At 39.8% G+C, this 144,179-nt stretch overlaps 2 protein-coding genes across 3 annotated transcripts; both read right to left on the bottom strand.

Annotated features, from left to right (window-relative positions):
* Nucleotides 1-24,453: 24,453 nt before the first annotated feature.
* Nucleotides 24,454-125,644, bottom strand: LOC124804980. 2 transcript variants are annotated; one of them, XM_047265371.1, is made up of 8 exons: nt 125,553-125,644; nt 108,411-108,592; nt 88,691-88,818; nt 85,000-85,254; nt 83,738-83,830; nt 70,527-71,532; nt 50,304-50,834; nt 24,454-26,845 (listed from the first exon to the last, which is right to left on the bottom strand). In XM_047265371.1, exons 2-8 carry the CDS (start codon nt 108,543-108,545, stop codon nt 24,719-24,721), a joined length of 4,275 nt encoding a protein of 1,424 aa, XP_047121327.1. In that variant the 5' UTR covers nt 108,546-108,592; nt 125,553-125,644; the 3' UTR covers nt 24,454-24,718. The 2 variants fall into 2 exon arrangements, with proteins under 2 accessions (XP_047121327.1, XP_047121326.1); XM_047265370.1 differs by lacking the exon at nt 125,553-125,644 and adding an exon at nt 125,248-125,522.
* Nucleotides 125,645-130,387: 4,743 nt separating this feature from the next.
* Nucleotides 130,388-130,837, bottom strand: LOC124709060. The gene has a single exon (XM_047240708.1). It carries the CDS (start codon nt 130,835-130,837, stop codon nt 130,388-130,390), a length of 450 nt encoding a protein of 149 aa, XP_047096664.1.
* Between the last annotated feature and the right edge of the window lie 13,342 nt (nt 130,838-144,179).

The following is a 144,179-nucleotide window of genomic DNA, read 5'->3' as shown; positions in this document are numbered from 1 at the left end:
CATGTGCATACCGGGGGGAGTCATTCCAGATGTGGAAAGGGTCCTTCTGGATGCCATGAAGAGTACAGGATGCACCCATCTGCAGGTGGTCGCTCATTTCGGCACCAATGATGTGTGTCGCTATGGATCGGAGGAAATCCTCTCTGGCTTCCGGCAGCTATCTGATATGGTGAAGACTGCCAGTCTCGCTAGCGGGATGAAAACAGAGCTCACCATCTGCAGCATCGTCGACAGGACTGACTGCGGACCTTTGGTACAGAGCCGAGTGGAGGGTCTGAATCAGAGGCTGAGACGGTTCTGCGACCATGTGGGCTGCAGATTCCTCGAATTGCGCCATAGGGTGGTGGGTTTTCGGGTTCTGCTGGATAGGTCAGCAGTCCACTACATACAGCAGATGGCTACACGGGTAGCAGGGGTTGTGTGGCGTGGACTGGGCAGTTTTTTAGGTTAGATGGCCTCGGGCAAGTACAGAAGGGGCAAAAGCCTCAAAGGGTGTGGGGCAAAGTCAGGACATGCAGGGACCAAGCAGCAATTGGTATTGTAATTGTAAACTGTCGAAGATGCATTGGTAAAGTACCGGAACTTCAAGCACTGATAGAAAGCACCGAAGCTGAAATCGTTATAGGTACGGAAAGCTGGCTGAAGCCAGAGATAAATTCTGCCAAAATTTTTACAAAGGCACAGACGGTGTTTAGAAAGGATCGATTGCAGGCAACCGTAGGTGGCACGTTTGTCGCAATTAGTAGTAGTTTATCCTGTAGTGAAGTAGAAGTGGATAGTTCCTGTGAATTATTATGGGTGGAGGTTACACTCAACAACCGAGTTAGGTTAATAATTGGCTCCTTTTACCGACCTCCCGACTCAGCAGCATTAGTGGCAGAACAACTGAGAGAAAATCTGGAATATATTTCACATAAATTTCCTCAGCATGTTATAGTCTTAGGTGGAGATTTCAATTTACCAGATATAGACTGGGACACTCAGATGTTTAGTACGGGTGGGAGGGACAGAGCATCAAGTGACATTATACTGAGTGCACTATCCGAAAATTACCTCGAGCACTTAAACAGAGAACCGACTCATGGAGATAACATCTTGGACCTACTGATAACAAACAGACCCGAACTTTTCGACTCTGTAAGCACAGAACAGGAAATCCGTGATCATAAGGCCGTTGCAGCATCCCTGAATATGGAAGTAAATAGGAATATAAAAAAAGGGAGGAAGGTTTATCTGTTTAGCAAGAGTAATAGAAGGCAGATTTCAGACTACCTAACGGATCAAAACACTGACAATGTTGAGTGTTTATGGAAAAGGTTCAAGGCAATCGTAAAATGCGTTTTAGACAGGTATGTGCCGAGTAAAACTGTGAGGGATGGGAAAAACCAACTGTGGTTCAACAACAAAGTTAGAAAACTACTGCAAAAGCAAAGAGAGCTTCACTGCAAGTTTAAAAGCAGCCAAAACCTCTCAGACAAACAGAAGCTAAACGATGTCAAAGTTAGCGTAAGGAGGGCTATGCGTGAAGCATTCAGTGAATTCGAAAGTAAAATTCTATGTACTGACTTGACAGAAAATCCTAGGAAGTTCTGGTCTTACGTTAAATCAGTAAGTGGCTCGAAACAGCATATCCAGACACTCCGGGATGATGATGACATTGAAACAGAGGATGACACGCGTAAAGCTGAAATACTAAACACCTTTTCCAAAGCTGTTTTACAGAGGAAGACCGCACTGCAGTTCCTTCTCTAAATCCTTGCGCAAACGAAAAAATGGCTGACATCAAAATAAGTGTCCAAGGAATAGAAAAGCAACTGAAATCACTCAACAGAGGAAAGTCCACTGGACCTGACGGGATACCAATTCAGTTCTACACAGAGTACGCGAAAAAACTTGCCCCCCTTCTAACAGCCATGTACCCCAAGTCTCTAGAGGAACGGAAGGTTCCAAATGATTGGAAAAGAGCACAGGTAGTCCCAGTCTTCAAGAAGGGTCGTCGAGCAGATGAACAAAACTATAGACCTATATCTCTGATGTCGATCTGTTGTAGAATTTTAGAACATGTTTTTTGCTTGCGTATCACGTCGTTTCTGTAAACCCAGAATCTACTCTGTAGGAATCAACATGGACTCCGGAAACAGCGATCATGTGAGACCCAACTCGCTTTATTTGTTCATGAGACCCAGAAAATATTAGATACAGGCTCCCAGGTAGATGCCATTTTCCTTGACTTCCGGAAGGCATTCGATACAGTTCCGCACTGTCGCCTGATAAACAAAGTAAGAGCCTACGGAATATCAGTCCAGCTGTGTGGCTGGACTGAAGAGTTTTTAGCAAGCAGAACACAGCACGTTGTTCTCAATGGAGAGACGTCTACAGACGTTAAAGTAACCTCTGGCGTGCCACAGGGGAGTGTTATGGGACCATTGCTTTTCACAATATATATAAATGACCTAGTAGATTGTGTCGGAAGTTCCATGCGGCTTTTTGTGGATGATGCTGTAGTATACAGAGAAGTTGCAGCATTAGAAAATTGCAGCGAAATGCAGGAAGATCTGCAGCAGATAGGCATTTGGTGCAGGGAGCGGCAATTGACCCTTAACATAGACAAATGTAATGTATTGCAAACACACAGAAAGAAGGATCCTTTATTGTATGGTTATATGATAGCGGAACAAACACTGGTAGCAGTTACTTCCGTAAAATATCTGGGAGTGTGCATGCGGAACGATTTGAAGTGGAATGATCATATAAAATTAATTGTTGGTAAGGCAGGTACCAGGTTGAGATTCATTGGGAGAGTCCTTAGAAAATGTAGTCCATCAACAAAGGAGGTGGCTTACAAAACACTCGTTTGACCTACACTTGAGTATTGCTCATCAGTGTGGGATCCGTACCAGGTCAGGTTGATGGAGAAGATAGAGAAGATCCAAAGAAGAGCGGCGCGTTTCGTCACAGGGTTATTTGGTAAGCGTGATAGCGTTACGGAGATGTTTAGCAAACTCAAGTGGCAGACTCTGCAAGAGAGGCACTCTGTATCGTGGTGTAGCTTGCTGTCCAGGTTTCGAGAGGGCGCGTTTCTGGATGAGGTAACGAATATATTGCTTCCCCCTACTTATACCTCCCGAGGAGATCACGAATGTAAAATTAGAGAGATTTGAGCGCGCAAGGAGGCCTTCCGGCAGTCGTTCTTCCCGCGAACCATACGCGACTGGAACAGGAGAGGGAGGTAATAACAGTGACACGTAAAGTGCCCTCCGCCACACACCGTTGGGTGGCTTGCGGAGTATAAATGTAGGTGTAGATATACAATGAAAGGTGGAGGAACATGTATTTATGTTAAGAACGGCATTGAATTTAAAGTCAGAAATGATATTATCATGCTAAGTGTAGACAAAGACTTTGAAGTGTCAGCAATAGAGATAGTTGCTATAAATATGCCCAAGAAACTAACTATATTATGTGCATATTGTTCTCCCAGTCGTAATTTAGAGATATTCTTTTCAAAACTTATACAAAGCCTAGAACTAGCGTTGACTCTGAAACATAGTATCCTTTTGTGTGGGGACTTTAACATAAATACAACTAAAACAGATGACACCAGTAACACATTTATGAATATCCTACATAGTTTTGGTCTATCATCGCTAGTCAACAGTGCAACAAGAATAACCACACATTCATCATCTACCATTGACCATGTAGCTACAGATGTAGGCAGAGAAAACTGTGATGTACTTGTCAAAAACCTGGGACTCTCTGACCATCTATGTCAGATTATAAAAGTAAAAGCTTGTGTAAAAGAAGAATCAAAACTGCATGTATATAAAAGAGTCTACTCTCAATCAGCTTCGCAAGAGTTTTCCTTAAAGTTAGCACATGAAAGTTGGGAAGGAGTATACATAGAAACTAAACTGAATAGTAAGTTCTCCAATTTTATGTCTGAGCTTAAATTAAAATTTGAAGAAGCATTCCCCAAAGCATTAATTCCCATTGGAAAACCCACCAACAATAAATGGATTACTAAAGGAATCAGAAAAAGTGTTCAAACTTGTAAATACCTAAACTCCATTAAAAAGGACAATAGTGATCCAGTTTTTTTTGCACTACTACAAAAGGATCTACAGGAAAGTACTCAACACGGAAAAAAAAAGAAAAAGAAGAAAAAAAAAAAAAATCAGCCAACGATAGGTTCATAAATTTAGCCAATAATAAAAGTAAAGCTACATGGGCTGTAGTGAAACAAGAAACAGGAACTGTGAAGCAGAGAGGTACAAACACACAAATCAGGAACAAGGAAAACTTAGAAAGTAACCCGAAAGAATTAGCAAATTATGTGAATAACTACCTTAGCAGCATTGCAATGAACTTGCAGAAAAATCTTCCAAAAGGTGCTAATCAACCAATACAGAAGCATACAGCAAACTCAATGGTATTGCTTCCAACTACTGAGGAGGAAGTATGCAATGTTGCAAGGCAATTAAAGAACAAAAACTCTGCAGGTTTAGATGAAATCCCAATGTGTGTGCTGAAAAAACGCATAAACGGTATCAAAGCTCCACTAACAGAAATCATAAATGAATCCTTCAAAACTGGTTGCTTCCCTGACTATCTGAAGCACACCAAAATTTTACCAGTTCACAAGAAAGGTAACGTAGAAAACATTGAGAACTACAGACCAATAGCCTTATTGTCATGCTTTTTCAAAGTGATAGAAACAATAATGAAAAACAGGCTTTTGAGCTATCTAAGTAAATTCAACCTCCTCTGCAATGACCAGCACGGTTTCAGGCCTGGTAGAGGTACAGAATCTGCAATAGCACAATTTACAAAAACAGTTTTGGAAGCACTACATGAGAACAGCTATGTAACTGGCCTTTTCCTAGACCTGTCTAAGGCATTTGATACAGTTGACCACCAGAAGCTGTCGCATAAATTAGAGGCACTAGGAGTAAGGGGAGTGGTTCTCAAATGGTTTCTTTCATATCCAGAAAACAGAGTACAGTCAGTAGAGATCACACATGTCTCCAGTGGATCAAAGTACATTGAGAAATATATATCTGATCCACAATATATCAATATTGGGGTCCCTCAAGGAAGTGTACTAGGCCCTGTATTATTTCTGGTGTATATAGATGATTTCCCGCAACATATCAGCCATGGACAGATGATATTGTTTGCGGATGACAGCAACATAGTAATCACCAGTAAGACACCAGCACAAATGTTGGAAAATTCTACTGAAGTGCTGAGGGACATTCACAGATGGTCTCAGGAAAACAAAGTAATTCTCAACGTAAAGAAAACAAATGCAATATGCTTTAGAATGAACAGAAAACAGAGTCCCTTAAATTTAAAACTAGATAACGTCTCCATAGATGATGTACATAAAACAAAATTCTTAGGGTTGCACATTGACAGCCAAAAGAAGTGGAATGAACATGCTATGAAACTCTCGAAAAAGATATCCACAACATGTTATGCACTTAGAGTCCTTGTATCCGCATGCAGTAGTGAATGTTTGAGAACTGTATACTTTAGTTATGTTCATTCAGTAATCAGTTGTGGTATTATTTTCTGGGGAAACAGTGCTCAGAATTTACAAACAGTATTTAAAATGCAAAAGAGAGCAGTAAGAATTATAACAAAAAGCAGTAAGCGGGCCCACTGCAGAGAACTTTTCAAAATGTTAGAAATTCTAACTGTTCCTTGTGAATTTATATTCCAAACCATAGTGTACATCAAGAAAAATATAGAAAATTATACCACAAATAGCAGTTTTCATCACTATAGTACAATAACAAGTCACTGTCTTCACCTGGACGGGAAGAATAAACATAAGACTCAAAATAGCTTCTTGTTTGAAGGTGTAAAACTGTATAATAAACTGCCACAGAAAATAAAAGAAGCAGATAACATGTACGGCTTTAGGAAAAATCAAATTGTTTTTGCAAGAACACTGCTTTTACACTATAAGTGAATTCCTTAGTACAAAATGATTGTAAGTAGCTTTTGTTTCACAATATTTTGATAAGGAGAAAAATGATTGTAAATAATTTATATGTCACAATGTTTAATTACATGTAACAACAAACTGTATAAATATATGAATGTACGCAACTGACAACATCCATACATTTTAAAATGTCCACGGATGGCTAAATAAATAAATAAAAATAAATAAATACCACAGTTGGAAGTTTCTAACCAGTCCTGCAATTCTCCCAACTTCTTTCTTAAAGACTGTATATTAAGTATATTAATATGTAAGAACAGAAGACTATTTTTGCTAACCCTGGGCAGTAAAGAAGAGGGTTCAGATTGTCTTCTTAAGGGCACCTTCTATACAACTGATATCTTGAGTTGTTTGCAAGTCTACTGCTGGTAGCCAGGCCCCATTTTGACAACGTTCGTATACATCTAGTTTTCTGGGCTCAGAGTGAATGGTTTGAAGGTTATATTGATCCTGCTGGAACACATCTGTTAATATTTTGTCAGACAGACCAGCAGTTTACAGGTTTCTCTGGTCCGGTGATATTACTGTAAAGGTGGCCATCCAGGAATTTCCAACCTGACCAGTCACAGACGCATAGGCACTGTGACTGTGCTCGACAGTCGATTGCTGATGCTCTTAGCCTGATGGCCGCGTGCAACATGAAGTGCAGTTGCACACCTGGTTCACAAATTTTCTGTGATGCCAGCAAATGAACTGCTGTTCTGCACTGGAAGTTGAAGAGTTTGTTGAGGAACAGTTACATGACCTCTTGCAGTGGCATCCCCTGTCATTGCTGCGGTAGCGGTGAGTCAACAATTCACTGATTTGTTTTGATAACGTGTCAACTTTTGATCTCGGCTGCAACAGAATCGTAGTTGTGCGTGTGACCACTGATGCTGATACATTGTCACATGGTGCTGTCACTGTATTGATACAAGTGGGCATCAGGGTATCCCGTCTTTTGTCAGCCAGGTCTGTAACTGCGCCTAAAAGCATCTTAGCCTGTGGTGCTATAATAGCTTCGTCTTGTAGTGATAAAAGGCTACTCCACAAGGCATGTAGCAAGTTGTCCAGTACAGTGCTGGTATCAACTTTACTTCTCAAATGTCTCGGGTACTACAATAGTTTCAAGTCCCCAATGTATTCCTGTGTCAAAAATTGTCATAAGCATTCTTACTGTGAGGCAGAGACTCTGCCAATCAGTTCGGCCTTAAGAGTTTTTCCTAGGAATTAATCGCAGGAGGAAAGTGTTATCACGTCCTTGACCCCTGCAGCAAAATGATGATCCAGTTGGCTGACCACTAAGGTGAATGTCATTGAATCTGTAGATATTCCAGCATAACAAAAGCTTGCCCCAGCTTGTGCAAACCGTAACGCGGGTTTGTCTGGAGGGGGCAGTGGCACGACAAGTCTGGAGACCAAGTATTGTCACAACCAATGTGTATGTCATTTTCTGAAGTTGATCTCATGCATGTTCTTGCCTTTTCTGTGCTTTTTACACAGACTGATCTCGTCAGGGTCACCAGATTCAGAAATACTAGATATGGGTCACTTCAACAACTTATTCTGCACGTTGTAATATTCAGCCAAGCTCAATGTGAAGTGTAAGTTTTCCACACTGTGGAAAAATATCTTTATTCAACACAACACAGAATAAAAATATCTCACTGAGATAGAGCAACTTAAGAGAAGCTTTATTTCCGAGTCAAATTGTCGCTCTTGAAGAATCATCCATAACTATGTAACTATGGAAATCTGAGAAGGATGTATTCTAAAGTCAAAGAATAAACAGAAACTGTCACTGCTGAAGCAAAGCACCTCTACCGGCTGGCGCGTAAACACTTTGACAGCTGCGATAAATACTAAAACACACAACACAAATGTAATAGAAGGCAAACTTGATCACTACAAATATCTTCAAAAATGGTACTTAACTTTGGCACAATTTGATCCATGGCAGTGGATGTTCAAAACGGAATAAAATGATATCTAACTAACTTCGCTGTCTCTTTGCAGTCTATGATATTGTAAGTATCACTGATAGTAACATTTGCAGACACTGTTGTTGGTCATAGTTCTCTGTAAATAGCAACGGCTAACTCACAGGTTAGTCTTCAGAGTAGTGTACCGAGCTAACTGCAGGCACTGAAGTGAACTGTTGTTATTGCTGGTTCGCAACTGTCTAACTGCTGGCATGGAACTGGCTGAGTGAGTGTGGTGCATTGCGTTTGGAGCCTTTTGTCAGAAGAAAATCCATGTCTGCCTGTACACAGTGGAAGCAATGTAGTCTGTGGTTGATATTGTTCCCTACTGGCTATTGTCCGCCCTGTCAGCAAAGTACAAGATCTACATTTACAACTATATTCTGCAAACCACCATGAGGTGGATGGCAAATGGTATGTTCCATTCTAACAGTTACTAGGGTTTCTTCCAATGCCATTCTGTATTGAGTGTGGGAAGAGTGATTGTTTGAATGCCTCTGTGCATGCAGTAATTATTCTAATCTTATCCTCATGATCCCTATGTGAGCAATATGTAGGGGGTTGCTGTATATTCCTAGATTCATCACTTAAACCCAATTCTTGAAACTTCATTAATAAACTTTCACAGAGTAGTTTACATTGTCTTCAAGAGTCTTCCAGATCAGTTCTTTCAGTATCTCTGTTACACTCTCCCATGTATTAAACAAATCTGTGCCCATTTGTGCTGCCCTTCTATGTATTTGTTCAAGAAATCATTTACACAGGACAATCGTACAAACATACTGTCATTTGACCATCATAGACAGACTCACGTATCGACGACATAGTAATAATCATCCCTGGTGCGGAGACACAACTGAAAGATCTGAAACTAAATAAATCACCAGGTCCAGATGGAATCCCAGATCAATTTCAGAAAGAGTGACATTGGCTCCTTGCCGAGCTTGCATTTATCATTCAGCAATCTCTTGCCAAGCACAAATTGCCAACTGACTGGAAAAGGCACAGGTGACTCCATACATAAAAAGGGTAAAAGAACATGCCCACAATACTTTGTGTTGCTGTAGAATCCTTGAATGTATTCTCGGTTTGAATATAGTAAACTTATGTCCTCGAATCAGCATGGTTTTAGAAGGCATCACTTGTGCCAAACTCAGCTTGCTCTTTTCTCACATGATATACTGAGAACTATGGGTAAAGAGCAACAGGCAGATTCCAGAAAACATTTGACACAGTATTCCATTGCAGACTGTTAAGGAAAGTACGAGTGTATGGAATAAGTTTACAGATATGTGAGTGGCTCGAAGCCTTCCTAAATAACAGAACTCAGTATGCTGTCCTCGTGGCAAGTGTTTATCAGAGACAAGGGTATCGTCAGGAGTACCCCAGAGAAGTGTGATAAGACCACTGTCTTTCTCTATATACATAAATCTGCAGTTGTTTGCTGATGATGCTGTGGTATACAGTAAGGTGTTGAAGTTGAGTGACAGTAAGGAGATACGAGTACGAGACCACTTAGCCAAAATTTCCAGTTGTTGTGACAAATGGCAGCTATCCCTAAATGTGAAAAACGTATGTTAATGCAGATGGGTACGAAGAACAACCTGTAATGCTCAAATACAGTATTACTAGTGTCCTGCTTGTTGCAAAGTGATACGAGATGGAACAACCATCTGAGAACTGTGACGGGAAAGGTGAATGGTCAATTTCGGTTTATTGGAAGAATTTTAGGAAAGAGTGGTTCACCTGTAAAGGAGACTGCATACAGAATGCTGGTGCAACCAACTCTTGAGTACTGCTCGAGTGTTTGGGATTGTACCAGGTCAGATTGAAAGGGGACATCAAAGCAATTCAGAGGCAGGCTGCTAGATTTATTACCAGTCAGTTTGAACAACATGTGTTACAGAGATGCTTAGGGAACTCAAATGGGAACCCCTGGAGGTTAAATGACATTCTTTTTGAGGAACACTGTTGAGAAAAGTTAGAGAACCAGTATTTGAAGCTGATTGCTGAATGATTCTACTGCCACCAACATACAGTGCGCATAAGGGCCTTGAAGATAAGATAGAAGATATTGGAGCTCATAAGGAGGCATATAGACAGTTGTTATCCCCTCACTCTATTTGCAAGTGGAACAGGAAAGGCAATGAATAGTGGTGGTACAGGGTACCCTCTGCCATGCATAGTATGGTAGGTTGTGGAGTATCTATGTAGATGTAGATGTTCAGTATCTCCTGTCAGTCCTATCTGGTATGGGTTCCACACACTTGAGCAATGTTCAAGAACCAGAGTGATTTGTAAGCAATCTCCTCTGTAGATTGGTTGCACTTCCTCAGTATTCTTAGTACTACCACTTGCATTACCCACAACTGATCCTATGTGGTGATTCCATTTCATATCCCTATGAAGTGTTACACCCATGTATTTGTATGAATTGGCCGATTCTAGTAGCGACTCATTGTATTATAGTCACAGGATACTACTTTTTTCTTCATTTTATGAAGTGTAAAATTTTACATTTCAGAACATTTAGAATAAGTTGCCAATCTCTGCTCCATGTTGGAATCTTATCAAGATCTGACTGAATATTTATGCAATTTCTTTCAGATAGTACTTCATTATAGAGAACTGCATCATCTGCAAGGTCACTAACATACAATATGAACAGCAAGGATCCCAATACACTTCCCATTGACACACCCAAAGTTAGTTCTACATCTGGCAATGGATCTCCATCCAAGATAACATGCTATGTCCTTCCTATCAAAAAGTGCCCAATCCAGTCACAAATTTCGCTTGATATCCCACATGATCATACTTTTGACAATAAGCGTAGATGTGGTACTGATTTAAATGCTTTTCATAAATAACGAAATACTGAATCTACCTGGTTGCCTTGATCTAAACCTTTCAGTGCATCATGTGAGAAAAATGCGAGTTGGGTTCCACGTGGTCAATGTTTTCGAAATCCATGCTGGTTGACCTCGAGGTCAAATCTATTAAAGATACTTAAGATTCTACAACAAATCGCTGTCAAGGATATTGGATGGTAATTTTGTGGATGACTTCTACTACCCTTTTTGTAGATGGGTGTAACCTGTGAACTAGCACAATTTTTTGTTTGAAGGTTCTATGTTAGATTATAATTAGAAAAGGGGCCTAACTTGGCTGCAAATTCAGTATAGAATCTAACAGGGCACGGGGCTTTGTTCAATTTTAAACATTTCAGCTGTTTCTCAACACCACTGACACTAATACTTATTGCATTCATCTTTTCAGTGGTAGGATTAAATTGGGGCAATTCTCCTGGCTTTTCTTTGGTAAAAGGACATTTGAAAATCTCTCTCTCTCTCTCTCACACACACACACACACACACGGAGGTCCATTGAATTTTTTTTTTTTTTAGCAAGCAGTACCCACAGTCATAACTTTTTATATCTGTGACAATAGTATAGATACTGTGGATTAGCACTGTGCTTCTGCAGAGAGCTGAGAACTGTAAGTGTCTGGAAGGACTTTCTAATACCTGCAATTATCGCTCCATTTTCCTTAGCTGCTACTGTTGCAGTGGCTCCTTTTAGAAATACAGTACTTCCTCACAAATTAATTTAAACAATGAGCATAATTTAGTGTCTACATTGTTTTCCATACACACGTCATCCCACGTTTTGTTTTGTCAGAGTGCTAGCAAAAGTATGTAATTTGCATTTCAAGATCTGTAGGCCCATAGTTCTACCAAGCCAGTTTTTGGCTTTATTACCTGGCAGTAATAAGCAGAGGGGCCAAGACGTTTTGTAAATATTACACTATTTTCCCTGTCGATATCTGATGTTGAACTTTTTCATACACCACTAGCAGTTTTTCCCCCGTCTGTGCCATGCCAAAAGTGTTCATAGTGTTTAGGAATTTGTTACTAATTTCACCTGCAACACCTTTATTAATATTGACATCTCCAGATAGTATTATAGTAGTTTTGGGGGATGAGACTCTTTCCAGGCCTTCAGTTAAGTTATTAAAGTGTGTCAACATTAACAGTAGGTTAGTGGGACACATAGAATGATTTCACTTCTTACGATGTCTAGCTTTGCTAGTTCAACAACTGACAATTCAAAATTTTTGTCTACACTAATTGGTATCATATTGTCTGCAGCTTTAAAATGTGCTGGAAGAAAGAAGTTTGCTCTAATGGCCATTATTCACTTTCGTTTTGCATACTACACTGCCATGGTATTTGTGACCATTGATAAATGGCTTTGCTGGAGAGTTGCTGTTTGTACTGTAACAAATATCATGGCTGCAGCTCTCAAGCCCAGCCAACCGTGGACTGCCCATCAAATTACTTGATAGTTACCAAAAACATATGTAGTTAATGGGCTAATGATTTTGCTTCAAAATGGCTACACAGCCAAAACATTATAGTGCACACAACGAAATGGAAATGAATAACAGCCAATACAAGAAACTTGTTTCTTTCAAGAAGTTTATCACACTTGCAGACCCTGTTGCAGATAAATTATTTACAATGTATGTCACTTCTAACGTATATTATCCCCCACACTTTAAAGTACACTACTGGCCATTAAAATTGCTACACCAAGAAGAAATGCACATGATAAATGGGTATTCATTGGACAAATATATTATACTAGAACTGATACGTGGTTAAATTTTCACGCAATTTGGGTACATAGATCCTGAGAAAGCAGTACCCAGAACAACCACCTCTGGCCGTAATAACGGCCTTGATACACCTGGGCATTGAGTCAAACAGAGCTTGGATGGCGTGTACAGGTACAGCTGCCCATGCAGCTTCAACACGATACCAGAATTCATCAAGAGTAGTGACTGGCGTATTGTGACGAGACAGTTGCTCGGCCACCATTGACCAGACATTTTCAATTGGTGAGAGATCTGGAGAATGTGCTGGCCAGGGCAGCAGTCGAACATTTTCTGTATCTAGAAAGGCCTGTACAGGACCTGCAACATGCAGTCGTGCATTATCCTGCTGAAATGTAGGGTTTCGCAGGGATCGAATGAAGGGTAGAGCCACAGGTCGTAAAACATCTGAAATGTAATGTCCACTGTTCAAAGTGCCGTCAATGCGAACACAAGGTGACCGAGACATATAACTAATGGCATCCCATACCATCACACCGGGTGATATGCCAGTATGGCAATGATGAATACACGCTTCCAATGTGCGTCCTGCGAAATGTCGCCAAACACGGATGCAACCATCATGATGCTGTAAACAGAACCTGGATTCATCCGAAAAAATAACGTTTTGCCATTCGTGCACCCAGGTTCATCGTTGAGTACACCATCGCAGGCTTGCAAATGTCCCCATCTGTTGACTCAGGGATTGAGACGTGGCTGCACAATCCGTTACAGCCATGCAGATAAGATGCCTGTCATCTCGACTGCTAGTGATGCGAGACCATTGGGATGCAGCACGGCGTTCCGTATTGCCCTCCTGGACCCAACGATTCCATATTCTGCTAATAGTCATTGGATCTCAACCAACGTGAGCAGCAATGCCGCGATACGATAAACCGCAATCGTGATAGGCTGCAATCCAACCTTTATCAAAGTCGGAAACGTGATGGTACGCATTTCTCCTCCTTACACGAGGCATCACAACAACGTTTCACCAGGCAACGCCGGTCAACTGCTGTTTGTGCATGAGAAATTGGTTGTAAACTTTCCTCGTGTCGGCACATTGTAGGTGTCGCCACCGGCGCCAACCTTGTGTGAATGTTGTGAAAAGCTGATCATTTGCATATCACAGCATCATCTTCCTGTCAGTTAAATTTTGCGCCTGTAGCACGTCATCTTCATGGTGTAGCAATTTTAATGGCCATTAGTGTAGTTCTGTCATAGCAACTTGCACATTCATACGCTGATGATTTTTAACAGACTAGATATTTTGATGAACAACAGATAATTCTGAGCAAATTTCTCTGGTTTTCATCTTTTTCTCTCACAACTGGTGAGTGTGCTCTCCAGTGTGGTACAGTCTGTCACCCATGAACACACTGAAAAATTTTCAAAACTGCATGACACTTTTAAGGAAGGGGAGCACATTGACATGATTTAACCTACAAAGACCATGCCCATGACAACAGATATTTAACCATGTGTGGCCCCATACCCACCTGTGATCCTCTCAGTAATTCCAGCGATCTCCCCTTACCATTCCTGTTGAGGTGCAAATAATGCCTAGTATAGCCCAATCTCCTGATAGTCCCTATCAGTACCACTGCAATGTGTGCCCAATCAGTCATCACTGCCATTTCCGGCCCTGCTTTGATTCACCGTACAGCATTGCCAAGATGAGGGTGGTGGTCATGGTGGAACAACTCAACCATGCATACACTTGTGCCCCTGGTTCCACTAAATATCTAACGCCTAAGTTTTGTCCTACTATATTCAATATAATTTTGTATGAATTGGTTACTTCTCAGAAGAAACAAAGAAATTTTAATCTCTTTATATACTACTTATATTTGTGCTTGAAGTCGCTAAATAGCATTAGATGATGATAGAAGGATGTGTAGAAGGAGAGAGAATTAAAGAAGAGGGGCAGATATGTGGAAAAATAAGAGTGAAGAAATATAAAAAATGGAGGAACTAGAACCACAAAATTGTACTCAGGAAAGTTAGCATTTGAAGACAAGAAAAGAAATGTTAGCAGAATTGTAACTGATTCTCAGGTTCGAATTATGGTTACTAACCACCAAGAAGGGTTCCACAAATGGAAAGAGTACAATAGAGAGTTGTACTAGACAACCCAAAGAGTAAAGTTCATACCTATTGAAATGTTCCAGTGGTGGCCGAAGATGAGAAAGGATACTGTAATTTGAAATATTAGGTTGTAAAATATCTTAATGAAATGAATCACTGAAAAGCAATAAATCTAGTGATCCATTCGCTGTGTAGGTACTCACCAATAACTGCCTGACTCAAATCAAGACAACTTTTCTCCTTACTACAGAGACCCTCACTGAATAACCTTAAAAATTAAGACTTAAATTCTTAGTATAACCAAGACTTCAACATCACAGAATTAATGTTACCATGTGAGAACTTACTTTCTGGTCATGAAGAAAGTAGGTCAATGTGGGAAATGCTCAAGAGATTATGATTTGAAGTCAGCAGGTGTAAGACCAACTTGAAGAAGTGGGGATTTTTCTGTGACACCACACGGTGCTAATGCGGAGAACGGCAAACTATGCGAGCAGTGTTGAAGCACATGCTCCCTAAGAGAACTGATGGCAGCTACTCTTGAAGCCTGTGAGATCACTAAATATTAGTCACAAGGCATTTACAATGTGTGTTATTAAGTAACATCTGTTTGTAGAATGCTTATTGCACCAGACTGCAATTATCTATGTATTGTTTTTATTATATGGTCTATGTCTTCTGGCACTATTAAATGAATTGTCCTAATGCTCTTTTCAACAACTGTCAATTAGTGCTGAAAACATGAGAAAATAAGCAAAAATATAAGGCTTTAGTGAAGAGAACCACATGGTTCTTGAAGACAAAGGAGAAAAAGAGAGAGAGAAAACTGCATTACTGATGAGACAGGACATAAATGTATACAGAATAATAAAGAAACACATATCTGTGCTGACTTTTGAAAAATATTTGACAGAGTGAAATAGGCTATTTTTTTAAGGCTATATGAAAATATGCTAATATTACAGAAGATAAACAAAAGGAGGGCACTGCCTACGAAGAAATTGTGCGGCAGATACATTGGAAAGAATGGGGTCAGAAAAATTAGGAAAGAGGAGATGGAACACAAAGTGAGACTGGAAAATAGTTTATGAATAAGGGAATGGTAGTAAACAGAGAAATATTGTGAGCCAATTTATATAAGTGAAAACGTAAATGTTTCTTTGTATCAAATTGTAAATCCCCAACAGTTCTTCAGCAATTATTGGGCTTTAAAATTTTGATACAGCATTGCACTCAAATATGCACATTTTTATATACCAGTTAGAGTGCCAAATATAATATATAAATACATATGTAATAAATATATATATATATATATATATATATTATTATTTATTATTTATCGCGAATGGACCCAGAAGGATCACGCAAAGCTTTCTGACGTCGTTTCTTCCATACTTCTTTCATTCGTTCTCCATGTTTTCTTTTTCTTTCTTCTGTCCATTTTGTTCCTGGTCTCTTTAGTGCTTCCTTCTCCGACAATACAATCCACTTTTCCACCTTATTTCTAAAAGTTTTTCTATCTTTGACATCTTTAAGTTCAATATTTGCTTTTTGTAAATCTAATTTTACTTGGCTAATCCATGGTGTTGTTGATTTGACTTTTTCTATGTAAGTGAGAATTCTGTTGGTGAGTCGTGTGGGGGGAAGTCTAGTGACATGTCCATAAAATTTTAATCTTCGCCTTCTTATGTCTGCTGCCAGGTTTGATATAGTTTCTGTGGTTCTTCTTGATTGTATCCGGTATCCTTCTTCTGTTAATTTTGGACCTAAAATCTTTCTCATAATTTTGCGTTCTTCTTTTAGTATTTTTTCTAAATCACCTTTTGTGTGGAGTGTGAGCGTTTCACTAGCATATAGTGCTGCTGGCTTAATTACTGCGCAGTAGTGTCTGATTTTTGTGTTCGAGGAGATGCATTTTTTATTGTATATTTCATGTGTCATACCATATGCTCTCTTCATTTTCTGTTGTCTGATCTTCTGTGCAACTTTCTCTCCTCCGGTTGGCTCCAAAATTTCACCTAGGTATTTAAAATGTTTTACTCTATTTATTTTTCCATATTTTGTGTTCAAACTGTGTATATGGAATTTCGTACAGAAAAATTCTGTCTTTTGAAACGAAATTTGTAAACCTACTTTATCCGCGCATTCCTTAAGGATCTCTATTTGTTTGGTGGCGATTTCTTCATCATCTGCAAGTATGGCCAAGTCGTCCGCGAATGCTAAACAAGATATCTCCACGTTGTCTTTGGTTCTACCAAGATGGATTGGTTTCCAGTAGGATTGATTTTTTAATTCTTTTTCCCATTCCTTAATGACTTTATCCAGGACTATATTAAACAGAAGTGGAGATAGCCCGTCACCTTGACGTACTCCAGTTTTTATGAGAAAAGGTTCAGAGATTTCTCCCCTGAATTTAACTTTAGATACAGTGTCTGTCAGTGATTCTTTGATAAGCCTTAGTGTTTTGGAGTCAAGTCCAAGTTCCTCTAAAATGTTAAACAAAGATTGCCGGTCAATTGAGTCATAAGCTTTCTTAAAATCTACAAATGTACAAATTATGGGGGCATTTCTAATTGCTTTGTGTTTTAATATTGTCTTTAAATTAAATATTTGTTCTATGCATGAGCGACCGGGGCGGAAGCCTGCTTGATAATCACCAATTTGGCGTTCCAGCTGTTCTTGTGTTCTTTTCAGCAGGCATGTTGAGAGAATTTTGTAGGTGACTTGTAAAAGTGAGATTCCCCTGTAGTTATTGACATTTGTTCTGTCTCCTTTTTTATGTAGCGGGTGAATAAGGGCACATTTCCAATCCTCTGGTAATTTTTCTGTTTCCCATATTTTTGTTATTATTTTTGTGAGCTCTTGCAACGTCTTTGGTCCTAGGTTTTTTAATAGCTCTGCAACAATGCCATCTTCGCCAGATGTTCTATTATTTTTTAAGTTTTTAATGTGACATTTGATTTCTTCCTGTGTTGGTGGTAATGAATCCGGTTGAGCGTTGGCACTGATTTCTTTGGGAAACCTTAAACTAGGTTCTGGGCAATTTAGTAGGTTAGAAAAATATTGAGCCAATACTTGACAGTTTTCCTGGTTTGTTAGGGCTAATTTACCATCAGGTTTTCTGAAACATAAATTTTGAGGGATATATCCTCGTATTTTATCTGCGAAAGTTCTGTAGAAGTCTCTTGTATTATAGTTTTGGAAATTTTCTTCTATGGCATCCAGTTGTGCCTTTGTGTACTTCCTTTTTGCTTGCCTAATGGATTTTGAAACCTGTTTTCTAACCTCGTTAAATAAATGTAGACTTTCTTGTGATTTTTTACTGTTATATTCTTGAAATGCCTTTTTTCTCCTTTCCAATGCATTTTCACAGTCTGAATCCCACCAAGGGTGTTTGAATATCTTTTTCAAGGGAATAGTTTCCTTAGCTATTCGCGTGATTTTAGAATGAAATTCTTCCCATGTGTTTGCCTTTTCCTTCTCCCATTCTTCTTTTACTTTAGATTCTTTAATCTTCTTGGTGTCATATTTCTGTATTTCTGTTTTCTTCTGATGACTTCTTCGTGCTGTAAACTTGATTTTAATTCTAGTTAGGTAATGGTCTGAATCAATGTTTGCTCCTCTACGTACTTGGACGTCGTAAATTTCTTTTTGTACTGGGTATGAAATCGCCACATGATCTATTTGAAACTCGCCAATTTGTTGTATAGGAGATCTCCATGTCTTTTGTTTTCTTGGACATTTTCTTAGAGATGTTGACATTATCTTCAGGTTATTCTGCTTACATAGTTCGACGAGCCTTGTACCATTTTTATTGGTAAATTTATGTGCAGGATATTTGCCTACGGTTTTTTGGTGGATTTTCTCTCTACCAATTTGGGCATTAAAATCGCCGAGTAGAACTTTTGTATCATCTTTTGGAATCTTGGCCATTATATTCTCCAAATTTTCCCAGAACTTTTCTGTTTCTATGGGGTTTTTCTTGTTGTCTCCGTTTGTGGGAGCATGAACATTAACCATTGTGTATGTTTTGTTGGCACATTGTAAGCGCATCGTCATTATCCTATTATTTACGGGAGTAACTTCCTTGATGGAGCTGAGCACGCTCTTGTGTATGATAAACGCCATCCCGAGATGGGGGGCTCCTCTTCCGATTCGTTTATCCGTCTTGCTCTTAAAGATGCGATAGTTGCCATAATCTGATGTTTCTTCATCTGTAAAACGTGTCTCCTGTAAAGCTAGTATTACTATCTTTTGCTTTTCAAGTTCTGTTGTAAGGTTTAGAAGTTTTCCTGGTTGGATTAATGTATTTATGTTAAAGGTTCCAATGTATGTAGGTGTTTTAAGTGGAAGTTTGCCAGAGAGCTCCGACTTTCTCTGGTGTAATCGTGCAAGTCCAGGTTCCCCAGAATCCGAATTCCTGGTTGCCATCTGTTGATGGGTGGATTGGTTACCACCTGGGGTAATGTTGTTATTACTTGCACGAGTCATACTTGCTTGTAATCAAGTTGGTCCAGTGTTTCCACTGGGTGTTTAGAACCAGGGATTGTTAGTTCCTGGCGCATTATGACCAGCCGCACATTGTGTGAACAGACGCTGACCAGGATGCATAAAAACAAAGATGAGGTGACTTACCGAACAAAAGCGCTGGCAGGTCGATACACACACAAACAAACACAAACATACACACAAAATTCAAGCTTTCGCAACAGACTGTTGCCTCATCAGGAAAGAGGGAAGGAGAGGGGAAGACGAAAGGAAGTGGGTTTTAAGGGAGAGGGTAAGGAGTCATTCCAATCCCGGGAGCGGAAAGACTTACCTTAGGGGGAAAAAAGGACAGGTATACACTCGCACATACGCACATATCCATCCACACATACAGACACAAGCAGACATTGAAATATGTCTGCTTGTGTCTGTATGTGTGGATGGATATGTGCGTGTGTGCGAGTGTATACCTGTCCTTTTTTCCCCCTAAGGTTAAGTCTTTCCGCTCCCGGGATTGGAATGACTCCTTACCCTCTCCCTTAAAACCCACTTCCTTTCGTCTTCCCCTCTCCTTCCCTCTTTCCTGATGAGGCAACAGTTTGTTGCGAAAGCTTGAATTTTGTGTGTATGTTTGTGTTTGTTTGTGTGTGTATCGACCTGCCAGCGCTTTTGTTCGGTAAGTCACCTCATCTTTGTTTTTATGTATAATTTTTCCCACGTGGAATGTTTCCTTCCGTTATATATATATATTTTATTTATTTTTTTGCGCAATACTCTAATGAACATTTGGACATACACAGAATACATATCTGAACAGCAGTCTTAGGTTGTTTGCAGATGATGCTATCATTGACCGCATAAAGTAATCAGAAGATCAACACAAATTGCAAAACAATTTAGAAAAGATGTTTGTACGGTGCAAAAAAAGGCAACTGACCCTAAATATAATACAAAGTTTGAGATCATCCACATGAAAGCTAAAAGGAATCGATTACATTTAGGTCTAAACAATAAATCAATCAAATCTAACGACTACAATATTAGAGAAGGAAAGTTACTACTCACCATATAGCGGAGCTGCTGAGTCATGACAGGCACAACAAAAAGATTCACACAATTGTGCCACTTAAGGCCTTTGCCAGCAACACACACACACACACACACACACACACACACACACACACACACACAACTTGCACATGTCTGCAGTCTCAGACAACTGAAACCACACTGCGAGCAGCATCACCAGTGCATGATGTGAGTGGTGACTGGGTGAGGGTAACGAGGAGGCTGGGGCAGGGAGGGGGAAGGATAGTATGGTGAAGGCAATGGACAGTGAAGTCTTGCAGTTTAGACGGAGGGCAGGAGAGAAGGTTGGAGATGGGGGGGGGGGGGGGTAAGTTGCGGAAAGGAGAGAAATAAAAAGAAATTAAAAGACTGGATGTGGCAGTGAAATGACAGCTGTGTAGTGCTGGAATGGGAGCAGGGAAAGTGCTGGATGGGTGAGGACAGTGACTAACGAAGGTTGAGACCCTCCTGGCCTCAACCTTCGTTAGCCAGTGTCCTCACCCATCCAGCCCCCTCCGTTCTCATTCCAGCACTACATAGCTGTCATTTCACCGCCACATCCAGTCTTTTAATTTCTTTTATTTCTCTCCTTTCCGCAACTTACCCCCCCCTCCCCCTCCAACCTTCTCTCCTGCCCTCCGTCTAAACTGCAACACTTCACTGTCCACTGCCTTCACCATACTATCCCTCCCCCTCTTCACCCCAGCCTCCTCCTTACCCCCACCCAATCACCACTCCCATCATGCACTGGTGCTGCTGCTCACAGTGTGGTTTCAGTTGTCCGAGACTGCAGACGTGTGAAAGTTGCATATGCGTTTGTGTGTGTGTGTGTGTGTGTGTGTGTGTGTGTGTGTATGTGTATGTATGTTGCTGACAAAGGCCTTAATGGCCGAAAGCTATAATTGTGTGAAACTTTTTGTTGTGCCTATCGCGACTCAGCATCTCTGCTATATGGTGAGTAGCAACTTTACTTCTCTAATATTGGTATATTCCATCCTGGATTTTCCATTATTTGAAATCTAAAGGCTAAATTCAATTAAATACCTATGAATTAAAATTACAAACAACTTAAATTGGAAAGAACATGTAGAAAACGTTATGGGTAAGGTGAACCAAAGACAGTGTTTTATTGTTAGAACACTTAGAAGATGCAACTAAAGAGACGCTTAAACTAGAGCTTCTCAATCCTCTTTTAGAGTAATGCTGCATGGTGTGGGATCCTTACCAGATAGGGTTAATGGAGTACATCGAGAAAGTTCAAAGACGGACAGCACATTTTGTATTATCAAGAAATAGGGGAAAGTGTCACAGACATGACACCTTTTCGGTAGACATAATTAAAACAAAGGTATTCCTCATTGTGGCGGGATTTTCTCACGAAGTTTCAACCACCAACTTTCTCCCCTGAATGCAAAAATATTTTTTTGACACCAACCTACACAGGGAGAAATGATCATCATGATAAAAAAATAAGAGAAATCAGAGCTCACACAGAAAGATACCAGTATTCAATTTTTCCACGTGCTGTTTGAGAGTGGAATACTTGACAATTATTGTGGATGTGGTTTTAGGAACCCTCTGCCAGGCTCTTAAGTGTGAATTGCAGAGTATCCACGGAGAGAGGGGGGGAGTGGGAAAGGGAGGGGGAGATAGGGAGGAGGGGAGGGGAGGGGAGGGAAGAGAGGGGGGAGGGGGAGAGAGGGGGGGAGGAGACGATGGACAGAGAAAAGGAGGAGGAGGAGAGGGAGGAGAGAGAGACAAAGTGAGGGGAGGAAGAGATGGGAGAGACAGGGAAGGGGGGAGAGGGAGATTAGGATTTATATCCAATTTCCCACACATATTATAAACATGTGCTTTCTGTTTTCTTTCTTTTACATTTAACCAGAATGAACTGCAGCACTGTACGGCCGGGAAAAGCTAGTACTGTACAAAGACTCGCATATGAGAAAAAAATTACAGTTCAGAAAAGTTGTACAGATAACATGACTGTGTATCCTGAATCAGTGTCCTTTCTAAACACTGCATGCCTGTTGTAGAACACAAACCAACAAACTGGCATACCATTAAAATTCCACCTCCCTGAAACAGCAAATGTTGTATTACAAAACAAAAGCCTTCAATTTTCTTCTACAGACAAACTTGCACTCTGGTAAACAATAAAATGGCTCCTTATAAATCCTGTGCAGATTTAGGTGTTCAATGGTTTTCCTGCACCAAATACGGCAAATGGAAAGACTACCCCTTTAATAATAATAATAATAATAATAATAATAATAATAAAGAAAGCATGATCAATATCTTTCCTCTCCTCAGTCCAGTCTGAGGTTGCAGTCTGCCATCAATGGGACATTAAACTATAATCATCCTTTCTTGTTTTGTATTCCTCCGAAGGTGTTGTTGCCCCAAATTTCCCGAAAGAAAACCTTCAATAATGTGATATTCAGAAGTGGCTGTTGTCAGTGCATCTTCGAATGTTTTAGATCTTCCAAATGTTCATTATGCTTTGGTGAGGAAATTCTGCATTTCACAGATATAATTTCCTTTACTTAGGATTTCTTTCTGATTATCTGTAAATTTACTGTTTTGTCCTGTAAAACAGCAGTGCTTTTTATAAATGCCACACATGAACAATGACATACAGTACAGTATCAGCATGTGTCTAAAAATTCATTAACTGTTCCACAATATAATACCTGTTTACAAACAGTTGCATAGATGTTAGCTCTCTTGGAATAAACACACCCATTTGTAATTAAGTCCATTTTACTGAAAATTTGTATTAGCTAAATAAATCCAATTAGCCTTTTATGGTTCTTTTTCTGAATAATTACAGATATTTCCTTGCCATACATACACATTCTTATTCTAAAAAGAATGCAGAACATGGCAGGAGAATATTCTAACATGTGATACTTCTCCCCTCCTACAATATGCATACCTTGTCATTCTGTGCCTGTGGACTTCTGAAGTAGCCATTATAGAAACAAATCGGAACTCACAGGGCAAATATTTGACATTTAAAATTCATACCAAACCAATGGGAAAATTAAGTAAGTCTTCTGCATCAACATGTAGTGAAAATTTTGCAGCGATCACTAATGTCACTATTTTAGTACCAAAAAAAGCAAAACCCTCTTGATGACAATAACACAAGAAACAAACTGTTACAAGCAATTAGATTAAGAAAACAATCACTGTAAGGAATAACTGAGAACAATGGAGATAAACTACCAATCCTGTGGCATTCAGCTAAAGAATGAACAAATGTCTTGTGAAAGGTTAAACTTATTTATGTGGCGAGCCAGCTTTTTAAGATTATGGTACTGGATTTAACATTTCTCACTAATCACAAGCACTCTTCTTTCTGAAGGTATTACAGACATCTGGAACTAAGTCTTTCCATTTTTGATGCTCAATTGGTAAATTAAATTGCTACCACAAAGTGTAAATAGTGAAGGTACAAAGACCAAAATGGTACAGAAAACATAATGAAACATTAAATATGACTGAAGTTTTCTTTGTATAGTTCTAAATGTAACTTAACACTCCTGAATAATATAGATTACGGCTTATAAGTAAAACGAAGACTTCTACAATAACATAAAAAATGACAAGAGTACCTGAAAAATATGTTTGTCATCCCTCTCCGTGTAAACTATATATCCAGATGAGACAATGTAGGAGATCAAAACTGTGTGCTACATTAGGTATTCAAATACAAACATTGTTCCTCCAAAAAGTGAAACCGAGTCTTTATCTGGCTCACATTCTTATTTGCGTTTATATTCTATTATGGAGTAAAAGTCTCAGTCTGGAAGTATTCAGGCATTCACAGTACTTCCCGTATATTTTGTGTGTGTCATTTTCTTAAATACAGTGACAAATGATTAACACACAGCAACACTGCTGACATGATAAGGGGCACCTAATGCAAAAGTATTCTAAGCTAACAATATCAACAAGTTTTTTTAAATTTTATTTTGGCATCCTGTAGTATCTATTGTTATCCTTATTGGCAAATGCTTTTAATATTTGTATTTACAAGGAAAAATTTTAATACAATTTTCTGAGATACTAAAGCCACATTTCAACACTTCTATATTTTCTGATTACACAGTTAACATGATATACACACATACATAACATAAATCTATGTACAAAATATCTCACAATTAAAATATGTATTGCATTCTCATTTAAAATTTGTAATGGTAATTCAACTGAAGATGACATATATAAAGGAGACAAACAGATTTCTAAAGAATTTGAGAAAAAAATATTTCATAAAGCTGGCATACAAACAATTGTAAAATTTAAGCAGACATGTGCAACAGTTTATTTTAAAAGAGTTTAATGCAGTCTTTAAATATGTGTAACAAGCTAGTAACAGTCACTCAGATTAGCTACAGTTCTTAATACACCTTCAAAGTAATGAGGTCATGACACACAGGAGTCACTGTTTTCTGTATCTTTGTTTTTCTGAGCCAACTGACTTCCAACAAAGTCACATGAATCCTCATCAAATTCATCCCAGTCCTTTACGAGATCTGATGCCATCCTTCTTGCCTCACTTACATCAGGCATTTGGATATGCCTGTGAGCTGAATAACTATCACCAGCTCCATCAGGAACAATGTTTTGCATTTCTGCCATTACAAGTTCTTGTTCAGAACCTTGTCCCTCAGGCTGAACCATAGCATTACTTGTACAAGCAGTATCAAATACAGGCACCTGCTGAGCTACGGTAGTTGCGATATCTGCTTCTAGCGATACACTTTCCACTTTCACTCTCTCACTGACCGAATGTCCTGCCACCTCACCCTGACTAATCCCAACATTGTCCATAATAGACTGCACAACAGATGCCTGCTCTGCTCTGACAGTCACAGGTCTAATTCCTCCATCCGTATCTTGTGGCTTATGTCTCACACACCGAGCATCTTGTGAAATTATTGTATTTGTTCGGCTCACTACAATACCTTCACTGGTTCCTTCAACAACCTTTGCCTGTACACTGCCACTTGCTATTATATTAGTAATTTCTTGACCAATATTATTTTGTTGTACTAAATAGGCACTACTTATCAGTTCTTGATGAATTTCGGTGTTGTCATGCAAGGGCTGCTTCCTTTGTACTGACTGTTCTTGCCTTTGCTCTTGAAGCAACTGTTCTTGAAGCAACTGCTGCTGATGCTGTAGAGTTTCCACTTGGCAGTTCTGGTGGTGCTGCAGATGCTGTTCTTGAGGCTTCAGGTCTTCCTGCCTTTGCTGCCGGCACAGTACATCCTGGTGGTGTTGTGGCTGTGCTTGAACTTGCACTTGCAGTTCAGATGGTTGCTGCTGGGGCTGCAGCTGCTGCTGTTGATGCGGGGTCTGTTGCTGCCGCAATGGTGGCAGGTGTGGTTGGTGTTGTGGCTGCAACTGCTGGTCTTTATTTTGCAGCTGTTGTGCAGAAGGCAACTGCTGTTCTATATGTTTATGCTGATCTTGTTTCTGTTGCTGCACTGTTTGCAGTATCTTCTCTTGGGTTACCTGCTGCTGTGCTGTTTGTTGTCGTTGTGGCTGTTGTTGTTGTTGTTGTTGCTGCTGCTGCTGCTGCTGCTGCAAACACAGCTGGTCCAATTTTTGTGTCTTTTGTTCTCGAAACTGTTGCTGCTGCACAAACTGATGTTGCAGGTGCTGTGTTAGCTGATGGGTGTACACTTCAGTATGTTGCTGTGGTGCCGCAATATGTCCTGTCTGAAGAATGGTGTTCCCATTGGGTCCAGGCTGTGTGATTATGAACATCATACCTTCACCGGTCATGCCTCTTAAGGCAACCTCATTTGCATAATCGTGATCCGATATAACAACACCGATACCCTCAGCATTACCTCCCTCTGAAACCTGTATTGGTGGTGGAACAATTGCTTGATTTAACGTTGGTCTCTGGACTATTGTAGAGAAAGAGGTGCCCCCAGCTGTAGTAACAACAGTGCCTTCGTATGGGTGCACTTCCTCCCCAGACATAATTTCAGGCACTATATACTCCTGAGTGTCAGCATGTACCATCTGCTCTTCAACATAGTCTTGAACCTCTGTATCACCTGCTGATCCCAGAATGTATTCTCGATTGTCATCGAGTACAATGACCGTCTGGTCACCATTAAGGGCACCTGTAGAAAGTCCTAAAGAAGCAGCGATTCCACTGGCAACATTGCTCAAAGCTTCTGCTTCAGACGATGGCACCAGTGTCTGAACTGGTCCTGCGGGGCCCGAAGCCAAAACAGTCACTGCTGGAGCCAATACTACTGTCCCTGCTTTACTTTGCTGCACCGTGACCATACAGTTGCTGTCAGTCACCTCATTACGTCCAGGCCGCACCTCGTGTTCAGGTTCCTCCTTATCTGCTTTCCTTGCAACATCACCGTGGGCAGTGCGGAGATGTGCCTTCAGATTGATGTTGCGCACAAATGGCTTGTGACATATGGGGCATTCATAATTCTTCTTAGCTGGATCCGAATGCAAATTAGCTTGTATGTGACCTTGTAATGCTCCGTTACTTTTGAATGTTGCATTGCATACCTGTGGAACAGCAACAGGAATTAATTTTTAAAAATCTATTAAAGTAACATTAGTTTCAAACAATGAAGCACATCTTCGCAATACACTTTCAATTTATACATAAAACTTGAGAGGTAGCAGAAATACTTCAGAATCTGAAGTAATATTGGCATCCATGTAAGCAATTACGAACAAGTTTTTAACAAACTGTACAATGCACAATTTACAATAACTTATAAGTCACTATTACTGGTGTCAGTATTAATGAGCAGGTCTCTATTACAAATTATTTTCAATATTATACATGTTCATCTGACAGCTTCAGTCTGACGTGTAATCCCCATTCAGCACTATGATTTTGGCTCATATGTAAGTGGGGTAGAATGAGCACTAACTAGAATCTGCAGTTTTATTGCATTGCTCTCCAATTTATCGTTTCAATGTTATTTTGCATTTTATATTCACTTTTTTTAATCGAGAAAAGTGAGTAGCCAAGAACAATGATGTCAACAGCACTTGTAAGGGAGACATTGCTTCTTGTGCACCACGTATTCTCTTCCCCAATATATGAAAGATTCTCCGTCGAAAAATTTTTGAGACTAAAAAACTGGAACTACTTCCCACATTCAGGTGTAAGTGATAGAACCATGTCAAGGCTACAAAATAACAGACTGGATGGTCTACATAATCCATCAGATGAATTTCCTCTAGTACTCTTCAAAATTTTAAGATTCTAAGTAAAACACTGAACTTTAAATTCTCAATCAAGCTTCTCTACCAATTGTCACTTCAGTAAGCAGATAATTGAATATTTAAATGATGAAGAATCCCCAACTAGTATTTTCTGTGACATAAATATTTTGGTTTTTTATGTATGATTACCCTATAATTGAGAAGTTCAAAACAGTTTTTAAAAAATCTTGCACCATCACTGAATGGCAGCCATTTTTATTTGTAAGTGCACGACAGTTTTTCAATTTGGAGACATTAGCATTAATTTGAATACCTCTGCACTGGTTAAGTTACAACACTGCAATTTACATGACTGTTTTAGAGAAGTCTCCTCTACAACACTGTTTACTACCCAAAACATCCTACAAGGTGTACAACTTTGCTTCTGCCATTTTTTCCCCAACATTTGAGGCTTTAATGAAACAAATTGGTCAAAGTATTTTCCATCGCTGGCCACTACTTTCAGGCCATGTACGAATCCGGCGTCAAAAAAATTGTTCATCTTTTGAAGCGATACACGAATCGATCCAATTTGTGACTTCTTTATGAGATTGGAAGTGTTGGTCAGCCAGGCCCTGCGCCATTTATTTAAACAGGTGATTGTCAGAGGGAGTAATGTCTGGAGAATACGGCGGGTGGGATAGGACTTCCCATTTTAATGGTTTCAGCTCACACGGGACCCAAGTTCCTTCTTTCTGAATCATGCCCATAGCCTTGAGACGTTTTGAAATGACTTGCTGTATCACTCACTCACACTAATCATGCCAATTCTTCTTGAGTTTGACATGAGTCTTCTCTCAGCAATGTCTCCAATTCTGTATCTTCGGAAACATTCTAGCTTCTATGCCAGTCTACAACATTAAAATCACCGTTCTTGAAGCGTTGAAACCACTCATGACACATTCTTCCACTAATAGCGTCCTTACCGTATGTACTTGAGAGTATTCGATGAGACTCAGCCGCTATTTTCTTCCTATTGAAGCAAAACAGTACCACCTCCCACAAATGACGAGAACTAGGCTCGTGAACTGACATTTTCAATCAAGAACAACTTTATGATGCAGACACAAATCGACTAATGTTTGAATGAGGTTATGTTGACCGAGGTCAAAGCTAACTGCCTGACGTCTGTGATCTGTTTGTTTCAATCGCTACTTACCACTGTTGCCATCTATCGGCAAACGGCAGAAGCAAAGTTGTATACCTTGTAAATTCAAAAATAATCAGTCAAAATGACCTCCAAAGTTTGGTATTGAAAATTTAGAAAATCCACTTTTTAGACCCGAAAATAAAAACCAAGGAGTGATTTATCATAGTGTATTTATTTTTTCCTCTCATTGTATATCAAACTGCTAGCCTTATGTAGAGCAAGAACACTGGCAAATGTTTCCTTTTTTAATTTTTTGAAATTTTAAAATCTTTGTTTTTTTTTAAGTTTGTGGCTGGGTATCTCTGGTGGGACTGAATACAAAAATTTGATTTTTTGCATAGCTTCGGTTCTATGTTAAAAATATTCCCCATTTACACCTATGTTTATTCTCAATTAAGTAGCACATTATTACTAGTTCAAAATGATGAAAGTAAAATAATAAACATACAAAATTTCTCTACTGTTGGGAAAGCTGCACGAGTTCAGTCGTCAAGACAAGTGTGCACAGGAGCTCAGTGGACTGAGTACCAAGTCGGCACAGGTGCCCAGTAGTCACTGACAAGGCTGTACATGAACTGTGTACCCCCACTACACTTTCTGGGTACGTTAGAGTAGATGTACACACTTCATTGAGAGTGTAGAATATTTTATGTGCTTTTGTCGTGAGTGTAATTTTTAATAAGCTAAAGTAATTTTAAAATTTAATAGTAAATAAATCTGGAGGACATTGTATTGCAATAAAATGGATGATCAGTTTTCTATTGGACAGATAATAGGTGAAGTGCGTTTCAAAAAAGTTTATGGTTCAGTTTCAAAAAACTTAAAAAATGTTAATGACTTCAATAAAGAAAGACAAACTTAGTTTAAATTACGAGTAAGTGTCGGTTGGTCACAGCCAGTGAGCTCCCTGCCGCCGCTGGATAAGCAGCAGCCAGCAGCAAGTCATACTCTTAGCTCACTTAATCTGTTTCATTGTCTAATTCTTAATTTTTTTGCGTACTTTTGGATCCTTGCATAGTTTAATTCACAAATTTCAGGCGTATTAAAGTATTCGAGAGTTGTAGCATCGCATTTTAGTACCCGTAATGTGTAAATTCGCGTAGTCATCAGTCACCTGTTTGGTTTGAACGGCTTGTGAGATAGAAGAGAGGAAAAAAAAAATTGTTAGGGATGGATAGGGACTGTGCCTGTTGTGGACAGATTCAGGGGAAATTGGCCACCGTCCGTAAACAGCTGGAAGCTATGTTGGCCGTGGTTGACAGGCTCCAGGCTGTTGCCCTGGGCCGCGGTGACCTTGGGACACTCGAGGTGAGTGCTTTGGCACCTCTGGAACCTGTAGCATCACCTGGGATCTCCGATGCCACTGCGCCCTCGGATTCGGACGTCCCTGCTGGTCGTTACTTGCCTGACGGTGATTGGCGAACCGTGGCGGGGTCGCGAATCCCTGGGCGGAAGGCAAAAGTTGGTGCTGGCCACAAGGCTGCACCCTTACGCCTCTGTAACAGGTTTGATTGGTTGGTTGGTTGGTTGGGGCTGAAGGGACCAAACAGCAAGGTCATCAGTCCTTTGTTTCAAATGTGGTCCATTCCGATAGCGTGACATCTCAGAAAAGTCAGAACGATAAACGGGAAAAGGCTAAAAAACGTAAAGGGCAGTCATGTTGTCAATGGTAAAAACAAAATGAGGTAAATCAGCATGAGAACTAACCCAGCACTATGATAGAGGCAGGAAATATCCCACCTCTGAAGCAGCAGAGGCGAGAGTAACAGGTTTGAGGTACTGCCCACTGCTGAAAGTACTTCTGAGCCAGCAAGGGCTGCCTCACCTGCTGCAGCAGTGGCCGGTCTTCCTGATAGGTCCGGACAAGTGCAGAGGGTGGGACTGCTTGTCATTGGGAGCTCCAATGTTAGGCGGGTGATGGAGCCCATTAGGGATATGGCAGCTAAGGACAGGAAGAAATCCAATATGCACTCCTGTGCATACCGGGGGGGGAGTCATCCAAGATGTGGACAGGATCCTTCCAAATGCCACGAAGGATACAGGGTGCAGCCAACTGCAGGTGGTGGCTCATGTCGGCATTAATGACATGTGTCGCTATGGATCAGAAGAGATTCTCTCTCATTTCCAGTGGCTATCTGAGTTGGTGAAGACTGCCAGTCTTGCTAGCGAGATGAAGGCGGAGCTCACCATCTGCAGCATCGTCGACAGGACTGATTGCGGACCTTTGGTACAGAGCAGAGTGGAGGGTCTGAATCAGAGGCTCAGACGGTTCTGCGACCATGTAGGTTGCAGATTTCTCGACTTGCTCCATAGGGTGGTGGGGTTTCGGGTTCCGCTAAATAGTTCAGGTGTCCACTACACACAGGATGGGGCAACACGGGTAGCAGGGGCTGTGTGGTGTGAACCGGGCGGTGTTTTAGATTAGACAGTCTCGGGAAAGATCAAAAAGGCCTCCAGTCTCAAAGGGTACAGGGCAAAGAAACAACGAGAGTCGACCAAGTAACAGTCGGTATTACCAGTTGTAAATCGTCGTAGCTGTGTTGGAAAAGTACCAGAACTTCAAGTGCTGATAGAAAGCATTGAAGCTGAAATCGTTATAGGAACAGAAAGCTGGCTAAAGCCGGAGATAAATTCTGCCAAAATTTTTACAGAGGCGCAAACCATGTTCAGAAAGGACAGATTAAATAAAGCAGGTGGTGGTGTGTTTGTATCTGTTGGTAGCAGTTTATCTTGTAGTGAAGTTGAAATAGATAGTTCCTGTGAATTACTATGGGTAGAGGTTATACTCAACAGCTGTACCAAAATAGTATTTGGCTCCTTCTACAGACCCCCCCAACTCAGATGATAAAATAGCTGAATTGTTCAAAGAAAACTTTAATCTCATTACAAATAAGTACCCCACTCATACAGTTATAATTGGTGGAACTTCAATCTACCCTCGATTTGTTGGCGAAAATACATGTTCAAAGTTGATGGTAGACAGAAAACATCTTCTGAAATTGTACTAAATGCTTTCTCTGAGAATTACTTTGAGCCCACACAAATTGTAAATGATTGCAAAAACACACTTGACCTCTTAGCCACAAATAATCCTGATCTAATAGAGAGCGTCATGGCAGATACAGGGATTAGTGAACACAAGGTCATTGTAGCAAGGCTCAAAACCATATCGACTAAAACCGCTAAAAATAAACGCAAAATATATCTATCTAAAACAGCAGATGAAAATTCGCTTCATGCCTTCCTAAGAGAGTCTTCATTCCTTCCTAGCCTCCATTCCTTCCAAGCTAATTATGTAAGTGTAGACAAGATATGGCTCAAATTCAAAGATACAGAATCGACAGCAATACATAGATTCATACCGCATAAGTTAATAAAAGACGGGACTGATCCACCATAGTACACAAAACAGATCAGAACACTGCTGTGGGAGCAACGAAAAAAGCATTCCAAATTCAAAAGAACACAAAATCCCCAAGACTGGCTAAGTTTCACAGAAGCTCGAAATTTAGTGCGGACGTCAATGCGAAATGCTTTTAATAGTTTCCACAATGAAACATTGTCTCAAAATATGGTAGAAAACCCAAAGAGATTCTGGTCATATGTAAAGTACACCAGTGGCAAATAAACAGTCAATACTGTCACTGCGCGACAGTGATGGAAATGTTACCGATGATGGTGCCACTAAAGTGGAGCTACTAAATACAGATTTCCATAATTCCTTCACGAAAGAAGGCGAAATAAATACTCCAGAATTCAAAACCAGAACAGCTGTTGGCATGAATGACATAAAAGTAAATATCTTGTTGCTGTTGTTGTTCTTGTTGTGGTCTTAAGTACAGAGACTGGTTTGATGCAGCTCTCTCCATGCTACTCTATCCTGTGCAAGCTTCTTCATCTCCCAGTACCTACTGCAACCTACATCCTTCTGGATCTGTTTAGTGTATTCATCTCTTGGTCTCTCTCTATGATTTTTACCCTCCACGGTGCCCTCCAATACTAAATTGGTGATCCCTTGATGTTTCAGAACATGTCCTACCAACTGATCCCTTCTTCTAGTCAAGTTGTGGCACAAACTCCTCTTCTCCCCAATTCTATTCAATACCTCATCATTAGTTAAGGGATCTTCCCATCTAATCTTCAGCATTCTTCTGTAGCATCACATTTCGAAATCTTCTATTTTCTGCTTGTCTAAACTAATTATTGTCCATGTTTCACTTCCATACATGGCTACACTCCATACAAATACTTTCAGAAACGACTTCCTGACACTTAAAGCAATACTCGATGTTAACAAATTTCTCTTCTTCAGAAACGCTTTCCTTGCCATTGCCAGTCTACATTTTATATCCTCTCTACTTCGACCATCATCTGTTATTTTGCTCCCCAAATAGCAAAACTCATTTACTACTTTAAGCGTCTCATTTCCTAATCTAATTCCTGCAGCATCACCCGATTTAATTCAACTACATTCCATTATCCTCGTTTTGCTTTTGTTGATGTTCATCTTATATCCTCATTTCAAGACACTGTCCATTCCGTTCAGCTTCTCTTCCAGTTCCTTTGCTGTCTCTGACAGAATTACAATGTCATCGGCGAACCTCAAAGTTTTTATTTCTTCTCCATGGATTTTAAATCCTACTCCGAATTTTTCTTTTGTTTCCTTTACTGCTTTCTCAATATACAGATTGAATAACATCGGGGATAGGCTGCAACCCCGTCTCACTCTTCCTTCCCAACCACTGCTTCCCTTTCATGCCCCTCGACTCATAACTGCCATCTGGTTTCTGTACAAATTGTAAGTAGTCTTTAGCTCCCTGTATTTTACCCCTGCCACCTTTAGAATTTGAAAAAGAATATTACAGTCAACGTTGTCAAAAGCCTAAGTCTACAAATGCTAGAAACGTAGGTTTGCCTTTCCTTAATCTATTTTGTAAGATAAGTCGTAGGGTCAATATTGCTTCACGTGTTCCAACATTTCTACAGAATCCAAACTGATCTGCCCAGAGGCTGGCTTCTACCAGTTTTTCCATTCGTCTGTAAAGAATTCCCGTTAGTATTTTGCAGCTGTGACGTATTAAACTGATAGTTCGGTAATTTTCACATCTGTCAACGCCTCCTTTCTTTGGAATTGGAATTATTATATTCTTCTCGAAGTCTGAGGGTATTTCGCCTGTCTCATACATCTTGCTCACCAGATAGTAGAGTTTTGTCAGGGCTGGCTCTCCCAAGGCTGTCAGTAGTTCTAATGGAATATTGTCTACTCCCGGGGCCTTGTTTCGACTTAGGTCTTTCAGTGCTCTGTCAAACTCTTCACGTAGTATCGTATCTCCCATTTCATCTTCATCTACCTCCTCTTCCATTTCCATAACATTGTCTTCAAGATCATCGCCCCTGTATAGACCCCATATATACTCCTTCCACCTTTCTGCTTTCCTTTCTTTGCTTAGAACTGGGTTTCAATCTGAGCTCTTGATATTAATGCAAGTGGTTCTATTTTCTCCCAAGGTCTCTTTAATTTTCCTGTAGGCAGTATCTATCTTACCCCTAGTGGTATGCAAATCTACATCCTTACATTTGTCCTTTACCCATCCCTGCTTAGCCATTTTGCACTTCCTGTCGTCTCGTTTTTGAGACGTTTGTATACCTTTTTGCCTGCTTCATTCACTGCATTTTTACATTTTCTCCTTTTATCAATTAAATTCAATATTTCTTCTGTTACAAAAGGATTTCTACTAGACCTCGTCTTTTTACCTACTTGATCCTCTGCTGCCTTCATTATTTCATCTCTCAAAGCTAACCATTCTTCTTCTACTGTATTTCTTTCCCCCATTCCTGCCAATCATTCCCTAATACTCTCCCTGAAGCTCTCTACAACCTCTGGTTCTTTCAGTTTATCCAGGTTCCATCTCCTCAAATTCCTGCTTTTTGCAGTTTCTTCAGTTTTAAACTACAGTTCATAACCTACAGTTAATAACCAATAGATTGTGCTCAGAGTCCACATCTGCCCCTGGAAATGTCTTACAATTTAAAACCTGGTTCCTGAATCTTTGTCTTACAATTATATAATCTATCTGAGACTTTCCAGTATCTCCAGGCTTCTTCCATGTATACAACCTTCTGTTATGATTCTTGAACCAAATGTGAGCTATGATTAAATTATGCTCTGTGCAAAATTCTACCAGGCGGCTTCCTCTTTCATTCCTTACTCCTATTCCATATTCACCTACTATGTTTCCTTGACTTCCTTTTACTACTACCGAGTTCCAGTGACCCATGACTATTAAATTTTCATCTCCCTTCAATATCTGAATAATTTCTTTTATCTCATAATACATTTCATCAATCTCTTCGTCATCTGCGGAGCTAGTTGGCATATAAACTTGTACTACTGTAGTAGGCGTGGGCTTCGTATCTATCTTGGCCACAATAATGAGTTCACTATGCTGTTTGTAGTAGCTTACCCACATTCTTATTTTCCTTTTCATTATTAAACCTACTCCTGCATTACCCCTATTTGATTTTGTATTTATAACCCTGTATTCACCTGACCAGAAGTCTTGTTCCTCCTGCCACCGAACTTCACTAATTCCCACTATATCTAACTTTAACCTATCCATTTCCCTTTTTAAATTTTCTAACCTACCTTCTCGATTAAGGGCTCCGACATTCCACGCTCCGATACATAGAATGCCAGTTTTCTTTCTCCTTATAACAACGTCCTCCTAAGTAGTCCCCACCCGGAGATCCGAATGGAAGACTACTTTACCTCCAGAATATTTTACCCATGATGAAGCCATCATCATTTAATCATACAGTAAAGCTGCATGCCCTCGGGAAAAATTACAGCTGTAGTTTCCCCTTGCTTTCAGCCGTTCACAGTACCAGCACAGCAAGGCCGTTTTGGTTAGTGTTACAAAGCCAGATCAGTCAATCATCCAGACTGTTGTGCCTGCAACTACTGAAAAGGCTGCTGCCCCTCTTCAGGAACCACACGTTTGGCATGCCCCTCAACAGATACCCCTCCGTTGTGGTTGCACCTACGGTACGGCTATCTGTATCGCTGAGGCACGCAAGCCTCCCCACCAACGGCAAGGTCCATGGTTCATTGGGGGGGGGGGGGGGGGGGGGGGGGGGGGGGTTGACATCTTAGGTGTTGTGAAACAAATCACTTAAGAAAGTCAAGTCTTCCGGTCGAGATGTTATACCAATCAGGTTCCTTTCAGAGTATGCAGACACAATAACGCCTTTCTTAGCAATCATATACAACCACTCACTAGATGAAAGCGCATTTCCTAAAGATTGGAAAGTAGCACAGGTCACACCAATATTCAAGAAAGGAAATAGGAGTAACCCACTGAATTACAGACCCATATCACTGACCTCAATTTGCAGTAGGATTTTGGAGCATATATTGTACTCGAACATTATGAATCACCTTGAAGAAAATGACTCCAACACGGATTCAGAAAATATCATTCTTGTGCAACTCTTTATTCCCATGAAGTAATGAGTGCTGTCGACAAGGGATCTCAGACCGATTCCATATTCCTAGATTTCCAGAAAGCTTTTGATACCGTTCCTCACAAGCGACTATTAATCAAATTCTGTGCATATGGAGTATCATCTCAGTTGTGTGACTGGATTCGTGATTTCCTCTCGGAGCGGTCACGGTTCGTAGTGATGGACGGTAAATCATCAAGTAGAACAGAAGTGATATCTGACATTCTGCAAGGTAGTGTCATAAGCCCTCTCCTGTTCCTGATTTACATAAATGAACTAGGTGATAATCTGTGCAGCCCCCTTAGATCATTTGCAGACGACACTGTAATTTACCGTCTAGTAAAATCATCTGACTATCAATTCTAATCACAAAATGATCTAGAGAGAATTTCTGTATTGTGCGAAAAGTGGCAATTGGCACTAAACAAAGAAAAGTGCGAGGTCATCCACATGGGTGCTAAAATAAATCCGATAAATTTTGGGTATACGATAAATCACACAAAACTAAGAGCTGTCAATTCGACTAAATACCTAGAAATTACAATTACGAGCAACTTAAATTGGAAAGACCACATTGTGGGGAAAGCGAAACAAAGACTCCGCTTTATTGGCAAAACACTTAGAAAATGCAACAAACCCACTAAAGAGACAGCCTACATTACACTTGTCCGTCCTCTGCTGGAATATTGCTGCGCAGTGTGGGATCCTTACCAGTTGAGATTTATGGAGGACATCAAAAAAGTGCAAAGAAGGGCAGCTCGTTTTGTGTTATCGCACAATAAGGGTGAGAGTGTCACTGATATGATACACGAGTTGGGGTGGCAGTTACTGAAACAAAGGCAGTTTTCTTTGCGGCGAGATCTATTTACGAAATTTCAATCACCAACTTTCTCTTCTGAATGCGAAAATATTTTGTTGACACCCACCTACGTAGGGAGATATGATTATCGTAATAAAATAAGAGAAATCAGAGCTCGAACAGAAAGATATAGGTGTTCCTTTTCGCCACATGCCATTCGAGAGTGGAATGGTAGAGTAGTAGTATGAAAATGGTTCGATGAACCCTCTGCCAGGCACTTAATTGCAGAGTAACCATGTAGATGTAGATGTAAGTTGTTCTGTATCATCACTTTGTGGGTGTCATGAGAAAAAATATATTCTGCCAGAATCATGAAACCTTGTTAATGACATTTATATTCCCACAGAGAAAGCTATTAGTAAATTGTATTTTACTTTTCTAATTTAGAGGTATCTCCTGCTTCAAAATGAAGAAAACTGAGTAGCAGAAAAGGAAAAGCTGCTATTGAAAGCAAGATACAATGAATTTCATACAAAATTAGAAAAGACTTAGAATCATGGTTTAATAATGCAGATACCAATCATCCAACACTGAGTATTTGAGCTTAATCAAAAAATTAGAAAGCCAGTGCCCAGTGACACCTAGAGAGGAAAGAGTTAAAATTTCAAGTCTGCTCCCTGACTCATGATCAAGAGAAAAAACAGTTCACGAGTTCAACATTTCTGATCAGATGGTCAGACTAACCCGAAAATCAGTGAAAGAGCAAGGCATACTATCAGTTTTAGGAAATAAGAAAGGACTAGGTATAAGTGAAGAACAACTTAAAAGATCCAGCAGTTTTTTGAAGACAATGAAAACAGTAGAATGGGTCGTACCAAAGATAGGAAAAGAGTTGTTATAAAGGAAGCTAAAGTAACCAATGCAAAATTGTACTGTAAAAATTTTGTGGCCTTTGCCCTAAGTGGTGTATTTTTACCAGCTCATCAGGAATACACACTGTATGTTTTTGTTCGTATCATCAACATGTCAAACCGATGACTGCAAGAGCAAACCTCAGTGATGTTAATTACACAGAGTTACGAGATTTAATGGTCTGTGACACTAACAATTATGAATGGATGATGAGTTTGTGTGATAAATGCTCTGGTAAAGAAACCACTCTCCAACTATTTAACAAATTTGAGGATAAATTCCTGTCAGTTTTACCTTCAAACAGTGGGTCATAACCAACAGGGCTCAAATGAAAATATTGGTTAAATCTCAGGAAGAGTACTTTGAATCTTTAATTGATAACTAAGAAAATCTTAAAAGTCACCACTATGTATCTATAATCGAAGCAAGTTTTTGAAGGATAAAAATGGTTCAAATGGCTCTGAGCACTATGGGACTTAACATCTATGGTCATCAGTCCCCTAGAACTTAGAACTAGTTAAACCTAACTAACCTAAGGACATCAAACAACACCCAGTCATCACGAGGCAGAGAAAATCCCTGACCCCGCTAGGAATCGAACCCGGGAACCCGGGCGCAGGAAGCGAGAACGCTACCGCATGACCACGAGCTGCTGACTTTTGAAGGATAAAAAAGTACAACTTTATGAAACTGAATGCATATTCCTAGCTGATTTTGCAGAAAACAGTACATTTGTGGTTCAGGATGAAATATAAGGATACCACTGGGTCAATGACCAGGCAACAGTGCATCCATTTGTTCCGTATTTCAAAAATGAGAATGATGAAGTTACAGTTCTTCGATTTGCATTCCAAGTGATTACCTTGAGCACAACACTTTAGTTATCGACGCATTTCAAATGTATGTAACAAACTACATAAAAGAAAAGTTGCCGAAAGTTGAGAAGCTGATACACTTTTCAGACAAAAATGATAGTCAAATGGCACTTTCTTGCCTCTTGCCGTCGTAAAACACATGCTATGGAATAGGAAGTACAATAAAATGTCAAGTTAGTAAAGCCAGCCTACAAAGAATGACCACAGACCAAATTCTTACAATATATAGGATACAATTAAAGGCATCACCTGTTTCTCATCAACAAGAAAGAAGAGATTGTTCTTCAGATCAAAACAACTCTTCAAACCGGATTTGAAACCTGCACAGCAATAAAAGGAACAAGGCAAATCCACAAATTCCTTGGTATTGCAGAAAACTTAGTGCTATAATTTGCAAGGTCAGAAACCGAAATTTACAAGGATCATTGTGTCAGTAAAATTACGTCTCTGTCTTTAACACTGAGGGACATAGTGGCATGTGCGTATGATGGTTTGCACAGTTTGAAAGAATAAGTTTGGAAAACAATCACGTTTTTGTGCATTTTTGCCAGTTTTCTGGCTCAAGAACATCACTCAAGAAATCTACTAGTTAGTGACAGTGGATACTAACAAAAAACATATTCAGTATGCTTTTAGTGCTTGAACTTCCCACAGCAACTCGGTGGTCTTATTCTACATCACAAAACCTGTCTGAAGAAATTAGTGTTATTAACAATCACCACTAGGACTAGGAAGCACCACATCTCAAAAGTACGTTAACTGGAAATATTTATTTTGTATTTGCATATAATTCAGTACCTTAACTTCAGTAATGACTGATTACCTGTAGCCAATATCACACATGAACTAAGCAACAGCCATAAGATCAATTGTAATGTAATGTGAATTATTTCCTCATTTTCAAAAATTCATAGCTTTGTCCACAGTCAAATATCAATTCTGAAATTTTTACAGGTGTACAAAATGTGCAAAAATCAAATTTTTATATTCAGTCCCACCAGAGGTAACTAGCTCGAAACTTTACAAAAAAATAAAGATTTTCAAATTTCAAAAAATTATAAAAAAATATGGAAGCATTTGTCATTGCTCTTGCTCTATATATGGTTAGCAGTTTATAATATCTAACAAGAGAAAAAAAATACTCTGATAAATCACTCCTTAGTTTGGGTCTAAAAAGTGGATGTTCTAAATTTTCAATAACAAAATTTGGAGGTCATTTTAACTGGTTATTTTCGAATTTAGGGTGTTTTGGGTAATAAACAATGTTGTAGAGGAGACTTTTCTAAAAACAATTATGTCAACTGCAATGCTGTAATGTAACCAAGTGCACAGGTATTCAAATTAACACTAATGTCTCCAAACTAAGAGAGAATTGTGCACTTATGAGTAAAAATGGGCCCCGTTCAGCAATGGTGCAAGGTAATTTAAAAAACTGTTTTGAACTTCTCAACTATAGGCTGATCACATATTTAAAAAAAAAACAAAATATTTAAAAATGGTCAAGCAACCAACTATATTTTTATTGGATCACTTCACTTGGATTGATCCGTATACAAAACTGACTGTGCTAATCGCAGCATTGTGTTACAGAAACTCAAACTTGTCATATTAAGGTAATACAACTCACCTAATTATGCATATCCTCCCTCTTTTGCTTCCTTTTTTGCTTATTTTCGTTTCTTAATAGCTTACAGGCAACTGTTCTGCAGCAGTTATTTATTTAGAATGAAAGTATTTATTGCTCAGGAGCATGTGCGAAGGGGGTTGTGAGGTATCTACAACTGGATGTGCTGTGAACAACCTCTGTTATATTTGTTTCCTTATAAAATTTATCAAAAGCATTCAATCACAGCTCAAAAAGTCATCATCTACCTTTAATATTTTGGCAATGAAGGGAAGCGTAGAGGGTGAAAATTGTGCGGGGAGACCAAGGCTTGAAACAGTAATCAGGTTCTACTGGCAGTTATTACGCAGGGATGAAGACACCAGCACAGGATAAACTATCTTTGAGAGGTGCATCAAATCAGTCGCTGAACTGAACACTGCAATGGCATCAACAACAACCACCATCATTAACATAATACAAGATGATAAAATTAGCCACACCATTCATTATATCAGTATGACACAGAAAGAAGTCTCGTACATGGCCAGTTAACCCGTAATATGAAAGGCTGGAGTACTATTTCCTGTGAACCATCGTTTCATTTTAAAGTAGACACAATGACATTTGTTGTGGGCTAGACTGGGACACTACATATCTGCCTTCAAAGTCAGTGTCATCCCAATCAAGTTATTAATTTATCTGAACCTTCCATAACTATAACATGACAACGGTGACAAGCTGAACCTGGATGGCACACCAGGATTTGAACTGAGGTTCCCACCTTTCAGGGGCACTGTTTTTACAAATGACTCAAGCACAACGAATACACTACCTTGTGCACTGATTTTAATATTTATTTTAATGGTCGGTCTGCTGTACATCTCATAAGAACAGTTTTTCATTGCAAGTTATTCTGAACTACTCATTCCACTTCCCTTCCCTTTACTTTGTTAGTTTACAAACCCTCCTGGTTATCGGCTTGACCAGGCAACAGGGTGGAGTGAAGCAAAGCAGAATGATTGAGGTTTATTAGGGTGGCCACAGGTAGTGGATGGAAACCCTTGAATGAGGCTATAGACGCATAGTAAACTGGCAAAAGTGTCACTTTGTAACTGTGAAATGTCACTCTCAAATATTACATGGAAAAATATTAAAGTTGAATTAAATTGACTTAGTAATGAAACAATGTAAAATCCAGGTAGGACATATCAACAATGTAGGAAAAGACAGATTGCTACTTACCATAAAGAAAACACATCACATTGCAGATAGGCACAATTAAAAAAGACACTTACTTACACCTTATGGCCACAGTCTTCATCAGTAAAAGAGTGATACACATCATTCACAGACACAAGCAAGAACAACTCACGCACACATCACCGCCAACTCCAGCATCTCGAGCCGGCATTAATTGTGCCTGTCTGCAACTTTCCATGTCTTCTTTATGGTAAGCAGTACTGTGTCTTTTCTTACATTGTTGACGTAATAATGAGTATATCAAATTGTGTAGCTCAACGACAAGTTTAATGCAGCATTACATGATGTTGTATGAACTCTTTTTTTAATTGACATTTGTGTCTGTGTATGTGCGGATGGGTATGTGTGTGTGTGCGCTCGCGCGAGTGTATACCCGTCCTTTTTTCCCCTTAAGGTAAGCCTTTCCGCTCCCGGGATTGGAATGACTCCTTACCCTCTCCCTTAAAACCCACATCCTTTCGTCTTTCCCTCTCCTTCCCTCTTTCCTGACGAAGCAACCGTTGGTTGCGAAAGCTAGAATTTTGTGTGTATGTTTGTGTGTCTATCGACCTGCCAGCGCTTTTGTTTGGTAAGTCTCATCATCTTTGTTTTTAGATAAATATTTAGTTGTATTTTCTTGTTTTCATTCATATTTAGTGCAATATGTATGCAATAATGTTTTATTGGAAAATTTTTAGTGTTAAGAAAAGCAATATATTTTCAGTTATGATTATTTAAATATAATTCTGAACAAGTTTTTACATGACTAGCATTGTTTGCTTTTTTCAAGTTTTTAAATAAGCAGCACTGCTGCGCCTTGTAGTCATTATTTGGAGTAAGCAGTTTCCTGTGAACAGTGGTTGGTGAGTCTGAGTAGTTTTCAGCAAGAGCTGAACTTACTTTCTAAGCGGCAGTGCAGTCACACTGTTTCAATGCTTTTACGGGTGATAGAATTTTGATTAGTGTGTGTGGACTTACGGCATTTCCATGGCGCTTTTGAGCATTGAATGTTTTTGACTGCGAGACTTTAATTTTGCACTAGTTTTAGTCTATTTCGTGATGAAGTTTGGCATACAATGAAGTACATTTCTGATGAATTTGATATTATTGCATAGCCAGAATTTTATGTAAGGCCCCCTGGCAATATTCACTGATGTGAAAAATGCCCAGCTAGGTCTCCCTATAACTGGCTGGGTCATAAAAAGGCAAAGGCACACCACCTCCAACAGGTGTGTACCTACTTAAGCTCTGTTGTGATCAAAACAGACTTTGGGTTGATGACAGCCTCACTTTATGTGAAGCTATCATAGTTCTGTTAGTGTTATAAATGAGCAATACACATTATTCAACGTAACTTCCCCACTGTGTTGACTACATTCTTTTTTATTTTGTTTCCACTGAATTTTCATTCATTTTATTTAACCTATTACATTATTTATTAATTACTGCAATATAGTCTAAACCTCATGTATCTAATCTTGGTTGTCTGACAAAACCTACTGTATAATAGGGAAGATGCACAGGGGTGGAAAATCCACTCCTACGACTGTAGACTCACTTTTTGTTGTCAAGGTCATTCACTAGGTTGGATTCAAATAAATCCAAGAACCATATTGAGAACATTGACAACATATTGTATTATTTTCTCAACTTTGAGGGGGGGGGGGTTACCTTATAACTTCATAAGTACTTAACAGAGGGACATCCAATTTGAACAGCTTTTGTGGATACAGACATAAACCATACTTCTATAAGAGCACTCAGGGCTTGCTATTTTCACAGCAAAGAATTCTGGTTACTTCCATAATACAACTCAGTTGGACTATTTTGAAGATTTGCTTTGTCACAGCAAGAATTTCTGATTCTAGAATCGAGAAATGGTTCATCGAATTAATACAGTGAGAAGTTCATCTATTTTCTTATCTGATATTTCTTTGTAGAAGCAAATTTTCAAATACATTCTAATAAAACATATTATATTTTTTTTTATTCTTTAGCACTTTTATTGAAACAAGGTACCCATGTTCAAACATATAAGTATATAAAATCTGTAACATTCATTTCACCTATTCAAAATGGTGACATTTAAAAACCAGCATAAAAATAATTTTGCTAAAAATATGAAGAACTGGTATCTGCATATCGTGCCAAATCCATATGTATATACCGTATTCCTCTTGGCACACTTTTTTCAAGCATACTGTTAAAATTTCACACTTTTTCTCTAAAATCCACATCAAGTCTACAAAACATGTCTTGAGATGACAGAATAACTCTCAACTGAGAAAGACTAAAGTTACATTCACATGTGTGTCACATAATGATTTGTCAAAACATTCCACAATGCATTACAAATGTGTGCATTCACATGGACCATCACTGGGATGGAATGCAACAGAACTGGACAGCACCACGAAGGATACTAGTGAGGAAAGTTTTTAAACTCATGTGGGGAACAAGACACAGAGGATGAAGTAATGGCATTATGTATTGCATTCTAAATACTGCCTGACAGTTTCACATCCATATATTTTCTTGATAAAATATATGTTGATGTTCTGAAATACTCGGAAGACCATTTTCCTATTCTTTCAATTATCAGCAATGTGGAAAATTTACTCTACATCCTTTGCTAAGAACATCATCATCTTTGTATCCTTCCTGTGAGCTGGGTATGGTGTTTATGAACAACTTGTCTCCATGTTGCTCTATCTTGATGTACAGGGTGACACAAAAGTCTGTTAACATTTGAAAATTCATATTTCACAGATTAAAGTAAGCAGAGAGATATAAACTGAAAAACATGTTTGAAATGATATGGGGTTTTACTGAAACCACAGAAAGTGCACAAAATGACCAACAGATGGCACTTTATATGATACACAAACAATAATTAGCATAATAATTGATTTTTAGAAAAGACGATGTACTTCATAACAAACACTCAACGTGTTGGCCATCATTCATCAACAATACCTATAGTTCAGGGACAATGTTGTGAACAGCACTGTACCGCTTATTAGTATGTAAGAAGAAAATTACTGTTGGATATTGTCTTTTAGAATCCCTGATGAGAGATCAGATGAATGCAGTAGACTTGAGACTTCAGGCAACTGCACAACCAATAATCACACAGACTGAGGTCTAGGGACTTTCACACATGTAGCAATATGGAGTGGAGTGCCATTTTGCGAAAAAGTCTTAGCTTCCAGCAGGTGTTTATCAGCCAGGCTGCGGATGATCTGTCTCCCTTCTTCACTACAACACTTTTTATATACGTTCTCATGTGGTGTTACTGACATCTTGCAGTTCCATCTGTTTGCCAATTTCTGCACTTGTTTTTGGTTTCAATAAAACCCCTTGTCATTTCAAGCATGTGTATCAACTTTGACCTCTCTACCACCATTATTCCAAGAATCCGTGCATTTTCAAATGTTAAGAGACTTTAGGGTCGCCCTCTACTTCTTGCCTTGTTTCCCAGTTTTCCCTTCCATTCTTCAGATATTCCTTAACCTGGTCCAGCCAACTTTTTCTGGGTCACCCTATTGATCTTCTCCTGTGCACATTTCTATCCAAGTATTGTTTCCACTAGCAGTTAACCTTCATTCTCTTCACATGTTCTTAACAAATGGCTCAAGTTATAAATTTTGATTTAGCCATTAATAAACTCTACGATCATTAGTAGCTCCCCTAATTCTGATATCACTTTCCGACTTTTTGTAACACCAATGGTATCTCATAATCTCAGTTTCACCACTCAGTATTGGATTTCTACATCTACATCTATACTCTGCAAACCACTGTGAGCAGCATGACAGAGGATACATCCCACTGTACCAGTTATTAGGGTTTCTTCCTGTTCCATTTACATATGGAGTGTGGGAAGAATGATTGACTGTATGCCTCTGTGCATGCAGTAATTATTCTAATCTTATCTTCACGATCCCCATGTGAGCAATACATAGGGGGTTGTAATATATTCTTGGAGTAATTGTTTAAAGTCAGTTCTTGAAACTTTGTTAATGAAAATAAAAATAAAACTTTCTCAGGATAGTTTACATCTATCTTCAAGAGTATTCCAGTTACGTTCCTTCAGTATCTTTGCAACACTCTCCCAAGGATTACACAAACCTGTGACCATCTGTGCTGCCCTTCTCTGCATATATCAATATCCCCTGCTAGTCCTATTTGGTACGGTCCCACACACTTGAGCAATATTGTACAACTGGTCATACAAGTGATTTGTATGCAATGTCCTTTGTAGACTGATTGCACTGCCCTAGTATTCTATCAATAAACTGAAGTCCACTACCTGATGTACCGATGACTGAACCTAAGTGGTCATTCTGTTTCATATCCCTACAAAGTGTTACACCCAGGTATTTGTAGGAGTTGGTTGATTCCAACAGTGTCTCATTGGTATTATGGTCACAGGATACTAAGTTTTTTTCATTTTGTGAAGTGCACATTTTTACACTTCTGGACAAACTGACAATCTCTGCACCACACTGAAATCTTATCAAGATCTGACTGAATATTTATGCAGCTTCTTTCACATTGTACTTCATTATAGACAACTGCATCATCTGCAAAAAGCCTGCTTTTACTATTAACATTGTCTGCAAGATCATTAATAAACAATTTGAAAAGCAAGGGTCCCAACACACTTCCCTGGGACACAACCTAAGTTACTTCTACATCTGACAATGACACTTCATCCAAGGCAATATGCTGTGTCCTCCCTACCAAAAGGTCCCCAATCCAGTTACATATTTCACTTGATACCCCATATGATCATCTTTTGATAATAAGCATGGCTGCGGTACTGAGTCAAATGCTTTTCTGGTTGCCTTGATCTAAATCTTCCAGTATATCATGTGAGAAAAGTGCGAGCTGGATTTCACATGATCAATGTTTTTGAAATCCATGATGGTTGGCATTGAGGTCATTCTGTTCAAGATACCTCATTATGTTTGAGCTCAGAATATGTTATAAGATTCTACAACAAATCGATGTCAAGGATATTGGATGGTAGTTTTGTGGATCACTTCTACTACCCTTCTTGTAGATGGGTGTGACCTGTGCCTCTTTCCAAGAACTGGGCATGGTTTTTTGTTTGAGGGATCTATGACAGATTATAGTTAGAAGAGGAGCTAACTCAGCCACAAATTCAGTATAGAATCTGACAGGGGTTCTATTGGGGCCTGGAGCTTTGTTCAATTTTAACGATTTCAGCACTTTCTCAACCCCACTGACGCTAATACTTATTTCATTCATCTTTTTAGGGGAACGAGGATTAAATTGCAGCAATTCTCTGGGGTTTTCCTTTGTAAAGGAACACTTGAAAATGAAATTAAGCATTTCAGATTTTCTTTGCTACCCCCGATTTCAGTTCCTGTCTCATTTGCTAGGAACTGGACACTAACTTTGGTGCCGCTAACAGCCTTTACACACAACCAGAATTTCTTTGTGTTCTGTGAAAGCTCACAGAAGATGTGAAAGATAAAGTGAAATGATACCTGTGTAATGGTGATGATCCACGTAGAGTAAACACACCTCCATTTAACAACGGTGCTCCCTCCCGTTCCAGTGTGAATCAATCTTAAGGCTCACATAGAGGATGCCAGGTATTGTATAAAACCACCATTAAGTTCTATAACTGGTAACTCAGTTTGTCTCGACAGTTACAGGAGCATGCCATATCGTTACTTTATTTATGAACACAGCAGTTAAACACAGTTTAGAGGTGTAGCACTAACCAAATAAAATGCTCTATGGATGATAGGGAAGAAGAGCTAGTGTTCGACAGTGTTCCTAACTGTCATATTGTACTAAAGCACTTTTAGAAGAAAATAGCACCAAAATACAATGACTTTTATATGCACAGTCTGAACAAACATCATTGAAGAATTATGGTAAGAAGGTTTTTAGTTGTAGGTGGCAACATTACACTGCTCAAAGTGTAAATGAAGATATGCTTGTTTCATGTGTGTCCTACAGATGGCAGATGTACACACTATTTGAGTCTGGGCAGTCTGCAATGGCTCAGAGTATGATTCACTAGCTGCCACACGAATCAGCTCTAAAAGACTACCATCCGAGGTGGTTTAGGGCTGACACAATATTATTTGCACAACGAGTGAAAATTAAGTTGTTGCACAGCAAGGGCTTTCAAGCATTTCAGTCTGACACTTACAGCTGTCTCAAATGGTATGGAGGGGCACGTGGTTGCCTGGAGCTGTAACCAATCAGTCCCATCATTTGTGATGTGTAAAAGTCTTTTCTATGCATTGTAAATACTCGAAGAGGCATATGTTCAGATGTTTCTTGATAATAGCAACTTCTTTCATCCATAAGGTCATACTAACTGTCACTTTTATGGCACTCTGAAACCTTTCTCTAATATCATTATCCATTGCAGGGAACAATGCCACATTACAACTTATTGCTTCCACCTTCATCAGTCTCTTGCATCATATTTTTCATTATCAGTTAGCTTCGGTAACACTATTACATGTAATGCAGAGAGAGAGTTAGTTCCCGGATTATAAGACTCACGGGGAGCAGTAGATTAAATGGGAAAGATTGTCTGAAATAAATGCATGCACTTACGATACAACAAATTGTTGAAATTGAGGAGCCAATGAAAAAGAAGGAAGGAAGATTAAGAGTTTAAGATCTTGACATCAACAAGGTAATTATGGGAAGACCACATGCTAGGATTTGGGAAGGAAACTGAACAGTTGCTGAAAGAAACTAGAATCTGATATGAAACTTCCTGGCAGATTAAAACTGTGTGCTGGATCAAGACTTAAACTTGGGAACCATTACCTTTCGCACGCATGTGCTCCATCAACTGAGCTACTCAAGCGTTACTCACAAACCATCTGCACAGTTGTACTTCTACCAGTATCTGTCTCCTACCTTCCAAGCTTCAGTAGAGATGTGAGGACAGGTTATGAGCCTTCCTTGGGCAGCTCAGTTGGTAGTGAACTTGTCTGTAAAAGACAAAGGATCCTGGGTTCTAGTCTTGATCCGGCACACATTTTTAATCTGCCAGGAAGTTTCACATAAGTGCACACGCCACCACAGAGTGAAAATTTCACTCCAGATTTGACTTGTTTTAAAAATGAATAATAGATATTCCATGGAAATCTTTGAAGTCTACATACCAATATGGTCACATTCTGATGAGATTTCAATAGGGAGGAAACAAAATGGACAAATGTCAGCAAATCCCACTGTAACATTAGTGGATTCTAATACAAAAGTATGTCTAACACTAGAGAATGATTCTTCAATGAATTACACTGAGTATGACAACAAACTCCATGGAACACACATTTGTAGAATTTACTGAAAAGAACAACACATTATCCCAGAAGAAAACAAATCCAAAATGTATTGGCAACGACCAAATGGAACTGAAAATTAAGCCGACTATATTTTACCTGACAATAAAGAAATATTGCTGAATTTTAAGGTCTTAAACCAATATATAATATAGCCTGCTTGGCTAGCAGCACGGTCTAACATGCTGCTTCCCGAGCGGGAAGGCGTGCTGGTTCCCAGCACGAATCCACCTGGCGGATTAATGTCAGGGCCCAGTGTGCCGGCCAGCCTCTGGATGGTTCTTAAGGCGGTTCTCCATCTGCCTCAGCAAATGCGGGCTGGTCCCCCTTATGCCGCCTCAGTTACACTATGTCGGTGATTGCCGCCCAAACAATATCTCCAAGTACGTGTACATCATAATTGCTCTACGATGCAAACATTTGGGGTTACACTCGTCTGGTATGAGATGTTCCTGGGAGAGGGGGGTCCACTGGGGGCCAAACTGCACAATAACCCTGGGTTCGATGTGGGGCGGCAATGGAGTGGGTGGACTGCTGTGGCCTGTTGTGGGCTTGTGAATCACTGAGGGCTATGGCAGGACGAAGCTTCTCCATTGTTTCTTTTCTAGGTCCCCCCCCCCCCCCCCCCCCCACAATACAATATATAATATAAAGTGATCAAATATAATGAAATAATAGATACAAGAGCAGAAAGACACACATTCATGCAGGAAGTTAGAAATGTACATTATGATAATTTATTTAAGAACAGGAATGTAAAGCAGCAAGTTTAGCATCTTAGAAAATGAATATTACATGTATACAACAGGAACAATTAAAAACAAAAAGAGTATGAATAAAACAAAATGGAAGGATGTTGATTAATAATTACATTTCATCAATTTTGGCAGTTGGTGCAGTGAGTAACAACAGAATTAAAATTCATCCATGATCTGGAAGACTCCTTTAAATGATTCTAGTTCAAGAGATGAGTTACATACAATGGCATCATTCTTTCACTACACATATGCAAGAGAGTGGACCGCATTTGTTTACATGCTTGCTGCTAAAGCATGAAAATGTTACACTGTTCGATATGTACTTATATAAACATATATCTTGCAACCTCTGCAGATTCTCATAGTTGTTTTTTTCCTTTCACAAAGAAAAATCTACTTTTATTTCAAAACTAAATCAATTCCTTCTGTATCCTTCCAGTCTCTTTCTACACCTATCTGTTTTTAATTTATTGTTTTTGTGTCTCTCTCCTTATTTTAAATACAACATGCTACCCATAATTATGATCAAAATATAAGATTGAACTATATTTACCTTGCATACAAATTCACGGTTGTTTGTGTGGTTGTTGCGATGTTTTATCAGCAGGCTTTCTGAGAGTGCCACATATTCACACTGGTCACAACGAGGAAACTGGCAATTGCGCGGTGGGGGTACATTGTGCCTTGTATACAGGTGGTACAGCAGTAAGTTCCGCTTGCTCGCACGGTGACCACAATGTTCACAAATGCGTGCATCAATTTTCTCCATATGAATGTCCTGTAAATGGCGGCGATACAGGTAGTAGGTTTCGAAGTTTACAGGGTCACCATCATTTCCACATGAATAACACAGCCATGGCCCTGTTGTGTTCTCTGCACCTGATGCCACTGGCCTCGACACAACCAGTGAGTTCTTCGCCGACACTGCAGAGGTACTGCCCGATCCCCCGCTGCCTGCTGCAGCAAGCACACTACTCGGAAGCTCTGACAGAGGCTCCACTTTGTTTCCATGTTTGAGAGCAACACTCCCAGTTATTGGTTTCCCCTTGCTGATAGCATCTGGCTTCAAAACTACGTACGACACCTGCACAAAAAGTTCACGACATTAAGAACAGAAGATGAAAAGATCTAGTCATAAAATAACAAAAAAATTTTGGCTTTACCTGTCCTTTTTTTAAAATTATTATATATCTTTTACTTTTCATGTTTTGAATGAGGTTTATGAGATTATGAAACAGAATTAATGGCCAGTACTCACTTTCAGGAGACAAAATATTTAGTACCATCAACAAACATATGTAAGGAACACTACACCATCCCAGCTCAGGACTATTAGTTTCTTCCACGAGGAGGAAGAGAGAGGGATAGGCTGATGAAAGTTAAAAAAGAAGATCTTTTCACTTGAAACTCCAGGGTGAGAGGGACCACTTGTAGGGAGGATGACGGAGACAACCTTAGCAAAGTTAAACAATTCTGCAACACAGGCAATGTGACTCCCAGGATGAGAGGGATCTGCCCTTCCTTTTTAACATTTACCACTCTATCTTCCTCTCCTACGTGAAGAAGCAACCAACAGTTTTGAAAGCTAGGTTAGTGTTGTCTACTTTTGTGTGTGTATTGACAATACTGAATATTTCTCCTGCTGAAGGTAATTGCAATCCCTTGTAGAAAAATAAACACCAAAGTACCCCAAAGATATTTTCTGATGAAGGACTGAAGGCTTTAACTTTTTTTAATAACCTGAAATAATTCTTGTTAAAGAAGACAAGGGCATATCACCTCCAGCAGCACACAGTGTAGTACAGTCACTTGGTGTTCAAAACTGGAAAGTTTTCTGCGAGTTTTAAAAATTAGTATTATTTTAGATTTCAATATGCTCTTTTCAAATTTTCATTTGCGCTCATGCCACCATATTGGAAAAATGTCACCCAAAAACAGCTGTTTGACAATATCTCATTTCCAAGACATTTTACAATGAAAACAGTTACTTAACAAAGAAAACTAGAGAAAAGTCCTGTAATTTATGCGGTAACATTTTCTGCCACAGGCACAAAAAAATGCCCCACATGCGTAAAGGGACCTTGGTGTTTGGGTGCCCCCCTTTACAGAACATCTGCTGACAGAACTAAAATATTCTGCCTGAATCATTAGTACAAGTGTCGTTAGCATTTCTAGAGCGATTGTTTCTAAGGAACTGAACTGTTTTATCACTGTTTTATCCACTGCAAGTAAGTGAGGTGACTGGAGTGAAGGAAAAAGGATTTGAATAATTTCGTAAGTCAAGCGTTCAAGGCAATGAAAACAAGGGCAAACTTTTGGAGGGACTGAGATCGATACTGGTTCACAAGGTGTGTTGAAAACACTTCAATAACGAGAAATTTACCTCTGCATCTTTGTAAAGAGGAAGTGGTGTTGCACCTTCCCATCCACATCTGCAATCCACTACCCCAACATCTCATTGAAAGGTCTTTATTTTTTATGTGCTGCTGAGCTAACAGCAGAGTTTGCAGCAAAACAAAAACAGGCAAGAATGTGCAATCACAATATTATGTATGGTGTATGTAAATTGTTCTTTGATTTGATTTTGGTTTTATAATCCCAGCATTCATCTTACATGTGAGCAGACATCACTCTAAAACCTCTCAAGAAGAGATGATACATAAACCATCTAGTCATATCTCCTCCAAGACATCTATAACCCCTGTGATTACCGTCAGTGCTTTTTCTGTATTTGTGTGCTCTTATAATTAACAGGAGACAACTAATTTCTTCACTCATGGGTGATCAGCAAACACACACGTCATGAGTAAAGGTTGCCACTTCCTGTACACTGTAGGCACCAAGAGGTGGATTTTGGGGGGAGGGGAGGGAAGGAGGGGTGGGGGAGGGGGAGGGGGAGAGAGAGAGAGAGAGAGAGAGAGAGAGAGAGAGAGAGAGAGAGAGATTGAGAGAGAGAGAGAGAGGGGGGGGGGGGGACGGCACAATCAATTCAAAAACATTAGAATACTTATTTATCTGTGTGTGCCACTATTGCTCAACAACCTCATTATACAGTGAATGGTTGTCTTTGTTTTTATTTTTCAGCCAGGATTTTGCAGTGTTTCATAAAGGAGGTGCGGATAATGGAACTTAGAGGGGGAGAAGGGACTATACAAAAAGCTACATAATCTGCACCAGAAATTGTGAGAGAACTGCAGATAGTAATGATCCTTCTTTGGATCTTAAAATTATACCTTGATTGCCTGTAGCTTGTAACTCAGTTTGTAGCAATTTCTATACACCCGCATATTTAGCACCGCTGTCACAAAATGGCTTATCCAAATTTAACCAGTTAGTTCATAATGTGAAATGGCAATTTTATATAGTGATAAGAACAGGATTTAAATTTAAAGTTGGACTTTACTTTGAATAGATCAGTGCTTACCCATCCAGCTCAGTATATGAGGTATATAAAATTTAACATATTATTCTCTAACTTGAATATGATTCAGTAGTGATAAACCTTGATGCTGATCATTCTGAAGACTGTAAAGCCTAGTGCAACTCAAACTGTGACCATTGAGGAAAACAGGGTTAAGTGTTATTAAATGTCAGCTCTACACTGATACCTACGAAATAGTCCTGTACAACTGAAAAGCCAAGCTGTTTACACCTTAATCTTCCCTCAGTTCATTGTACCTTTCTTTCTTCAAATGAATTAATAATTTCTTATTCAAATAGTTTCAGGATGGGAAGATCAATCTCTGTGTGCGTCTTTACTCCTATCATAAGTTCAGAGGGTGTTTTCTCTATATCTCTGTGGTATGACAAATTTGTGGCACACTGAACTGATAGTGTCACTTTGTACCATCTCATACAGTTGTCAATACTAAGTTTAGTGATGATCGTAGCTCAAGTTGAACTAATTCTTACAATATTACAATTGGTTCCAGAGAATCCTACCACTTTTGAAATGTGTTCAGTTCATTTTGTCCTGTGATACTCCTCAATTCTTGAGACACAAAGCAATTCCCTATATGTAATTATTTGTACTGGAATTCCGAATTAAGTCTTCTGTACTTCTATCTTACTAATTACCTCTGCTGATTTTGTAACCACTGTGGGCCTACATTTGGCCAGCTGGTTGAATCTTGCATCATCCAGATTTGTGGGGCATTTGGATGTGACAGTTGGCCAATGTTGACTGCATGAGATGGTAAGTGGAGACATACTCATAATCAAGGTTCTTGTTGACTACGTCTGATCAACAGAAGAGGAGTTGCCATATTGTGGACCATGCTCACTGTAACCCCTTCACAACTGCATCTGTCATCTGAGAACAAGTAATGAGCTTCCTGCAACATTTTGTGTCATCCTGCACCATTGTTCAGAGATCAGACTAAGGAATTACTGCCCACACTTAGATGCCATAACACCACAATATAAATGGTTGTGTTTCAATTGGTTCTGTGACCGGGAAGCATAGACTGCTGATAAATGGTGTCGCATTGTGTTCAGTGATGAATCGCAGCTCTGCACCACCCCCGATGACCATTAGTGGCTAGTATGGCAGCGAACTGGGAAGAGGTTTCATTCTTCCTATGTTTCTGTGAGGCACAGAGGTTTTACTCCTGGCATCATGATGTGGGGAGCTACCAGTTATGACTTTATGTCACAGATAGTAGCGACTGAGGGAACTCTTGACAGCACAATGGTACCTTACCGACTCACAGAAATCTTGTGTATTCACATTTCACCTCTCATGTGGCAGTACTACAGTGCCATTTTTTAACAGGACAATACTCGTCCAAACACGGCATGTCTCTACAAACTATCTGTGTGATGTTGAGGTAAACCAATGACCAGCAAGATCCCTACTACATCTGTCCCCAGTACAATATGTGTGGGACGTGCTCAGATGTCAACCCCATCCCAGTGCCAGTATGCAGGGTATCAGGCTGTGGGCCTGACCGCCTCAGTAGTGGATACAATGGCTCTGAGCACTATGGGACTTAACATCTACGGTCATCAGTCCCAGTGGATACAATGGTTTTACTTTCCCACAATGCACACTTCCCAGGTCACAGGGGGTCAAAGTTATACTGATAAATGGGCTCATAAAGGCAAGTTCTTTGCAAATTTGACTTGACTTTGTGATCATTTCAATAACATCACATACCCTCTCAACCTATGAAGTTTTATTTCCTCTTCCACTTCTGTGCGCTTCCCTTTTTATCAGGCAGTGCACTTAGAATGTGGTTGTATCCTTGTGTCGATTGAAGTGGTCCATTATGATCCGTGCGATAGGTACATAATGGCTCACCCACTTTGCTTTGAATAATGGATGAAGGAAACCTCCTTCCTTCCCTGATTTCTTATTCACACTTAAAACATTTTACACAACTGAATATTACTCTTTTTCTCGTCACTCAAATCTGATAAATATTAACTTTGTTTTTCTGCTTTTTCTGTTCTCTTAACAGTATAATGTCCTGTCTCATGCACAAGCTTAATGATTGCACACTGCATACTGTGTGGAATCAAACTCCCTCTTCCACTGTTGAACTTGAAAAAACTAATCTCTCATCAAAATATTTTCATAAGGTCGTTCTTTGACAATGAGCATGACTGCTGCAAACTATCATTCTTATCTTTAGATTTCCTGATTCCAGCTATTAAAGTACATACAAAACCAAACAGTACATTTACACAGATCAGCGTTCAATGGTGTAGGATACTCTTAAGTTCATCTTCCTGTTCTTTGTCACAACTCCTCCTTATAAATGATCTTTTCGGAATACTATTGCACAATTTGTTACAATTTTAATGTGTACTCCTAGTAAAAACATCTGGAATTTCTTTAAGGCATTAACAATAGCGAACACTTAAAACTCATAGCTACTGTATTCTTCCCATTCAGGTGTTGTTTTCTTAACCATGTAAGAGATCGGCTGGAATTTGTCACATTTTTGTACTAACACAGCTCCAAAGCCTGCTTTGCTTGCATCCATATTTAGTTCAGATCCATATTGTTGGTTGTGGATTTTTAAAACTGAATCCAACAAAAGAGTCTGAGTGTTTCAGTAATTTACTCAGAGGTTTGGCAATCATAGAGTAATTTGAGATAAACTCTAAAATATCCCATCAGTTCCAGGAAACTTCCTGTTGCTGCAACAGATTCCGTTTTGGAAAGTTTGGAAAGCTTTTCTCTCTGCAGAAGATGGTTGAATTTGTCCAGTAGTTCTCTTCATGAACTGACATTTTGCAAAATTAATTTCCAAGCTGTATTCTGCTGGATTTTTACGACTACATTAAGCGCTTTTGGTTAGTATCATAATACTGTCCACATAAATAAATTCGATGTTACCTCGAGCCAATGCCCAAGAAACAGTGTTTATAAATTGGTGGAACACTGCAGATGAATTTGATAATCCGAATGAAACTTTCTTGAATTGTAACTACCCTGAGTGTGTCACAAACAAAGTATACTTTCAGCTCTGCTCTTCAACCTCGACGTGAAAACATCTGTTTTTGAAATCTAGTGCGCGAAACACTCAGGCTGCTTGTGGTATATCTAAAAGATCTTCTATAAGGGGAAACAAGTAACAATCTTTTGCTGTAATCTTATTTAATTTTCAATTATGAAAAGGATAGATTGTTACTCACTATGAAGATGACACATTGAGTAACAGACTGACCCAACAAAAGGCTTTTGGTCAAAGCCTTCTTCAGAAAAGAAACAAAAACATACACACATACACAAAAGCAGGCACACCTGATGCATGAATGACTACCATCCAGCCACTCTAGCCGAACTGCAACTACTGTGCTGAACAAAAGCAGCTATGGGAGTATGGCAGGGAAGGGGAAGGAAGAACATGCTGGGACTAGAAGCCAGCAGGGCAAGGCTGTCAGGGGCAGTGTCAGGATGCCATGGGGGAGGTGGGAGGGGGGCTCGGGCTAAGAGAGGAGCCGAGAGAGGAAAAAGACCAGTAGTGCGTTGGCAGAGACTGAGCATAATGAAAGTGAGGGGCATGAATTCGGAGGAAGTTATAAGGCAGAGAGGGAAGAAACTGTTGGGTGAAAGGTGTCGGGGAAGTAGCTTACCATAGGTTGAGGCTGGATAATTCTGAGAGGGGAGAATGTGTTGCAACGATAACTCCCATCTGTGCAGTTCCCAAAAGTTGGTGGTGGAGGGGAGGATCTAGATTGCCCGGGTTGTGAAGTAGCCATTAAAATCAAGCATGTTATGTTCGGCTGCTCGTTGTGCCACAAGGTGGTCAACTTTGCTCTTCGCCATAGTTTGGCTGTGCCCATTCATTCTGGTGGACAAGTGGTAGATAGTCATACCAAAATAAAAAGCTGTGTAATGTTTACAGCAGTTCTGGCACATGACATGACTGCTTTCACAGGTGGCCCACACACTGATAGGGTAGGATAAGCCTGTGACAGAATTGGAAAAGGAAGTGCTAGTGGGGTGGATTGGGCAGGCCTTACACCTGGGTCTTCCACAGGGATATGATCCCTGTAACAAGGGGTTGGGATTGGGAGTGGAATAGGGATGGGCTAGGATGTCATGGAGTTTGGGTGGGCGAAAGAACATCATTTTAGGATCACCCTTTCTAAAAAGTTACAATTATTAATACTCTTCTTACCAGCATTTGTATTCATTACCCCCTTTCGGCTACTTTTCTCCTTTGTTCATTTATATGAGATGGCCAAACTCGTTGCAATTTTAGTATATTTTGCCCTTGTTCTTATGGTTGCAATCACTTGGCCTGTGGTCACTAGTGCCACAGTTGAAACACTTCCTGTTTGGATCCCAAGCTGCACTTTTGGTGTTCTTGTCATGTGAATCTTTAGCAACTGTTACTGGGGTTTTTGAAATTTTCATTGCTGTAACTTCCGTTATTTCTTTTCAGCAATTACTTCACAGCTCTTCCATAATGTCTCATTTTCTTCTTTACCTCTTTCGCTTTCCCAGCATCTTATGACAGAAGTTTTGTGCCTGGATGGTCTTTTACCCCCATCAATTTACTCAGTGCAGCCCACTACATAAGACTCTTCTCACCCTGTAGAAAAAGTTTAGCAAACCTGTAGTAATTCTGCTGCAAAAATAAGCATTTTAAATTGGTTCCAAGGTGTTAAAAACTCAGTTCTCTCAAAGACTGAGATCCACTTTTTAACTGGTTGTCTGCCACTGCCACGAAATGACAGAAAATTTACATTTATTTAGTAATTGTGGTGAGAATTGTGCTTTGCTTCCATAGCCTGACTCTGAAACATAATCTTTTCTCCATTTTCTTTTCCAGTAAACTCTATTACTGATACCCATTTGGATTCCACCCTCTTCTTAGTCCCACTATCTATGCATAATACATTGCAGACTGCTCCCAATTCTGGTTCTAAAAATGATTCTTGAATACATTATGTCAAAAAAGGAGTGGTCCTAAGCAGTGGGTGGACTTTTTGAAACCATTTATATGATGATGTGGGTTAAGGTCCAAGGCATCACGCCCTGCAGCCATTGACCCTGGCAGGCCTTCGTATGTGAAAAAAAATATTTCAGAATTTTGCAGTAATGCTCTACAGCTTTAAAAATAATAATGTTGATCAGACCATCACCATAGTGTAGTGGTTATTGTGTGGCCCTCACACATGCAAAATCGACTTTGATTCTTGTCACATGCTTTTAAATTTTTCATTTTTTAATCCTTATCAAAATGAATGAGTATTGTTTTAAATGTATTTTTTTTTATTTATATTGCTTTGTTATGTCATTGTAATCGGTGTTTTAACTGTTTCGACTGCTCTCACTTTTTCTTCTTATCATTTTTTTTCCACTTGGAATCTTTGTGCGTGTGAAATCATTGATATTTATTGATTTCAATTTAAATTCCTGTCTTTTATAATTTTATATTTTCATCCACGTAACTGCATCTTATTTTTATTTTTTACTGGAGCTTCATTTTAGTTATAATTCCTTCTTTCATTTAAATCTGTATCTGCATTATTTCGTGCATAGTGAAAAAAGAATTTATATTTTAAATGTTTATATGACAACTGCTATCCAAAAAGCTGAACACTTTGTAAAGAAAAATACATTTTTGACACCATTGCATGGTCATAATGAGTAAATTATTTTGTCTTTTGTTTGTGACTGATAAATGAGGATTTTCTAAAGTTTGAATATTATGATGAATAAATAAAAATAATGAAGGTCTCGAGTACACACATTCAAAGCAGAAAAAGAATGGTACGAAGCAGGAATGACAAAAATTGAAGCAGTTAATATGCAATGAAAACGACATGATAAAGGAATAGAAATACAACAATTACATTTAAACCAGTTAACTGAATAAAAATAGCTGACAAGTTTTGAATCCAGACGCTATTGCGTGTGAAGATTGCACAATAACTGTTGCACTATGGCAACAGTCTGATTAACATTACTATTGTTAAAGCTGTAGAGTATCACACAATTTTCCGAATGTTTTTTTCATCTAGTACTATTAAATGAGGGCCCACCAGTGCAATGGCTTCAAAGTGTGATACCTTGTATCCTAACATACATAACTGTAAAGATGGTTTCAGAAAGCTGATCCCATCGTTGGGGACCTCTCCTTGTTAGTTTCGAGTTCCCCTGCTATCAACTGAAAAATATGGCCAGAAAATTCCGTCACACATTTACGATTTTCTCTGTCATTCCGTGTTCAAACTTATTTTGAGTAACAGTTTTTGTTTTGTAGGATACACCTCCTTTCATCACAACATTTAAAATTTGTCCTTGTGTCATTTAGCTACTGCTAATCATTGTTAAAATTTGAATCCCCAATGTAGATCCAAAATCCATGCAGTCACACATCCTTCCAAGCAAAACAGCATTCAGAATTACTTGTCGTAAACCTAAAGACGCACAAGCTGACCAACCGAAAAATTGAATGAGTGTAGTGCTTTGGAAAATATTTACAGAACCGATGACTACTCCTCTTCCAGCTCCTTGTAAAGAGTGTAGAACTCTCCTCCATAATCTCAATTTTTTAAAATTTTTCTAACCCAGACTCTTTTTGCTCTCTGTTCCTCACCAAGTGCAACAGCAATCATTGCAAACTGCTTTAAACTAAATTTCGGTATTTTATGACTATCTATTATGAACTATGAAATAGCACTTCTAGTGAGTATTTTATGAACCTGGTGTAGCGGCACAATGTTCTTTCCACGTTAACGTGCCATGTAATGTGAATGTTCAGGGATTCCTCTGACCACCTTCAAGTGAACATTCATGTACGTTTGCACTTATAATAGCATTAAAAGATCTTACATTTTGTCATAAAAGAAACAAGACATTAGAGAATACCCCAAGAGCAACAGAATTTCATAAACTGCACTAAAAGAGCATAATTTGGTTTAAAGTGCACTTTTGTATGTCCGAATTCACTCTGCAGTACTTGGTATTAAGCTTTCTTAGTGCGGTTTTTACAATGCCAGTTTTCTTGAGTATGTGATCTGTTAATGCTATACATACGAGGAAATGAAAATGCACACTTGAAAATGAGAAAACAGTTGAAACTAGCCAATGAAACACTTTGTTTTGAATAAACTGAGTGCCTCCTCAGAAAAGAGCAGTTCATTTCTTTAGAAAACCAAGAAAAATGATTAATGCTTGATTTGCTAACAGCATGGAAATAAAATTAAATCAGAAAACTGAAACTAATATCAAATAATTTTAGTCTTCCATGATTACACGGGTGATTTTAATTCACTTTAGAGCTCCCAGTCACAGAAATCTGTTTGATTTGACGATAATACTGCACATTAAATAAATACAGGAACCAGCAAAATCACCATATGTAAACATGGGTCACATGGAAACTATCCTACTACAACTCAGGCAGCTATGTATGCTAATGAATCTTGCTGCTTGGGAGTGCCAGAATAATTTCTCCTGACAGACTCTGGCTGCTTCTTGCTGTCTGCTGCTATATTCTGGATAGTTGTACTAGCAGGGTAACACGGGTTTTAGTAGTGGAAGTTATGTGAGGTGCATGATGAATTAGGAGGTCCAGCAAACCGTATTAATCTGCCAGGAAGTTTCAAGTCAGTGCACTCTCCATTGCAGAGTGGACATTCATTTTTGAAGTAGGGGGTGTAGTTTGGGGAAGTGTTGAGGGAGAGGCAATAGGGCACTGAAAGAGTATTGGTGCAAATTAATGGACATACAGATTAAGTGGGGTGGGGGAGGGAAGGCATGGTGACAGGGGAGGAGTTGAGTGTGGAACAATGGTCAGCAGAGATTGAGCTGTGGGAATTGTAGGATTGAATTATTTATTTATTTATTTTTTTTTTTTATGAACAGTTCTCATTCCTGAAAATTAGAGAAACTAGTATTTGCTAGTGGTGGTTTTAGGGGAGGGGTGATGGATCCAGATGGAGTGAGTTGTGTAGCTTAGCTTGTTGTGCCCAGTGGCATCCCGAGTGATCAAATCTGCTCATGGCCAAGGTTGGCAGCAATTCTGACAACAGCATATGTAGAGGTTGTTGCAGCTTACTTGATGTACAACATGGCTGTTTTCACAGGTTATCTGCCTCTACTGGGTTATGTAACGCATGTGACAGGACTAGACTAGACTAGGATACATCAGGTGTATGCATGGGACACATCTTGCACCTGTGTCTTCCACTGGAATAAAACTCATGTGGCAAAGGGTTGGAGATAGATAAAACATAATGATACGACAGACATTCTTTCCACGGGAATACAGCGGCCAGCTAAAATATGGTGTAGGTTTGTGGATTTTACGACAGAAATAGAAGGTGGATGCACAAAAGACAGTTGGGATCAGGAAGGCAACAGATTCGCATGAGAAGATCAAGAATGGCGCTAAAGATTTGCACATGGATTGGAGGTTATGATGAGCTTCTGGATTTAGACCACTATGAGAGCAATTGTAGGTAACAAAGAGCCCTCTGCTAGATAATTACTGCAATTTCTCACTACTATGGTGGAGCCTTTATCTGCAGGCAGGGGTGGAGCCTTTATCTGCAGGCAGGATGGTCCAATTCCGGATTGGGTGAAGATCGTGGCTTTACGATCTTCCTTCTTCTGAGAGGTTTATGTTAATGTGAAAGGGCATAGAAAAGGAAGGTGAGGAAAGATTGGAGGTGCCTAGTTATTTGAAGATAGTCACAAATGAAACAATCAAAAATCCAGGATGGAATGTAACAATATTATGAAAACGAAAGCCTGGGGTCTCATCTCGCAAGTGATGAGGAAGGAGGAGAGTGAGGCATAACAGCTCGTAAAAAAACCTGGGTCCATCTGGCTCCGGATGGTAGCACCCCGTGAGGGCCCTGCTACAGGTGACGCCTGCTCAACAGTCTCAAAGGCAGAAGAGGAATCCTAACTCCCAATGGCAGAGAGAGCGGAAGAACCTAATGGAGAAAACCAAGAAAAATAACCATTTCGGACTAACAATCTGATCTTACCCTGGAATTTATTTCCTACCACATACAATGCACAATTTCAATTGCAGAATGGAAAGTCCGCTAGAAGAAAGCACTACCCCAGGTGGTAACTCGAAAGAGGAATCCACCATTGCTTTATGCAATGCACCAGGACCTAGGGTTCTGGGGAGTCCCAACATCTGCATTAAGGATGAGTCGCACCCTTGGTATCCTTCCAAACTCAAGTTCAAAAGGAAATTATTTGCAGGCACCTTGAACGTAAACTTATTACTAACAATTGGTAAACAAAAAGAACTCGAAATTCTCTTAGATAAGCATGAAATACAAATTTTAGAAGTTCAAGAAACAAGATTTTTGAATGAAAATGTTACAGAAACCAAAAACCATATAATTATTAAGGGTAAACCAGCAATAAAAATCATGAAAGGCATGCCAATACATGGTACAGCTTCCTATGTTCATAAAAATTTACTAGATAACATTACAGAATCCAAATCCAGTTCACAAAGGCTATTCTTCTCACAGTATACCTTTGTTAATTGTCATGCTCCAATCAATGATGACAATTTAAAGGTTATTAAGCGAAATGTAAATAACTACAGAGGTATATCTTTGTTGCCAGTGGGTTATAAAATATTGTCAACAATACTACTTAACAAGGTAGAAGCAACACTTGATATGCATTTGGGAGAATATCGGAGTGGATTTAGAAAGGGCAGATCTTGCTCAGAACAGATTTTCGACCTAAAGTCCATAATTCATCACAGACTTACAAACTCCAAAGATATAGTTGTAACATTTATACATTTTAAAAAGGCGTTTGACTCGGTTGATAGGGAAACACTAGCTAAAGTGATCAGAGAATTTGGCATCAAATCTAAATTAGTACATCTTATTCGTGAAACACTTACAGACCCCAAATCAAAAGTAAAGTTTCGGTGTGAAGTATCGAAGGCATTCAACATAAAAACAGGTGTAAGGCAAGGTGATGGCCTGTCTCCACTTCACTTTAACTGCTCACTAGAGAAAATAGTATGAGAATGGAAACAAAAACTAAAAGAACAGAAGCTATCACCAATTAGACTGGGAACTAAAAACAAAGGTACTGAAATTCACTGCTTAGCATCTGCTGACGATTTTGTCATTCTTTCTGAAAACCTAACAAATGCTGGAATACAAATCTCTTAGAAGAAATAGCCAACAAACCAGGTTTAAGAATGACTGTGGAAAAAACAAAATTTATGACAAATACAAAAAATGCTCCGGCATCCCTAGCAAGGGGGTAAATAAATTTAAATATTTGGGAGAAATTATCCAAGAAAACAGCTTAGAAAAATTCACAGTAGAAGAAAGAGTACATAAAATGAAGAGAGTTCACGGAATAACTAGGAATGTCTATAACAAAACGTATCTGTCTAGAATTTGAAGATACAGCACTACCATACAGTAGTAAAACCAGAATGTCTTTATGCAAGTGAATGTTTAGTACTGAACTACAAATCACACAAAATTAAAGTCCTAGAAAGAAAAATCATTCAAAAAATACTTGGGCCACCCAAAAATACAGAGGTATGGAAATTAAGAAGCAGTAAAGAGGTTTATTGCAACACAGAAAACATAAATGAAACACTACGAAAGAGGTGACAGCTATTTTTTGGACACTTACACAGAATAGACAGCAACAGATTAACCAAACAGATTTTTAAATATCTTTAGGACAAGCTGTCAGCAATATCCTGGATTCAAGAAGTTAGGAAGATTTGGAAAGGAATAACGTAAGTGAAAAAGATGCAACAGAAAGAGAAATTTTCAAGAGTAAAGTGTTAAAAATGGAAGGATTCCAAGGCAGGAGGGAGAAGAAGACAGTTTCAAAATGGTCTGAGGCGAGAAAACAAATACTTAGTGAAAAGATGCAAGAATACTGGAGGAAAAAGAAAGACGAAGAAGAAGATGAAGAAAAGGAAAGTTGCTTGTCTGATGTCTGCTGTCTGCTTGTGTCTGTATGTGTGGATGGATATGTGCGTGTGTGCGAGTGTATACCTGTCCTTTTTTCCCCCTAAGGTAAGTCTTTCCGCTCCCGGGATTGGAATGACTCCTTACCCTCTCCCTTAAAACCCACTTCCTTTCGTCTTCCCCTCTCCTTCCCTCTTTCCTGATGAGGCAACAGTTTGTTGCGAAAGCTTGAATTTTGTGTGTATGTTTGTGTTTGTTTGTGTGTCTATCGACCTGCCAGCGCTTTTGTTCGGTAAGTCACCTCATCTTTGTTTTTTTATATATAATTTTTCCCACGTGGAATGTTTCCTTCCATTATTTTGAATGATTATGGCGTACAATATCCCGGCACTTTAGAAAACGAAACTCAGGGAAAAAGACACGTTATGGAAACACTTTTGATGTGCAGCAACATGTACGCTGCATTTTTTTTCGCATTACGAAAGTATACACTGGAATTCCACCAAACACCGCATGTTACTTTCCGAATCATTGAAAATGAGATTTCGATGCGCTCTTGTAGGCCGTTCGTAGCCCATGTCACGTGATCTCGACAGCCGATGACAGCGGATATTCAGGACACGTGATGTAGTCAGCCAACAGAAACATCACTGTTAAGTAGCACGACCTCACAAACAGCGAAAGTTAATAGTTTAAATTAATATACATAGTGTTGTTACAAGAAAAGCAACGTTTTCACATATAATATTGTTCTCAAGCTACAAGAGAAGCTAAGCTTTTGCATATACTGTTGATCTTTTTTGCGCGTGTTACACTTTAAGATATATCACACAAATATGCCAGTAAAATTTTTAATAATGACATAAATGATCTTCAGGATTCGAAATTCTTCTAAATGGCGCGTCATCAAAGAGTTGATTTTTAAACGAGAGTCAAACGCTCTGTGATTTAATAAATTCATGGTACATTCTTGCACATAGTTCAACTTATGTAAAACGATATTTACTTTAAAAGTAACGCTTTTCAAACCACTATTCGCAATATTTTCTCGCAACCTGTTAGAAATAGGTTCGTTTCAGCAGTTGCCAGAAAGCGCAGATAACAGGCGACACCGCGCTTGGGTAGCTATCATGACTAGGAAGCCCGTATGTACGTACGTGTAAAACATTGAAAGATCATACACAATGTCATAAAAGAAAAAAGACATCAGAGGATACTGCAAGAGCATCGGAATTTCGTAAACAATATTAAAATGTGCACATTTAAAGTGCATACTTAAAGTGCACATTCGTATGTCCGGATTCCCAATGATGTAGACCTCGACCTGATATTAAGCTTTTCAGTGTAGTTTTCTTGGAGCACCAGTACTGTATTATATCATGTTTGGTTCTTTATTATGACATAATGCCATACGTGCTAGAATATGAAAACGTGCACTTGAAATGCAGCGAACAGTTGAAACTAGCCAGTACTGTGGAATTAAACATTTCGTTTCAAATACATTGACTGCCTCTGTGGAAAAAGCTTAACAAAAGTCAAATTTCTTTAGCAAACAGACAAAAATAAGTTTATTGTTCCGCAAGGCGATTAATGCTTGACTGTCAGAAAGGTGGAAATAAAATCAAATCTGAAACTAATGACATATTTTAGCCTTCAGTAATTATGTGAATATGTTTTAATTCACTTGATAGCTCCCGGATACAGATATCCATTTTGTTTTCATTTGACGTGAGAGTAAACGAAGGGGAAACAGCAAAATCACTAAATGTAAACACGGGTCAACGGGTCATGTGGAGACTACCCACTATAACTCAGACTGCTCTGCGCGCCAGCCCCGGATCTACATTTGTGAACCGAGCAAAAAAAAAAAAAACGAATTTTGAAAATATGTTCATCTTGTAGTGCACATCTTTCTGAAAAGTCTGAAACATAAAACATATGTATTCGAGGAAATGTAAGACATATTATTTGGTCTTAAGCATGCCGAAGTGCAGTGCCACGCCTCTTCATAAAGCATTTTTCTACCCGAGGTCCAAACTATATTCAGGCGAGTAAACATTGAAAAGTCCTGTGGTGCCTCTCCTGCTCCCAGTTGACCGGTTTGACAGCCTGCCCCTCTTTAAAAAAAAATCTCGCAATTAATAGCGGATGGGATTATTTGTAATCGAGAGAACAAGAACTCTTCAGAAAATCTGAACTCTTTATTGCCTATTAGTTAATAACTTGCTGTTTTGTGTGACATAAAATTAAATAAAGGATTCATAAAACCAATACTGACAAGAGATAAGCAAGAAATTACACATTTCCTCAAACCTTAGCTCCTAGCATTTTTTTCTCTCTAATCTTGCTACAGCTTTACATGGCCTGCTTTCCTTTCTGCGAAAGAATCTATTACCTCATCAAAGTTCGTCAAACATTTTGCTACATGAAAAATCGAAATGTCGTTATCTAATACTGAAAAAGCTGTTCATACAAATAATACCCAAGACTTGTGTGGTTTCTCGACCTGATTACGTCTATTTTGTCACTGTCTGGTAGATAAAACAAAATAGGCCTTTCTAATTTTGCAGCAATTTTGTAACACACCAAATAAACGAGATTGTTTTGGCACAAACGGCCATTTTTATAACACGACAGAATATAATCCACGAAGTACCAATATCAAATGCCTATTAGGCCTCCTACAAGCAAAAAGCTTTATGTTAGGAAATAGTTTCATATTTCACTCATACGCACCAGCTTCTCAAGCATGAGATCGAAAAGTAGTCTCATGAAATTTTTATATAAATTTGAAATCGTCTTATTCTTCCATAATTTATGTGATGTCCCCGTTTCTTCTCCTTCCTCGTTCTAACAATCTTGTCATCACAAATTCTGTAGCTATTGCTGCCATTGTCAAAATTTGTTCGTCGATTAACTTCACTAACCCTGTCAGAATCGCATGTTTAGTTATCCCGCGATTATTTTCCGGTTAGGCGTTATTACGTGTTCGAGCAACACGTTTTCCGCATTACTTCCTGAATAGAACTTACGCGTCTGCTAGCCGGGGACTGTACAACTGGTCAAACTGGCCAAAAATTTTCTGTCAAAATTTCATTTTCTTGGATACACCGAGAAGATAATGCGTAATCTTTCTCACCTGTTATTCCAGTTAGTCGTTTATTTCCATTCTGGTAGTCTGAATCTATGGATTTCGCTAGTAATTATAACAATTCTGATCGTTCACAAACCCAATCAACCACATAATCAGACAGCGATTGGCATTCATCCATTCGGCTTTACTCCCTCAGCTCGTATTGCCCCGCCCCCTTTTGTCTGCGGAAAGTTTATTTCTAGATGTAAAGAGGATTCTCCTGACAGAAACATCACATACACTATGCATGCATTCAAAAGTCAACTTATGATTCATTCAGAAATCAACTTAAAATGTGTTCAAAAATGTTCAAAAACCAACAGGGAAGCGTTTCAAAATCCTGTGAATAATCAATAGACAAACGTGCGCCGGATGCTAGGCGCTTTGTGAAACAAGTTTTTTTCCCCCAAGAATATGACTTTGGCGGCCCCTTTTTCCGGTAGCATCTCCCCCTTTTTTCCGGTAGCATCTAGCTGCTTGCTGTGACTGCTTGCACAGCCAACAGCCACATTCCTGTAGCCAGAAGCGGGAGAATCACTACTCAACGTCACTCAACTGCGCTTGCGCATGAGCACGCACGTAACTGCTAAAACAAATCGTATGTAAACAGTTGCGACTTCACGCTCATTGAAGGCAATTTGTTGTTATGAAGCACTGCGTAGTCTTCCTAAAGCCTTTGACACGTTTTCAATTGGCAGATGCTTGCATGAGAACTGTGTGTCGTTGTTGTATATGACGCACTGCCTTTGCAATTTATTTTCGTTTTTTTCTCTCGTTTATGTTTTATTGTTGAAGTATTATTCTGCAGTAGCGGGATACAGTAATATCCTTTGTTAGAGTGTCGGTTCTTACCAGTCAAAATTTAAAAAATTTACCTGAAAACTCAAACAATGAAAAATTCCCGGAATTCTAAAAATATCCCGGGTTTTTCCCGGTTTTCTCCCGGATGAAAAAATTCCCGGGTTTTTCCCGGATCTCCCGGTTGTCCCAGGTCGTATACACCCTGATATAGAACACAGCATGTAGATTATGTGGCTGTGTAGTGCTGGAATTGGAAAGGGGAGAGGCTGGATGGGTCAGAACAATAATGAAGGTTGAGGCCACGAGGGTTACGGGAACATAGGATGTACTGCAGGGAGAGCACCCACCCGCGCAATTCAGAAAAGCTGGTGTTGGTGGGAAGGATCCATATGGCATAGGCTGTGAAGCAGTCATTGAAATGAAGGATATCATGTCCTTGTTGTTTGTCAAGCCTATATAGAACACAGCATGTAGGTTACATGACTGGTTTCACAGGTAGCCCTGCCTTCAATGGGATAGGTGATGTTAGTGACTGGACTGGAGTAGGTGATGGTGGGAGGATGTATGGGACAGGCATCTAGGTCTATTACAGGGGTATGATCCATAAGGTAAGGGATTGGGAGCAGGGGTTGTGTAAGAATGGCTGACTAGTTGTTTACCTCCATCTCAAAGATGGCTACATCAATATTTCTGTCCATATAAAACCTACTAACAATATCTCCACTTCCACAGCTGCCACCCATTCCATACCAAGAAGTCCCTTCCATACAGCCCAGCCACCCGTGGTCGTCACATCTGCAGTGATGAGCAGTCCCTCTCAAAATATGCCGAGGGTCTCACTGAAGCCTTGACTGACCGTAATTATCCTCCCAACCTTGTACAAAAACAAATTCCCATGCCTTATCCTTCCAGTCTCCCACCACCTCCCAAAATCCCACCGTCCGGGCACAAAGGAGCATTCCCCTCTTAACTCAGTACCACCCAGAACTGGAGCAACTGAATTACTTTCTCCGCCAGGGATACGACTCCTCTTATCGTGCCCTGAAATGAGTATGTCGTGCCCACTATTCTTCCCACTCCTCCCACAGTGGTATCCCGCTGTCCAACGAACCTACACAATATACTCGTCCATCCTTACACAAGCCTTGCTCCCAATCCCTTACCTCATGGCTCATGTCCCTGAAATAGACCTAAATACAAGACCTGTCCCATACATCCTCCCATCACCTACTCCAGTCTGGCCACTAACATCACCATCCCATCACAGTCAGGGCTCCCAGTGAAACCAGTCGTATCATCTACAAGTTAAGCTGCAACCACTGTGCTGCATTCTATGTAGGCTTGACAACCAACAAGCTGTCTGTCCACATGAACGGACACCGACAAACTATGACAAAGAAACAAGCGGACCACCCTATTGCTGAACACAGTAGCAAACATGGTATCCTTCATTTTAATGACTGCTTCACAGCCTGTGCCATATAGATCCTTCCCACCAACACCAGCTTTTCTGAAATGTGCAGGTGGGAACTCTCCCTGCAATACATTCTACGTTCCCGTAACCCTCCTGGCCTCAACCTTCATTAGTCATTGTCCTCACCAATCCAGCCTCTTCCCCATTCCCATTCCAGCACTACACAGCCATCATCCCACCATCACACCCAGTCTATTTACTTCTCTCCTTCTCCACTACTTCCCTCCCTCCCAACCTCTCTCCTGCCCTTCGTCTAACCTGCAGCACTTTACTGTCCGCCACCCCCATCATACTATCCCTACCCCTCCCCGGCTGAGCCTCCTCCTTACCCCCACCCAATCGCCACTTCCATCATGCACTGGTGCTGGTGCTCGCAGTGCAGTTTCAGTTGCCTGAGACTCCATGTTTTGTGTTTGTGCGTGTGTGTGTTGTTGATGAAGGCCGTAACGGCCGAAAGCTTTAATTGTAAGAGTATTTTTGTTGTGCCTATCTGCAACTCAGGACCGCCGCTACATGGTGAAAAAATAAGTCACAGATAGGTAGGTGGCAAAGGGGGAGATTTGTGGTTAAGAGGTGGTATGAACTGGGAGAAGCACGATTAACTTTTGGTAGTAAAAGTATGTTAAGGAAGCAGTTGTTCTGTAAGGGAGATAAGTTATTTGACCATTTCAGCAAGAATGAATTTGGATGTAAATGATGTAATTAAGAAATACCCTCAACAATGCATATCACTGAAGTAAAAGCTTGAGATTATTCAGTGAATCACCAACTGTGTCCCACAAAGTGTCTTCCCTTATGCAGAAATACATAAGACTCAATATACATGGTTGTGTAAATATTTTACAACAAGAAACTTTGAGTACAGAAATACTTTAAACCTAACAGCTTTGTTTCAAAATGATTCACTAATTAACATATTTCTATTATGAATTTACAGTCGTAGTTGTTTTTATGCAACAAAACGTACTCACTTTTGACTTCACTCCTTTTCCATCTACAACATTCTTACATGATGAAGTGCCATCTTGACCCCTGCGCAGGATTTTAAGCTTGATATTCTTCTTGTTATTCACAAGATGAGGATACTTTTTGAGAACTTCTGTAATAATTTTTGCATGATTTGCCAAATTTTCTTCTGGTGGTTCCTGATTGGAAGCAACTGAATCTGCCTCACGGGTAGGAGGCGAAGTAGTAACATTTGTATCTACTTTTGCTTCATTTTCTTTGCCCTCCGAAGACTCAGTATTGTCACCCAGAGAAAAACGAACACGTTTTGGGACAGAAGCTATTACTTGTGAGTTTGCATTACTGGGTGCTGCACCATCATGCGATGCCTGAGTTTTAAGAATAGATTTGGCTGGCTGTGGTGGTGGGACAGGAACCGGAGGTTTTGTGATGCTCTCAGGATTCTGCTGCTGGTCAACATTCTCTTCACTATTCCCACTTTCTTTTGCATTGGCATGGTCATCATCCCTACTCCCTTCCCCTTCAACTTCAGCATCAGCATCGTCATCATCATCGTCATAATCCGCCACCGCCATGTCATCGTCTACATCTTCACTACCATCTTCTATTTCAACGAGATCCTTTCGTAGTTGATGTTCTTGTACATACTCCTTCACTGCCTGCAAATCTACCATTTTGGGTTGCTTTTCTGGTGAAGCGCCAGCGCTATCACCGTACGATGGCCTCTTTATAGCAACTGCTGTCCTTCGCACCTCTTCAAAACTAGCTGTTTGTTGCACTTCTTTTTTCACATTGTTCAAAGAACAAACTGGTGTACTCGTCAAGGAGTGAGAAGAGGACTGAGACACTGGTGTTTTCGGCGTATCTGCAGGCCTCACAAGGGGTTTTGTTTCATACGTGATGTCATCAAAACTAGGATGGTAAGTCTGCGGTTTCAAATCCACGTCCGGCCAATCAAAGCGCATAGGACCCGAGACATCTTCGTGACGGGCATTTGCTCCACTCTTTGCACTAAAAACAAAATAAAGTGAATTAAATCGTTAATCTCATTAAGACAAGTGATATGTTCACATTTATTAAACATAAAAACATCTGTTATATTGAAAAGTGTCCACTGTATGCAAACAACAGAAGTATCTGACTGAAAATGTTTAATAATTAAAACCATGAATTACAAAAATCAAAACTGGAAAATCCACGAAGCAAAATCAATGATCAGTTATACAAAGATTTCTCACCAATAGTACTTCGCCACAGCACACACAATGAATGCAAATTCGGCAAATAAATGTTTCTCAAAAACAATACTTGCTCCTTTATTTATAAATTTATAACTCTTTTAAACAATACAAAAGTTTTAACGATACTAATATGCTATTTAATATTAATGAAGTTGTACACTAACATATTCCTCAGTGCAGCTAAGGAATGTATAATAAAAATCTAAAATAAATAGCTGATAACAATGAACATTATCAGTAGCTGATGAACAACATGCCACAAAACACTCAAAACTGAGAAATGTTTTTCCTTTGCTTCTGTCATTTACACTCTCTCATTTCAAGCATTACCTTAGACAAATTTGTCTATTACACACCCATATGTCCACATACAATCTAGTCGAGTGAAGTGGCTCAGTGATTAAGACACTGGATTTGCATTTGGGAGGGCAGAGTTTAAAGCCTTGTCATGCAATCCAGATCAAAGTCTTTCACAGTTTTTCTGAAATGCTCAAGAGGAATGCAGGGTAATTCCTTTGAAAAGGATGTGGCCAGGCCAGCTTCCTTTCCTATCCTCGATCAGTCCAAAATTGTACTCCATCTCTAATGACCTAATCAACTGGACATAAGTTTTTCAATGCTGGCCTGTTTGATTTGATTTGATTTGATTTGATTTGAGATACATATTCCATAGATCCAGTATAGCGTGATTACACATGGATGTGGAACGAGTCAAAGCAGATACAATATAGATATCATACAATACAATACATACTGGTATATTACACATGGTAGATGAATGATTCAAAATTGGTACAATACAATAATATAATCAAGGTAATAAACAATACATTACAAAAATTCAATAGTGATAAAAAACAATACAGATAACAATGACAAAGGAAATAATCAATGCATTTTGTACAATATTTGTCAGGTAAGTAGATTTCACATTAACAATACTTTCTCATACCAGGAACCAAATGGTCAAAAAGACAGCTTATTTTTATTTCGTGTAGTCCATTATACTGTATGAAATAATTTTCTGGGGGAAATGTTTGCTAAACATATCCTAGCTGCCCAAAAAAGAGTAATAGAATAATTGTAAAGCAAATTCCAGAATCTCCTGTTCCACTCTGTTCAGGCATCTGAGAAAATAAGCCACAGCTTCTCTGTATTTTCACTTACATGCTTTGTCATAAAAAACACTACCAGGCAACCATTCACTTATATCGGACTGATGTGGACACACAGAAACACCTAACAGGAAACACTTCTCACACTACCTTTCGATCTCTCGCTTTGGTAAAAGTATACACTACCACACAGACACCCAAACATACATTCCCATGGCCACAGGAGTGCATGTGCAGTTGTGTGTGTGTGAATGTGTGTATTTTTTCTAGACAAAGAGTAAGATCTCAAAAGCTAGTGTGAATAGTGTTTAGTGTTTCCTGTTATGTGTTTCTATGCTCCACACATCGTTCTGCTGTAAGTGAGTGGCCGTCTTCCCCTTTTTTATATATTCTACATTCAGGAATTTCAATTATTGTGGTACAAATATGTGCTACGTATCCTGGTACTAAAATTTTCAAATTACTTCCCATACACCTTAGGCTTATGGAACAACAAATACTTTTTCAAAATTAAATTACACTCTTTCTGCTCCCACTTTTTCCACTCTTCTGAGGAATTTTTGCACACGAGCACACCAAACAAATGAATATTTAAACTGTTATTTGATTTTTAGTGTACGCCTAGCTTACCTACGCCAGCAGTTACACAATTTCTTACAGATATTCACAATCATTTTTGGTGCATGTGTGTTTTTTGACTTTACGGGCACTCAATGGTCAAGTTATCAGTACCCTGACACATTTTGAAAGAAACGAATGTGGATAAAATTGTTAAAATTATTGCACACAGTGAGAATGAAACCTACAAATGACACTCATGCACTCACTCCCATCTCACATTCATTCACACAATTACTCTGTCTCACACATCTTAAGACAATGGAGAAAGGGTGAAAGGGATTAAAATGTAAACATAATGACAGAGGAGCTAAAACAACAGCACACGCAAATGTGACCGACTGACCACCTACAAAAAACATAGGGGAGCCAGTCACCCCGTTAACACATTAACACAAGCTTCATAAAATCCCGGGGAAAATGTTGGACAACTACAAAACTTTAAAACTCTAATCACATTCATTGGAAAGTCACTTAAAATAGAAGGCAAGTCTGTTCACAAATCTGCTGCCATCTTCTGGTCTGAAAATACAACACAGTCTAATAAAATGTGGTGCAAAGTGATCTGTATGCTACAAGCACCACACACTGGAGGGGCCTCTCAGCAAAATAAGAACCCACGTGTCACAGGGCTGAGACCTTTGTGAACACCACAGACACGTGGGCTTTCCTAGTTAGAGCTCACCGTCTATTACTTTCATCCTCCAAACAACGCAAGACTGGATATCAACAGTGAGGCGATAAAAGTGCAGGGGGATGGCACACAGAACTACCCGATGATCACAACCAGGTTCCTTGGCAGCTACATCTGTCCTCTCATTTCCTGCGATACCCGTGTGCCCTAGCACCCAAAAGAAGGGTACTTCCTTTCCAGCCGCTGTGGGTGGTGGAGGGTGTGCTGGATATTTTGGACTCCCTTATCTGCTGGGTACAAGCATTGTAGAGAGTGAAGGACACTCAAGAGAATCAGAACAGACAAGGGATTTAGTACTTGAGTCATGTCTCAACTTCTCCAGTGCCCACAAGATCGCATATAATTCCGTGTCAAAGACAGTAAAGTCTTAAGGCAGTCGGATATTGAAGACACGATCAGGGAAAACAAGATAGCAACAAAGTCCTCCTGTTCACCGCCCGTAATGACAGCTGTAAAGTTGTGGTGCTCAGTTAAAATGCCCTTAAATAATGTATTAATAACATATGCAGGAGTGCAATCTCTCCTGTAATGCAATAAATCTAAAATTACATTCAGCCTCTGCAGTAACCACGGTGACAGACAGTTAAAACCCTGGATTTGGGGTTGTACTTACTCCACACCAAGTGACTCCAGCACACGCAGCATGCACCTGTGACCAGCCTAATCCCCTCATGGTGGATAACATGAATGATCTTTAAATAATAATGCCTCAACAAACCATAATCTTTGGACCTATAGGCTAGCTGCAAATGCACAAAAACCCTTATAAAACTGGAGCAGACACACCCTGTCCTCTCCCCATGACCTGTGGCTAAGGCACTTTATGATACTTCGTGCCTCCAGGGTTCTGGCTTTCAGATCTCTCAGGTGTGCAACCACAATAATTTGGAGTCAAAAATGAGGCCCAGAAACCAAACCGAGTCTTTAAATCTTTATAGATCAGAATACGGTCCTTCATATGCATGCCAGGTAAATTAAAAATGTGACCAGATTTATTAAAATTAATTTTAATTTTAATAATGAACAGCCTCAATTCCACCATGTACCTAGAAATTTACCTAGGTTTCAGTCGGGATAACCCAACCTTCTTCAGAATAACAGTATCTATCGTTTGCCCACAGTGGACATAGTCAAGCTAAAACTGCAAATCCATAAATTATCGTCAGAATGTAAAACTTATCTGGCACTGCTTCAGCCCCACTTCGCAACCGCGATGCGGCAGCCAGGAGTGCTGTACTGGAACTCAGCACTCGTGGCTGCCGCATTGCAGTCACGAAGTGGGGCCAAGGCAGTGCCAGATAAGTTTTACATTCTGACGATAATTTATGGATTTGCAGTTTTAGCTTGACGATGTCCTCTATGGTCAAAAGATAGATACTGTTATTCTGAAGAAGGTTGGGTTATCCCGACTGAAACCTAGGTAAATTTCTAGGTACATGGTGGAACTGAGGCTGTTCATTATTAAAATTAAAATTAATATTTACACAGTTGCTGACAGGGCCACAAAATGTTGAAGATATCTAATTATTAAAATGAACATAAACATTTAGCTGTGGAAAACTGAACCCCACCTTTGCAGCCCACTCTTCTAATCCCTGCACTTATGTTGCAGCTGGCGAGTCCCTTTTGTAACACTAAAGGAGGAACAGAAAAAACAAAATAACAAAATAGTCCACAAATAAGGAGCACTTTACAGGACTCGTTATCACAGACGTGACAAGTGTGTATGGATATGGCAAAGAGGGTAACACTTAAAACACTGCCCCGAGGGGTACCAATCTCCTGCTCAAAATGCTCTGACAATGCGTTACCAGTGTGGGAACAAAAACCTAATTAGACAAGAAAGGTCGTATGAAGATGGGGAGGTGACCACGACAGCCCCCACTGACGAAGTTGCTCTAGTATACTGTGTCTCCAAGTAGTGTCAAAGAAAATACTGAGACAGTGATGTTTATGCAGAAAAGCCTACTGAATAGCCACCTCTAGCAGGGTCAGGTCGTCGACAGTGGACCGAAATATCCAGAATACATACTGAGAGTGGCTAAGGAGTTGCCTGGTCTCTACCAACCAGACCAGATGACAGTTAACCATTTGCTCCAGTGTCTTTCCAACGCAACCCATTAAGGCAATACTCCGGAAACTATTGGGACGTGTGGTCCCTGCCTGATTTGAGGAGAGAGATCAAAGCTTCCTCTCCTCAAGAGTCGGGAAAGTGATCTGTCTGCCACATTACAGTAAAACATTTCAGGAGGATTGCCTTTGATGCTGTAGGCAGATGTCAAAGCATGCAGTACAAGGTTTGGTCATGACCAGGTGCAGTATCATGAGCCTCAGGCAGTGCAGATTCCAGCTCCCACAAAGAGGGGTAGTTGTAGGTATCAGAAGTGTTGGAGCTGAGGTCTAACTTGCCTCCCTCCACAATCACACCATACCAGCAAAATGCCAGATCCTGGCTAGCATTGGCAGTTGTCTTTGTGATGCTCTGCCATCGTCTGAGCGATGTCCCCAGGCATTATTGTTGCTGCTGCTATTGGTAAATGACCGAGACTACTGGAAATCATCCTGATGGCTTCCCATACGTTTGTAGAACAAGTGGAAGAGTTGATGGACTCCAGTAACACTTGCCACGACCTTTTCTTGCTCTCCTTGGCTACACATTGAGCTCCGGCTCTCATGATCTAAGAGGCTGTGAGGTTTTCTGTTGTTAGACGGTATTTTAACCATTCTAGTGCCGCACGCCTGTTCTGGATTGCTGAGCACCAGTCATCGGTTCACTGAGGTACAGGTTGCCTCCTAAGATGACCTGAGGACTTTGGGGTGCATAAGTCAACGGCATGATGAATCATTTGTGTAATGTGGACCACTCATTCCTGGACACAGTCGTGGTATTCAGACACAGCCAGCTGGCTGAACAGTGTCCTGTTAGCCCTGTTGACCATCCATTTTGGTGACTTCTGTTCAGGTAATCCTCCATCCAGTAGGGGAATCCACCATAGGAAGTGGTCACTGCAATGAATGTCATCAGCTACTTCCAACTGAGATGAGTGTGCAACAGCGGGAGAGCAGAAAGAGAGGTCGATGGCTGAGAATGAACCAGAAACGGCAGAGACACGAGTTGGGCTTTGTATATTGAAGATGCTGAGCTCCTGTGACATAATGAGGTTCTCCTAGACTCGGCCCCTAGGCCAAGCATAGTTCTATTCCCCCACAGTACATTTTGGGCACTGAACTCGCACAGTAGGAGAAATGGGCAGGGGAGCTGTTCAATAAGGTCCTTGAGAGCCTCAGGGTCTATTGCATCACGTACACGTAGGAGCAGTGAGTAGACAATGATCTTCTGATCCACTTGAACTGCAATGGCTACTCTTACGAGGTCAGTAACCAAGGAGAGAGCAGAGAAGTTGTAGGTGTTATAGACAAACATAGCAACCCCTGCCTTGGCTCTGTCCTGTCAGGTCATCCTTTTGGTGAAGGGTAGAGCCCCATAGCAGAGGGGCATCAGTGGCTTTAAAATGTGTTTCTTGTAAACACAGGCACAGGTGGTGTGCCTGTACTAGAAGTTTCAGTTCCTCCACATGTGCCCTGAAACCATTAATGCTCCATTGAAAGATGGGTAGCACTTTCATACTGACTTTCTGCCAGGAGTGGAGCCCGCAACGGTTGGAGGTTCAGTCTTGGGGTAAGATGATTGTCCTAGCCTATGAAGAAGATTCCACAGAGATGTCAGAGAGGATGACACTGACATCATCAAACTGTGTACTTTCTATCTTGGTCAGTGGGCGATTCTTCACCTTCGACTTTGATTTCTTGTCTGAGAAGGCTTCGGAGCCACAACTGCGGAAGTGATAGTGGTGGCGCTGGACCAGACTGAATATTTGGAGGGACAGGGAGTTCTGCAATGTCAGCAACCACAGACTTTTCTTAAGTTCTGGGGAGAGGGGGACAGGCTTCAAAATAAGTGCAGCAGCACAAGTGCATTGACAAAAGCAGGTACTAGTGCTGACACTACCATCCTGTGTGGGGCAGCATTGGTTTTCTCGACTAGCAGTTTGAGAACGGAAGCAATGGCTTCACCATATGGGATGCGCTTTGTCATTTTTATCTCCTGGATGTTTTGTTCTTCAAAGAAGACACTATAGTCCCCATTCCAAAAAGGGTGATGCTCAGAGTAGTCGACACCCTAAGGAGAAGATAAACAACCAACTCCATCACAGGCAGCTTTACCGCATTTGCCACAAGTGGCTTCTCCCTTACATCCAAGACTGATGTGCCCAAAGTGCAAGCAAGTATTTAAAATAGCTTACTGGGTTGAGGAGATAAAAAAAAAACCTCAACTTGATATGCACCAGAAGTTCTGTGCTATTAAAAGTGAGATCGAGTGAGTCAGATTTTATCATATCAGCTACCATCCTTTTCATGATATTCTGCAGGTCTACAATGCCTTTTCAGGCCCACTCAACTTCCAATTCTTCTTTTGGGATGTTCACCAGGCCCTGCACATCACAACATATTTACTGTAGTTTAAGTCGGTATGCAACTCAGTCTCAATGGCATATTTCCCAACACTTTTGTCCTTCTGCAGGTTTGACACTTGTTGGGAACTTGAGGTTTCAACCATTGGTGACCTATTACGCAACTGCTTAACGGATTTTAATTTGATACAATATTGCAGTGCCTGTGTTACTCTGATTATGATGCAAAGCTCCTTAGGACATGCATGCAGCGACCACAGCCGTTACGAAACACCATCAAATGAATTTACTATTGCAAATAAGGACTACCATCAGCTGTAGAACGGAATGACGACAATGAAATGGTTGATAGAATGTTTAGCCTGTGGAAATCCTGAATTGCGATTCTATAAGGTCTGCAAAATTCCAAGCTACAGCTACTGTAGTATTTTCATTGGAGACATTTTTCAGCCATAAATTTCTTTATATGTTGTACGTTGAAGAAGCCATATGTCATGAATAGGACATATGCTCCACCAAGTGGGACTTTGTTTTTCCTAACTTTCCCAATAACAAAGCACCAATTAGGGCAATGCACTGTCCTGAACAATTTTTTCCTTTCCAAGTTTCGGTCTCTTCTCACACCTTTTTTTTTCATTTAGCTGATGCAGCAGACTTGAGTTATATTTATGTTTTATACACTAAAAATTTTATTCAAGGAGGATAATTCTGTCTGCGTCCCACAAAATGTAGTTGTGCCTTTCTGAGCAGATGAAAACAACTTCACCTTGTTTGGTTTAGACCTCTTGGTGTCCACCCATTCCTTAGACTGCTGTTTTGTTTCTCGAGTTAAATATGGACCTATATCCCACCCGCAGCAGCAAATTAACATACAGTCAATTTCATTGTTTTTAAAATGGTACGAACATTTCTGATATGTTGATTTCTGGCACTGCTTCAGGCCTATTCATAAATGCATCATCCAACCAGCACAAAGCATTTTCCTACTTACTTATCTCTTTACAATGTATCATACAGTTCTTTCTGCTATTTCTGTTGACATAGTTATAAGAAACAACTGTTATTGCTGATTGCCTAGTAGCAAACCTGGCACTAACTATAGATTTTCATCTGTGGTGGCAGTGTTCAGATGTCTTTCACATGGATAATCTTCAAGAAGAGTTAGTCCTGCAATGAGTTTTCACTCAACAGCAGTGTATGAACTAATTTGTAATGTCTTAGTAGATTAAAGCCGTATACCAGATCAAGTCTCAAACCAGGGACCACAGCCTTCTGCAGGCAAGTGCCCAAATGACTGAGCTATCCACCCCAACTAAAGTACCATCCTCACAGCTTTCCCTGCACCAGTAAGTCTTTGTCTACCCTTCCAAATTTCACACAGATTTTCTTCTTTATATTGTAGGATTAGCACTCCTGGAAGCTGGAAGAAAGGATACTCGAGAGAAATGGCTTTGCCACAGCCTGGGGGATTGTTTCCAGAATGAACATTCTCCATGCAGTGGAGTGTGCATGGACTTGAAACTTCCTGGCACATTAAAACTAGGCTAGGCCATGGCAATGCAAATTCCCCAAAATATCCTTTCTTCGAGGAGTGTTAAGTCCCTAAAGGTATGCAGAAGAACTCCTGTGAAGTCTTGAAGGTGGGCGAGGTGTCATTCATGGGTGTAAAGCAGATCCTCACTTGTGCTTGAACAGCTCAGTCAGTGGAGCACTTGCTCGCAAAATGCAACTCTCCGAGGTTCCAGTGCCTTTCTGGCGTACAGTTTTAATCCACCCAGAAGTTTTAAATTTAAGTCCATTTCTTAAATCTCAAAAATGAAGGACACTCATACAACTCATTTGCCGATTTCCATCAGCAATAAAACATCCAAACCAAGAATTTAACTACAGTAATTTATTGCTCATTTTGAATGATAAACTTTAAATTGCTGTAAAAATCAGCAGCAACAAAATGAGTCTGTAACTCAATCTGATTTGGCTTATGACTCTGTGCAACAGTAACAATGTAACAAACAAAATTTTGTCGATACCATCAGAATTTTTGTTCCACCTTCAGAAATTTTCCCTTGACGTTGTGAAACACAAACTTACAAAATCTCATATGTACACCACAAAATAAATATGCAAAGCAAAAATGAAATTTCTGTTTGCAGAAACTGACAACTTTTCTGTGCACAAAAAAGATTTAAAGATTTATTGCCATGGCCTAGCCAAGTTTTAATATGCCAGGAAGTTTCAAGTCAATGCACACTCCACTGCATGGAGAATGTTCATTCTGGAAACAAAGATTTAGAGAGAAATGGATAAAAACTGCAATTCCTAAGGAGTCAGCACTTCGATATGACAGTGGCTATAGTCAACAAACCTGAAAGGACTCATTGTTATTGAGACTGACTTTATTGCAATAAATAAAGATATGATCAAGATACAAAAATCAAACAGGGACACACTGAACAGAGGACTAGAGACTACACTGTGCTACTAATAAGAAAAATTATGACAGAGGATCAACTATGACACATGAAGACACTGAATATTAATGGGGATTGGAAAACACCAGAAGGCAGTATGTGAAAGTTGGACAAAAATGAGTGTTTGCGTCACTGCCCGGGAGGCCCCTTACGGGGCAGGTCCTGCCGCCTTGGTGGGGCCTTATTACATTCGACACCACATTGGGCGACCTGCACACCGGATGGGGATGAAATGATGATGAAGACAACACAACACCCAGTCCCTGAGCAGAGAAAATCCCCAACCCAGCCGGGAATCGAACCCGGGCCCATAGGATGGCAATCCATCATGCTGACCACTCAGCTACTCAGCTATCGGGGAAGCCAACGAGGAATGCAGTTCTACTTGTGGCCGAGACGACTAACAGTACGAAGATAAGGTGCAGTACAATGAGACACTAGTGATAAATACTAAGGAAAACAATGGGACCTAAAAGAGATGGTGAGGGACAGATGTGAAAGGCTAGGAAATAGCTATACCGGAGCAAGAGAATATTATTAGGAGATATCAAATTTAAAAGAGTAAGATTTGCAAGACATATGGTCGAGATGAATATGAATAGAATGACCTAACAGTTTGGGAAACAACTGGAAGGATAAGAGGAAAGACAATGACCAACTGGGTTGTTGAAATCAGGGTGGAATGGTCTGACTTGAGTATCACGAGAAAGGATACAAACTCACCAGTGGTACAGACAAGACAAGAGGACACTGGAGATCTCTGAAAAAGAATGGGAGATTAGAAGACAAAAATTAAAAAGTTGGGGGAGAAGAAGAAAAAAATGCAATCCAAGAAAGAGCTACCTGTGGTCCTACAGAAGCCACCAATGGAAGTAGTAGTATACGAATGATTAGTTACTTACCTCTTTCTCCCCCCCCCCCCCCCCCCCATAATTTTGGACTGCTGTTATGAACAATACACTCTTTACATTTTCACACAGCAGATACATGCTTCAGTTTCCGATAACAAAATTCTTTATCATTCATTCATTTACCAGACGTTTCAGAACCATATGGCAAAGTCAAAACTGTCCCCTTTACAAGTTCTTGTATTTGCAAAGCTATCTTCAATTCAAATCTTGGCTTGACCACAGCAGTATTTACTGGGCATGGCTTTACTGAAAAAGATAAACCATTGGCTTATCTTCCTCCGACTTCGGCACTGAATTACCCAGCCAGTTATAGGAGTGGGCATGATCTTACTGAAAAAGGTAGCCCTTTGCGTACCTTCCTCTGACTTCGGAACAGAATTACCCATCCAGTCACAGGAGTGCCATCAGTTCAATGGTTTTTCACATTACTAAATTATGGTCAGAGATGAAAGAATCAACAAACGACAGAAAATATCTGAAAACTGACAGATTTGTAGAATGGCGCTCTCCCCTTAATCACTGAGCCTCTTACGTATTCTGAATTATTTGTAAATCCATCACCTGTTGTGGTACAACATTTTAATAATAAAGACAGTAATGCCTTCTCTCTCAACACTGATAATTAATGGAATTCTTCTACTAGTGTGATCAAAGGTTGTTTCTTTGAGTTCTACTAACAAATTAATTGTTCCATTAGTTCTCTGGAACAAAGCTGGGATGTCATATCTTCTGACAACATTTAACACTTTGGAGAGCAGCCACTTAGAAGAATAATGAGCCTAGGAAACAAGCCATGTAACCTGTCCTGTAAGGCATTACTGACTCATCTTTAATGGATGTATCTTCAAGGGTAATATACGCTAAAAAGGACCAAGCTTCAAGATTTGTTTTTCACATTTACTTTAGTTCTTCGATAAGTTACAAATTTTACAATAAAGGTGACAGAAAGTATAACTATCCTCCCAAGAAAAAAAAGTATGAGGTGAGTTATTGAGGAATTTCCTCCTCCTGAGCTTCCACAATTCCTTACTCAATAAATGTGACACATTTATGGCAGAATTACAGCAAACTGCAAAACTTTACGAGTACACGCACAAAATTACGTCAATGTGGTCATATTGGCTCAGCCATTCGCAACAGCATTTGTTACGTTTCCTCGAGCTTCTTTCGAAATAATCCTAGAAATTGACAACAGAAAGCCACACTAGTTGAGGGACAGATAGTGAGACACCTATACATTGTTCTCATGCAAAATGAGTCCAGTTTCTGAGAGAGAGGTGGCTCGCAGACTGAGAAAATCCCAGCCCACCCAATACTTGAGCGCGGTCTTTTTAACACAAAGCTATGCTCAAGCATGGTCTATGAAGTGTTACCTGAAGACTAACCAGTTAAAATGATGGGAAAAAAAATATGGATTCCAAGCAGCACATCCAGAAAAATAGAATTACTGTATTAACTCACCATTTGTTTTAACCTGGAAAATTTAGCAGTCACCCTGAAGTCCATAAAAAAGCAGTTTCAAAAATTTGTTTATCAATTTGAACTTTGTTCATTCATTACACCTTACTACATAATATTCCATTAACAGGCATGTGCTATCTTGGAGAAACTAAATAGAAACCACTCCCTTGATAACATATTCAAATTTCCATTTGAACTATTTAGGCAAAGATTTTATTAATTATTTTACTTACAGTAGAAGGGGTGATGAGAAAATGACAGGAGTTGAGTCTTCAATGTGTGGAGTTATAACTGGCAGAGTACTCCTCCTCTTCCAAATGGGAAGTCTGAAAATATACATTCAAATCAAACTGTGAGCTACAACGAAAAAAAGTGTACAGGCTGAACTTAAGTATGTATGAATTATTGCCAGAAAAATCTTACTACACAGGTATCTCACACAGTGTGAATAATAGACTGGTTCTGACAATATTAAGGGTAAAATGGCAAGAACAGCCACCATTCTGTAAAATAAGGCATTTGATATGCCACCTACGCATTTTTTTTAAAAATATGTATGACTTGTAGACAGCAGAAAACTGCACTTTTGAGAGGAAGATGACAGTAGGAACTGTGAAAGTAAGAGAACACAGCTGAATTGCCAACTTGGTCGAACGGCAATGTTTACTGCTTCTACTATTGTTGTGCGTGAATGTAACACAGTGGACGGATCCCAGCTTACTCATGTTTTGCATGCCTTCTGCTATGAACAGATCTGAAGACAACTCACATTTTCTACTACACACGCTGTCTGTGGATGTCATCTGTTGTGATGTTTCTGAACTACTTCATCTATTTAAACATTTACACGAGTCGTCAAAGTATGAAACTTGATTGCTTTCATGCACTTTTTTCTTATTTAAAATTCTGATTGTAGTTAGATATTTCAAATAGTTACTATTTTCATCTTTAAGTTCCTCCTGCCTTTGGAGATGGCCCTATTCAGAAAACAGAAGGAAATGGAATGAATCTGAAATACTTTCAGAAGTTTTTGATGTAGATGTTTCTAGCAAGAACGAAGATTCAGACGACACTGAATGAATGTTTCTATGGTTGTGAAGACAATTCCAGTGACAGCGACATCATTAACCTGTTAAGAAGTGTAAAGTGACCATTTGTTCAAGTTATTCTGAAAATAATGATGAACCTAATTCTGTTCTTGTGAAGGGTTCATTTTGTCATAACATTAACCCTTTCAAGACAGCACTGGCGTCTCACTTGAGCACTGGTTATGCCAGTGCACGAGTGAGACTAGGATGACATCTTGAAAGCATTAAGCAATAGTTTGGTATCACAGGTTGGGCTACTAGACAAAGAACAAAAACAAAATAAAAAAAACACAAAAGATAATAAGGTGTACCAATGAGAATAACTTTCTGCGAGGGGCACATGTTACTACTGTAACTTTCACTGTTTCATGACAATCCTTCTGCTACAAACAATGAAACTGACTCACTTTCGACCTGGCAGTGGTTCTGGAAGCTGTGAGTCACCTGTCTTCACAACTTTCTTCACAGGCAAATTCCAGGATGTATGAGATGGCACATGAAGTTTCTTGACAGTTGCAGGTTTAAGTGACCCCTGAACAGATGCAGAATTATACTGAGCATCCAGAAGTTTTGTCAGTACTGACATGCTCATCACTTTTGCTGCTGAATACAACTTTGAGTGTAGCTCATATTTGAACTCTAGGCGGCCGGTATACATGAAGCTGCAACAGAGAAGTGTAATCTTTAACATAATAAACATCACAGGTAGTAGCAAGAAATATACATTCTCTACATAATAAAAGTGATTAAGTATTACCTACACCGAAAAATGTAAACTTTCATGGTCAGAAATATCACAGTTAATAAAATGTTCCAGACTATTACGCCATGGTTGAATGGATTTAACATTAAAGCCCAACATTTTGTCCCCACCTACTGATAAAAAAGAGAAGCACCCAGAAGATGTGGTCAGATGTCAATGTAACTTTGTAAATGATTGAGAGTTGCAATTCTTTGTGACAGATAGAATGGCCATTGGAGTGCATCAGGGTTGTTCATATTTAATGTTGTCACCAGGCCTGGCAGGAAATATGGGAGTCTCTCCTAAATGTTGTCGGGCATGTTTTCTCTAGCGTTTTGGCAGATACATGCAATTTCATTTTTGCAATATATAACTGGAGCCAATCCAAACAAATACTGGTTATCATGGCTTTCATGTGATGCCTGGTGTGTAGCGGAAAAGTTGTATTGTTTCCTGTTAGAAACAAAATTATTTTTAAAATGGAATGTTATACGTCCGTTCGATACGGTGGTCCCAGATGAGTTTAGTGCGACATTTGTTTCATCAGTAAGTAATAAAGGGACAATAAAACGTGAAGAATAATCAGCACTCCAGCGACGACTGAGTAGCACTGCTGCTTGGCGGTAGCAGTCAGCATAGTCAGGGCACTGCTGTCGCTACTCAAATACTGTTCATTCTTTGCGTTCCAGTTTCCCTGTTAACACATACTGATAAAAAGGATATCGCACTTAACTGATCTGGGGCTGCTGTATGGAATGAGTTTGTAACACTCTTCTTTAAAAATCATTTAGAGTGTAATGGGAATTACACGACCTCTAAGCTTTCTGTTGACACTGGGTGTCACATGAAAGATGTGATGACCAGTATTTGTTTGACCTGGCTCCAGTTACATACTACAAAGACAGAATTGCAAATATCACACAAAACACCAGAGAAAATGTGCCTGACAAACTTATAGGAGAGGCATGCGGTATGAGGGGTGTGAACAGTGTCACATAATGAGTGATCACTATGAAAGACATGGAGATGTCTTGTACGTGTGAGATGGTACTACCAGCACTTGACAGAGATCGAAAGGGGACTCATTGTGGGTGTCTACTTGGCTGACTCATCAAATCGTGCAACATCCAGATATATAGGACATTTGGATGTGATAGACATGTATATGTGCGAGACGTTTGGAGATGACAGTGGCCCAATGTTGGAATGCATCAAAATGTGGGGGTTGGCATACTCATCGTCAACGTTCCAGTACATGACATCTGGCCACCAAAAGGGAGGATCGTCACACTGTGCACCAAGCACATTGTAATCCCTTCACATCTGCACCTGACATCCGAGAACAAGAACTGGACTCCCTGAAATATTCTGTGTTATACTGCACCGTTGGCTGAAGACTAGGGAGTAGCTGGACTACAGAGTTACCATCCCACACACTGCACTGCACCACAGCTTTGCTGGGGTAATAAACAGTTCCTGCAACAATCAGAACAACATCACAGAGGAGGAAGGGGTCATCAGCCCGAAGTCCGGGCACAATGGGCAATAAAGTGTATTCTGAGTGCAGGTGCACTCATTCGGAATGCTAACAAAGTGGAAGATGCCAGCCAGCACTCCTGAAGCCAAAGGTATGAAATCTTGATAGCTCTGACAAGGCTTCTGCAGGAGCTGACTATGCAGGAAAACCCGGGCAAATGAAGCCATCACCGCCCAATGGTGAAGCCCAACCACTCGAACCTGCAATGGGTTTTGGGTTGGAAGTGCTGCTGGTGGAGAAATACCAACCAGCCAGGTCACACATACAGCCTCCAAATTGCACTCTCATCCTCAGATTTTCATTATACCCAGCAATAACCAGGTGTGAACCCCAGCTCGTGACTACAAGACAGGGATCACTTGGAGCACAAGGTGACTCACTCATCTCCCGTCCGCAGACTTTGCCACCAGCAGCTACAGGCTCCTGCCTGAGCCAAGGTCTGTATGCGGTGAATCTGGAGCCTCTGCTCCGTTGAGTCACATGCTGGATGACCACTGGCTCTTGCTGGCCATCTCCTCAGTGGGACATGAGTTCAAGCCTGGGCCAGTTTGTTGCCTACCTACAATGTTGCTGCCATATGGCCTGTGTGGGCCTACTACACAGTCACTGACCACCACCCCGTGCAGGAACACACAATCGTCATCTATGTTAATGCATGTAATTTAATCCTGCCTGCCACCTGGTGCTGCTCCCATGTCTGCGATCAAAAGGCTACTGCCGACGTCCACACAACTCTGGATGACCATCATCAATGAGTATAGTGGCGACCTAGGAGAGGTCCTGTAATTCCAACATTTTGAAGAGGCACAGAACGTTTCATTATGCGAGGAGCCATCAGGTATGACTGCAGGTCACTGTTGGTAGTGACTGAGTAAATTATGACAGCACAACGATACACCGAGGGCCTCTCATGAAAATGAATGACACTATGGACTTTGCATTTGGTGGGATTCTCGATGGGAGTGGGTGTTTCAGGTTACAGAACGAAGAGGTGTGACCATTTGGCAACAAACCGCGCGGCCTTTTGTGATAATTTGGACCTATCTCTGTTCTAGTGTGACAGAGGCATTAAAACAATCATTCTTCCCATGCTCCATACGTGAATGGGGCAGGAAGAAACCCTAATAACTAGTACAATTGGACTTACCCTCTGCCATGCACTTCACAATGGTTTGCGTAGTACAGGTGTAGATGTACATCTCTCTTCTCACTTTCCAGTTCTACCTCATTTCTTTTCCTTCCTGTCCAACTTAATGTCAGTATCCTTTCCCACATGCACATGTATTTTACTTCTACTCGTATAATATTCTGTCAAGTTACAATCAACAGGCAATGTGTTTTAGTATTATAATCAAAAGCTTTTGATATTGTCTGCAGTTTGTTGCTTGGACTTTAGCAGTATCATGAGAGATAAGCATAAAGTGCTGCCACCAAAATGACCACATTTTACAGTTCTGCAATAGCTACTTCAGACTATTTGACTAATTGAAAGTACTCCATTTAGGGTCCTGTACCATCTGTGTAATTGGCTCTAAAGGTCTGGGGCATCCTGTAGAGATGAATAGTTGTGTGTGTGGCATTTGGGTGAGAATGCAATCTCACCTAAGACTTAGATCAATAATGGAGAAACAGAATATGAAATGGAAACACACAAAATTATTTTACTGCATAATTACTGTTACCACAATCATATCCCAAAACTTCAGAATACAAAAACAATTAATGATAAAAACTGAAAAATTATAGTTCTGTACTAAATAAACCCTTCAGTTCTTCTATAAAGCAGTTTTCCACATCAATTACACTCTGTAAAACTTACTTTATAATTGGAACGACGACCTCTGGATCCATGTCCTCTGGCATTCGTAATAAATGGCTGCCTGGAGGATTCTCTTTCTCTAAAAGTTGGAAGTACTCTGTACATGCATACAGCACAACACGATGCACCTGAAATGTGCGTTTAGAACTTATTAAAATACATAAATGCTGTACAACTTCAATCAGGAGGTGTATTTAAGTACAAACTGTAAATGATAGTTCAAGAAAAGATGAGTCAACATACATTGTTGTTGTTGTTGTAGTCTTCAGTTGGAAGACTGGTTTCATGCAGCTCTCCATGCTACTCTATCCTGTGCAAATTCTTCAACTGGCTATAACTTCTGCAACCTACATATTTCTAAATCTGGTTCTGTACTCATCTCCTGGTCTCCCTCTAGGATTTTTAGTGCCACACTTCCCTCCAATACTAAACTGGTGATCCCTTGCTATCTCAGAATGTGTCCTATCAACCAATCCCTTCTTTTAGTCAAGTTATACCACAAACTTCTTGTCTCCCCAATTCTGTCCAGTACATCCTCATTAGTTAAGTGATCTTCCCACCTAGTCTTCAGTGTTCTTCCATAGCACCACATTTCAGAAGCTTCTATTCTCTTCCTGTCTAAACTGTTTATCGTTCATGTTTCTCTTCCATACATGGTACTCTCCAGACGAATACCTTCAGAAAAAGTTTCCTAACACTTAAGTCTACATTCGATGTTAACAAATTTCTCTTCTTCAGAAATGTTTTTCTGCCACTGGCAGTCTACATTTTATATCCTCTCAGCCTAAACCATCATCAGTTATTTTGCTGCCCAAAACTCATGGGTCATTCCATACCAAGTGGTCCAAGAAAAAAATAATTGGTTGCTTCACCATCTCAGAAAAATTATATATTTGCTGGGTGAATTCCCCAATGTTTATCAGTCACAAAAATATTTTTTTTTTAAACTTATTGTTTATTATTTTGAAATGATGGCCATATTTGTCCCAGGCCGCATGCTTTTTTTTTTTTTTGTATTTGCAAGCATCTACATTTTTTACATTTGCAAGCATCAACATTTTTTACAATTATTCAGTAGTGGATTGTCCTAAGCCTTTCAGACAAAATGCATTTAGTTCAACACACTCTGGGCTACAAATTAAAACATCATTATCACTTAGCTCCTCCCCCCATGAACCATGGACCTTGCCATGGTGGGGAGGCTTGCGTGCCTCAGCGATACAGATAGCCGTACCGTAGGTGCAACTACAACGGAGGGGTATCTGTTGAGAGGCCAGGCAAACGTGTGGTTCCTGAAGAGGGGCAGCAGCCTTTTCAGTAGTTCCAGGGGCAACAGTCTGGATGATTGACTGATCTGGCCTTGTAACATTAACCAAAACAGCCTTGCTGTGCTGGTACTGCGAACAGCTGAAAGCAAGGGGAAACTACAGCCGTAATTTTTCCCGAGGGAATGCAGCTTTACTGTATGGTTAAATGATGATGGCGTCCTCTTGGGTAAAATATTCCGAAGGTAAAATAGTCCCCCATTCGGACCTCCGGGCGGGGACTACTCAAAAGGACATTGTTATCAGGAGAAAGAAAACTGGCATTCTACGGATCGGAGCGTGGAATGTCAGATCCCTTAATCGGGCAGGTACGTTAGAAAATTTAAAAAGGGAAATGGATAGGTTAAAGTTAGATATAGTGGGAGTTAGTGAAGTTCGGTGGCAGGAGGAACAAGACTTCTGGTCAGGTGACTACAGGATTATAAATACAAAATCAAATAGGGGTAATGCAGGAGTAGGTTTAATAATGAATAAAAAAATAGGAGTGCGGGTAAGCTACTACAAACAGCATAGTGAACGTATTATAGTGGCCAAGATAGACACGAAGCACATGTCTACTACAGTAGTACAAGTTTATATGCCAACTAGCTCTGCAGATGACGAAGAAATTGAAGAAATGTATTATGAGATAAAAGAAATTATTCAGGTAGTGAAGGGAGACGAAAATTTAATAGTCACGGGTGACTGGAATTTGACAGTAGGAAAAGGGAGAGAAGGAAACATAGTAGGTGAATATGGATTGGGGCTAAGAAATGAAAGAGGAAGCCGTCTGTTAGAATTTTGCACAGAGCATAACTTAATCATAGCTAACACTTGGTTCAAGAATCATAAAGTAAGGTTGTATACATGGAAGAATCCTGGAGACACTAAAAGGTATCAGATAGATTATATAATGGTAAGACAGAGATTTAGGAACCAGGTTTTAAATTGTAGGACATTTCCAGGGGCAGATGTGGACTCTGACCTCAATCTATTGGTTATTAACTGTAGATTAAAACTGAAGAAATTGCAAAAAGGTGGGAATTTAAGGAGATAGGACCTGGATAAACTGACTAAACCAGAGGTTGTACAGAGTTTCAGGGAGAGCATAAAGGAACAATTGACAGGAATGGGGGAAAGAAATACAGTAGAAGACAAATGGGTAGCTCTGAGGGATGAAGTAGTGAAGGCAGCAGAGGATCAAGTAGGTAAAAAGACGAGGGCTAGTAGAAATCCTTGGGTAACAGAAGAAATATTGAATTTAATTGATGACAGGAGAAAATATAAAAATGCAGTAAATGAAGCAGGCAAAAAGGAATACAAACGTCTCAAAAATGAGATCGACAGGAAGTGCAAAATGGCTAAGCAGGCATGGCTAGAGGACAAATGTAAGGATGTGGAGGCTTATCTCACTAGGGGTAAGATAGATACAGCCTACAGAAAAATTAAAGAGACCTTTGGAGAAAAGAGAACCACTTGTATGAATATCAAGAGCTCGGATGGAAACCCAGTTCTAAGCAAAGAGGGGAAAGCAGAAAGGTGGAAGGAGTATACAGAGGGTCTATACAAGGGTGATTTTCTTGAGTACAATATTATGGAAATGGAAGAGGATGTAGATGAAGAGGAAATGGGAGATATGATACTGCGTGAAGAGTTTGACAGAGCACTGAAAGACCTGAGTCGAAACAAGGCCCCGGGAGTAGACAACATTCCATTAGAACTACTGACGACCTTGGAAGAGCAAGTCCTGACAAAACTCTTCCATCTGGTGAACAAGATGTACGAGACAGGCGAAATACCCTCAGACTTCAAGAAGAATATAATAATTCCAATCCCAAAGAAAGCAGGTATTGACAGATGTGAAAATTACCGAACTATCAGTTTAATAACTCACAGCTGCAAAATACTAACACGAATTTTTTACAGGCGAATGGAAAAACTGATAGAAGCCGACCTCGGGAAAGATCAGTTTGGATTCCGTAGAAATGTTGGAACACGTGAGGCAATACTGACCTTAAGACTTATCTTAGAAGAAAGATTAAGGAAAGGCAAACCTACGTTTCTAGCATTTGTAGACTTGGAGAAAGCTTTTGACAATGTTGACTGGAGTACTCTCTTTCAAATTCTAAAGGTGGCAGGGGTAAAATACAGGGAGTGAAAGGCTATTTACAATTTGTACAGAAACCAGATGGCAGTTATAAGAGTTGAGGGGCATGAAAGGGAAGCAGTGGTTTGGAAGGGGGTGAGACAGGGTTGTAGCCTTTCCCCGATGTTATTCAATCTGTATATTGAGCAAGCAGTGAAGGATTGGAGTAGGTATTAAAATCCAGGGAGAAGAAATAAAAACTTTGAGGTTCGCCGATGACATTGTAATTCTGTCAGACAGCAAAGGACTTGGAAGAACAGTTGAATGGAATGGACAGTGTCTTGAAAGGAGGATATAAGATGAACATCAACAAAAGCAAAACGAGGATATGGAATGTAGTCGAATTAACTCGGGTGATGCGGAGGGAATTAGATTAGGAAATGAGACACTTAAAGTAGTAAAGGAGTTTTGCTATTTGGGGAGCAAAATAACTGAGGATGGTCGAAGTAGAGAGGATATAAAATGTAGACTGGCAATGGCAAGGAAAGCGTTTCTGAAGAAGAGAAATTTGTTAACGTCCAGTATAGATCTAAGTGTCAGGAAGTCGTTTCTGAAAGTATTTGTATGGAGTGTAGCCATGTATGGAAGTCAAACATGGACAATAAATAGTTTGGACAAGAAGAGAATAGAAGCTTTTGAAATGTGGTGCTACAGAAGAATGTTGAAGATTAGGTGGGTAGATCACGTAACTAATGAGGAGGTACTGAATAGGATTGGGAAGAAGAGAAGTTTGTGGCACAACTTGACTAGAAGAAGGGATCGGCTGGTAGGACATGTCCTGAGGCATCAAGGGATCACAAATTTGGCATTGGAGGGCAGTGTGGAGGGAGACCAAGAGATGAATACACTAAGCAGATTCAGAAGGATGTAGGTTGCAGTAGGTACTGGGAGATGAAGGAGCTTGCACAGGATAGATTAGCATGGAGAGCTGCATCAAACCAGTCTCAGGACTGAAGACCACAACAACAACAACAACAACAACATATCACTTAGCTGAATGTATTCTTTAATATTTTTAATAGTTCAGAGTTATCAGCCACAAATATAAAAAACTCAATTTTTGAACCGTAGTTTTCTAAAGAAAGATTAATTTCTCAGCTTTAATATTTTTTCTTCTATTACACTGTATAGTATAGTTACTTTTTTTTTTTTTTTTTTTTTTTTTTTTTTTTTTTGTAGAGTATCAATATTGAGCAGCTTACACTTAAAAAACACACTATTTTGAAAAACAGATTTTTTTAAATTTTTCCATTTTGTGGCCTGCAATATCTTTGTTGGGGGACCACATAAAAATCTGAAAATTTCACAGTTAATAGACCTTTATGATATCAAACTTCAATATAAATTTCAACTTTGAGATTCAACTGGAAGTTATGGGAAAAAAAAAAAAAAAAAAAAAAAAAAAAAAAAAAAAAAAAAAAAAAAAAAAAAAAAAAAAATCACAAACATGAGTCAAAAATACATTTCTTAACATCTGCTATATCTACGCTTATGGAATAAAATATATCAGTTACAGTATACAGGGTGGTCCATTGATCGTGACCGGGCCAATTATCTCACGAAATAAGCATCAAACGAAAAAACTACAAAGAACGAAACTTGTCTAGCTTGAAGGGGGAAACCAGATGGCGCTATGGTTGGCCCGCTAGGTCAAACGAATATCAACTGCATTCTTTAAAATAGGAACCCCCATGTTTTATTACATATTCATGTAGTATGTACAGAAATATGAATGTTTTAGTTGGACCACTCTTTTCGCTTTGTGATAGATTGCACTGTAATCGTCACAAATGTATATGTACGTGGTAGCACGCAACATTCTGACAGTGCAGACGGTATTTGCTTCTTGATACATTACCCGCGTTAAAGTGGACCGTTTACCAATTGCGGTAAAGGTCGATATCGTGTTGCTGTATGGCTTTTGTGATCAAAATGCCCCATGGGCGTGTGCTATGTACGCTGCTCAGTATCCTGGACGACATCATCTAAGTGTCCGGACCGTTCGCCGGATAGTTACGTTATTTAAGGAAACATGAAGTGTTCAGCCACATGTGAAATGTCAACCACGACCTGCAACAAATGATGATGCCCAAGTAGATGTTTTAGCTGCTGTCGCGGCTAATCCGCACATCAGTAGCAAACGAATTGCGCGAGAATCGGGAATCTCAAAAATGTCAATGTTGAGAATGCTATATCAACAGTGATTGCACCCGTACCACATTTCTATGCACCAGGAATTGCATTGCGACGACTTTGAACGTTATGTACCGTTCGGCCACTGGGCAGAAGAGAAATTACGGGACGATGACAGATTTTTTGCATGCGTGCTATTTAGCGATGAAGTGTCATTTACGAACAGCGGTAACGTAAACCGGCATAATATGCACTATTGGGCAATGGAAAATCCACGATGGCTGTGACAAGTGGCTGTGACAGCAACCTTGGTGGGTTAATGTATGGTGCGGCATTATGGGAGAAAGGATAAAATGACCCCTATTTTATCAATGGCAATCTAAATGGTGCAATGTATGCTGATTTCCTACGTAATATTCTACCGATGTTACTACAAGATGTTTCATTGCTTGACAGAATGGCGATGTACTTCCAACATGATGGATGCCCGGCACATAGCTCGCGTACGATTGAAGCGGTATTGAATAGCATATTTCATGACAGGTGGATTGGTCGTCAAAGCACCATACCATGGCCCGCACGTTCACCAGATCTGACGTCCCTGGATTTCTTTCTGTGGAGAAAGTTTAAAGGTATTTGCTATCATGATCCACCGACAACGCCTTACAACATGCGTCAGCGCATTGTCGATGCATGTGCGAAAATTACGGAAGGCAAACTACTCGCTGTTGAGAGGAATGTCGTTACACATATTGCCAAATGCATTGAGGTTGACGGGCATCATTTTGAGGATTTATTGCATTAATGTGGTATTTACAGGTAATCACGCTGTAACAGCATGCGTTCTCAGAAATGGTTAGGTTAGTGGTGTTTAACGTCTCGTCGACAACGAGGTCATTAGAGACGGAGCGCAAGCTCGGGTTAGGGAAGGATGGGGAAGGAAATCGGCCGTGCCCTTTCAAAGGAACCATCCCGGCATTTGCCTGAAACGATTTAGGGAAATCACGGAAAACCTAAATCAGGATGACCGGAGACGGGATTGAACCGTCGTCCTTCCGAATGCGAGTCCAGTGTGCTAACCACTGCGCCACCTCGCTCGGTTCTCAGAAATGTTAAGTCCACAAAGGTACATGTATCACATTGGAACAACCGAAATAAAATGTTCAAACGTACCTACGTTCTGTATTTTAATTTAAAAAACCTACCTGTTACCAACCGTTCGTCTAAAATTGTGAGCCATATGTTTGTGACTATTACAGCGCCATCTATCACAAAGTGAAAAAAGTGGTCCAACTAAAATATTCGTATTTCTTTACGTACTACACGAATATGTAATAAAAAATGGGGGTTCCTATTTAAAAAACGCAGTTGATATCCGTTTGACCTATGGCAGTGCCATCTAGCGGGCCAACCATAGCGCCATCTGGTTTCCCCCTTCAAGCTAGACAAGTTTCGTTCTTTGTAGTTTTTTCGTTTGATGCCTATTTCGTGATATATTTGGCCCGGTCACGATCAATGGACCACCCTGTATAATTTCATCATATCTATGATAACTTAATTTTTTTTATTGAAAATAAGCCTACTAATTAAATTATATTGTTCTCCTGTTATTTGTTTTTAGTACATTGCTCATTGAACATTTGAGAAATTTGTTCACTCCGTTTGGGTGTTAGATCACAAGTTCACCCAGTCACAGTTGTAAAGTTCCATGGTAGACAGATTCCTTAGTACATTTTTAAGTGGCATCCAAACTTGATACTTCTTAATTTTTTTAAAGATGTCCTTGGTCCTGGAGGGTGATGAAATGCAATATGTACATCTTGGTTTTGACAGTCAATATTATCAACTTTACCAATCCACCACTGTTCATTGTAAAGACAAGCCACTACGTCTTTCTTTTGAAGAACCAGTTGTACAAGTTTTCCACATTGATGAAGATCACTATCCAGTGAAGTTGATGTGATCTTACACTTCAGTAAGTTGTGTGAATTGGGTACAAATCAATGAAAAGATCGAGTGCCTTTAATCTTCTGACAAGTGTTGTACCCTTCCTTCAAGACACTGTCATAGGCTTCTTGTATTTCCTCACATTGTACAAAAACATAAGTAATTCCTTTGATATGTTTTTTACAGAATTCAAACATTTCTTGAACTGTTATGATATTATTATCATCGGTCCGCTGCAGTCTTGCTTTTGTGACAGCTCGCTTTGTTGTACTCCCGACACCATCACAAGCATTCTTCCTATGGCATAAAGCAAAAAAGTGCCATTCTACAACAAACCCAAAATCTTCTTTATGAAAGAAGATATTAATAATTTTTGTTTGTTTTTATATTAACTTGCTGCCCCATCCAAAATGTAAATCAATTTCTTTATAGAAGAGCGTTGTTGTTTAATGTAGTTTGTTACTTTTAGTTTGAAAATGTGCACTGCTCTAGTGTTGTGTTCAAGGTAGTCACTTATGACACAAAAGCTGTGGCTCATAAGTTTATCTTCATCTTTATAATAGAATACAAATGGATGAACTGTGGCCTGTTTGTTTACCAAGTGCAACCCTTGTACTTCATCTTGAACAACAAAGGAATAATTTTCCGAAAAGTCAGCAAGAACTAAGCATTCATCAGATGCCAAGGTTTGTTTTTTGTCTTTCAAAAATTTACTTTGAGATTTTGCAATAAAATGATGCATTTTCAGATTTTCAAGGTTATCCACCAACACTTCAAAAAACTCTTCTTGTGATTTTATGACTGTTACCATTTCAGTTCTGTCTTGTGTCACCGTTGTTTGTATTTTATATTGTCAGGCATCAAATCGTCTTCGGATTCTTCAAACATGTCAAGTAAGGCTTGTTTGCTTGGACAATCTTCACATTTTCCCTTGATCATACAACTGTAACAGTCAATATTGCATACCATAGCTTCCAAAAGGTCTTTATAGTCAACTCTAAGATTGACCTCATCTATCATCAACTTTACGTTCTGATGATACAAACAAATACAAACATTAAGGGTGCCAGATGCCCCTGCAAAAATACACCATCTTGGTCTCAACTCGCAAAACTTTGATCTTACAATTTTAATGTCAAGATTTTCTTTTTTAAATTCAGTGAACAGTTCATTTAAATTACATAATATTAGCCTTTTTTGTCTTTGAATCTTAGAACCATTTTCTTTCACAGAAACACAGTCTTTTTTGCCAGACATCACACGACTGTTATTGCCATAATCATAATACTTAATAACTTTATTGATTGTGTTTTCATCTACCAAATTAGATGCACTTTCCTTTTTGTAATGCTGGTAAAATTCCCTGTTATTTTACTAATTGCCTTGTTAACTTAACAAGACATTCTGACACTTTCAATTCATCACTAACCTTTGCTCAACTCCATGAATTCGGTAGTAAACTGATAATCTTAATTTTACCTCTTTGTTTGAAGTACTGCATTTAGTTTTTCTATCAAACCATCATATTCAGTTGGTGAAGTTTTAGAATTTCCATCTGTTTTAGTACAAATTGTATTTTGAAATGAAACTTCCAAAATTCTTTTTGACTGCAGCTGCCACTTTCTAAATTTTTGTATTCAAGGCACTTGGTCTTTTATTTATTGCACAAAAGCGTGTAATCAGAATAATAGCTGGAGTCCACCCAAGATCATCCTGCAGACATTTATTTCAGGATCTAGGGATACTCACAGTAGCTTCTCAGTATATATACTCTCTTATGAAATTTGTTATTAACAACCAAACCCAATTCAAAAGTAATAACAGTGTGCATAACTACAATACTACGAGAAAGGATGATCTTCACTATTCAAGATTAAATCTAACTTTGGCACAGAAAGGGGTGAATTATACTGGCACTAAAGTCTTTGGTCACTTAACAAATAGTATCAAAAGTATGACAGATAACCAACAAGTATTTAAGAAGAAATTAAAAGAATTTCTGAATGACAACTCCTTCTACTCCATAGAGGAATTTTTAGATATAAATTAAGAAAAAAAGAAAAAAAAAAAAAAACAGAAAAAAATATTAAAAAAAATAAAAAACACAAAAAATAAGAAAGTTGTTATATTAACTTAAGTATGTTGTTAAATTAACTTAATTTTGTCATGTATTGTAAAATTTGACTCGTTCCACATCATTATGAAATATCTTATTCATGATCCATGGAACTAGTATTAATCTAATCTAATATTATCTTGAGTTAGTTTTCTAATTTTACTAGCAGGCAATATACCCAGGATTTCACAAGCTGTATCTACTTCTTTAATGGTTGCTGATAAGTCATTAAGTTCTGTATCTGAGGTTTCACTATCCTTTATTTTGTGAATTACAAATATCTAATAACATGTTGGACACAATGATTTTCCTGGTATGAGTTTGAAAAAAGGCCTTTTATTTTTAGAATAATGATCAAATGTTATTTCTCGCAAACCTTTTGTTATAGGTTTCTTATGTTTCTCAAAAGGGTCCATGCAAGACTGGCCAAAAAGGTGATGAAATTTTTTAAAGTAATTCATTCCATGGTACTTACATGTTGATTTGACTTCTGGGCCGACTCATAAGTGAAACAACACTTTTTCTTCTTCACTGTAATCTTCGTCAAAGTAATGTCTTTATGGAACACTCCATACACACTTTTATGACAAGCTTCATTAATAATAACACCAACAGAACACTGAGACACCATTGTTAAACTGCACACTTCAAGAACTTCTAGCTAAATAAGTGTGAGAGACAATTGTTGGTGTAAGGGGGAAGACAACAATCACACTTGAATAAGCTTGCAGATGCAATTGTTAGCCTGCTGAAACAATTACCACAGAATTGTTTCAACAAATAATCATTAGCTAGTGTAATGTGGTGTGTTACATTAAGCAATTGGTATACTTTATTTGATTAGCCTACCAGATATCACAGATGTTAAAAAATGTATTTTTGGCTTGTGTTTGTAATCTTTTTTTCCATAACTTCCAACTGAATCTCACAGTTGAAATTTATATTGAAGTTTGATATCATAAAGGTCTATTAACTGTGAAATTTTCAGATTATGTGGTCCCCCAACAAAGATATTGCAGGCCACAAAATGGAAAAATTTTTAAAAATCCTTTTCTTAAAATAGTGTGTTTTTCAAGTGTAAGCTGCTCAACATTGATACTCTTTATATAAAAAAAGTAACTGTACTATACAGTGTAATAACAGAAAAAATATTAAAACTGAGAAATTAATCTTTCTTTGGAAAACTACTGTTCAAAAATTGAGTTTTTTTTAATTTGTGGCTGATAACTTTGAACTATTAAAAATATATTAAAGAATACATTAAGCTAAGTGATAATTATGTTAATTTGTAGCCCAAAGTGTGTTGAACTCAATGCATTTTATCTGAAAGGCTTAGGACAATCCACTCCTGAATAATTGTAAGAAAATGTAGATGCTTGCAAATACGAAAAAACGCATGCGACCTGAAACAAATATGGCCACATTTCAAAATAATAAACAATTTTTTTTAAATATTTTTGTGACTACTAAACATTGGGGAATTCACACAGCAAATATAAATTTTTTTCTGAGATGGTCAAGCAACCAGTGCTGGCCCATTTGGTATGGATTTACATATCTAATTACTTTATATATCTCATTTCACAACTTAATTCCCTCAGCATCACCTGATTTAATTCGACTACATCCTATTATCCATGTCTTGCTTTTGTTGATGTTCATCTTATAATCCTCCTCTCAAGACACTGTCAATTCCAAACTGCTCTTCCAAGTCCCTTGCTGTCTCTGATAGAATTACAATATCATCAACAAACCTCAAAGTTTTTATTTCTTCTCTCTGAACTTTAATTCCCACTCCAAATTTGTCTTTTGTTTCCTTTACTGCTTGCTCAACACACAGATGGAATAACATCGGGGGTGGGGTTTGTACGCTAAAACCTTGTCTCACTCCCTTCACACCCATTGTTTCTCCTTTCATGCCACTTGACTCTCATAACTACAGTCTGGTTTGTGTACAAGTTGAAAACAGCCTTTCCGTCACTGTATTTAACCCCCACTACTTTCAGAATTTCAAAGAGAGTATTCCAGACAACACTGTCAAAAGTTGTTTCCAAGTCCACAAATGCAATAAACATAGTCTTGCTTTACCTTGACCTATCCTCTATAGTACGTCGTATGGTTAGTATTGTTTCAAGTGTCCCTATATTTCTTCAAAATCCAAACCAATGTTCCTCAAGGTTGGTTTCTATCAGTTTTTCCATTCTTATGTAAAGAATTTGTGACAGTATTTTGCAGCCAAGACTTATTAAACTGGCAATTCGATCATTTTCACACCTTTCAGTAACTACTTTCTTTGTAATTGGAATTATTACATTCTTTGTGAAGTCTGAAGGTATTTCGCCAGTCTCATGCATTTTACATACCACATGAAAGAGTTTTGTCACAGCTAGCTCTTCCAAGGCTATCAGTAGTTCTGATTGGATGAAATGTATACCTGGGGCCTTGTTTCAACTAACATTTTTCAGTGCTTCGTTACGTTCTTCTTGCAGTATATCATGACCTTTCAGTGCTCTGTCAAATTCTTCTTGCAGTATACTCTATGTCACATCTTCCTCCTCCAGTTCTATAGCAAAGACTTTGTCTCCCTTGTGTAGACCCACTACATATTTCTTACTAGTACAAATTTGAGGACTTCTGGGCACTATTGGGGGTCAAACAACAATGAATGAGGGTGGTTTGATATGTCCAGGGGGGAGGGGGGGGGAGGACCACCACAGTCTCCTTTGATGAAGACGAGTTGGGTTGAGGGGGCGCTCAACAACACGGTCATCAGCGCCCTGACTAAAAGTCAACATGAAATCTCATGGGTGGAGACGAAGGCTGTCCCCACATGCAGAGCAGTTTATAATGTACTAAAGACTGCCGCCCTTCCCCACCAGTTCAGGGATGAGGCCTGATAGTTCACAAAGCTTCACCACTCTGTTAACACTGATATCGGTATCTGCGAGGACGGTGGGCAGATCTCCAGCGAGACCAAGAGCTGCCCTAATATCAGTATACAGGACACATGTAGCCACAATATGTTGAACTGAAAGCAGCACGCCACAAACTTCACAGAAAGGTGGATCCTCCCCCAGGAGGAGGAAGCCATGTGTGAAAGGGCTATGCCCCGACGCGCAGTCTGGTAAGCAAAACCTCCTTCCAGCAGCGAGGCTGATACAAAGTCCGCCAAGCTTTTGTGGTCGGTTTGAGCGACCGCAGTTTGTTGTCCAACACCTGCAACCATTCAGTCTCCCACTGATGCATGATACATCTGTCAGAAAACAAGATAATGGCGTGCAACGGGATGGGACATTGATGGACAGCACCATCCTAACATGCTTCCTTGGCAGCTTTATCAGCCATGTCATTACCCTGTATCCCAACGTGGCCAGGTACCCAGCAAAAGATCACCACCTTGCCACAGCATTGGAGCCGCTATAAGCAGTCATGGATGAGCTGAATCAGTGGGTCTACCAGATACATTTGGTGAAGCACTTGCAGTGCACTAAGAGAGTCAGAACAAACAAGATAACTCATACGATGATGTCTGTGAACCCTCTCCAGTGCCATTAGAATGCAATATAACTCCACACCATAATTTGTAAATTGTTCTGGAAGACGCATTTTAAAAACCCTATCACGGAAAACCACAGAACAACTGAGAGAATTACTCTGCTGGGATCCATCTGTACAAATAACAATAAAACTATGATACATACTTAAAATAGACGAAAACAAAGTTGTAAAAACCATATCTGGAGTACAATTTTTCGGGTACTGCATCAAGCTTAAAATCACTTTGGGCCTCCGAAGACACCAAGGCGGCAGTGCATTCCATCCCTGGGTGTGTATTTTCATGCCCGAGAGATCCAGATCCTTGAGGCAGTACGCAGCACGTATACCAAATGGCTGGGTCGCTTGGGGTCAATTCCTGAACAGTCGTTCGAAGGTGGGTTGGATCACTGAACTAAATGCCAATGACTGGGTTGATGCTGAGATTTTCAGTGTCTGTCGAGCCAAAAGGATATGTCGCCGAATCCAGAGTGGTGGTTCACCAGCCTCTGCACACAGACTCTGAACTGGGCTGGTCTGAAATGCTCCAGTCGATATCCAAATGCCCGCATGGTGGACAGCATCTAACATCCAGAAGTAGGAAGGAAGGGCCGATCCATAGACCACGCTGCCATAGTCTAAGCGTGATCGAACAAGTGCCCTATAAAACTGTAGGAGGCAGGACCTGTCAGCTCTCCATGTTTTTCCACCAAGGCATTTCAAAATGTTCAACAACCGGAAGCCTTTTGTTCGTAGGTCTTTCAGGTGTGGGAGCCATGTTAATTTTGAGTCAAATAATAAACCCAAAAAGTGTACTGTGTCTTGAATAAGTAAAATATGGTCACCCATTGTAAGCTCTAGTTGGTTAAAACTCCGACAAGCACAATTAAAATTGACACACACACAGTCTTCTCAGGTGAGAACTGAAGATCAGTTGTCTGGGTCCAGGTTTCCAGCCTCCTAATGGTCAGTTGAAGCTGCCTCGTCGTCATCATAAGATAAGAGGAAGAGTAGAAGATTGTAAAGTCATCCACAAACAAAGAGCATTTACCAGGACTCCTGACTGTGGACGAAAAGCCATTGATAGCGATGGCGAACAATGCCACACTGAGGACACTGCCCTGGGGCACACCATTCTTCTGAAAATAGCAATCAGGCATGGCATCGCCAATGCAATAATGAAAACATCGGTCCTCGAGAAAGGATTGGATCAGAAGCGGCAAGCATCCACGTAGTTCCCATTCATGAAGTTGGCGAAGGAGGTTGTACCTCCAAGTAGTGTAATATGCTTTTTCGAGGTCAAAAAAACACACAAACTAAATGGTTTCGGGGTAAGAAGGACTCCTGTATCGCCATCTCCAGTAGAATTAAGTTGTCAAGAGTGGAACAGTAGCACATGAAACCACACTGGGAGCAGCTCAGGTAACCTCAGGAGTTACCCATAAAACTAGTAAGGGCAACACTCCAATAACTGTTAGGGGCACTACAGTCCTTACCTGGTTTCCAGAATGGAATTAAGATTGCCTCCTTCCAAGTCGTGGGGTACTGCGCATCAAACCAAATCTGATTGAAACAAGAGAGGAGCTGACCTTTCGCTTCAGGGCACAGATGACAAAGCATGGTATAACGGGTCTCATCAGGTCCTGGAGCAGTGTCTCTGGCTGCAGATAAAGCTGATTCCAGTTCCCACACGGAGAATGGAAGGTTGTAAACTACTTCATTATGCGAGAAAAAACTGAGTTTCCTCATCTCTGCAGTCCGACAGAATACCTGAACAGCAAGCTTGTCTGGATGACTTAGTAACAGTAAAGAAGTGTTCAGCTAAAACGTGAGCGATCTCTTCTGGCATGTCCACCAAGACCCCATTGTTTGACAAGGCCATAAGGGGATGTGGACTACCCTTGCCTGAAATACATCTTATTGATTCCCAAAAGTGCGCAGCGGAAGTGGGCCGATTAATGGAAGTTGTGAATGCCCTCCACAAAGCTCTCTTCCGTTCTTTGATTACTCGCCTTACATGTGCTCTCGCAGACCTGGAGACATGAAGATTGTCTGTAGTTGGACACCGTTTGAAGTTCCGAAGAGCTGTCCATCTGGCCCTGATTGCTAATCGACAGTCGTCATTCCACCAAGGCATAGGCCGTCGTCCGAGGTCGTTGCTAGACCTGGGGATGGACTCTGCGGCAGCCCTTTGAATCTCATGAGTGATATGGGCCATCACCTCTTGTGCACAATCCTTTCATTCAAAAATAAAAAATGGTAATTCAAAAATAGCCTGTCGACTGTACTCTGTACTGTAACCAATATGCTCTTTGTATCATCCACCTGCGTGGTCTCCCGCAGATGAATCCACACTGGGAAGTGGTCACCAGAATGTAAATCTGAAGCCACTTCCCACTGAACTGAATCTGCAATAGCTGAGGAACGAAAGCAAAGATCAATAGCTGAAAAAGACCCTGTAGCTGTGGAAAAGTGAGTCATCACATTCAGAAGGCAGATATCCTCATAATGGACGAGTCGCTCGATCAGTCGACCCCTGGAGCAAGTAGTAGCCAAGTCCCACAGCACATTGTGGGTACTGAAGTCATCCACACGAAGGAATGGGTGCGGGAGTGCCTGGAGGAGGTCTGCCAGTGCGTCCGCATCCAAAGCGTCATGGGGCGGCAGGTACAAAGAACACACTGTGATAGTAAATGGTGAGAGAACTTTCACAGCAACTGCTTGGATGGTCGTGGTAAGAGAGACAGGAGAGGAGTGGTGTCTGTCATCAAGAAAAATAGCCACTTCACCTTTAGCCCTGCCTACAGTAATATCACCTTGCCTGTATATGTGGTAGCCCCGTAATATAGGTGTGTCTGTGACTTTAAGATGCGTTTCTTGTAATCAGATGCAGAAAGGTTTATCATGGACCAGTAGCTGCAATTCTTCCAAATGTGAGCGATATCCATTCAAATTTCACTGTAACACAGAGATCCCTATGGAAGCCGTTGGTTAGTGACGGTAGTTCTTTCTTTTCTCCCTCAGAGGTGGTGGCTTACCGGGGAGGTCAGGGGGAACATTAGCCGGTTCCGTGTTCTCTAGTTCCTTCAATTGGAAGTCCATATCTTCAAGAGCATAGTCACCATCAGAAAGGGAGAGTGCTCATTGATATGAAGGTTTACGTACCGCTTTTTGGACTTAGGACTACTTTTAGAAGGACGTTTTTCTTTACTGACAGGAGGAGGAGGCTGCCTGGGTTGCTGGGATGGCTTAGGTGGCTTCTGAAGGTGGGGAGTGGTATGTGGCTTAGGTGGTGAGTCTACTGCTGACGGCTTCCAAGCGACATCAGTTGCAAGTGGAGATTTTCCCCCCACAGGTACAGTGGCAAGTGCATGTGCTTGTACTTGAATCTGTGGTCTGAATTTGTGTGGAGGCATCACGCTTAGTGATTGGTGCCTCAATGGCTGATGCAAAAGAAGTAACAAAAACCGGTGGTTGCATGACTTTGTAAGCCTTTTAGCTTCATCATAGGGTATCCATCTCTGTACTTTCAACTCTTGAATTTTCTTTTCCTCATTGTAAACCCCACACTTTCTGCTCCACACTGGGTGATCCCCAGGGCAGTTAACACATTTTGGAGGAAGTGTATAAGAAGTTCCTGACTCTTGAGCGGAGCCTCCACAATTGCCACACGTAGCCTTCTCGTTACATCCCATAGTGGTATGGCCAAATCTTTCACATTTATAGTGTCGCATGGGGTTAGAAACAAAAGGGCGAACCTTAAGGCGGATATAGCCGGCGAGGATATGTTCCAGTAAATCAGGAGTACTAAACGTTAGAATAAACGTTGCCAATTTTTCCAATTGGCCATTGGCTCTCCTCATATGATTCTGCACCTCCGTGATGCCCACATGCTTCCACTCTCCACGCAACTCTGCGGGGTCCATCTCCATTATATCGGAGCAGGTAACCACGCCCTTACTATAGTTAAGGGTGTTATGCAATTCAGCCTCGAATGGGTAGTCACCTAAGGCCTTACATCCCAGAACCTTAGATATTGGGGTGGAATTTGCAGTTTCAACCAAAAGTGTTCCATTACATAGTTGTTTGACACTTTTCAGAGACCCAGCAATACCTTCCAATGCCTTGTTAATATAGAAAGGGGATATGTTCTCAAAGCTTCCACCATTTCGCTTGATTACAATGAGAGTGTTATGGCACACTAATGCCCTGTTACTATTACTCTGAGAATTCTTTTCGGGAGGACTGACCAACAGAGCTCTCTTTGAGGAGTGGGTGTAGGTGTTGCCTGACGGTACACCCATCCCGTCAGGAATAGTAGTTTCATGAGACAGTTCCATAAGGATCCCATGAGACGCTAGGGAAACAACCGTCGACCCAGGCAGAGCCCTGCATACCTGAGTAAGCCTAATCCAACTGGGGTGCGGAAGGTGCCCCAGAGGTTGCTCGCTAAAGATTGTTTCACCTCAACAGCCATTCACTTCCTCAGCATGTAGCACACCTTGAGGTTGAGGTTTTTTTTTTTTTTTTTTTATAGAGGTGGGCACCTTTCTCGCAGCACAGGCGGTGAAGCCAAGACTCCCGTTCTCCGAAACACACAACATTCCACTGCTGCGCCACACGGTGGTTTTTTAAGTATGACCAGAGCTTACGGTGACAGAGGACTGGCGATGCTTACCAGTCCCCAGCTCAGGAACCCCAGGGTCGCCAAGCCCGTACTCAGCAGACGAATGCTAAGCCCCTGAGGGAGTCTCCTTTGAGAGATAAACACTTGGTCCAATGATCCTCAGCCTTTTCCATCCCATTGAAAAAAAGGTTCTGTCAAACTCTGCTAAATAATCATTCATTGCTACTATCACTTCCTCATTTGATAAAAATTTCTTCTCAGAAGGAAAAGTTTCAAGTCAGGGAATAGGAAGAAATCATTTGGAACTAAGTCTGGTGAACATGGTGGCTGAGGAACCAATTCAAAGCCCAATTCATGCAATTTCGCTATTGTTATTGCAGATGTGAGGGGTGGTGCACTATTCTGGTGGAAGAGCAATTTTTTGCATGCCAGCCTTGGTCTTTTTTCAGCAAATGCAAATTTCAAACAAACCAACAATGAATTGTAATAGGGTACAATTATGTTTCTGCCTTTTTTCCAAGTAATCTATGACAATTTTTCCTTGGGAATCCCAAAGAACAGTGTCCATCACCTTACCAGCTGGCAAAATGGTCCTTGCCTTCTTCAGTGCACTTTCACCAGCCTTTGTCCACTGTTTTGACAGCCGTTCTGAGTGGTGTGTCATGATAGAGCCAGGTTTCATCAACTGTTGTGCCGGATGCACTTTAGGTACACTGTGAGCAATAACTGCATCCACCTCGCACACAGCTTCATTGTAGCCAATTCTCCACACAAGATATTACGCGCACACTCAGCTAAGGTGCAATGCAGTCTCAGCAATCTCATGAATTTTTATTTGGTGGTCTTGCATTACCTTATATCATGGGTCTTGTGCATGGTTCCCTTTGTGGAGACTTCAACTGGATGGCCAGAGTGCACTTCTCCTTCAATGTTCGTCTGACCATATTTAAATTCATTAACCCAAAAGTAAACGGTCTTCAGTGATGGAACACAGTTTGAATGAGCTTCATCCAATCTTGTTTTGATTTGTGCAGCAGTCCAATTCTTCAAATGAAAATGTTTAAAAACAGCACAAAACTATAATTTCTCCATTTTCAATTGCAGTCAACACACAGACCAAATCAGACACCTTTCAACAATGAACTTTGCACCGCGCACTACTGAAATTCTTTATACAATCCATGGAATAATCAAGCTCACCAACCACGAAGGCACAACAAAAATGTTCCATTCTGTCGTGGAATTCTACAAGACTTATCAAACCATCCTCATACTGTACTTGCAAAGTTCCATTTTTCTATACTGTGGTTGCTTCTGAGCTAAAATGAGTGATAAAGCAATTCCTACTCCCATGTGGGCAGTGGCACTTTGTTAGGTATGTTACATATGGCAAATTTCACAAATGCTTGGTATGAAGCACAAAGCATTGATATATCCAACACACTGAGTGACTGAAGCATGGCTGACTCCCTACACAAAGCAGTGGTCTATTTACAGTGTAAGGCTAATTTCCCTTATATCTCTTCTACATCATTTGAGAGAAAGTGCATGGAAAGTAATAAAGCAATGTTGTGACAGAAGCAGGGCAATCACCAAGCACATTAGAAGTGACTACTGACCATATACAATACATTAAACTGTACTGGACACTTTAGTAGTGTCCATATAAGAAATGAAAAATCTTGAATAAGTTCATTTTGGAGCAATAATAGCATATAGTGTTTATTTATTATCATTAGTTTCACAAATTAGTACAATGGAGTGCTAAGCCCAATGATGAATTTATGTAAAATCTTTAATTTTAGAAATACTACTTAAAAAAAAAGAGGTCTCATTTCACAAACACTGTCATAGTAGTATTTTAACACGGAGTGAAGACCATTTAAATCCAAGTCACTAAGCAGTATACATACCTTTATCCTTTCTGCATTCTTGAATAATAGTATAAGGTCACAGAATTCATTTTTGCTGAAAAAGTGGTGCAACCTTTGCAGGAAAAATACTCCCCAGTTATCAACCTTCACTTGCTTCAAGCCCGTTTCAGTCATTTTGAACACATTTGAATATTAATGAAAACAATCCGAAAATATGTCACCTGAAATGAAGTTGAACCATGATAATTTTGACAGAAACATGTAAGTCCAAATGAAGTTTTAATACTTATGTAGCTGGTACTATTCATAAAAATATTATGTAAAGGATAAACTATTACTCACCACTTTGAGACGGCATTGACTCAAAGATAGCCGGGGTGGGGGGTGGGGGGATCTTTGGGCCGAAAACTTAAAATAGCAATCTTTTCATTGTGCCTATCTGCAACTCAATGCCACCTTTCTGTGGTGAGTAGCACTTTATTCTTTTCATATTTATTACTATTATTCCATCCTGGACTTTCCACTGTTTGATTCTATCTACAAGTATATTGCTACAATAAAAAATTACTGGCAGCATTCCACACATTTATTTTCAAGCTGCCTAAATTTAATCCTCCATAAAAGTTTCAGAGATGGAAATTTTTGGTCATATATCGTAAAATTCCACTACAGTATGAAACAAAAGTACTTAAAAATGATGTCCAATCTATTTTTTATTTATTTATTTTTATTTTTTGTGCAGGACCACAGTAAGAATGTCACACTGCCATACAAGATGTTGATACGTGAATTGAATAACAACTTAATATATTAACAACAGCGATGCAGATCGGCAAGAAAGTACTTTGAAATTTTGAACAACACAAACAAAATTGGTATGATGATGGATGGCCCAACTCTTAAAAAACAAACCAGTTTCCACCTGGGACAATTTTGGAGAATTACAGATAGCTCACAAGATGCAACAAACTAACACCGCTTATAGTTATAGATGTTCTGTTACACTAAATATTAACAAGTGACATGTGGCAAATAATACGAAACACAATAAGCCTTACCACTCTACAATAAATGAAGTTAGGCAACCAAGAAGATACTAACAGGGAGTGATAAGAAAAATTTTCCAATTTAGATCAAACATCTGGGTGGTTTCTGAAATTATATTTCAGAGACATATATCACAGTGAAGAATATCACACCAAGTGTCCTGTTGATTGGGTAGTTGCAGTAGTGCAAATTGTAAAGTGAAATGTAATCCACTGGATTTGGTATAATGGTGGTCAAGTATATTACATAACCATTTAGGTGGCAATTTTAACATCCTACCATGAACCTATGTGAGGTGTCAGATACTTAAAGCCAGGACAAGCTACACATGTTTCTTGAAAATCAGCCAGGAATTTGGAACTATTTGAAGGGCAGCACAAATCAGGTGTCATTTTTACAACATTCGTACGTATTTTTTATCCAGAAAGGAGGTCAATGTGCACTGACAAGTGAGTTACATTTTTTAATTTGGTCCTATGCAAGGCTTTTTCTTTATATTTTCGTGTTATTCACAGATGGCATCCTGCTGCGCTTATCACAAGATTCACTCTTTGAGTGGCCATATACTGCTGTTATTGATGTTACAAAAACACAGTCAACAGCACTATACACTGCTCTGTTCGTTTTGCAACAAGAACTATACTTCACTAGTGCAGAAATCAAAGCACATTTAGGTATAGCTCCATGTAACTTGCTCAATCACTGTACAAAGCGTCAATGCAAAATTGTACCCGTTGTGGTCTTTGAAAGGCCCTAGAACTGAAGGCATGCCACTGCCTTCTTCCAAGCTGCATATCTTGTGTGAACCAGATGCAAACAGTGTAGATGATGAGTGGACAAAATGTTGTACATAGTTTTGGAAATAAAAAATAAATAAATAAAATAAAATATTCAAAATGTTAGCATCTTCTACAGTTGCATAGTCTAGTTGATTCTTATAGCAACAAGAAGGCTCTTGAGCTTATAGTCCCACCCATTCTCAATACTGTCATATCTCCTTATTCCACAGGACGGCATACAGGGACTGAAGGTACATAACTTGCAGGTGAACTGAATGCCACCGACTCTCCCTGCCCCATGCCATGACCTGGTTCAAAGTTCGGTACTTCATGGTCAAACACACCAACAAGGTCATTATTTAGAAATCTGATCCACAATCACAAGAAAACATTGTAGTCAACCATCTATTATGAATAATATTATTTCTAAGTGGAGCACCGAATTTATCTTTAGTTTTGAGAAACATATACTTTTTTTCTGTGTTATAAACTGTCCCTTTTATGTCTCGCTGGGTTTGAACACAGGTAAATTATGTAAGTCATGTTTAAAGCCCCTCCCTCCTACAATTCTCCTGATTTGTAGATCACATCATGCAATAAAACTGTGCGCCCATATTTCGTCACTACTGAGAAGCATGAGATGGACCTTGCCGTTGGTGGGGAGGCTGGCGTGCCTCAGTGATACAGATAGCCGAACCTTAGGTGCAACCACAACGGAGGGGTATCTGTTGAGAGGCCAGACAAACGTGCGATTCCTGAAGAGGGACAGCAGCCTTTTCAGTAGTTGCAGGGGCAACAGTCTGGATGATTGACTGATCTGGCCTTGTAACACTAACCAAAACAGCCTTGCTGTGCTGGTACTGCGAACGGCTGAAAGCTAGGGGAAACTACGGCCGTAATTTTTCCCGAGAGCATGCAGCTTTACTGTATGATTAAATGATGATGGCGTCCTCTTGGGTAAAATACTCCGGAGGTAAAATAGTCCCCCATTCGGATCTCCGATCTCCGGGCGGGGACTACTCAAGAGGACGTTGTTATCAGGAGAAAGAAAACTGGCGTTCTATGGATCGGAGCATGGAATGTCAGATCCCTTAATCGGGCAGGTAGGTTAGAAAAATTTAAAAAGGGAAATGGATAGGTTAAAGTTAGATATAGTGGGAATTAGTGAAGTTCAGTGGCAGGAGGACCAAGACTTCTGCTCCGGTGAATACAGGGTTATAAATACAAAATCAAATAGGAGTAATGCAGGAGTCGGTTTAATAATGAGCTACTACAAACAGCATAGTGAACACATTATTGTGGCCAAGATAGACACGAAACCCACGCCTACTGCAGTAGTACAAGTTTATATGCCAACTAGCTCTGCAGATGACGAAGAAATTGAAGAAATGTATGATGAAATAAAAGAAATTATTCAGGTAGTGAAGGGAGACGAAAATTTAATAGTCATGGGTGACTGGAATTCGGTAGTAGGAAAAGGGAGAGAAGGAAACATAGTAGGTGAATATAGATTGGGGCAAAGAAATGAAAGACGAATTATGCACAGAGCACAACTTAATCATAGCTAACACTTGGTTCAAGAATCATAAAAGAAGGTTGTATACATGGAAGAAGCCTGGAGATACTAAAAGGTATCAGACAGATTACATAATGGTAAGACAGAGATTTAGGAACCAGTTTTTAAATTGTAAGACATTTCCAGGGGCAGATGTGGACTCTGATCACAATCTATTGGTTATTAACTGTAGATTAAAACTGAAGAAACTGCAAAAAGGTGGGAATTTAAGGAGATGGGATCTGGATAAACTGAAAGAATCAGAGATTGTACAGAGCTTCAGGGAGAGCATAAGGGGACAATTGACAGGAATGGGGGAAAGAAATACAGTAGAAGAAGAATGGGTAGCTCTGAGAGATGAAGTAGTGAAGGCAGCAGAGGACCTAGTAGGTAAAAAGACGTGGGCCAGTAGAAATCCTTGGGTAGCAGAAGAAATACTGAATTTAATTGATAAAAGGAGAAAATATAAAAATGCAGTAAATGAAGCAGGCAAAAAGGAATACAAACGTCTCAAAAATGAGATCGACAGGAAGTGCAAAATGGCTAAGCAGGCATGGCTAGAGGACAAATGTAAGGATGTGGAGGCTTATCTCACTAGGGGTAAGATAGATACAGCCTACAGAAAAATTAAAGAGACCTTTGGAGAAAAGAGAACCACTTGTATGAATATCAAGAGCTCGGATGGAAACCCAGTTCTAAGCAAAGAAGGGAAAGCAGAAAGGTGGAGGGAGTATATAGAGGGCCTATACAAGGGCAATGTACTTGAGGACAATATTATGGAAATAGAAGAGGATGTAGATGATGCTGAAATGGGAGATAAGATACTGCGTGAGGAGTTTGACAGAGCACTGAAAGACCTGACTCGAAACAAGGCCCCGGGAGTAGGCAACATTCTATTAGAACTACTGACGGCCTTGGAAGAGCAAGTCCTGACAAAACTCTACCATCTGGTGAGCAAGATGTATGAGACAGGCGAAATACCCTCAGATTTCAAGAAGAATATAATAATCCCAATCCCAAAGAAAGCAGGTATTGACAGATGTGAAAATTACCGAACAATCAGTTTAATAAGTCACGGCTGCAAACTACTAACGTGTATTCTCTACAGACGAATGGAAAAACTGGTAGAAGCTGACCTCGGGGAAGATCAGTTTGGATTCCGTAGAAATATTGGAACACGTGAGGCAATACTGACCCTACGGCTTATCTTAGAAGCTAGATTAAGGAAAGGCAAACCTACGTTTCTAGCATTTGTAGACTTGGAGAAAGCTTTTGACAATGTTGACTGGAGTACTCTCTTTCAAATTCTGAAGGTGGCAGGGGTAAAATACAGGGAGCGAAAGGCTATTTACAATTTGTACAGAAACCAGATGGCAGTTATATGAGTCGAGGTGCATGAAAGGGAAGCAGTGGTCGGGAAGGGAGTGAGACAGGGTTGTAGCCTCTCCCCGATGTTATTCAATCTGTATACTGAGCAAGCAGTAAAGGAAACAAAAGAAAAATTCGGAGTATGTATTAAAATCCATGGAGAAGAAATAGAAACTTTGAGGTTCGCTGATGACATTGTAATTCTGTCAGAGACAGCAAAGAACTTGGAAGAGCAGTTGAACGAAATGGACAGTGTCATGAAAGGAGGGTATAAGATGAACATCAACAAAAGCAAAACGAGGATAATGGAATGTAGTCGAATTAAGTCGGGTGATGCTGAGGGAATTAGATTAGGAAATGAGACACTTAAAGTAGTAAAGGAGTTTTGCTATTTGGGGGGGCAAAATAACTGAGGATGGTCGAAGTAGAGAGGATACAAAATGCAGACTGGCAATGGCAAGGAAAGTGTTTCTGAAGAAGAGAAATTTGTTAACATCGAGTATTGATTTAAGTGTCAGGAAGTCGTTTCTGAAAGTATTTGTATGGAGCGTAGCCATGTATGGAAGTGAAACATGAATGATAACTAGTTTGGACAAGAAGAGAATAGAAGCTTTCGAAATGTGGTGCTACAGAAGAATGCTGAAGATTAGATGGGTAGATCACATAACTAATGAGGAGGTGTTGAATAGGATTGGGGAGAAGAGAAGTTTGTGGCACAACTTAACTAGAAGAAGGGATCGGTTGGTAGGACATGTTCTGAGGCATCAAGGGATCACCAATTTAGTATTGGAGGGCAGCATGGAGGGTAAAAATCGTAGAGGGAGACCAAGAGATGAATACACTAAACAGATTCAGAAGGATGTAGGCTGCAGTAGGTACTGGGAGATGAAGAAGCTTGCACAGGATAGAGTAGCATGGAGAGCTGCATCAAACCAGTCTCACGACTGAAGACCACAACATGATGTCTGCTTACAATAGTGGCCAAAACAATGGTACACCGTTGTGCAACAACACTTTCTACAACCCATAAGAATTTTATGTGAATTTACTCTGACCACAAAAGCTTGAAGCTGTCATGTTTTGTTATTGCTCCATTTTTCAGTTTGGGTCACACATTCTTAACAGCCATTCTATATGTATAAATGACAAACAGAAGAGATTCAAACCTAGAACTTCAAGCATACATTCTCCAGCACCCACTATGACAGCAGATAATCTTTCATTTCACTGCGTTGACTCTGTTTTGATCTATCAAACAAAAATCAAGTGCTTCTTAGCAAATATTTACACACTAGCACCTGTGACTTAATGGATTATTTTAATTCTACTCATATAACAGTAACTTTCCTCACCAACAGGGGTCTTGTCAAATAAGAAGAAATTATGCAGAATCACACTTTTCAATCTTTACTATTGAAACTGTGTGAAAAATGTGATAGAGATGCATAAATGCTCAAGTGTCTTGCACTCAGTTGCATGTTGCAGGAGATTCTGCCGCAGTGACTAAAATTTTCTAGTGGTATCAGGACCAACCAAAGCAGTGTACAACACTAATGAGTGTACTCTTTGTGTGAACACCAGCAACAAAACAGGAGGTACTGCTGATGTTATAGCCAAGCCGTGTGCAAGGCATGTGATGACAGTGATAGCAATGTGCCATGTGGTTAATTTCTCCTTGCTGGAGGAAGAATACACAATAATAACGAAAAATAACAACAAGTACACACTGTCCCTCAAACAGTTAAAAATTATTGGATGTTGTTCCAAAAATAAACTTCACTTGGTCAAGTTACGTGTATGCCAAGCCCCTCTTGTGTATCCTTGGCAAGTTGCCAAAAATTTTATCAATGTACCACATAAGTTTTTACATATTGTAATTCACTTATATCAGTTACATTAGATAAATTAAGATATAACACCTATCTACCCAAATTGGGCTATGTCAATCAACAGAACCTTAGCTGTTCAAGAATGATAGTCTCTGTCTCAAAATGTTGGTTGCGGACACACAGTAATCTGTAGTGGCACCAAAGGTCTAGGCTAGTTTGGCAGGTGGCAATATCAATGTCAGCTGGCAAAGTAAACTTATGTGAATCTACACAGATTATAAAAATGTATGTATGCATATTCCACGTCTGCCCCCAACCACTCTCAACCAAACTTGGTACACATATCATTTACTATGTGGAAAGAAGCACTGTGTGGGTACAACCACCAATGTTCCACAGGGATGATTTGGGGGTGAAAACAGATTGAAATAGAAACATAACTCAGGAAAGTCTGGAGCAATTTCAAACAAATTTGGTGCATACACGACTCATTTTACGTATAAAATTGCTGTGGGAATATGATACCCCTACTCCCCTAGGGATGAGGATAAGAAGAGGGTGAAATGTAAAAATGTTATAAAATGACTTGTTGGTATTTGTTTCATGTATTTAGTTGACTTGGAATACTTTAAAAATATGAAGTACAAAATCTGTCTCTCTTATTTGTGTTGCTCAGTGTGTTAACGAAGGCACAAAAAGAGCACTACACTAAGCCAATAATTTTGTCAATGTGTTTTAGAACATACTATCATGCCACACCACTGAATAGCATGGATTGTGTGTGCAATATGGGTAAAACTGTGGGTAAGAAGCTAGTGCAAGATAAACACTTGCAAGATAAACACTTGCCAAATACACTTGCCTTATTAACACCAAAATCTCATAAAAAAGTTCAAATACATGCAGAAAGGAATTTCTGGCGAAAAATAATGTTCACTAATGTAATGGAACTGGTCAATACTCTTCTTTTTTTCATCAAATATCAGAGAACCTGATACACTGTAATTTTGAAAACAATCAAAAGAGATAGAAATTGCGATTTTTTTTTAATAATTTTGACGTAAATGTGCATTGATGAAGCATAATGCTGGCATAAGATTAATACTCTTATAAGAAACATGATAATTTTTGTATTTCTAATGTACTCTTAGCCTAATGGAAATAACAACACTGCAATTAGACTCTGTATGGTTCTAAAGTGAGTGGACAGGTCTGCTTGCTGATACATATACAGGGTGTTTATAAATGAATATCACGGTGTTAATGCTTTATAGTATTTATTAAATTAAACTTACAGTTATAAATGATACGTCAAATGAAAGAGCAACTCACAGTTGTGTTTGGCACCAGTGCACATGCACAGCGTGCAATGTTTCCGCTGCAATTGATAGAACTTCTCTGTACCCAAGGGCTTGATAGGCCGCAAGGGGGCCAATGACAGGGCTTGTTTAGCATGGCCTCCACATTTACCCATCCTAATGCCATGCGATTTTTTCCTCTGGGGCTTCATCAAGGATAGTGTGTACGTGCCTCCACTACCAGTAGACCTCCCTGAATTAAGAAACCGGATTGAAGCAGCTGTTGCTACAATCACTGAAGACATGCGTATCAATCTTTGGGAAGAACTCGGCTATAGACTTTATGTGTGCCGTGTCACAAATGGTGCTCACATTGAACATTTATAAGGTTCTTGGCAAAACTGTTGGAGTTGCTCTTCCATTTGACATATCATTTATAACTGTAAGTTTAATATAATAAATATTATAAAGCATTGAAACCCCGATATTCATTTACAAAAACACCCTGTATAAGAAAACTGAGTTTAATTCACCTTAACACTAATCACTGGTTTATAATCGTTTAAATTGAATTAATGAACATCTGGGCAACAGTAATATCTCACACTATGAACCACATAAACTTCCAGGAAAAAACTTCACAAAATAAATCAAATTTTGTTTCATGTAAGTTTAAAGACATTTGCAAACTAACTAAATTCTAAGTGCAGATCACTTACAAATAACCATGGTAAGGTCTTAGATTTCAGATTAGTTGCCTAACATGGAATATTCAAATTCCTCAAGTTGAAAATATTTCATAGTATTTCCTAGTGACACAAGAGACAATTGCTAGTCTGCAGCTCAGCACTTAGAAAAACTTTGACATACTTGAGACACGACCTATTGCCATTCATAAGTAATGCCTCTCCCAGGATTCAAAGCCAACTGCTCCATTTATCTGAATAATGTGGCCCGTGCAAGATAGCTGCCACCTATTTAACGCTATCACACCAGTGAACTTCTACAGAAGTCGGGAGGGACTGTGCCACTCAGCTGGTGAACTGCTGCAGAAGTCAAGAGCCACCAATGCCACTCAGCTGGAGGACTGCTCTACCAGATTTACCTCTCTTGGTATTTCTCTGCTTCACTACACTCAGTTTTTGTGGAAGTTTGTCCTATGTGGCATCTAGTGGCTGTCTTGGAAGACTGTAGTTAACAACAGTATCACCAGATGACAGTTGTATTCAGTTTCAAAGTGCAGTTCACATAGTAGAAAGCACAGGTTCAAGAGAAAGATCACAGCAATATGTTAAAGAAGTAACTCTCATTAAATTACATCATATGAATGGATCACCAACTTCTACTTCTGAAATTAAGAGAGTCACACATTCTCTCAAGAATAAAAGCTGTTCTGGTTTGGTCGTGTTTCAGATAGAGTACTAAAGATTTGTTCCCATGTAATAAGTCCAGTACTGTCAGAAATATGTAATGCACCATCAAGTCGAGGCATTTTTCCAGAGAGACTAAAATATGCCATTGTTAAACCTCTCTTTAAGAAAAGTGATAAGAGAAATGTCAGTAACTATCAACCTATTTCACGGCTGACATCATTTTCCAAAATCTTCGAAAAGGTGATGTATTCTAGAATAGTATCTCACCTAGGCAACAATATCCTCAGCAAATCACAGTTTGGGTTTCAGAAGGGTTGCTCTACTGAGAATGCCATTTACATGTTCACACACCAGATATTACAAGCATTAAATAACAAAATAGCACCAGTAGGTATTTCCTGTGACCTACCCAAGGCATTTGATTGTGTGAATCATAGTATACTCATAGATAAACTGAAGTTTTATGGGATTGATGGTATAGACAACCAATGGATCATGCCATATTTAACCAAATGAATGTAGAAAGTTGTACTTAGTAGTAATTCAACACACAGAATCCAGGGACATAATTTTGACTGGGGAGAAATCACGTATGGGGTTCCCCAAGACTCCATTCTTAGGTCCACTACTGTTTCTCATATATGTAAATGGTCTACCATCTAATGTACGACACGCAGAATTAGTTCTTTTTGCAGATGACATCAGTAGTGTAATCACTCCCAGTATACATACAGAAATGGAAGAAACTGTGAATAAAGTTCTCAAAAGTATCGTTGATGGGTTTTCTGGGAATGGTTTCACCCTGAATTTCACAAAGACACATAATACTCAGTTCTGCACCTCTAGGGGTACTGCACCAGTGATAAGTGTAACACTTGATGATGAAATAATACATAGGGTGGAAACTTCCAATTTCTTAGGTGTCCATATTGATGTGAATTTAAAATTGAAAAAACTCATTCTGGTACTTCTAGAACAACTTAGTTCGGCCACATTTCCACTTAGAATCATAGCAAATTTTGGGGAGAGAGAAATCAGTCAGTTGATGTATTTTGCTTATTTCCATTCAATAAGGTCTTCATTGCCCAATAAATTGCTGTAAGAATAATATGTGGCGTTCATCCACGATCATCTTGTAGACATCTGTTTAAGGGGTTGAGCATTCCGACTACTACTTCACAGTATATTTATTCCCTCATGAAGTTTTTTGTGAATAATCCACCACAGTTCGAAAGGAACAATGAGGTACATAATTACAATACTAGAAGAAAAAATGGCATTCATTACTCAACATTGCGGTTGTCTTTAGCAAAGAAAGGAATGCACAATGCTGCAACAAAAATTTTTGACCACTTATCCAGTGATATAAAATGTCTAACAGACAGCTAGATAAAATTTTAAAATAAATTGAAAAAGTTTCTCCTTGATAGCTCCTTCTATTCTAGATTAGATTAGATAGAGATTAGATTAGTTTTCGTTCCATAGATCCGTGCTGAGGAGATCCTCGTGGATGTGGAACATGTCAATTTTTTTTTTTAACCTGAAATAACAATACTAATAGTATGAATATATACAATACATCATTTGTTTCTATTAAAAAATTCGTCAATGGAGTAGAAGGAGTTGGCCACTAGTAAGTCTTTTAGGCTCCTTTTAAACTTTATTTGTAACGAAATTTTTTATGTTTGCCGGCAAATTATTGAAGATGAGTGTTCCTGAGTAGTGGACCCCTTTTTGAACTAAAGTAAGTGCTTGTAAGTCCTTGTGCAGATCATTTTTGTTCCTGGTATTGTATGTATGAACTGAGCTGTTTGTTGGAAAAAGAGATATACTATTTAGGACAAATTTCATTAAGGAGTAAATATACTGAGAGGCAGTAGTTAGTATACCCAGTTCTTTGAAGAGGTTTCTACAGGACGTCCGTGAATTTACTCCACAAATAATACGTATTACACGCTTCCGGACTCTGAAAACTTTTGTTTGACTTGAAGAGTTACCCCAAAATATTATACCATATGACATTATGGAATGAAAATAGGTAAAGTATGCAAGCTTTTTCATTTTTATGTCGCCTATGTCTGCTAACACTCGAATTGCAAATACAGATTTGTTAAGGCGCTTCTGCAGTTCTGTGGTGTGCTCTTCCCAACTGAATTTATTACCAAGTTGTAATCCCAGGAATTTAAGACTGTCAACCTCTTCTATCTGCTCTTCTTCGTATTTTATGCATATGCTGGGTGGAAACCTCTTACAGGTTCTGAATTGCATATAGTGAGTCTTTTCGAAGTTTAATGTCAGTGAGTTGGCTTTAAACCATTTATTAATATCCATGAAAATATCATTAGCAGATCTTTCTAGAACTACACTTGACATACTATTTATTGCAATACTTGTGTCATCTGCAAACAAAACAAACTCTGCCTCTGGCAGTGTAACTGATGAGAGATCATTAATGTACACAAGAAAAAGCAATGGCCCTAAGATGGATCCTTGTGGGACACCACATGTAATTTCTTCCCATTCTGATGATGACTTAATTCACTAGTCCCTTGCACGGACACCCTTTGTTTCCTGTTAGTAAGGTATGACTTGAACCATTTTGCAGCACTGCCCGTGACACCATAGAATTCTAATTTACTTAAAAGGATGTTGTGGTTCACACAATCAAATGCCTTTGACAAATCACAGAAAATACCTGCTGCTTGTAATTTGTTATTTAATGAATAAAGTACATTTTCACTGTAGGTGTAAATAGCCTTCTCGATATCAGAACCCTTCAGAAATCCAAACTGTGTTCTTGATAATATGTTATTTGTGGTCAGATGGTTGAGCAGCTGCCTGTACATTACTTTTTCTAAAATCTTTGAGAATGCTGGCAAAAGTGAAATCGGTCTGTAGTTTGATGGTATCTCTTTATCCCCTTTCTTGAATAGAGGCTTAACATCTGCATATTTTAGACAGTCAGGAAATGTCCCAGTTATAATTGACTGGTTACACAAGTAACTTAGAATTGTACTAAACTCACACGAACATGCCTTTATTAACTTTGTTGATATTTCATCATACCCACTAGAATGCTTTGTTTTTAAAGATTTTATTACGGACGTTATTTCTTTTGGTGAAGTGAGTGATATATTCCTGTCCTTGAAGCTATTTGTGAAGGCTAGTTTCAGATATTCAAGGGCATTATTTACTGATCCTGAAAGTCCCATTCTATCAGTAACAGATATAAAGTACTTGTTAAATAGATTTGCCACACTATGCCCATCAGTTACTAATGTGTCATCTACCCTTAGTGCTATTTGCTCCTGTTCCTTTCTGGTCCTGCCAGTCTGCTCTTTCACTATATCCCATATTGTTTTTATTTTGTTCCCTGACATTGCTATCTTCTTCTCGTAGTGCATTTGTTTAGACGTCTGAATTACTTTTTTTAATGTTTTATAGTATTCTTTGTATTTAGCTAAATCATCAGCATTGGAGCTATTCTTAGTCGACAGATACATTTTCCTTTTTGTGTTACAGGAAATCTTTATTCCTTGTGTAATCCATGGTTTTATTATAGACTTCTGTTTAATTTGAGTAACTTTTAGAGGAAACAGTTTTCAAACATGGTACTGACATTGTTCATGAATGTGTTATATTTTTCATTCATGTCATGAGCACTATAAACATCTTTCCAGTTCATATCTTTGAGCAGTTTTCTAAAACGCTCAATTTTTGGATGATTGACTACTCTCCTGTACTCAGATTTAGCAGTCTTGGTAATCTGGTTAGAATTTACATCTAAAACAAGGAGCTGCATGTCATGATCTGATAGTCCATTTATAACAGGTTTTATGATATGATTTTGTTCCTTTGATTTGTTTATAAAAATGTTATCAATGGCTGTCCTTGAGGATTTAGTGATCCTAGTTGGAAAGTTTACAGTGTGAGTTAGATTGAAAGACAACATTACGAACTGCAGTGAATGTTTATTGGAATATTGCATTAGAAAATCTGTATTAAAGTCACCAGCAATCAAAATTTCTTTGTTTCTTCCTGTTAAATAACCCAAAAGAGCTTCTAGATGATCTAAGAATAGATTATAATTTCCTGCAGGTGCTCGGTAAATAGTTATTATTATATAGGATCTGTTATGGAACTCTACTTCTGTTGCACATGCTTCTAGATGCTGCTCTAAACAGAATTTATTAATGTCAATGTTCTTGAATTTATGGCAGTTTTTGATAAATGTGGCAACTCCTCCTCCATCCATATCTACTCTGCAGAAGTAGGAAGCTAGCTTAAATCCTTAAATGTCTACCACATCTATATCAGTGGTCACTTGATGTTCAGAGAGGCAGATTATGTTAATTTGGTTAGATGAATTCATTTCATCGATGCAAATGAGTAGTTCATCAACTTTATTTCTAAGTCCCGGAATGTTCTGGTGTAATAAAGATAACTGATATTGCATACTAATGGGATTGTAACTGCTTTGGCGAAGATGAACTGGCAGTTTCTGATTACTTTCTGTTAAACACTGTTTAAATGGAGGCTGTATGATAAAATCTGACTCCTGTTCATCTGTTTTCTCAAACAGAGTGTGTCTGCCAATCTCTCTTAAAACTCGTTTTCTTTCCCCCTTCCCTATCCTAAAAAAGGCATCCCTCTGACACCTGTGACCATTGGTATTTTACCACTTGTGCCAGTGTCCCCCCTTAAGTTTTCTGCAATCAACCCAGACAGTTTTCCCTTCCCTTTCCTATCGAGGTGAAGGCCATGCCTAGTGTAGTCCCACCTATCTATAGCATCTACAGGAATCAAACCAATATGGGTAATATCCGTCCTAAGCAGCCACTCCAACTCCCTCCAAGTTCACCCTCCCTACGGAAGAGTTCAAATGAGGCCGATCATGGCGTCTCAACACAGACACAAATCCCACACTCGTATGCTTCGTTGCTGATGCTATCTTCACAAGGTCACACACTATGGAATATTCAGAGTCTCTGCCAATGCTATTTCCCGGACCACCCACTATAACCACGGCATCCTCCTTTGTGAAATCCTTGCATAAAGCACCTACATCCTCTGTTACCTGACCCAGATCTGCACTAGGCTTGAAAAAGTTTGTGACCTGGTACTCTGGACCTAGATTTTCCTGCAGTAGTTGGCCAACACCTCTACCAGGGGAACTACCTAACAACAGAACTTTCTTTCTCTTTACAAATTTCCCTACCTTTTTCAAGTCCTTGAAAGCTTGTTGTGCCCTTTATATCTTGTTTTCATTTTGGGGGAGGGGGGACGACGACGATAATAATAATAATAATAATAATAATAATAATAATAATGTGATGCTTAGAGAACAATCTGATTTGCAATACGAGTGTAAAATGACTCGTTCCACATCATGGTGATTTATCATGGAAAATGATCCATGGAACATGAAAGTACGTGACTGACTTCTATGAAATACACCAATACATCACATACTATTTTGAACACTTGCACCTAATTTGAAAATACCCTTTTGATCTCTCCCAAAGAGTGTCTTGTTAGTTACTTTCAATCACAGAAGTGTTACAAAGCTGTTAATGTATTTAACATGATTTTTCAAGAACCATATCAGTTAAATGCAAGTTTTCAGATATCGATATCAAATCACTCATAATGAAGCAAAGAATACACCACACACTTATTACAGGGAAATGATTCAGTAGCAAAGTAATTTTTTTTTATCGTAAAAGGTGAACTCAATCTGAGTGATCAGTTATGAGTAAGAAGAACACAAACAAGCTAATAGTGTCTCCAAGGAAATGCAACTGACAGGATCCTTGACATGATAGTTCAAGTTATTGAAAATAAAAAGGCAATGCTAGTAAAAGATACATAGTAGACCTCTTCCATTTTTCATAGTTTATATATGATATACGGAGGTCAAAATAACATCAAAATACTCTGAGACTTGTCCATTATTTATTACAGGATTTCTGGATGTACCTGGTAGTTTTAGGTTTTGTGACATAGCTGCATTACGGCACACACCAAAACAACAGGCTACACCACAGATCAACATATTATGTATCCCAACCTTTATTTGGTATTCGCCAACTCGCAACCATATTATCACCTCAGGCTAATCTACAAAACAGTCTGTCATCACAAGCAAGATTTCAGTGAAGGGGCGAGATGTCCTAGTATCACATTCTAGCCATGATGCTAATGTTAACCCATCCACTGAACGGTGACAAAGCTAAACACTATGTTTTGCAGGTCAAGTGCCCGCTCTATGTTTCAGCCTTCATTTATTTTTGATTTCATGTCTATCAACAACAGTAACACAAACTACATTTGAATGCACGCACTGTACCTGCTAAAATGTTCTCGTATCACTAGTCCATAGGTTGTAGGAAAACAAAGTATTATATCAAAATAAAACTGGCATAGTCACTCAAGATATTTTTTCCCTTTCCGTTGAAACAAGTATACTTAAAATTACTAGCTGTAAATAACATTTAGGCAAATTGCAGATAATCTTGTTCTCAGTATTGCAACATGGTTCTTTTAACAGCCCTACTCCCTTCAAGACCTTTTTGCCCCCCACTAGTAGCAGCCACTGGTAAGGATACTCAATTTTTATCCACACTGGTGATACATGGTGTATTACCAAATATATAGTTCACATGTCAAGCTCCCAGTGTTTATTTTTTTAAATATAATGTATCCTTTATCAACAAACATTTCATTAAAAACGTTTATTATTTGCCCCTATCGCACTCTCCTGCCTACAATTTAATGCAGTTGCAGCCGTGGATAAATTGGGTACACTCTCAATCTTCTTAACGGCTAAAGATCTTGCAAAAAAATTCGGTGCCCTTGCAACGGAAAAAGACCTGTGAAATACATCTTCAACGTTCTAACAACACGTTTTCTCACTGCTATTAAAATGAAGGGATCTACGCTACATCCACGAACGTAAAATGATTAAAAATAACATTTGGTAATTCAGAGATTCAGCTTAAATTAAAAAGAAAACAAATAGTCATCCGAAGTTTATGATGTACATCAACACTGTTCGTCTAATTAATTTTTTGTTTCGCCAATAAAAAAGGCCTTACAATGGCAACAATGTTTTAAGAAAAACAGAAAATACCGAACTACAGGTTCCAATAATGTGTAAATTTATAAGTCAAAACAACGACTTCTCAAGCCTACGAAGGCACATTCTGTTGCCTTCAGATGTCGGGGAATTAATTTTGACATGTTTCAAATCTATCAAATTATTAAAAATAGCATCGTTATATGGAGCAATTAATACGACTTTGACGAGTATATTCTATAAAAATACAGCATTCGCATATGGTAACTAAATACCATCCCACAGACACATCATCATCTATCAGTTGTGCATCATAACAGTATGTTTTCCTAGACGCTGACATCGAAATGATGACGGGGAAACCTCTTTCAGCCTAATTCATCTCATCAATCTCTCGCAAAACACCACATCTGAAAATGCTATGGTCACATATACTATGCTCACCGGTTCAAAACACAATGTTTATGTTACTTAACAATTTATCAACACACAATTGATGATATTTGTAGTCAAACAATTCCAGATTACGTGTTTCTAGTTTCAGTTTACCTTTCCAACAAATGCTTTCCGCATTTCCAACTACTGTCACATTCTTTGTCCATCTCACTAACTACTTTAAGAAATGTTAAGGCACAACAATTTATTCTTCACGAGATTTCAGACATAATTCCTTCGATACCGAACATTAACATTTAGGTAAACGAAAATATAACATTACGCAAGGTCATTCCACCGCTATTGTCGCTAACTAAAACATAATCACAGTGTGCGGTATCATCACTATCCCTTCGACCATCACTCAATTCACTATCATGGATTGCCATGATGTGTTCAACTAATTCAAATATACAAACCAGAAGACGAAAGGCACAAATGTCCGTCCCAGCTCCATCTCTTAGCTCAACCTCAATTGCCAACGAAATATTGAACAACTTAGTTCGGAAAAGCTTCGCATAGATAGCGCCACGAACCACTTGAGCGCGAAAGTTCGCTGTCAAAATGCGTTAATCAATACAGACGGACATGAAATCTTGACAATCCACCTTTCAACCTTAATACTACAAAGGAAAACTATACTGCTACATCTTACAGCTAATGCTTAACACAAAATCTGACTCATTTTCGCACTAAAGCAAACATTAAATTCTCCAGTTCGCAGAAACTCGTTCCATTACCAGCAGACTGGGAGTTGAAATCCAGATGAAATAAAATAAAGCGTAATTATTAGATTGTGGAAGGTGTAGCGGAAGGAATTATATGTCACATTTCCCTCACAGTGCTTTTGTATCTCTCTGAAAATTGTTAGCAACTATTTAAAATGGTACAGATAATGGCAGATCAGAAAGGAAGTAAGCAACGTAGCAGCTTCCACAAAAGAATACATTTTAACACATTGACTGCCACGTGAGTTAAATATAACTCACAGGAAGTGTTCTCTTCGGGCCACGTGAAGTAAATAAAACTCACGGACATTTTTCAAATACAGCTCACGGACATTTTTCCATTTAAAGCACCGTGGTGCAGTTGTAACACAGGAGCGTGCTGTGACTCGGTGTTATAGTAGGTTATGGCCACAGTAACAAATCATCTTCGTGGCCTGCAGTTTTCAAGAGTAGTTATTGTAATTCGTGCGTTATATATAACTAACCCTCCGCCCCATGAACCATGGACCTTGCTGTTGGTGGGGAGGCTTGCGTGCCTCAGCCATGCAGACGGCCGTACCGTAGGTGCAACCACTACGGAGGGGTATCTGTTGAGAGGCCAGACAAGCGTGTGGTTCCTTAAGAAATGGTTCAAATGGCTCTGAGCACTATGGGACTCAACTGCTGTGGTCATAAGTCCCCTAGAACTTAGAACTACTTAAACCTAACTAACCTAAGGAAATCACACACATCCATGCCCGAGGCAGGATTCGAACCTGCGACCGTAGCGGTCGTGCGGTTCCAGACTGTAGCGCCTTTAACCGCTGGGCCACTCCGGCCGGCAGGTTCCTTAAGAGGGGCAGCAGCCTTTTCAGTAGTTGCAAGGGCAGCAGTCTGGATGATTGACTGATCTGGCCTTGTAACACTAACCAAAACGGCCTTGCTGTGCTGGTACTGCGAACGGCTGAAAGCAAGGGGAAACTACGGCCGTAATTTTTCCCGAGGGCATGCAGCTTTACTGTATGATTAAATGATGATGGCGTCCTCTTGGGTAAAATATTCCGGAGGTAAAATAGTCCCCCATTCGGACATCCTGGCAGGGACTACTCAAGAGGATGTTGTTATCAGGAGAAAGAAAACTGGCGTTCTACGGATCGGAGCGTGGAATGTCAGATCCCTTAACCAGGCAGGTAGGATAGAAAATTTAAAAAGGGAAATGGATAGGTTAAAGTTAGATATAGTGGGAGTTAGTGAAGTTCGGTGGCAGGAGGAACAAGACTTCTGGTCAGGTGACTACAGGATTATAAATACAAAATCAAATAGGGGTAATGCAGGAGTCGGTTTAATAATGAATAAAAAAATAGGAGTGCCGGTAAGCTACTACAAACAGCATAGTGAATGCATAATAGTGGCCATGATAGACACGAAGCCCACACCTACTACAGCAGTACAAGTTTATATGCCAACTAGCTCTGCAGATGAAGAAATTGAAGAAATGTATGATGAAATAAAAGAAATTATTCAGATAGTGAAGGGAGGCGAAAATTTAATAGTCTTGGGAGACTGGAATTCGATAGTAGGAAGAGAAGGACACGTAGTAGGTGAATATGGATTGGGGGGAAGAAATGAAAGAGGAAGCCGCCTGGTAGAAATTTGCACAGAGCATAACTAAATCATAGATAACACTTGGTTCAAGAATCATAAAAGAAGGTTGTATACTTGGAAGAAGCCTGGAAACGGGAAGGTCTCAGATGGATTATATAATGGTAAGACAGAGATCCAGGAACCAGGTTTTAAATTGTCAGACATTTCCAGCGGCAGATGTGGACTCTGATCACAATCTATTCGTGATGAACTGTAGATTAAAACTGAAGAAACTGCAAAAAAAAATGGGAATTTAAGGAGATGGGACCTGGATAACCCAACTAAACCAGAGGTTGTACAGAGTTTCAGGGAGAGTATAAGGGGACAATTGACAGGAATGGGGGAAAGAAATACAGTAGAAGAAGAATGGGTAGCTCTGAGGGATGAAGCAGTGAAGGCAGCAGAGGATCAAGTACGTAAAGAGACGAGGGCGAGTAGAAATCCTTGGGTAACAGAAGAAATATCGAATTTAATTGATGAAAGGAGAAAATATAAAAACGCAATAAATGAAGTAGGCAAAAAGGAATACAAATGTCTCAAAAGTGTGATCGACAGGAAGTGCAAAATGGCTAAGCAGGCATGGCTAGAGGACAAGTGTAAGGATGTAGAGGCTTAATTCACTAGGGGTAAGATAGATACAGCCTACAGAAAAATTAAAGAGATCTTTGGAGAAAAGAGAACCACTTGTATGAATATCAAGAGCTCAGATGGAAACCCAGTTCTAAGCAAAGAAGGGAAAAAAGAAAGGTGGAAAGAGTATATAAAGGGTCTATACAAGGGCGATGTATTTGAGGACAATATTATGGAAATGGAAGAGGATGTAGATGAAGATGAAATGGGAGATATCATACTGCGTGAAGAGTTTGATAGAGCACTGAAAGACCTGAGCTGAAACAAGGCCCCCGGAGTAGACAACATTCCACTGGAACTACTGACGGCCTTGGGAGAGCCAGTCCTGACAAAACTCTACCATCTGGTGAGCAAGCTGTATGAGACAGGCGAAATACCCTCAAACTTCAAGAAGAATATATTAATTCCAATCCCAAAGAAAGCAGGTGTCGACAGATGTGATCAGTTTAATAAGTCACAGCTGCAAAATGCTAACGCGAATTCTTTACAGACGAACGGAAAAACTGGTAGAAGCAGACCTCGGGAAAGATCAGTTTGGATTCCATAGAAATATTGGAACACGTGAGGCAATACTGACCTTACGACTCACCTTAGAAGAAAGATTAAGGAAAGGCAAACCTACGTTTCTAGCATTTGTAGACTTGGAGAAAGCTTTTGACAACGTTGACTGGAATACTGTCTTTCAAATTCTGAAGGTGGCAGGGGTAAAATACAGGGAGCGAAAGGCTATTTACAATTTGTACAGAAACCAGATGGCAGTTATAAGAGTTGAGGGGCATGAAAGGGAAGCAGAGGTTGGGAAGGGAGTGAGACAGGGTTGTAGCCTCTCCCTGACGTTATTCAATCTGTATACTGAGCAAGCAGTACAGAAAACAAAAGAAAAATTCGGAGTAGGTATTAAAATCCATGGAGAAGAAATAAAAACTTTGAGGTTCGCTGATGACATTGTAATTCTGTCAGAGACAGCAAAGGACTTGGAAGTGCAGCTGAACGGAATGGACAGTGTCTTGAAAGGAGAGTATAAGATGGACATCAACAAAAGGAAAAGGAGGATAATGGAATGTAGTCGAATGAAGTCGGGTGATGCTGAGGGAATTAGATTATGAAATGAGACACTTAAAGTAGTAAAGGAGTTTTGCTATTTGGGGAGCAAAATAACTGATGATGGTCGAAGTAGAGAGGATATAAAATGTAGACTGGCAATGGCAAGGAAAGCGTTTCTGAAGAAGAGAAATTTGTTAACATCGAGTGTAGATTTAAGTGTCAGGAAGTCGTTTCTGAAAGTATTTGTATGGAGTGTAGCCATGTATGGAAGTGAAACATGAATGATAACTAGTTTGGACAAGAAGAGAATAGAAGCTTTCGAAATGTCGTGCTACAGAAGAATGCTGAAGATTAGATGAGTAGATCATATAACTAATGAGGAGTATTGAATAGGGTTGGGGAGAAGAGAAGTTTGTGGCACAACTTGACTAGAAGAAGGGATCGGCTGGTAGGACATGTTCTGAGGCATCAAGGGATCACCAATTTAGTATTGGAGGGCAGCGAGGAGGGTAAAAATCTTAGAGGGAGACCAAAAGATGAATACATTAAGCAGATTCAGAAGGATGTAGGTTGTAGTAGGTACTGGGAGATGAAGAAGCTTGTACAGGATAGAGCAGCATGGAGGGCTGCATCAAACCAGTATCAGGACTGAAGACCACAACAACAACAACAACAATATAACTCACATGACTCAGTCGTATTGGGCTTTCTTTCCTTTTATTATTTATTTATTGTTTAGTTTGACATATTACTTACACAGTAGATGCAAATCAAATACAGTTTCATTTACATTCTTCAACTCTAATTGCAACAACAATGAAATTGTTTCTCGAACACCTGTATGCACTGTGCTTTATGAAAAAACATTGTATGCAAAAATATGAGTCACAATTCTTACATTCCGATGCAGTTTGTTTGCATTCCTTGACAGCTTGTTCTCGTCCAAATTCATTCTTCATTTTTTCATAGGACACTGTACACCTACGTCTGGCTGCTCCCGCGTTCACAAGTGCACAAAATGCAGGTAACGCAGTGGCTTTGGTGAGAGATCTCTCAGGCTCATTGGCATCTTCTGTATGGAGCAGTCTCACAATCACTTCCTCTTTGAATTCTGTGATTGAGAACTTCTTGTTGTTGATGTATCGGTAAATCACATGAGCATTTACCAGTGCTAACCCTGTCAACAATTCAATTGCAAGCTTCCTGTACCATTTCACATCCCGTATTAGTCAATGCGAGTACGACTTCATTCCATCAGAAAGATCTATAAAAGACTTTGATTGATTATAGTCAATTATCATTGCTGTTTTTTTCTTTGTGCCCTTCCTGGTTTGAATTTCTGCTTCTTCTTCTCTATGAACAGCACACGACATCAGAACATCCCTCTTATCTTTCCATTTCAGTACTACTACACCTGTGCTACTTTCCTTTACTTTGTGTTTCCCGTTCTTTAGTTTTGCCTGTACAACATCTTGAGGATTCAGTTTTCTGTTTGATCTTACAGTACCAACTAAATGTGTTGATCGTTCAAGAAGCTCGAGTGCTAGATGAACACTTGTGTTAAAATTGTCTGTATATAAGATTCTGCCTTCATGTAGTAATCCACTCATAAAGCTCATAACAACAGAAGTGGCAAGAGGAACACCAGGATTCACATTCTTCCCACAGTAAACTTTCATATTCCAGATGTAGCCATCGCTTAGACAAAGTTTGAACAATTTAGTTTCGAATTTATGGCGCTTATTCTTTATATACTGAATGATACTTAGTATTCCTCGAAATGGCACAAGTGTCTCTTCAATGCAAACTTCTTTCTCCGGCACGACTGAAACTTGAAATCTCTGCAGTAATTTATCAATAAGAGGTTGAATATTAAATAAGCGGTTTCCCAGTGGGCACTGATTGTTATCGGAAAATGCCACATACGTAAAAGCAGTTCAAAACGATTGCGTGACATAACATTTTTACATTGTTGTGATATTGCATATTTCTTGACCGATAATTTGGAATCCTCGGTTTTACATTTAGTGACATCCATGACAAAAATCCTAAAAATTGTTCAATTTCAGTTTTGCTGACATCAGTCCACTATTTCAGTTGTGAATTAACAGTTACTGAATGACTTTCTAAGACTTGTTTTGGGTAGCATTTAGTTTGTTGAATCACATATTCTAAAATTTCATCAGTTACAAAATACACTGCTGGAAATGGAAAAAAGAACACATTGACACCGGTGTGTCAGACCCACCATACTTGCTCCGGACACTGCGAGAGGGCTGTACAAGCAATGATCACACGCACGGCACAGCGGACACACCAGGAACTGCGGTGTTGGCCGTCGAATGGCGCTAGCTGCGCAGCATTTGTGCACCGCCGCCGTCAGTGTCAGCCAGTTTGCCATGGCATACGGAGCTCCATCGCAGTCTTTAACACTGGTAGCATGCCGCGACAGTGTGGACGTGAACCGTATGTGCAGTTGACGGACTTTCAGCGAGGGCGTATAGTGGGCATGCAGGAGGCCGGGTGGACGTACCGCCGAATTGCTCAACACGTGGGGCGTGAGGTCTCCACAGTACATCGATGTTGTCGCCAGTGGTCGGCGGAAGGTGCACGTGCCCGTCGACCTGGGACCGGACCACAGCGACGCACGGATGCGCGCCAAGACCGTAGGATCCTACGCAGTGCCGTAGGGGACCGCACCGCCACTTCCCAGCAAATTAGGGACACTGTTGCTCCTGCGGTATCGGCGAGGACCATTCGCAACCGTCTCCATGAAGCTGGGCTACGGTGGTCCCGCACACCATTAGGCCGTCTTCCGCTCACGCCCCAACATCGTGCAGCCCGCCTCCAGTGGTGTCGCGATAGGCGTGGATGGAGGGACGAATGGAGACGTGTCGTCTTCAGCGATGAGAGTCGCTTCTGCCTTGGTGCCAATGATGGTCGTATGCGTGTTTGGCGCCGTGCAGGTGAGCGCCGCAATCAGGACTGCATACGACCGAGGCACACAGGGCCAACACCCGGCATCATGGTGTGGGGAGCGATCTCCTACACTGGCCGTACACCACTGGTGATCGTCGAGGGGACACTGAATAGTGCACGGTACATTCCTAGACCGGCAAGGGAACTTGCTGTTCCAACAGGACAATGCACGTCTGCATGTATCCCGTGCCACCCAACGTGCTCTAGAAGGTGTAAGTCAACTACCCTGGCCAGCAAGATCTCCGGATCTGTCCCCCATTGAGCATGTTTGGGACTGGATGAAGCGTCGTCTCACGCGGTCTGCACGTCCAACACGAACGCTGGTCCAACTGAGGCGCCAGGTGGAAATGGCATGGCAAGCCGTTCCACAGGACTACATCCAGCATCTCTACGATCGTCTCCATGGGAGAATAGCAGCCTGCATTGCTGCGAAAGGTGGATATACACTGTACTAGTGCCGACATTGTGCATGCTCTGTTGCCTGTGTCTATGTGCCTGTGGTTCTGTCAGTGTGATCATGTGATGTATCTGACCCCAGGAATGTGTCAATAAAGTTTCCCCTTCCTGGGACAATGAATTCACGGTGTTCTTATTTCAATTTCCGGGAGTGTATTTGAAGAAATCGTATGGTGTCTTGCCTTTGAGATTTAGTGCAACAGAAGCATTTACACAAGAACTGGAATGAATAAATGTGAAGTTTTTCATATTTTTACCCGCAACTGGCCCCCAGACAATCTCATTAGAATTTTTTCTAAGTGTGTCATCTTCAGAACTTTCTGATATTACACTTACTTCAATTGAACCTGAATCAACTGCAGTAGTTGTAGCACTTTGTTGCCTGGTTTTTACAACTGTGAAGTCTGTTCCTTTGACTGAATGTGGACATAAAACTCTTCTTCCTACCTTCACTGATGTGATTCCATCATCAGAACTTTCGGTTTCGCTTCTGATCTCCTCTGGTAAAAATTCGTCTGAGCTATCACCAAATAAAGACACAGAATCTTCATCACTTATCGCCATAACTTCATCTAAAAGCTACTGTACATGCCTTTATTCGTCTTCATAACTTCTACTCGACATTTTCTTCTGCCACAATATCACTTTGTTACAGAGCAAACAACGGTGAATAAAGACTGTAGCAACAATGCAGGAAAGCAATAATTGAACTGTACATTAATAATGCTCTGGAATGAAAAACTGACAGGAGTTCAAACTTAAAATTATTAGTGACATAGCAAATGACACACCTGGCACCTTTACGCTGGGCCCATGTGAATAATATGTAACTCACATAAAAAAATTAGAAAAAGATACTAAAATGCCATATTTTCACTTTATTTGCACTTAACAAGTTTACTTGGAGCAAACTATGGCAGGATAGTGAAAAAAAGTAAATGGCCCCAAGGGGTCGGTAACACAACTATACCATGGCAATCAATGAGTTAACTTAAAGTAATTTTCAAGCGACATTTCCAGTAAATAGAAGGTCAGAAATCACTCTGTTCGTTAATTCCAATGCCTGTAGGCATGCTGTGAGCACAAAACCCGAAACTTATTTTGGCCTGTGTAACGTAACCAAAGCTATCATTGTCGTCATCGGCAATACTGTCATTAAATGCCGCTTAAATGCAGCTTCACCACTGAGCTACCAATATTACATAAAGCCATAGTCACCAGTTATCCTCACAGTCATTTTCTCATCGTTGAATTCATATGCGCAACATTCGCAAAATCTGTTGTTGAAATTTGACACAAGTGCTGAATTTTGTCACTGGACCAACGTAGACTAAAAGAAGGCTTTTAATGATATCAAGGTTCCATCAAACACCCACATTGTTTATGTTCCTGGTCGTTAATTTCGTTAACTAGAGTAACATGCATCTCACTTTTCATGTCCTCCTCTTCCTGCTGTCCTCCCACAAGCAAATGTCTAATGGATAAGACTGGGCAAGCCAAAGCACTGGACCTAAATGTCCGATGCAGTAGCTTTGAAATGTGTTGTCCTGTAATTAACGCACATCCTAACTGAAGTTTGCTCGGACGCTATTGCACAGACCACACAACATGGCGAAATATTAGGGGAATAGGGCACATTTTCCAGCAATTTTGCGGCAGGTAGCTCAAAACTAGAAGTGTATTCTTCCATTCCGTCGTCATACGACTATGCAGGAGTTAATCATGGATCATAATACGCCACTTTCATCCAAATTCATTTTGGTTATTATCCGCAACAACATCACAAGAATTATACATCTTCCTGTGAGTTTACAATTGCCATCACTTTTGAATGTGATCTATTTGGTGAAAAAAGTTTTACATTTGGGATACAACACATATTTTCCACAAAAGCTGTAATTCAATGCTAACGCTTCATAGGGCGCATGCTTACAGGAACACGTTGTATTGGCTCATCCTGGCAATCCCTCCTTGATGTCAGTTGCTACTATTACCCGTAGACTCCTTCATGCCAACGTGAATTGTACAAACACTGACAGTAAGTGCCTCACGTCTGGTATCTGAGCACCATAATAGCTACATCACCATCCACTTAATTCTTGTTCCCTGTCTATTCCTATAGATCACTGGTGACTAATCCAACAAGGAAGTATGCCTAAGGGTCTAAGAACATTGTGTATGAACAAAAGTCTGACATCATGTTCTGGTGCTCCAGTTTGTACCGTGAGTGGTCTCAAGTTCTCCAAATTTTGCTCATCAATTACTGCTATTGGAGTAAAGATGAAGACAGTTAAGTAGTATCCTTCCTTCAATTCATTCCCTGAATTGTATTCAAACAAGATAACACTCATTCACATGATCAAAAGAATAAAAAAAATGTCTTCTTGTTGCCTGATGTGTTACTTAATCAACATAGGAGGTGATACATCAGATAGAAAACTCATTGTGGCTCTTATCCAGTAGCTGATGCGAACTCTAGTACAATATACGTGCAATATACGTACATCGACATTCTATTTTATTTTTACATCAATGCGTACAGATCATTACGACATGACAAGGTGGCTTGACAAATAAGGCACATTGCTCTAAATCTACCTAATTTCCTTCTCAGGAAAACTGTGTTCATGAGCTATATGGATAGTTATTATGGTGAAGGGTGGTTTATGACAACAAAACCGTTTCTAAACCCCTTTTATCCGCTGTAACTGTAGTTCCACATAGTGGACATTACCAAAACCAGTTTAAACCTGATCTGTCTGGCAGTAGCCACCGTACTGGAACGTGTGGTACTTTGATTGGAAAGTTTGTCAAACAATATTATTATGAGGCTTAGAGTTTATACACTGAAGAGCCAAAACACTGCCTAATATCGTGGAGGGCCCCCACAAGCACACAGAGGTGCCACAATGTGACATTGCATGGACTCGACTAATGTCTGAAGTAGTGGTGGAAGGAACTGACACCATGAATCTTCCGTGGCTGTCCATAAGCCCGTAAGAGTACGGGGGTGGAGATCTCTTCTGAACAGCACGTTGCAAGGCATCCCAGATATGTTCGATAATGTTCATGTCTGCGAAGTTTGGTGTCCAGCAGAAGTACTTAAACTCAGAAGAGTGTTCCTGGAGCCATTCTGTAGCAATTCTGGGCGTGTGGGATGTCGCATTGTCCTGCTGGAATTGTCCAAGTCCGTCGGAATGCACAATGGACATGAATGGATGCAGGTGATCAGACAGGATGCATATGTACGTGTCACCTGTCAGAGTCGTATCTAGATGTATCAGGGGTCCCATATCACTCCAACTGCGCACACCCCACACCATTACAGAGTCTCCACCAGTTGAAGAGTCCCCTATTGACATGTAGGGTCCATGGATTCATGAGGTTGTCTCCGTACCTGTACATATCAATCCGCTGCATACAATTTGAAACGAGACTCGTCCGAGCAGGCAACAGTCCAGTATCAGTGTTGACGGGCCCAGGCAAGGCATAAAGCCTTGTGCTGTGCCATCATTAATGATGTACGAGTGGGCCTTTGGCTTCGAAAGCCCATATCGATTATGTTTCGTTGAATAGTTCGCACACTGACACTTGATGGTCCACGACTGAAATCTGCAGCAATTTGCGGAAGGGCTGCACTTCTGTCATGTTGAACGATTCTCTTCAGTTGCTGTTAGTCCAGTTCTTGCAGGATATTCTTCCAGTTGCAGCGATGTCGGAGATTTGATGTTTTACCGGATTCCTAGTATTCACGGTACACTCGTGAAAAGGTCATATGGGATGATCTCCGCTTCATAGTTACCTCAGGGATGCTGTGTCCCATCGCTCGAGCGCCGACTATAACATCATGTTCAAACACACTTAAATCTTGATAACATGCCATTGTAGCAACAGCAACCGATCTAACAACTGCGTCAGACACTTGTCTTGTATAGGCGTTGCCAAGAGCAGCGCCCTATTCTGCCTGTTGACATATCTCTGTATTTGAATACTCATGCCTATACCAGTTTCCTTGGCGCTTCAGTCTAGTGCATGTGTTGAGAAGCAATTGGCAATGTTGCTCCCAACCAATGTCCCCAGTTCTGAAGTGAGTGAAAGGCTTGAACCAGAAGTGACAAGATAGGTTGTGACTTCCTTCGCTTGCAGTAGATAACTGTGAACTGAAAGGTTTCCTAAATACCTTGGGGTAACTACATGTCACAGCTGCTACCCAGGTAGCTGAATGTGTGTGGGATGCACTCTTAGTTTTTAGATTAGGCAACTGTCCATTTTGTCCATATAATGACAGCTGTAGGAGACTCCTAAGTTTCAGTGTAAGAACTGAAGAAATGCACCCTACAGAAAACACAAATTAAATAGAAATAATCAACATCTGAAAAGCCTTTCTCAAAATAGTGCCAAAAAGCAGTGGAGTTCGCAAAATACTGGATAAATAAAATTGATTGAAACTCGAAGAGCGGTTTTTGGTCTAAATCTAATGGTACATTTAATGATTAGCAAATAGGAAAGGGACGTGGTGCACTTACCGCAATAGGCCTTGTTGTGCCCTGATATAGCCTCACACAGAAAGAGCAACTCTCAGGTAGACAATTAATAATGAACACTTCATGAGCAGTAACATAAAAAGAGACAATGTTTTTTGACCTCAAGGGGTGCAGTTAAACCTGTCACAGAAAACCCAAAAGACTTTAGGGTGCAATAAGAATTGGTAGCTGTCTTATAGCTTGATAATTTGTAACAACTCTTAATTGGAGTTTCCTGTTTAACACTCTCACTCTAGGTCTGACAGAATAAATTTCTGCACCAAGATGGAACACTATATGAACGGCGTCTGAAATGGGCAGTCATAGAAGAAGACTAAGATCGGTAAATACAGACCCTAGCGTTGGAGTCCATGGAGTCCAAGGTCACAGAAAACTGTTTGTGGTGGACTGCTGGCAGCTCGTAGAGGGCTCCAAAGCTGTTGGTGTCCAGGATGTTCATCAGCTACAACCGGATCATGGTTCAGTGCTGGGACTACAAGACGTATGGATCCTTCAGAGAGATGATCCTCGATTGGTTCAGCAAACTAAACTGCTTTTGCAGCTTTTTTAAAGTATGGGATGGAGCCTCTCCACACCCACCAATGTCGTGACCATCACAAAAGTTGTACTGTCACCTCCATGCTGTTAGTTTAAATGGATGTCACAGAATGTGGAACTGTGATGCTGTCTATATGTCTAAGTAGGATTACCCAGTAACACAGGTCCATCTAGGTGATAGAAGTGGTTGAAAAGCGAATGAAGGTTAGTGTGTTTAAGGGGAGAGGGAAAAAAATGCCAAGGCAAGCGCCAAGGGATAGTCAGGTCGTGTAATAACAGTAGTAGCGACTTCCTTGCTATCTGCGATACGTCATGCAAGGTTAAGGTTGTGGTTAGTTTTTGAGTATCGTGCAATGCTCAGAGCCATCGGATAGCTTATGGTCGTCATAAAGAGTAGCCACCCAGTCGGGAAGGGGTACTGCTGAGACTGGGCACCTATGATGTCTTCTGGGCCAGCTGCAGTGTCTGTACCTGTTACATGCCAAGGTTGTCATATGAGTGGCCAACTCGTCATAAATCGATCGCACAAAGTGTGGGGTTTTGTTTGTGTTTAGTGCGCAATACAACTTCCCTGCATTTGATGCAGGATGGTCGGCTTTGTACATTCAACTGGCATTGCCAGTTAGCTTTGTTGTAATGCAGGGGTTCACCAGTATTTGCTTTCTTCGTGAGCTTGCACTAGCCATATATGGTTTAACTGTCCCTAGCAAACAGTGATATTGGGCGATTATGTTTCTGTTTATGTAATAGTTTTCCAGGTTTAGGATGAAGGGCTGTTTGAGTGTTTCGAGTTAATGTACATTTGTATGGCGAGTATTTTGAACACTTCCATAAGAGTCTCAAGACAGTATTCCCTGTGAAGGTCCGCAGTGCGTGTGTATTGTGGAACATTGCTAAAGATATGTAGCACCTTGTTCTGTATGACCTGCAGCTGATGCCAGCATGCTGGAGCTGCGCAACCCCATACTAGAGCTGCATACATCAGCAGAGATCTAATTAGTGTCATGTACATAGACCTCGACACCCTCCTATGCAGTGTGCTTTGCGTGTTGAGTATTGGGTAAAACTGCTGGAACCTTGCGTTTGCTCAGTTTGTTACGTATTCTATGTGGTCTCCCCGATGTTGGTTTCCACTCTACTCAGACACTGAGGTACCGAACTTTCACAGCGGCTAGGCAGCTCCCTAAGTATGTGCCCAGTGGAAGGGTACCTGTGCGTCACTCAGGGGGCAAGTGACATGCAAAGGAAAAGTAGAGCACGCGATTGCAGTGCTGTTGAGAGTGGTACTTGTGCCACTGGTGCTAAGGCTGGCACCTGTCACTGAGTCCAGCATCACATGTTACTGTATCAGCTGCAGGAGTTTACTTAGGCAACAAGTCAGCCTGTTGATGTTCATGTCTGGAATGATTCCATACATGTGCTGCACACACTGGCCAGTACCGTACCGTTGGTCTCTAGAAGAGCATAGCGTTCCAAAGGATTGGAAAAGGACACAGGTCATCCCCATTTTCAAGAAGGGACGTCGAACAGATGTGCAGAAGTATAGACCTATATCTCTAACGTCGATCAGTTGTAGAATTTTGGAACATGTATTATGTTCGAGTATAATGACTTTTCTGGAGACTAGAAATCTACTCTGTAGGAATCAGCATGGGTTTCGAAAAAGACGGTCGTGTGAAACCCAGCTCGCGCTATTCGTCCACGAGACTCAGAGGGCCATAGACACGGGTTCACAGGTAGATGCAGTGTTTCTTGACTTCCGCAAGGCGTTCGATACAGTTCCCCACAATCGTTTAATGAACAAAGTAAGAGCATATGGACTATCAGACCAATTGTGTGATTGGATTGAAGAGTTCCTAGATAACAGAACGCAGCATGTCATTCTGAATGGAGAGAAGTCTTCCGAAGTAAGAGTGATTTCAGGTGTGCCGCAGGGAAGTGTCATAGGACCGTTTCTATTCACAATATATATAAATGACCTTTTGGATGACATCGGAAGTTCACAGAGGCTTTTTGCGGATGGTGCTGTGGTGTATCAAGAGGTTGTAACAATGAAAAATTGTACTGAAATGCAGGAGAATCTGCAGCAAATTGACGCATGGTGCAGGGAATGGCAATTCAATCTCAATGTAGAAAAGTGTAATGTGCTTCGAATACACAGAAAGATAGATCCCTTATCATTTAGCTACAAAATAGCAGGTCAGCAACTGGAAGCAGTTAATTCCTTAAATTATCTGGGAGTACGCATTAGGAGTGATTTAAAATGGAATGATCATATAAAGTTGATTGTCGGTAAAGCAGATGCCAGACTGAGATTCATTGGAAGAATCCTAAGGAAATGCAATCCAAAAACAAAGGAAGTAGGTTACAACACGCTTGTTCGCCCACTGCTTGAATACTGCTCAGCAGTGTGGGATCTGTACCAGATAGGGTTGATAGAAGAGATAGAGAAGATCCAACAGAGAGCAGCGCGCTTCGTTGCAGGATCATTTAGTAATTGCAAAAGCGTTACGGAGATGATAGATAAACTCCAGTGGAAGACTCTGCAGGAGAGACGCTCAGTAGCTCGGTACGGGCTTTTGTCAAAGTTTCGAGAACATACCTTCACCGAAGAGTCAAGCAGTATATTGCTCCCTCCTACGTATATCTTGCGAAGAGACCATGAGGATAAAATCAGAGAGATTAGAGCCCACACAGAGGCATACCGACAATCCTTCTTTCCACGAACAATACGAGACTGGAATAGAAGGGAGAACCGATTGAGGTACTCAGGGTACGCTCCACCACACACCGTCAGGTGGCTTGGGGAGTATGGATATAGATGTAGATACATGTAGATACACTATACCTCGCTATTCTGGCCATTCCTTCCACATACGAGTGCCAGATTAGCGGAGTGCCGGATTATTGAGAGTGCCTGAAATTTATTTTAGAAATATATGCGAGGCTTGTGAGATAATAATGAGACTAATTTTTTATCTCACAAAGTTTTTTTTTTTTTTTAGACAACAATATTCTCCCCTTCAAAGTGGTTTTCGCCGGCAGCTATACGCTGGCAGAGTCGTTTTTCCAGTCTCGGTAGCAGTGGTAAACGCGTTCAACTGGTACTGCCTTTAACCTGTAGATCTCATTCTTTAGAATGTTCTCCAAAGTCCCAAAATGACGTCCTTTTAAGGTATTTTTCAATTTTGCGAACAGAGAGAAGTCACAAGGACTCAGATTAGGCGAACAGGGCTGTGGAGTAACAGGAGTGCCTTTTGAGGACAAAAATATCGTGATGGCAGTGGCCGTGTGACATGGCGCATTGTCATGATGCAACATCCACTTGTCTGCTGCGTCCAGTCTCACTCGGTTCATCCTTTTCCTTAGCCTTTCGAGGACAACTTTGTAAAAGACCTGGTTGACAGTTTGTCCTGAAGGAACAACTTCTTTATGCACAACAATCCTACTGTCAAAAAACCAAATCAGCTTTGTTTTGATCCGAGATTTGTTTATTCGAACTTTTTTCAATCGAGGCGATGTCTCAGTGAGCCACTCCTCACTTTCCCACTTTGTCTCAGGATCGTGCTAAAAAATCCAACGACTGAACCATTTGTGGTCATTGGCAATTCTCTCTAGAAGATCAGCGCACACGTTTCTTCAATTGTCCTTTTGGTCAACAGTTAGGTTTTTGGCACCATTTTGGCACAAACATATCACTTGTGCAAAATTTTGCTTAAAATCTGATGTAAGTTGAAAGTATTTAAGTTTAAAAATCACCCATCAACCTTATTGTTAAACAGCGGTCTGATATCACAAGAGCAAGCACACATTCGACGTTTTCGCCGGTTTTTAAGGTTGAAAGTCTCCCTGAGTGAGGTTCAGCTTCAGACAAAATAAAACAAATGCAGTAAGAAAATGGTTAAACCCCCCACATACAAATCATACTTTAGTTTTCATACCTACAACAGATACAGAAGTGCCAAACCTAATAAAACAATTTAAAATTAAACATTCATCTTGCTTGGATGGTGTCACATCACATCTCATAAAGGAATGTAGTGAATGCATATTAAAACCATTGACACACATGCTGAATGCTGCGATAGAAGAAGGTATATTTCCAGATTCACTGAAAGTTAGTTAAGTGAAGCCAGTATTTAAGAAAGGGAACAGGGATGAATTAGGAAATTACAGGCCAATATCATTGACCTCAACATTTGCTAAAATTTATGAAATGATAATAAAGAATAGAATTGTAAGTTTTATAACAAAGTACAGTATACTGCATTCATCACAACATGGTTTCAGAGAAGGGAAGTCAACAAAAACAGCATCAATAGATATAATTTAGCACATTCTTAATTTACTTGACAGGCAACAAAAGACTTGTGGGATTTTTATGGACCTATCTAAGGCATTCGATTGTGTGAACCACTCAAAATTAATGATGAAATTATATCAGTACGGAATTAGAGGAGAATCCTATGACATACTTAAATCATACATTACAAATTGGAAACAATGCACGGATATCTGACACACTAGAGGAGGACATATAACAAACTACAGATCAGAATTGCAAACAGTTACACACGGTGTGCTGTAAGGGTTGGTGCTTGGGCCAATACTATTTATACTCTATGTAAATGACTTCCCTAGCTATATAAATCAGAAACTTATAATATATGCTGATGGCACAACTATCATTTGCACAGCTGACGCAAAAGAGGAGATTGAGAAGGAAGCACTCCTGAATATCGAAAATGCAAATAAATATTTAACACAAAACAACCTGTTTATGAATCAGTCTAAAACAATGAACGTAGTATTTCAGACCAAGCATAGTGAAAATTATAATATAAATTTTAATATAAATGGAAAGACTATTAAAGGAGTAACCAGCACAAACTTTCTAGGAACTATAATAGACAAACATTTGGCATGGGGGGAGCACATAGATGCACTGTGTAAAAAGATAAACAAACAGATCTTCATCATGCATAAAACAGCTAAGACTGTGGATGATAAAGTCCTCAGATCAATGTATTATGGACTTATCTTCCCACATTTGTCTTATTCAGTTCATATATGGGGAAGTGCACAAGGTGGCTATTTAAAAAGAATATTCACAATTCAGAAAAGGGCAGCGAGATGCATTGCAAAAATACCACCAAGACAGACCTGTAGGCAAGCTTTTGTACACCATAATATTATGATAGTGTATTCACTGAACTTATACCAAAGCATAATGGCGGTAAGGTCAAGCGATAAACACCTCCTAAATAAAGATGTACACAAACATGGTACAAGAGGAAATGAAAATTACTACATGATAAACAGAAATCTAAAACTTTTTATGACTGCCCCTGAAGAAGCAGGCAAAAGGTTTTTTAATAAACTCCCCAAAATTATTAAAAAAGAAACAGACATAAAATGTTTTAAAATTATTTGAAACGATATCTCACAGAGAAATGTATATACAGTTTGAGTGAATACTAAGATGGTGTTTAAACATGTTATATCATTACTGGGCAAAGAATAAATAAATAAATAAACTTGTTTTCGATCTTCCAAAAATGATTTGTGTCAGAGAAAAACTTGTGCTCTTGACAAAGAAAGTTTCCCAGAGGCTTGTTTAACATAAAATGCGATGGCATAACGTTGATCTAAATTCCGTTGTTCTATTTTCGTAAAAAACAACAAAAACACTACTTCACTGACGGCGCTTTCAAAAATCACATGATAGCTGAGCGGTGCTGAAATTCGGACTGAGCATCTGGAATGGATGAACACACTGCTCTACACAACAATTAGATCACCACAGCTTGGCCAGATTGGTAGCCTTGTTGCCAGTCTCATTACTTTTGTCACACACCTCATACTTTATTAAATCCAAAGATACAATTTTAAAAATATGGGGGACATACTTTATTAAACACAAAGATATAATTTTGAACATGTAAGGGATTTAATTTACTAAATCGAAAGATAAATTCATTTTCAAAGAACACTTTGTCCTTGAGTGTGTACATAATGATACAGTAGTGTCACTCCCACAAATTTTTAAATATCGCAATGATGATATACGACAGTAGCATGTTTTATCACACAACTACTTTAAAAGCATCACATTGGTACTGCGTGTATCTGTTTGTTGCATAATATACTCCAGGAAGATGCCTGTAGTTTCATCTCCAGCAGCGTGAAAAATCCTCATGCTCTCTGTCCCATGTCCTCTTCTTAATCACTTTCATCAGTACTTACATACTTACTTGCACACTTTTGACTGTTTCTTCATCTGTTAAAATCTGATCAGTCTTACAGTTTTCCTGACTCGCCCACTTAGGAACATCTTCATCGTCGATTTCTCCTCCTACTGGAAGCTTGTTGAACATGCCACTGTACAAAGCATCTGTGATCAGCGATTCCGAACTCACTGACTCATCACTTTCGCTCAGTACTGTACCCAGCTCTGAGTAAATGGACTGCCACATTCTTCTCCAGCCTTTCGTCATGGTAGCTC

The sequence above is a fragment of the Schistocerca piceifrons genome, chromosome 7, assembly GCF_021461385.2.
Source record: "Schistocerca piceifrons isolate TAMUIC-IGC-003096 chromosome 7, iqSchPice1.1, whole genome shotgun sequence".
Lineage (NCBI taxonomy): Eukaryota > Metazoa > Arthropoda > Insecta > Orthoptera > Acrididae > Schistocerca > Schistocerca piceifrons.
The sequence above is the reverse complement of the archived record's forward strand: the minus strand, read 5'-3'. Positions and strand labels throughout refer to the sequence as shown.

Bases quoted from the DNA above. Each gene is read 5' to 3' on its own strand.
- LOC124804980 (XM_047265371.1), bottom strand. From the start codon at position 108,545: ATGACTGAAACGGGCTTGAAGCAAGTGAAGGTTGATAACTGGGGAGTA. The intron at 71,533-83,737 runs GTAAGTAAAATA...TTTTGTTTTTAG, and splicing joins TTCTCATCACCCCTTCTACT to TGCAAAGAGTGGAGCAAATG. The intron at 50,835-70,526 runs GTGAGTACGTTT...CTTTTTGTGCAG, and splicing joins GAAAAGGAGTGAAGTCAAAA to GTGTCGTACGTAGTTTTGAA.
- LOC124709060 (XM_047240708.1), bottom strand. From the start codon at position 130,837: ATGAAAGTTTACTGTGGGAAGAATGTGAATCCTGGTGTTCCTCTTGCC.